At 37.8% G+C, this 125,182-nt stretch overlaps 5 protein-coding genes and 1 long non-coding RNA gene across 7 annotated transcripts; 3 read left to right on the top strand and 3 right to left on the bottom strand.

The window, feature by feature from the left end:
* Positions 1-62: 62 nt before the first annotated feature.
* On the bottom strand, positions 63-17,436 carry LOC104599957 (uncharacterized). 2 transcript variants are annotated; one of them, XM_010262716.3, is made up of 3 exons: positions 17,138-17,393; positions 15,174-15,826; positions 63-516 (listed from the first exon to the last, which is right to left on the bottom strand). In XM_010262716.3, exons 2-3 carry the CDS (start codon positions 15,716-15,718, stop codon positions 450-452), a joined length of 612 nt encoding a protein of 203 aa, XP_010261018.1. In that variant the 5' UTR covers positions 15,719-15,826; positions 17,138-17,393; the 3' UTR covers positions 63-449. The 2 variants fall into 2 exon arrangements, with proteins under 2 accessions (XP_010261018.1, XP_088745186.1); XM_088889060.1 differs by lacking the exon at positions 63-516 and adding an exon at positions 4,420-5,161 and having other exon boundaries at positions 17,138-17,436.
* A 28,026-nt stretch (positions 17,437-45,462) lies between these two features.
* LOC104599958 (uncharacterized) lies at positions 45,463-57,454 on the bottom strand. The gene is made up of 3 exons (XM_010262717.3): positions 57,101-57,454; positions 54,073-54,153; positions 45,463-46,351 (listed from the first exon to the last, which is right to left on the bottom strand). Exons 1-3 carry the CDS (start codon positions 57,257-57,259, stop codon positions 45,938-45,940), a joined length of 654 nt encoding a protein of 217 aa, XP_010261019.1. The 5' UTR covers positions 57,260-57,454; the 3' UTR covers positions 45,463-45,937.
* Positions 57,455-65,836: 8,382 nt separating this feature from the next.
* FLA21 (FASCICLIN-like arabinogalactan protein 21 precursor) lies at positions 65,837-67,603 on the top strand. The gene has a single exon (XM_010263000.3). It carries the CDS (start codon positions 66,103-66,105, stop codon positions 67,183-67,185), a length of 1,083 nt encoding a protein of 360 aa, XP_010261302.1. The 5' UTR covers positions 65,837-66,102; the 3' UTR covers positions 67,186-67,603.
* A 2,954-nt stretch (positions 67,604-70,557) lies between these two features.
* Positions 70,558-71,892, bottom strand: LOC104599959 (glucuronoxylan 4-O-methyltransferase 1). Its single transcript, XM_010262718.3, has one exon. It carries the CDS (start codon positions 71,675-71,677, stop codon positions 70,796-70,798), a length of 882 nt encoding a protein of 293 aa, XP_010261020.1. The 5' UTR covers positions 71,678-71,892; the 3' UTR covers positions 70,558-70,795.
* A 10,041-nt stretch (positions 71,893-81,933) lies between these two features.
* Positions 81,934-103,540, top strand: LOC104599960 (uncharacterized). Its single transcript, XR_735594.3, has 3 exons — positions 81,934-82,253; positions 102,273-102,451; positions 103,199-103,540. It is a non-coding gene; the product is annotated as an uncharacterized LOC104599960 (long non-coding RNA).
* A 10,077-nt stretch (positions 103,541-113,617) lies between these two features.
* LOC104599961 (systemin receptor SR160) lies at positions 113,618-117,754 on the top strand. The gene has a single exon (XM_010262719.3). It carries the CDS (start codon positions 113,874-113,876, stop codon positions 117,480-117,482), a length of 3,609 nt encoding a protein of 1,202 aa, XP_010261021.1. The 5' UTR covers positions 113,618-113,873; the 3' UTR covers positions 117,483-117,754.
* Positions 117,755-125,182: the final 7,428 nt, after the last annotated feature.

Here is a 125,182-nt window from a genome sequence, read left to right as displayed (position 1 = left end):
AGAGAGGCAACTCCCAGCTTGCAATTCCCAGATCATGAGCAACTGATAGAAACTCCAACACATGAACAGTGAAAGCCGCATAAATAATTAAATATGTAGCAAAGAAACATGTATGCAGTACAAATGAAGCGGAAAGAGTAAAAGGGAAACCGTGGAAGCCCAGATAGACAAAATTGAAATCCCAAAGATGGAAAGAAGAGACACAAATGAACACTCTGAACCAGATGTGGCCCATAACAAAAATCCATGCAATGGTCGCATGGATTCAGCATAGCCTCACTTCGTTTTCCAGAACCAGTTGGCAGCCAGGGCCATGACTGGGAGAAGAAGTGAAAGAGAGCTTCACCGGAAGACATTCACCAGATGAATTGTTGCCTTTATGCTTCTGAGCTCACTTGGCCTGTAAGGAGTGTATCTGATTTCTCTGCACGCTGTGTTTTAAGTCAGAACTACATGATCACACACGAACAATTTCGTTCATTTTCACCTTCTAATTCCTCATCTGATGCCACATCACTGCCATCAAATAAAGATTTCATTTCAGCAACAAGATGCACCAAAGAATCACAAACACATTCACTAGAATTTAACAAGGACGCATTATGGCAGCAGAATGAACATGCCCTGACTCAAAACTTGATTAAAATTCGTAAGTTAGTGAAGTAAGCGACCTTTGTCCTTGAATATTTCACCTTTGGGTGTTCTCATGTTTTATATCAAGCATGTGCTCCCCAAGGGAAGGGAAAATAGAGGCCATAATCAACAAAAGGAAAACACAAGAACAATAAAAAAAATCACAAGAACAAGAACCCACTCCAGAGGAAAAGGAACAGTTCCCCAACAAAACTTGTTCCTAGTCCTACTCACTTCTCCCCTAAGAAGGCCATCTGTAAAGAATTAGCAGGCATTCGGAATCATCTGAACAAGATACACAAGAAGCCAAGGCTCTAGTAGCTTATAATGTAGTATCCAAGAGTCCAAGGCCCAACTGTAACATCTTGCAACTTGAACCCATCCAATAAACATCTGGGAAAGCATTTCCACCTTGACTCGTTCAAACCCCAGAGAGTATACCAACCTATGGCCCAATCCCAAATTAGAGACGCAGGATATCTAGCTGAAAGCCAAGGACCGCACATTTCTACATTCAATCATCCAATGGTTGTTCGGGAATCCCCTTCTAGAACCAGATTCTTGAGTTCAAATGTCCTTGCCAGCCAATAAAATGATTTTGTCACCTATTGTCATATTTTCATTTTATTTGTTTTGAGTTGCTGATGTAGGTCAAGAAGATTAAGAAAAAGAAACTAAGGGGAGAAACAAAGATAACAGAATTTGCTATGGGAGGAAAAGGAGTGGTTGATTCGCCAACCTATGCCCCAACCCCAAATTAGAGACGCAGGATATCTAGCTGAAAGCCAAGGCCCTCCCATTTCTCCATTCAATCATCCAATGGTTGTTCGGGAATCCCCTTCTAGAACCAGATTCTTGAGTCCAATTTCCAAATGTCCTTGCCATCCAAAAAAATTATTGTCATATTACCAGTACATGTCTAGCAACAGGGACATGTTATCCATTTAGGAGAGTCCACAAAATACTGGTGAAGTGACGATCAACTGTGGACACAGGGATCTCATGAGTAAACCTCCAAAATAGGAAAAAATTTCTACTTTGGTAACAAACTGATGGAGGATAGTTTAAGAAGCCACCCTGAATTGTAAGCCAGAGACCATAAAAAGAAAATAATAAGATAAAGAAAGATAAAAAGATTATATATATTGAATTACAACTAGAGCAGGATGAGAAAAACGAGAGGTACATCTGGAGTTTTATGTGATAGGAAAATACCACTTAAATAAAAGGAAATTTCTATAAAACAGTTGTAAGGCCAGCTATGTCATATGGAGCAGAATGTTGGGCTATCAAGAAATAGCATACCCAAAAAATGAATGTGAATATATATATATATATATGAGATGGATGAATGGAAAAATTAAAAAGGGGATCAGAAATGAAGTCATTTGTAGGAACTTAGGGTCCGTTTGGTTCACGGGTATAGGGATCTGGAATTGGAATCAGAATGGTCCATTCTGATTCCTAGGGATGTCAATGGGTCGGGTTAGGGTCAAGTATATTCGATTTAGGGTTTTGATTCTTCAACCCGAGTCGGGTTCAGGTTTTGGTGGACCCATCCCAACAGGCCATGATACCCTGCATATATACAGAGTATTCTTGTAATTTTTTGACTTCTAACTCTATAGCCTTAAAGCTTAAGATTTATTTACATATTGACTTTGGTTTTCTTGTTTTAAATGGGAAAAATGACACCTTAAAATCTATAAAACAATTTCCTAACTTAAATTAATGGGTTTTATGTCTTCAAAACATACAATTGAAATGTTACTAGTTTGGTCGGGTTAGTGTCGGGTAAGACCCTATAGGGCCGGGTTGGGTTTGGGAATCACACATTTTAAAGTCAGGCCAGGTCAAGTTTGGGATGGGGCACTGGAGGGTTGAGGCAAACCCGTGCCGAACCCGACCCATTGACATCCCTACTGATTCCAACTGTTTGGTTGGAAGGAATTGGAATCCCATTCCCATTCCTAGTGGAATGGCATTCATCATTTGAGGGAATGGTCATTCCCTCCCCCTCCCTTAGGAATGAGAATCCATTCCAGTTGATTTTGATTCCTGTCTGAACCAAACGGACAAGAGGAATAGACCATTCCGATTCCAATTCCAATTGCAAACCAAATAGACCCTTAGGAGTAACTCTGAGAACCCCCTATTTGCTAATGTTGTTCATTCATTCATCTTAATAAAGGGTTCAATGATGATATGGAAAAGATATGATATCCGAAAAACATCCGACTAATTAACTGGAATCATAAACGTGGTAGCGAATCATGTGTTATTAATCAAAATTCATGGGTGGGTTTTGATTGGTCAAAACTCTTTCCATACCATATCTTTCCTACATCATAGATTTTCCCCTTAATAAAATATCTTCTTAAAAGGCAATTAAAAATATAAAATCATTATTTTTTTGTGAGAATTAAGAATTCAAGACCCTAACATGGACATGTTTGGGCTTGCCTTGAGGGGCATGGCACAAAGGCGACTCATAGAATCAGGAATGTAATATGTTTTACATCACATTAGCTACTTGAAGTAATGCAATTGAGGAAAAAAAAGATTGTGGACTTTACATGCTTGAAAATGTTTTATAAGTTTGATTTTATTTTTAAATTTTCACTTAAATATGATTTACATGTTATGTTTATGTACTTTAATTTTAGGTAATAGGTTTTTAAACCATTAATTTTAAAATTTAAGTTTATATTTCTTATTAATATTATGTTTAATATTTGTTTTTGCATTTTGGCTTTTTTTTAATCTTCTGACTTTTTTTTTATTTTTAGCAATTTTTCTGTATTTTTGCACCTTGCTTCAAAAAGGCACATGCCTTGCCTTGCGCCTCAGGCGCAAATTGCCCCTTGCGCTTTTAAAACATTGCCTTTGTCCAACACTTATGGGAGTTTTTTCTATGATCTTTTTGGTTGTAGATGGATCCCTCCCCAAGAGGTAGCAAACATTTTTGGGCCCAATTTCCCAAGGCAGCCAAAGAAAAGAGGAAGATTGATGTGGAAAGTTACCAAGGCTGCAACTATTTTGGTGGTTTGAGAGGAAAAAAATAACAGAATTTTTAATGACAAAAGTAGACCTGTAAAGGAGGTAATAGAGACAATAAAAGTGAAGGTAGCATTCTGGATTAAAACTTTGGATTGCTTTCAAGATTTCATAGTGACTGAGATTCAAAGGGCTTGGAAGGAGATAGTGTTTTCCTCTAGAGTCAAAGACCAAATAAAAATGGAATTGAAACCTCCACAAGGACCAATTAGTGTGGCCAACTCTATAAAAGCTGATTTGTTAGCTTTACTACAAGGTCTCAATCTAGCTAAGCAATTGGGCTTCAATCAATTGAAGGTGGAAGGGGATTCAGAAGTAATCATTTCTTGGGCAAGATCTAATAGAAAGGTGCCTAGTGCTTTTGTCAATGCACCTCACCCAAACACCACCTTTTAGCAACTAGGCACCCACTTAGGCAACTAAGCACTCACCTAAGCGACAAAAATGATAAGGCAGGTGCCTTTTATAATATCATTTATATTGTTGTATCTTATTATGCATGTGTTAATACATTTTACTATATGCTATATATATCAATTATACTTTGTTCTAATGCTTTACTATTGAACTTTAAAAGATCAAAGGGGTTTGAGGAGAAAAAAAGAAAGAAAGAAATAAAAGAGGAAAGAAAGAATAGAATTATAAAGAGGTTCTTTTTTTCTATTCTTTTTTTTTTTTTGATAAATGAGAGTAATTTTATTGAAAGAGAATCAGAAATACATGCAGCCTAGGAAGAGGCACGAGATGTTACCTCCCCCAAGGACTGAATCATAAGCACTAAAACATGCTCAAACCTGAGAAACAAATTACAAATTAGCCCAAAACAGATCACCCCTTGCTTGGCCAGAGAATCAGCCATTACATTTGCTGATCTGCTAACCCATTGGAACCTAACAGTCATATTTCTTGTCATCCATTTAACTTTCTTTACCAGATCCCTGTAGCCCCAACAAACTGTGTCTAGGCTATTCAGCCAGCCCACTACTACCTTGGAGTCTCCTTCTACTAACAAATTGCTCACTCCTAATTGACTAGCCATCTGTATACCTTGTACTGCTGCTACTAGCCATCTGTATTCCCCCCAATTCCGGATGGCCCTGGGTTACCTTGGCAGCTACCATCAACGTTCAATTTTACCACTCCATTTGGTGGGGGTTTCCATTCAACTTGTAATTTGTTCTTGGTGGAGACTGTAGAAGCCACTGCTTCCCAATTTCTCCTTAAGTCATCAAAGGAGAAATCTGCCAACAATTGTGAAGATTTCAGCCATGAAATTGTCTTTGTCAATATACATTCCTTGACTTCAGCAAGACTTCTTTCCTTTTCTTGAAATATTCTAGCATTTCTCTCCTCCCATAAGATCCACAAGGTGGCGGCTCTGATACATTTCCTCATTATCTTCCCTCTTTTTGTCAATCTCCCAAGAGCATCTGGAGTGAACAGCAGCTTTACTTCAGAGGGCAAGTTCCACCTGCACCCAAATAAAGAAACAACCCAATTCCAAATATTGGCAGCAAAGGAGCACGATATCAGCAAATGGTTACAGTCCTCACCCTTCACTTTACACATAAAGCACCAATTTGGGGATAGACACAAAAAAGGTTTATTCTTTTGCAAGTTTTCCACAGTATTGATCTTACCATAATAGGCTTCCCAACAGAACACTGCTACTTTGGGGGGTATTGGCCTTGACCAAACCTCTTTAACAGGGAAGATTTAAGAGTAAGGGTTAGAGCAAAGGGCTTTAAAGAAAGATGCGCAAGTGAAAGAGCCAAACGGGTTTAGAGCCCAAACTCTTCTCTCCGGGTTGGTGGGGTCCAGGCACACCGAATCTAGAAGCAACTAGAAGCAACAACAGCTCTGAGACACAATGAAACTCTTCATCCCTTAACCCTCTCTAGAACCCAAAATCCCAATTTAAAGCCAAAGGGCGGACCAAGGGTGGGGGCGGGAAGGAACCAAGAAATGGGTTTCTTTTTAAAGAGGGAGATGGAATAGAGAGAAGGGAAACGGTCTTTTAGGGGTTGAGTGCTCACCCAAGTATCTTCCCAAAAAAGAAAGAGTTTCCAAAACAAGCATCGTACCTTACAAACCTGAGGAATTTAGGGAGAATGCCAGAGATAGCCTTCCAAGGTGTTGTGAGCAAAGCCCTTCGAGATACCTCCGCATCCCAACCTGATTCAGAACAGCCATGAATACTTTTCACAACTTCATGCCACAACCTCTCCCTCTCCAAGGGCCACCTCCAAAGCCACTTACCTAAAAGAGCCTCATTCTTACTCACCACATTCCCTAAGCCTAGTCCTCCTTTTTTGCTCCGACTCACCACCTCCCACCTAATCAAAGTGATATTTTTTCTCTTCACCAGGTTCCTCTTGGCAATAAATCCGATTGAAATAGGAGGAAGTAGAGAAGAGAAAGGAAGAAGAGAGAAGAGAAGAAGAAAGAAAGGAAGAAGAAAAAGTTTGGAGCAATGGAACAGTGCTGGCGGCGCCAACTTCTATTTTATTATATAGGGCGACAAAAATAAGAAGGGAAAAGACTTTTGTACCCTTGTTGTAAGTGAAGTGCAATAACAGGAAATAAAAAAAAAAAAACTTTAACTAGCCAAACGGATCCTAACACAAATAACTAAATCATTTCAACACTCTCCCTCAAGTTGGAGCATAGATGTCAATCATGCCCAACTTGTCACACAAATCATTGTGCCACACATGATGAAGTCCTTTGGTGAAGATATTTGCAAGTTGTTCTTCTTAACTGACATATGGAGTACACACTTCTCCATTTACAAGTTTCTCTCTAATAAAATACTTGTCCACTTCAATGTGTTTTGTTCTATCATGTAGGACTGGATTAGCAGCAATATTGATGGCAGCTTTATTGTCATAATGGAGTGACATAGGGTTGCTCACTGCAAAACCCAGTTCACCTAACAGATTTCTTATCCACATGATTTCAGCAATCCCATGAGACATCGCTCTATATTCTGCTTCAACGCTCTAGCCACCACACTTTGTTTTTTTACTTCTCCATGTGACCAGGTTTCCTCCTACAAAGGCACAATACCCACCGGTAGACTTTTGGTCATCAACTGCCCTTGCCCCATTCAACATCAGTATATACTTCCACCTTTAAGTGTCCATGTTTCTGGAACAACAAGCCAGCTCCAGTAAACTTCTTGAGAATCTAAGGATCCTCTCTACAGCTTCAAAGTGAGCTGTCCTAGGATTGTGCATGAATTGGTTAAGGACACCCACTGCATAAGCAATATCAGGCCTGGTCATAGACAAATACAAGAGTCTCCCTACAAGTCTCTAGAACTTCTTCACATCTTTCAAAAACTCTCCCTAACTATCTCCCAGCTGATGATTAGATTCAATTGGTTTTATCCCCAACTTGCTTGTATCTTCTAGTAGATCTAGTACATATTTCCGTTGGGAAATAAAGATGCCCTTGTGAGAGTGGGCAACTTCAATTCCAAGGAAATAACGTAAGGGGCCTAGATCTTACACCTCAAATTGAGTGGCTAAGAATTTTTTTAGTCTCTGTATTTCAACCTCCCAATCTCCTGTGATCACTATGTCATCCACATACACAATTAGAGCTACAATTTTTCCTTCACCTTTTTTCACAAATAGTGTGATCTGACTGGCATTGTTTGAACCCCATCTGCTGAATTGCTAAGTGGAACTTACTAAACCAAGCCCAAGGTGATTGTTTCAACCCATATAAAGATTTTTTTAACTTGCACACTTTTTGTTCACTGCCTTTAGCACAAAAACCTGGAGGTTGGGTCATATACACTTCCTCTTCCAATTCACCATTCAAGAAAGCATTTTTTATGTCCAATTGGTGAAGTTCCCAGTCAAGATTTGTTGCCAATGAATGAAGAATCCTGATAGAGTTCATCTTGGCTACTGGAGCAAACGTCTCTGCATAGTCCACTCCATATACCTGTGTAAAACCTCTTGCTACCAATCTAGCTTTGTACTTTTCAACAGTTCCATCAGCCTTGTGTTTCACTGTGAACATCCACTTACAACCCACTGGTTCCTTCCCTTCAGGAAGATCCACCAACTCCCCAAGTGCCATTTTTGTGTAATGCATCAATTTCTTCCTGCATTGCATTTGTCCATTCAAGTTTGGATAAAGCTTCTGCCACATTCTTAGGAATGGGGACACTGTCCACAAAAGAGAGGAATGCACGGAATGAAGGTGAAATGTGATCATAGGACACAAAATTAGAGATAGGATGATTAGTGGTACAAGATCTAACACCCTTTCTCTTAGCAATAGGAACATCAAGATCATTAATGACAGGGGAATCAACATTGAGAGGAACAGGCATATCAATAGGAGCAAGTGTACCTGGCTGATGAGATGGATCTACCTCTGGCGAATCCGATGATGTTGGTTGCATAGTGTCAGGTTCCATAACTCTTGAACTCTGTTGGCTTTTATGGCGGCGATGAAATACACGGAATGGAGGAGGATCGGGTAAAGGAGGTAGTTGAGTTTGAGACACCTGTTTCTCCTCAACCCTACTCTCCCCCTGAGGAGAAACCGAGAAGGTTGATTCTTAAAGGATACATCGATGGAGACATAGTACTTGCGAGAGGTAGGATCACAGCAACGATACCCCTTTTGAGATAAAGGGTAACTAAGAAAAACACAAGGAATAGCCCAAGGATCAAGCTTACCTTGAGTAGGGGACAAGTTATGGACAAAGCAACGACACCCAAAAACACGCATTGGAATAGTGGACAACGGAACTGTAGAAAACAAAAGCTGATGTGGGGCCTTATATTCTAGTAACCGAGATGGCATACGGTTGATGATGTATCTAACACACAAAACTGCATCCATCCAAAAACATTTTGGCACATTCATATGAATTAATAAGCCACAAGCTACTTTGAGAAGGTGATGGTTCTTTCGTTTAGCAACACCGTTTTGTTGGGGTGTCCTAGCACAAGAGCTTCGTTGAAGTGACCCATTTGAAGCAAAAAACTCCGTGAGATCACTATGGAAGTATTCCTTCGCATTGTCCGACTGAAAGATATGGATTTTAGTTTGGAACTGAGTGAACGCCATGCGCTGAAAGTCTTTCACAATTTTTAGCACCTCATCTCTAGATCGCATAGGGTAAACCCAAGTGTATCTAGAGTAATCATCAATCAAGGTAATGAAGTACTTATATCCAGCCTCAGTAGGTAGAGTAACAGGGCCCCAAACATCAGAATAAATAATATGAAATGGAAATTCAGATCTTTTATTTCTCAAAGGAAAAGAACTTCTACAATGTTTACTCAATTGGCATATCTGACACTGTAACTGACTCACTAACAAGGACTCGAACAACTTTGGGAACATAATTTTTAATGACTCAAAAGAATGGTAACCAAGACGACTGTGTCATAAATAGGCTTGACTCTCACTGAACAAACTCATGGACTCTGCAGCCACAAGACTAACTTTATTCTCCAACACGTAGAGACCATCCACCATGCTTCCTCTACCAATCGTCTTCCTCGAGGCCAAATCCTAAAACACACATGAAGACGGAAAGAAAGTGACTAAACAGTTCAACGAGTGAGTAATACTACTAATGGACAGCAAATTTATAAGTAATTTCGAAACATGCAGTACATTAGAAAGGGTAAGGCCGAGTGGGAGAGGTATGGTACCTTGGTCAGCTATGGTAGAGAAAGAGCCATCAACTAATCTCACCTTATCTCTCCCAAAGAGCAGGTTATATGTCTGAAATAAATTTGACTTACCAGTCATGTGGCTTGAGGCTCCGGAGTTAATAACCCAAGGAGAATCAGTGGTATGAGATGACACATGGAAGGCAGTGGCAGCGTTACCTGATGTAGACACGAAAGAGGTAGAGGGAGTAGGACCAGAATCCATCTGGCAGAGAGTCCTAACATACAATTCCAAATGGTCACGAAAGGAGTTGATAATTTCTTCCTTAGGGTCAAAACTGGGATGCCTCTCCTAAGTTACCAATGGACTAGTCTCTTGAGATGCCATATTAGTTGAGTTATACTTTTTCCGATTCTGTTGACTTGGTTTCTTGCCCTGATCAAGTGTTGACTTCTTACCCAAACCCTGTGCCCATTTAGGTTTTCCATGGAGATCCCAACATGTATCTCTGGTGTGCCTTGTCTTCTAGCAAAAAGTGCACCAAAGTTTACTCTTATCATATGTTCTCTTCTGAGAGTCACCTTTCTTAAAAGCACCTCCGACATTTGTATCTGAATTTCCTCAAACAGCTAGGGCAACTGACTCCCCCTTTGCACAATTCATCACACTTCTACTCTCTTCTGACTGCACTAAGGCATACACCTCCTAAACTAATGGCAAGTCTTTACTACCCAAGATCTGCACCCTGATGGACTCATATGAAGGATTCAGCCCTAGGAGGAAGGCAAAGACCCGTTGCTGAGATACAAGTGACTTATATGCCTTTGCATCTTCATCACACTTCCAATTCACATTCTCGCAGTGATCAAGTTCTTTCCATATCGATGTCAAATCAGAATAGTACATCGAGAGACTCCTCTCCCCTGCTTGCAAGTAGAGGATTTAGCTTGCAGTTGGTATATCTTGGCATAGTGTCTCTGCTTTGAATAGGTGGACTTTGCTTGTTCCCATATCTCACAAGCAGTTTCAGCCCACATAAATGTCTTCCTTACCTGTGGCAACATGGAAACCAAGAGCCACAACATCACCATACTATTCTCTTGGTTTCACCTATCATATTCAACACTTCTGTTATTCGGTTCCTTCACTCTCCCATTAACGTATCCTATTTTCCCCCTAGCAATGATGTAGAGTTTTATTCCCCTAGACCACTCAAGGTAATTCAGACCATTAAAGGGAATAACAGCCATGGGGAAATTCATATCCATTCTCCCACTCACTCCATTGTGGCTCCCTGAAATCTCTAAAGTAGCAGAATTCTCAGACGACATGGTAAACACAGAGTTTTTTTTATCTAAACTCTCAACTTAGGATCCCTCCTTATATCGACAAAAACTCCACACACAACAATTCAGTTCTGGACTTGATCTGAGCACAAAAAACAGCACCAATTTCCAAAGAAGAACTATGACAAGACTAATTTTCAGATCTGCATGAAGAACAATCCCAACCTACTGGTTTCCAGTAAGTTCCACAACAATAATCAATAAGAGAGATCCTAACACACATGAAATCACAGGTACAGGATCACACGATCCAACAAATAAAAGAGGTATAACCCTCACAAAAGTCTGTCGACATTCAGTGGTTTGGATTCATTTGTTCTCCACTTGGTACACGACCAAGGAAAGAAATAAAAGAAGAAAGAAACCTTTAGGGTTGTACCAGTTGCAGATCTGATTTGATCCGCCCAGATTCAATCCTCTATTCCGCCCAGATTCAGCAACTTGAAGAGAAAACTTGGTCGCCCAAATTCAACAACCTGGCTTTGTTACCATCTTAGCAATAAATCCGATTGAAATATGAGGAAGTAGAGAAGAGAAGGGAAGAAGAGAGAAGAGAAGAAGAAAGAAAGGAAGAAGAAAAGGTTTGGAGCAATGGAACAGTGCTGGCGGCGCCAACTTCTATTTTATTATATAGGGTGACAGAAATAAGAAGGGAAAAGAGTTCTGTGCCCCTGCTGTAAGTGAAGTACAATAACAAGAAATAAAAAAAAGCTTTAACTAGCCAAACAGACCCTAACACAAAAACTAAATTATTTCAACAGTTCCCATAAGAAGTGCCTCATCAGTTTCTCCAACCTTTTCTCCCTTTTAGGAATTCTAAAGACTGCCAGGAAGTATAAAGGCAAGTTGGCTAAAGTTGCTTTAATCAAAGTAACTCTACCACCCACGGAGATGTAGTTCTTCTTCCAAGCTGCCAATCTTTTTTCAAAATTTTCAACCACTGGATTTCAGAACCTACTTTCCTTTGGGTTTGCACCTAGAGGAAGTCCTAGGTAGGAAAGAGGCCACTGAGAGCAAGTGCGATCTAACAAGGCTGCTATAGACTCCACCTCCTCTCTATTCAAATTAACCCCCACAACACAACTCTTCTCAAAATTTACCTTCAAATTCAAGGTCCTCTCCAAGTGAAGTATTAAGTCCTTCAGATTCCTTACCTCTGTCAAATCATAACGTTTGCAAAAGATTATTATGTCATCTACAAATTGGAGATGGGTTACTGACATTCTGTCTCTACCTATTCTCCACCCTCTTAGAAATCCGGCTCTATCCACTTCTAAAAGGAGTCTATTAAAAGCATCGGCAACTAAGGTGAAAAGGAAAGGTGACATGGGATCACCTTGTCTCAGACCCTTACTAGCTGGGAAAAAATCGGTAACTACCCCGTTGACTAGGATGGAATAATGGCAACTAGAGAGGCAACCGTTTATCCATTTGCACCACTTATCCCCAAACCCACACTTCCTTAGCACGAGTGATAAGAATCCCCAATCCACTAAGTCATAGTCATAGGCCTTTTCAAGGTCAAGTTTACAAAACATAACCTTTACGCCCCGATCTCCTCATCTCCTCCACACATTCATTTGCTATTAGAATCTGATCTACAATTTGTCTCCCCTGAACAAAAGCTCCTTGCACTTGGCTAATAAGACAAGGAAGTACCTGCTTTATCCTCAAAGATAAGACTTTTGCCACAATCTTGTAAACACTAGTCACCAAACTGATAGGTCTAAAGTCCTTTGAATGCTTGGCCTTTTTCTTTTTCGGAATTAAGGCTAGAAAAGTAGCATTAATTCCCCGACTCATCACTTGATTATTCTCAAATTCCTTGAAGACCTCAAATAAATCTTCTTTTACTATGTCCCAACAATCTTGAAAGAAAGCCATTGTAAACCCATCTGGCCCTGGAGCTTTAGATCTGTCCATGGAAAAGACAACTTTTCGAATTTCTTCCTCCTCAAAATTCCTTTCCAGCCAGCTTCTACTCTCTTCTAAAAGCCTTTGCCAGGTCACATCTTCCAACTCCACTCTAGGACTTAGAGGTCTCCTCAAGATGGATTTGAAATGGTCAACATAAAAAGTAGCTATCCTCTCTTGGGTATCAAAGACTGTTCCATCCACTTCCAGTTTGGAAACTAGGTTTTTTATTCTCCTTCCATTGTCTAAGTCATGAAAAAATTTAGTGTTCCCATCTCCTTCCTTAATCCACTTACATCTAGACTTCTGCCTCCAAGAAATTTCTTCTCTCAAAATAATTTCATTTAACTCACTTTTCAAATTCCATCTCCGATCTCTATCCTGAGGTCTTAAGGCTCTTTGGGATTCCTTCATATCCCAAAATGCTCCCTATTCCAATCCTTCACATATGCTCTCAATCTTTTTAGTTTTTTATGGAATCTTACCCCTTTCCACTTCACCCCCCTTAGATCTTCTCTCCACCATTCTCAACCTTCTTCACGAAGTCCGGGTGAGTCAACCACATGTTCTCTAATTAAATAAATTAGAAACTCTATCCATGTTTTTTTCTATTTTAATTTCTATTTTGAATATTTATCATATAAAGTTAATAACCTTCTTTTTTTTAAGCAGGTGATGTATTGAATTGTATTAAAGTAAAAAGTAACAGCCCATGTACAATGAGAGCCTGTACAATGGGAATATACAGTGTCAACAAAAGAAAGGTCCAGCTTGCAAAAAAGAGTAAAGCTGGACACCCCTGAATGCCCTTTGTACACTTAACCAAGAACACAAAAAGCCTATAACCTTGTTTTTCACTGAAACTACATCAGAAAAAAAATGTTATAAAAAATTGAACTGTTCCTTTCCTTCAAGAGGGCCCGAATCATAGCCGAACTCCACAGCTGGGAGGAGAAGCTGCAATGAATGGTTGGAGGTTTCAGGAACTTCATTGCATAGAGGGCAATAGGATGTTTGGTAGGAGCATCCCCCTTCTGAGCAGCCAACCAGCGGTAAGCCATGTACCCAAAACAGCAGTCCAAACCATAAAGGAAACCTTAGAAGGGGTATGAGAATTCCAGATCTATTAAACACCCAAAACAGCAGTCATAACCTTCTTTATCTGCTAATTGATATGAAATTGCTCTGTTGAATACTTATTATAGTAGTATTATTTTTAAAAATAATGAAATTAATAAATGTAAAAGATTTTTATCTTTTAGATGTGATGATTTGCCACATTTTTAGAGGAAATTTCATGTTCTTAATAAAGAAAATTGCTATTTTTTCAATTAATATACATGCCAGATGGTATATAAAACTAGGGAAGTAGCCAAAAGATTTTATATTATAAAATTTTTATCGCCCAGGCAACTAGCAACTAGGCGCCCCAACGTCACCCAGAATCGCCTAGATGCCTTGAAAACTACGACACATCAAAAGTGAAAAGTCTTTAACCCTTCAAAAAGAGAAAAAAAAAAAAAGCTGTCCAGTTAATGCATGTTTGGGGCAATGGTTTATTCATGGAGTGTATAACATCTCAGCATCCAGACAGATTAGCATATCTTCCATGTACTATATGCCCTAGGCTGAACAATATTTCCAGAAAATATTTCAGGTTTGTTTCCCTTTACCCTTTTATACCAAATATCAATTACAAGGTTAAGATCCCCCTCCCCCCAAAAAAAAACCTCCCCAACACACAAACAAAAGGCTATGTATGTAATAATGCAAAATAAATGAACAAGTCAAACCATAAAATAAAGATTACAAGAAACAAATAATAAAGTCAGAAACACATAAACACATACAAGAAGAACCAAATCCAGATTCCAAAATGAACATAGAAAATCTAGAGAAAAAGGAGCACAGTATTTAAAAGAAGAATAATGGCAAAAATCAACTAAGCTTCCAAGAACATGAGCTGACAGTTACCAACAGAGAATAAAAAAATGCACAAGTAAAACTAGAATACATGGAAGAAATACTAAACCCTGAATGAACATGGACTAGAGTTTGGGTGGGGACATAGGTATAGCAGGTAAGGGTGGCAGTAATCAATTGAGCTCTGAAGAATGATTTGGTGTTGCTGCAGAGAAAAAAGGATTTGACCCACAACTTCTTAGATCTTGTAAGAACAAAGGAACCTGGTAATTATAAATGTTTCTACACAAAATCTTAGTACACAAAAATTGGTATATGTAAATATTTTCAAGCCAACCTTCCAGTGAATCAAGTTACAAGCTTGGAATATTTTTAACTGAAGTGAGTAATTAATAGGAAACTTTATATACATTCTTAGACTAAAGAAAAATAGAACTACAATAGAATCATGTAAAAGTAATCATTTCAAGATCCTGAGAGGATAAGAACATGCACAGAACATGAAATAAAAGAAATAAATAGGGAAAAAACATAATAATCTAATCTTTGGGCACAACGACAAGCAAAAACATATACCAAAATCACATAATGCATCAGACAGAAAACAGTTCTCAAAATAGTCTTGGTTCAGATTCAAAGAACCAATACCTGAGTTCGAATTCCCGGATCTCAACAAGCTCTTTGCCACATGTGTCTGTCCACTGTACTTTCCTCCTTTCAGTACAACCAGGAACTTCTTTATCAGTTTCACCTAGTGTTGCATGTTCACCACTAGGTACCATAGCACAATTGGAAGGCTTTTTCAAGCTACTCTTGAGGTAGACTTTCGTTGTGTTCTTATCTTCGACGTGATACGTAATGCAATCCTCATCCTTACCAGAAACAGCATGCGGCACCGACAATACATCCTGTTGTTGTGCAGGACCAACTTTCAGAGGATAAGGGCTGTCAATTCCTGCGGATGGACGACGGAAGCACACAAAGGAAGCACATCCGCAGGAAACTTGGTTCTTCTGTGAAGCCAGCTGGAAGTCAGTGTCAGCTTCTTGCTCCACTAACTGGTACTGATTCCACGGTGAAACTCTCATGGGTCTTTCTTCGTTTTTTTGACCCAATAGAAGAAGGGTCAAGCCCTTGCTATATCCAGAAGCTGAAGAAGAGAAGAACCCTCCTCCCTCGACTGCTAATAACATCAGTTCTGCTCATCTGTGCACCAACAGAGATTTTCCATGCAGCTATCTCTTTCTACTACAACCTGGGCCACCATTCCTTCACCAAACCATAATCCACGGCCAGGACCCCTGTCAGAAAGAACAGGAAAAAAGGAAATTATTTGGTGATGACATGATGTTGTTAGGTAACCAAAATTGCCATTCCTTGTATTTCTCCACGAAGTGATCCAAAATTGAGTCTCCTAAATACAAAATATAAAACAAAATCCATATCATGAATGAACAGGCGGTCAAAACCAAATGAAGACGTGGGGGGAAGGTCCTTTCTTTAACTCTGAAACAAATTGTAATTGTTAAAAAATGAGCACAAAAAATTGCCAGAATACAACTATCATAGCAAAATAAAAGTTGAAAAACTGACATCCTAGCACAAGCAACTGCCTTAAATTTTGAAATCTCGGGAAATCTTTATTGAGGATTAAGATAAAGAGAAAATACTAGGACTGGCATCTTGTATGTTAAACCACAAATTATCAAAAGACTCGCCAAGGGATATTTTTCCAGTAATTCTGTCTTTATTTTTCTTTTAACGTCTATTCTGATCGATGTCTTATATATGATTCACTCAACTAAACATGGCATGAAGCATAGAGGGGGGAATTGTTTAAAAAGCAGAATAAAAATAAATAAAAAAAAAAATCAGAAGATAATAATCGCATAAGGTTGTTCAAAACCGGGAAAAGATGTCTCTTGGAGCATACCCTTACAACATAACATACCAGATTAACCGTGAAGGTCGTTTCCTGCAAACCAATCGATTAATCCCGAAAGGAAAAAGAGAGAACATAAGTAGAACCCACACCACAAAAAAAAAATATAAATTGAACACAACCCTACGAGGAATACAGAGAGAGAGAGAGAGAGAGAGAGAGAGAGAGAGAAAGTTAAACAATTATAAAGAAAAAAAATTAGAACACTTTTTGACTATTCGATAAACCCGTAAAATCACAGCAAGGATTAGCCTATTTCTGCAGAAACCAGCTAAAACTAATCCCCATTTTAAAAACAAACAGAAACAAAATACTATTTCTAGCGAACTCGTAACGAGAGCAATTGAAGATTCTTTACTTCTTTACCAAAATAACATATATAGATCTAAATAAGACAACTTTCAGATGAAACAAAGCATATTTGCTAACACGCGCTACTTCCAGCAAGAACAACTACAGCAACACAAAAAAAAAAAGAGTTTTAACTTTTAAGTTCTGAGAAAACCTACAGATCATTTATTCGCATTCAAAACGAACTCAAATTTGAACACCAAAATAAGAAAAAGCCAATTAGTAAAATTCAGTGATTCACAGAGCTTCATAAACCAGGACCCGATATTCGCAAAACTTTTTAAAAGTTCGAATATAAGAACAGCTGAAAAATCTGTACCTGAGAGAGACTATCAGATCTGAGAGTGATCTCTGGCTATTTAACGGTCGATCACATGCCGGAGAACCGGCGGCTCCGGTATTTCCGATCGTCTGTTGGAGAGAGAGAGAGACGGACGAAAGGAGAAAGAAGAGGAAAAGGGGAAAAAATAGTAAATAATAAAGAGGTAGGCTTTTATAAGAGAGTGGAAGGAGAACAGGATGAGTATATACTACCATATGGTATATTAATAAAGTGAAAGACAACGACCCGACGGCCACGGCCCTCTCAATTCCCTTTCAGGCCTTTCTCCAAAGAGAGAGAAAGTGAGAAAACAGAAAGAAGAGAATTCCAAAGTGGAAAGAGAAAGCTTGCTTTTGTTTGCTTGGCTTGCTTCTGCTTTTTCACTTTTCTTTGTTTCTAGGTTAAAATAATTAAAGTGTTGCCCACAGCCAAAAGGGCGAAAGGCAAAAGTTGTGACTGCATGGGTGGCCACCCTTTGAGAATTGAGACAGATGACAACCACTGGATTAGAACAAGATAGTGGAGCCCACTGGCTGAATGTTCCAAATTGATGGTTGGTTATTTGTTTCCCACTTTCCCTTGATAGAGAGCCTATGCTCTTCAGGGATGGTACAGTATAAACATGACACGTGGCTCACCGAGACAATGATGGGGACTTGGACTTCCTCCACAGCCACAGGTGGACCCCACCACCAAATTAAAAGTCTTGAGGTTGTGGGTGAGGACATGAGGGGGCCAAACCTAGCATGTTGGATATGGTGAACTGATGAGGATTTACACTCAGACCGACTGACACTTTAACCAGAAAATTTTTGTCTACGGATGTGGAAGGCTTTAAACCAGACCAGAGCCAGACCAGTCATTTTGACTAGAGGAGGACTATCAGGTGGACCCTTTCCACGGTTTCAAAAACACAGAAAGTGTTTGTGTTTTTTAGAAAACTATTAGTTACTCATTGGTTTAAAACAAATTTACGACTGAGCCAAAATATGTCTACATTCTTCTTTTCACGTACATGTATGTGTGAGCCAAAATATTATCCTTTCGTGTCTATGGCTCAGTTATAATACAAAATATAAAGTTTTGCATTTTACTTGTACTCCTTTCAAACTGAGCCTAAATTTCAAAAGATGGAGCAACTTGCTTAACTTGAGCCAAACAGACTTGATTCACCCGGTTGGCATAGCCACTTCCTTCGTTTAGCTTACTTATTATCATAGTTGCATCGATGAAAACTTTAGGGTTCATTTGTTTTATAGTCTAAATCGGAATGGTCCATTCCCATAGTTTGTTTGGTAGACGGAAATGGAAATGAGAATTGGAATTAACAGAAATGGGATTTTACTCCCAAGGGAAGAACATGAAAGGACCATTCCAATAGAAATGGGAATGAGATTCTGATTTTGCTTAACCAAACAGTTGGAATCAGAATAGCCCATTTCAACTCTGATTCTAAACCCCTATTCCCACGAACCAAACAAGGCCTTAATTCTTTGGATTTTGAGTGAATGATCCATTTTTTAAGGCCAATAATATTGCTTTTGCATTCAACTTTGATTGGCTGTCATTTCTTTTTTTTTTTTTTTTTGAAATAGCCCTTAGGCATCATATTTCATTCAATCAAGAAATTGATACAAAAAAATGCTAAAAAGGCCAATCATAAAAACTAGAAACAGTTTATTAAGAGAACAAAATATAAAAATGGGTGAAGGAGAACATAAAGAATTTCTGCAACTGAATAAAGATGAATAAAAATCACCAACAGAAGTAAACAAGCACATCTCCAATCCACCACAAACGGCGAACGAATTTGACAATAGAGAATTCCAAAAGACTGCCTTTATCGGAGAAGTACAAAAGGAACTCACCATGAACTGCATCTGCCAAAGAAACACGAAATCATAGACAACAATCGTGAAGCTACACCCACCAGTAACGATCGCCCAATAAAAAGTCCAAGGGAAGAACCCCATGTCAAAACGCATATGGGAGGAAAATGGGGGGAAAGGAGAACCCAAATGGGAGAAACCAGAGAACAAAGCCTCGAGAAAACTCGAGAGGAAGCCTCTTGAGAGAGAGAGAGAGAGAGAGAGAGAGAGCCCGAAGGGAGCCACCCCAAAGAAAACCCAAACGATCACCTCCTTTCGAAAACCCTACTGGTTTCAAATTGTGATTGGCTGTCATTCAGTGCATGGTTCACCTACTGTTGTAATGAACTTATTGTTTTGATTTAGGATAACAAAGCCATGCAAAATCCTATGGAGAGTTAGTACTGATCTCAAAGTGTTAATTAAAGTATAGATTGCCAGCTTGAGTGTAGATCATGCTCGATGCTAAACTCCAAATTTCCATTTATGCGCTACAAGACTTGTTGCACCTGAGGTTGCTTCTAATCAAAGACTGCAATGTTTTGTTCTTCCCACAAACAATATAGCGTTGTGACTATATTTGTCAACAACGATTCCTTCATTTAGCTCATTCCACCATGTTTGTATAACACTTATAGTTGAGTTTCCATGAAGTTGATCTGGATTTAACCCCACCTCCCCCCTTAGCAGAAGTGCATTGAAGAAGAAGATGAAAACTATTATCCTCATAACTCCCACACATTGGACATTTGGTGTCTTGAAAAGCTTCCGTAGAACTGGATTCTATGAAGAACCCTGATTTTCCAAATTTTACTCCAAATCTTGTCCATACACGAGCTCGATGGTAAGGCTCCTCGAAAGGTTTTATGGGCTGACTTCATTGTAAACTTAAAAATTTCTTATCCTCTTCCACATCACCTTATCCCTTACCATTGTTGGATCAAGATTAATGTGATAAATTAAATTCCTCTCATCTAGCTCAAAAAGAGCATGTAATGAATCTTCTTGCCATTGCCTAATAGAGTCAAGGAGGTCATTAACTTTGAGCAGGTCCTTCTTAACAAATCCAATTTGCTTGCCTTTTCGGGTACCACCCACCACACCATGGGCAGGGGTGTAACTTGGGTGGGTCCAACCAGAGTCCAAACCGACCTAGCCCATAATTTTACATGAGCTAAGCTTAAATTTTTGGTATTCAGGTTGGGCCTAGGCCCAAAAGTTCAGGCTTTTAAAATTTTTGGGTTGGATTTGAGCCTAGCCCTTAGGAAGCTTAAACTCGGCCCAACCTATATGTGTGTGTGTATGTGTGTGCATAGATACCGCATGTATATCAATTTTTAGTGCGAGCTAATTGATCAATCTGAATACATCAAATTTTAGTTTAGATTGGACTTGGAGTGAATAGTTCAGGCTTGACCTTGGGCTTGGGCTTTAGGCCCAATTCTTAGGGTTGGCCTGGATTAAGATAAAAGCCAGCCCAACCTGCTCAACTTGCACCCCTAACCATGGGTAGTGGAAGGCTGAAACGTCTCTCCCTTAATTTCAAAAGTTGCTTCCACCAAATAGAAGCATCACCCTGTGCTTTGGCTTGCCAAATGCATTGCTTGTGATAGTATTTAGCCTTTATTACTGATGCCCAAAGGCAGTCTCTCTCATGCAGTAGTCTCCAAACCTGTTTAGGAAAAGGGAGCAAGGTTTGTTTACTTAAAATTATAAATTCCTAGTCCTCCTTGATCTTTTGGTCATGCCACTGTCATAGGGCACTACACTAGTCTCTTCTTAATTCATGCCTCTAGAAAAAGTTTTTGCCACTCGCACTAGTTCCACCATCTTAGATTGAGGTAATACCATTTTCATTGGTAGGCAGGTATAGCTTGCATAACTGCTTTGACTAAAGTAACCCTCCCTGATTGAGACGAGAGCAAAGCCCACCAACCCTCCGTACATTAAGCTGAGCAGATACATACAAAATACAAGGTTTTGCACTCTAAGAATTTGTATTTATCTTCTAAATTGAGCCTAATAAACAACTGCCTCATTAACTTCATTCCTAGAGCATACCTTAAGCATCTTTGATATCTTCTACGAACATTTGTATTAAATAACATGCTAGACTTTTGGTAGTTAATCTATTGATCTGACCACTCCTCAAATGTATCCATTCTCGCAATTTTCTCAATTGATTTATATTTGCTCTACTGAAAACAAGGCAATCATCTACAAATAAGAGAAAGATTTTTTTGTTGTAATCTTCTCTTAATTGAAAATTTACCATGTTTCTAACCATTTAATAGAATTGGGTAAGATGTCGAAGAAATATATTGATAAATCATATTACAGCAAGCAAAAAGGAAATTCATTTTCCTCATTGCAATCACCAAAAATGACCAACCCATCTAGTCAAAGGCCTTAGACATGTCTACCTTAATGGTAGTCCATCCCTTTTTACCTTTTTACTTTTTCACTTTTTCTTCATATAATTTTTATCTCATTGGAAAGTATTATGTTATGAGTTATTTGTCGACCACACAACCAATTTGATTAGGAGGAATTAGTAGGGGTGTTCACGGGTCAGATTGGGTTGGTTTCATGGGATTTTCCCAACCGATTCAACCTAGTCGGGTTACCAGAGGTGGAAATCGAAACCGACCCATTGATAGGCCAAACTGACCTGGTCGGTTTGAGTCGGGTTGGATCGGTTTGGGTCGGTTTCGGTTTTGCTCCTGTACAAAGCCGAATAAACTCTGAATTAGTTGAGGACTTGAGTTGAGGGGGGCGGACCAACCAAGTTAAGTTAGAGAATAGAAGATTTTAAGAGAAGACAAAAGTGGAATTAGAAGACTAGTAGGAAACTAGGAATTCTAATTGTAATTGCCTAATGGGCCTTCTAGTTCTAGTAGGAATTCTAATTGTAATTGCCTAATCTAGGTAAAAAACTAAAAAAGGACACCTAATTAATTGAATTCTAATTGTAATTGCCTAATGGGTCTTCTATTTCTAGTAGAAGTCTAGAAGACTAGTAGGAATTAGGAAACTACTCAAACTAGGAAGTAGGAACTACCAAACTAGTAGAAGAAAGACTAGTTCGGTTCGGGTTGGGTCGGTTTCGGTTTTCTTATGTGAAAATCGAAACCGACCCGAGATATCGGTTTTTGTATGTGCCCAATTCCTCAAATCCACCCCATGAGGAATTGCAAAACCGGGTTGGTCGGTTTGGTCGGGTTGGGCATTCTTATGAACAGCCCTAGGAATTAGTTTACCCATTAGAGGTCTTAGTCCACTTGCTAAGACTTTTGCAATTATTTTGTACAATACATTGCACAAATTGATGGGCCTATGTTGAAATACTTTTTGAGGTTGGGGTGATTTAGGAATAAAAATGAGATTTGTTTCATTGATTCTTGCCAAGGATATATTAGATGTGAAAAATTCTCTAAAAACTACATAGACATTTGTAGGGGTGGATTTGAGCCAAGCCGAATACTTGGCTATTCGAGCTTGGCTCGTAGAAATAGTGTTAGGCTTGAGCTCGAATCAAGCTAGAGACTTGAGCTTGAGCTCGAATTGGTCCAAAAGCTCGCAAGTTCGATCTCAGCTCGGTTCAAGCTTGATTGCAAGTCAAGCTTTTTTCTAAAAAACAAAAGTTATACATATAAAAATAATTTTTTATTTTACATACAGAAAAAATTAAGAATTATAAAAGTTATTTACTATTATACATAAAAATGTTATATAATAAAAATTATTATATATGTATCTATGTATATAATAAAAATTATTTATTTATTATACTAGGCTCGATTAGACTCACAAGCCTCACGAGTTGAGCTTCACTCAGTTCGAGCTTAGCTCGATTAGCAAACGAGCCTATATATCAAGCTCGAACTCTGCTCGAACCTCGATTTAAAATGAGCCGAGCCAAGCACGAATAGCTCGTGAAAAGCTCGGCTCATGGCCACCCCTGGACATTTGAACTAACCACATGCTAGTATTTTTTATAAAAGAGACTAATAAAGCCATCCTTGTGCTTTATAGGGATTCATCTGAAACATAGCTAGCTTCACCTCCTACATTGTAGGGCATAAAAGCAAGGTTTCAACCTCATCATTATTGAGTGTAGGTAGATCCACACCATTAAGATTACAGGGACCTTCTTCATGCTTCTCATTAACTCTTAAGAATCCTTTTTCTAGTTCTTTGACAATAACATCTTCATATGTAATTTCTTGGCCTTCCTCTCACTTGAGCCACTCTATGGAATTCCTTCTTCTTCAAATCTTAGTTCGATCAACTATTAAAAAATTGTGTTTTTGCCTCCTTGAAGAATCCATAACCTACGTGATTTCAGCCACCATAGTTGCTCCCTCCACAACCAATCATTATACTCATTCTCTAGTTTTTGAATTCTCGCCTTTGTTGCTTGTTCTTCTTCCTCTTGCTTTTTAGTGTATTAAGCTCTGACTCTATTTCTTGTACCCTTCTATTAATATCACCAAATAATACTTGTTTATTCCATCTACTTAACCATTTTTTTCACAGCTCTAAACTTTTGTATTATACGATTGTTTGTATGTTCAACCACATTTGATTCCCATGTATTTGACATCAGCCGGTGACATTCTTCACTTTCAGTCCAAAATGGGTGAAAATGGAATCTATCCTTCCTGTGCTTTGTAGCTGGATTAGTATCCAACATAATTGGGCAATGATCAAAGTTTATTGAGATGAAAGGCACCGATTTTGGTTTGGTGAACATTTGCATCCATTCAAGATTTGAGATGGTTTTATCCGGTCTTTCCTTGACATTCTGTATACCTTGTTGCTTGTTAGACCATGTAAATAAATGGTGACCCTTGAAATGTTAACCAGTCTTTCCAACATCCAATAGTTCTCTATTTTGAATAAAATGTTAGAGTTATAGACCCTTTAGACTTGAATTGTCTATGTCCTTTATAGTCTAGTTTGCTATCAAGGGCATTATAGTCCCCTATAATTAATTACCCATGGATGGTTTATGGGGTTACCTTTCTTCGTGGTGGACCATATAAAAGAGTCAACTCCCATTCAAGCTTCGGTCCTCTAATGGAACAATTATTGAGTGTGGGTGCTTTAATTTTATGACCAGCCTTTTAGCACTGCTTTTCATTCAATTTGGTTTCCACGAGGAACAGGAATTATGGTTTGTGCCTCTTTCATAATTGTTTTAATTCAATGAATTTTCTCTTACCCCACACCCTCTAATATTCCAAAAAAGAGATCTCATGATGCAAGTGTTAGATAGGAAAAAGTAGTTGATTCAATCGTGTTGAGTTAATGCCTATAAGTTTCTATGGACATGCGAACTTATCATCGACCAGGAGTTCGGCATTCCATAAGCAATCTTGTAGGCTTTTTCACAAGCATGTTACATGCATAATAGTGAAACAGTTTTTTTGTCCAACACTTAGTCCTCGGTGTCGAACTTGGTAGAATGGTAGTTAGTTTAAATAGAAAACTCCAGGAGCAGATCGATTACGGGTTGGGTGTCAGTTACTATAAATCTTCAAGAAAACTACAGGTTGGACGTTGGTTGCTGGAGAAACTATAGGATGGACGCCGGCTGCAGGAAAGCTTCGTTGGGGGAGAAGCATTAGTTTGCACTGATTGAATCCGGTTTTGAAGCGTTAAGGGATCCAAAACCGTTCTTACTAGAAATCCGACCCTTTTCAGTCGATTGCAGCGCAACATTTGTTAGTTGTTACCTTGCACCCACTAAGTCCTTTTATCTTCAAATTCTGCCCAACTACTTCTATAATAGCTTTTACATATCCAATGACCTTCCTTATTCATTTATTTATTTATTTTTTATAAGCAAAGAATCCATTAGAAACATTAAAATCAAGGATACAAAATTAGACCTCTGTTACAAAAGTATGAGTGATTTCTCTGGGGCAGAGGTCTAGAAATCAAAAACTGAGTTCTATTTACATTTGCCCTTACCGCTATAGCATGGGCAAGGCTAACATCCTTCCTGTTTATTACATACATTAATTTTAAATCATCAAAAAAAGTAAGGAGATACTTAATGTGGTCCAGCAGAGCCTATTCATGCCTATTCATTCCATCTAGTGTTTCTAGTGGCTCCTTTAAGCTTCAACAAAATATCCTTTGCATCCGATATAAGAATAGCTTCATTGATTCCCAACAAAATGAGTCTTCCTAGGCCTTTGATGACTGCCCAGATTTCAGCTTATGTGGCGTTAATGGCATGGCATTGTTGTCCTTCTGCAATGCAAACATTGTATGTATAAGATAATAAGAATAAACCTGTAGAAGCTGAGCAAGTATTTGAATTCCAAAATTCGTCAACTATAGCTAGCGAGTGTGAGTTGAAGGAGAACTAATGGGTAGAGAGAGAAAAGTAATCACTAACACACTGGGTGTTAATCCGCTGGTATTCCCCTGTATTGGGAACATACTTGTCTGCCAGCCTTTTGACTTCTAGGGGATTTGGAGATTTGCCTTTGAAAATCACCTCATTTTTGTGATCCCAAAGTGCTCACAAAATGGCTAATATTCTAGCCATGGAAAAGCTCTTGAGGTCTCTTAATCCAGGATTTCTTTCCAACCACCAGCTTAAGAAGTTTGTCGACCCAGATGCTTTTATTGCATCTAGGTTAAAACCAATTTGGGCAACTATCCAAACCGCCCTTGCTAGAGGATATTCGAAGAAGATGTGTGCTTGGGTTTCAGGTGTACTACCACAGAAGGTACAGTTCACGTCTCCTGAGCGCCACAAATTCTAGATTGATTGTTTCGTCTTTACCTTATTCAACAAAACCTTCCATCCAAAGAGTTGACACCTGAACGGAGCTTTTGTTGCCCACAGTCTAGACCACCGAACATGTTCCTCTGAGGACCCTTCTACATCCTCACAAGAGAAGCACCTATAGGCTGAACGAAGTGTGTACAAGCCATCTTTTGATTTTTTCCACATCATTCTATCGGTATGTTGATGTGGGTTGAGAGGATTATTGAAGACTGCCTCAGTTGAGGAGGCTTCAAAGACTTGATGTAGGAGTTGAAGATTCCAAGTTCCCTGAGCTATGATGAAGTCCTTGACCATCCAAACTCTTCAGGTGGGTGATTGGTGTGATCAGACCTGTGGTTTGTTGGTGGGGAGCTAGGGAATCTAGGGGTCAGTTACTAGGTTAATTTTAGCCCCATCTCCAACCTTCCAACAGAGATGAAGAGATATCTGGTCTCTCATTCTTAAGATATTTCTCCACCAACAAGAATGAAATTTTTTAGCTTTGGCTTCAAAGAAGCTCTTCGATCCCAAGTACTTTAGATGTAATTGTTCCTTTCAGAGCTCATCACCCGCAATTAAGAGCCTCCATAGCTATTTTGCAAAGAGAGCTTTATTCATTGGTTCAGCCAGTCTGAGACCTAATATGCCTATTATTTTTGGCCTGCTAACTCTGCTTCAGGAAATATTGTGCTCCCCTTGCTTATCCTTGTCGCCTTGCCACCAAAAGTTGATCTAGTTTGTTTAGGACTTTCTTTGGAAATAAATTTGTGAGCATCTGATAGGTTGGAATACTCCGAGTTACTGTAGAGAATCTTTTGATGGGATCTATGAGTGTTCTTGCTGAAAATGATGTCGGACTTGTGGAAATTTATCTATTGTCCTACCATCTGCTCAAATTTGAGGAGGGCTAATTTGATTGCAAAGAGAGAGTCTGGTGTAGCTCGACTGATGAGGAGGCAGGCATCAGCAAACAGGAGGTGCGAGAGGGGCTTGGTGTTGGGAGCAAGTTTGATACCCTGGAGCCGACCCTCCAACTCCTCTTTTTCCAGCAATTTAGTAAGGACCTAGAGTATGAGAGTAGCTAAAGTTGCAAGTTGTTGCTTAGCATTTAGTAGAGCCTCCCAGTTTGACCACCAGTCTGTACCTTCTAGATTGTCCTTAGGTTCTAGATTTGCAAAAGAATCATCTACTTCCTGAAGGAGCTGACTTGGTGCCACATAACAGCCCCAATCCGAGCAATGGGCCTAACTTAGCTGAAAATTGGAGCTATAAGTTAGTAGGAAAGAGCCCTCCATTGACTTGCAGATTGCTTGACTTTGGATGTGATCTTTGAGGGAGATTTCGCTCTTGAAAGGACGACCCCTTCTTTTCGCCTCTGTAGCCAAATTAATCAGACTTAGGCCCCTGGAGAGAGTAGAATAAACACCTACTTTATCTTCTGATTTATCTGACAGGGCTGTATTGAGATTACCTCCATCCCGAGGGTCAGATTTACTCTTTTTGCGATTTCCACTATAGCTTGACTCACTCCGCTTCCGTTTTGAGTTGGATGATTCGCCCTTGTCATCCTCACTGCTCTGCAACTTCTGAACTTTGGCTTTCTCTTTGGAGGAATGCTTGAGATGTTGAGGTGCACCTTGCAAAAGTCTCTGTTTTTTCTTTGCCCACTTTCTTTCTCTAAATCTTTGTCCGAGTTGCAGTCCCGTCGAACCAGCGCCAATTGCTTGCAGGGAGAATATCCTTTGCGCTGGGTACTTGAGTGGATTATCAGGCTTAAACTCCATCCTAAACCATTCACCTGGAGAATCAAGCCTACGATCCTCTAACTCATTTGTAATCTGCTCAAGAGAAACTTCCAGTGAAATCTGCCTACATTTCTTCCAAGAGTGACCAATCAGGCCACAGTAGACATAGAGTTTAGTTAACCCCTCGTAGGTGAAGCGAACCTAGATCAGTTCCGCTCCATTGTTAAGGACTAAGCCATTGAAAAGGGGTTTTCGAAGGTCTACCTCATGCTTTAGTTGAACTATTTTGCGTCTAGTGGGATTACCATTTTTAATTTCCTCATTTTCGGGAAGGACCTTACCGGCCGCTGAAGCAAGTAGTTTGCAATTATGATCTGAGATGAAATGACGAGGGATGTCATGCATTTGCACCCAAATGTTTTGGTGCTAGATTTTTACCTTTCCCCCGGTCTAGAATCCTTCCAATCTTCTAAAAGTATCCAGTTAGAGCGAATGAACCAAGGTCCACCCTCTAGAGCCCTTTGCATGTCTTCTTTACTGTCAAAAAGCGAATTCCCAACTATCGCTGTCTTCATGGCCCACCTAAACTGGGTTCTTTGGAGCCCATACGTTCTTGACAAACGCATTGGTGTTCTCTTTCTTAACTTGAATCCTGGGAAAGATACGTCCTCTAAGTGTTCTTTCGATGAGATCTTCAGCTTCCGCAACCGGTTCCACTAAAATCTCCACAGAAGATCATGCTACCCTTGCATGTTTGGCAAGATCTTCTCCAAGCTTCGATATTTGTTTTGCTATTAGGGTGTTGATTACTTGATGTTCTTCTTCACCTGCTCTATCTCATTCCATTAGAGTAGGTTGGGGAAGGACAAACTGGGAAACTGGGAGTTATACCACACTTGAGAAACAACTTAACAACAAAGTGACTTGAATTCTCACTATTTGGTAAGGCATGACCTTCCTTATTGATCGTTACTACCATTGAAGAGAGATCCAAGAAATTAAAAAAGCATAAAAAAAGAACAACAAAAAATGTTGGAATAGCAAGTAGGGGGTGCTCATAAAAAAAACCAAAAATTAAACCCAAAAATCCGGCTAATAGAACCGATTGGTTTTTTATTTTGGTTGTGTTTGGTTGCAGTGCAATTTTGTTTGCACTAGTACAAATGTATGGGAGTGCAAATGAAAAAAAAAATGCAAATTCTCATTTAATTTTGTTTTGGGTTTTACTTTATTATGTTTCATGTATTAATTTACTTCATTTGTAATACAATCAAACAAAATAAGTTAAATTTTGAAACAAAAATAGGTTAGAATTTACACTTAAATCATTTACACTACCACAGTTTCGCATCAGTGCAAATTTATTTGCTTTGCAATCAAACACAACCAAAAGAGTTGAGTCGTCTTCAAAACTTAAACGAGCTGAGTTGGGCTACAACGATGATTAAAAGAAGGCAAAATTAGTAAATAAGTCAGAGGGGACTAATGAGACTTTCAACTTATCAGATAAATCAGATAATAAGGTGCACATTAAGGAAATTAGTAAGGGAGAATTAGTATTGGAGATGATCCCAAAAGTAAATCCAAAAGGCAAATCAGGGGGAAATTAGTATTGGAGATGATGCCTTAGTTGGCAAGTCTTAATATTAGTAAGCGAGGTCCTTCTATCAAAAGTTGTAATACCTCAGAGCAAACCGAGAGTGGACTTTTAGAGGGCTTTAAGGAGATTAGTCCATTTCTAGCTGAAGCTGAAGCCACCATAAGGCAACTTGAACCTCTTGACAAGCTTGAAGACACTAATTGGTGGAAACATTGGGAAACCCTACCAAACTCAAAGCAGCATCTTGCCGCCATTGTAACTCTTCTGCTCCAGGTATTTGAAATACTCTATATTGTGTACTATTCTTTGTTAATAACAATATATTACATTTCCTTTTATCTCTACTATTGTTATTCTATATCATCCTCAAATATGAAAATTCTTGCATGGAATGTTTGGAGGGAGGGGGAAAAGAAACTTAAAGGTTGACAAAAAAATTTACAAATACCCATAATCCTAACTTCCTCTTCCTTAGTGAGACCAAATTATAGCAAGAAGCAGCCACCAAGTTATGTAAACGTCTAAAATACTTTAATTTCAAAGTAATGGAAGCTTCAAGGCGAAGGGGGGTCTTATTTGTTGCTGAAAGAATGGATTGGTAGTAGAAGTTGTTAAGCCAAATAATAGAATAATTGAATTGAAAATCTCTCATGGGCCTGGGGGAAAGAGTTGGACTCTCCTTTTTCTTTATGGACATCCAAGTAGAGGGGATAGAGCTACCTTCCGGAGCTCTTTTTTTCCCAAACAAAAGGCTATCTCATGAATCAGGCTTGAGTAATGATAGGAGATGTAAATGATATCATAAATCCCACAGATTATGAAGGAATCAGCAACTTATCACATACCTCAATCCCTCTGAAAGAAGTAATAAACTATTTCTCTCCTTCAAAAATAGGAAGCTTTGGACCCTATTTCACTTGGACCAATAAACAACAAGCGTAAACTAGTTAAAGAAAGGCTGGACAGAGCTTTTGCAAATCTAGACTGGTTAGACACTTTCTCTGAAGCTCAAGTTCAACTCTCCCAACAATCAATTCGGATCACTCCTCAATCATACTTGACACGAGTTTCTCGCCATCCTTGGCAAGAAAAGCATTTCATTTTCTTCCCATGTGAGCTGATCATGTAGCCTGTGAAAGACTAATACAAGAAAATTGGCAAGCTGAGGTAAATGGCTTTCTAGCATACAAGATTGCTTATAAACTAAGGAAAATTAAAGACAACCTGAAGCTCTAGAATCAAAATGTTTTTGGAAACATTAGTAAAATGGTAAAGGAGTTAGAGGAAAAAATAAATTCTCTGCACCAATGTCACTCCAACTTTATGGATCATGCAAAAAAGTAGAGACTTGGAAAAGCAGTATAACTTTTGGCTGGCCTATGAAGAGAAGTTGTGGAGACTAAAATCTCGAGAACTCTGGTTACATAAGGGTGACAAAAACACAAAATTCTTTAACATCCAAACAAATCAAAGGAGAAGATGGAGCAATATTGAATGGCTGAGACAAGTTAAATAGAATTGGATTTTAAAAAAAAATAGCAAATAGCGCAAGCTTTCAAAAATCATATTCTAAATATATGGACAGGAAGAGGAGTTTAATCCGAGTCAACTGGAAGAGTTATCTCTCCTAGCCTTTCTGAGGAAGACAAAAGTATGCTTCTGTAAACTCCGAATGAGAAAGAGGTGCAAGTGGCTCTCTTTGAAATGAACCCTCACAAAGCACTTGGACCAAATGGCTTCACCCCCCTTTTTTTTCTAAAAGTACTAGCACATCCTTGGTGCAGACCTCACAAGTGTGATCAAGAGCTTTTTCCAACATGAAAGACTTTTAAAATGTTTGAATCATTCTTTTATTGTGTTTGTCCCAAAGAAGAACGGAGTTGAGTTAGTTAAACATTATAGGCCCATTAGCCTTTGCAATGTCATTTACAGGCTCATTGCTAAAGTGCTTGCAAACAGGCTAAAACCCCCTTACCTAAACTCATCTCTCATAATCAAGTTGCCTTTATAAAAGGTCGACACATTACTAACAACATCATTCTAGCTAAAGAAATAATGCACGAGTTAAGAAATCAAAAAGGAAAAAAATAGATGGGCAATGCTCAAAATTCATATGGCAAAAGCTTTTGATCGTATGGGGTGGTGTTTTGTTATAGAAACACTTAGATGAATGGGCTTCCTAGAGAAATGGTGTAATTTGATAAAGCAGCGCATCACAACAACCTCTTTTTCTTTAAAACTGAATGGTGGCTCATTTGATTACTTCCATACTAAAAGGGGAAGCAGGGTGATCCTTTGTTCCCGTACCTTTTCATTATTGAAATGCAGGTACTCTCAAATCTAATTCAAAAGGAGGAGTCCATTGGAAGACTCAAGGGAATTAATCTGGCAAGAAAACTCAAAGCCCTTATCTCTTTTTTTTTTTTTTTTTTTTTGCTAATGACTGCTTGTTAGCTTGTCAAGCTACTACAGATTCTTTACTTGCAGTTAAACCAGCCTCACTTCACTTTGAAAAGATAGTTGGACAGAAGATCAATTACAACAAATCTAGCATCTTATTCAGTAAGAACACTCATCGGACTCACCAAAAGCTTTTGTGTAAACTTATGGGTATGAAAATAATGCAGCCGAATAGTAAATACTTAGGAGCTTGGATTCATGAAGGAAGAGAAAAAAGTAAACCTTACAAGGAAGTAATCACAAAAATTGAAAATAAATTGGCCAACTAGAAAGCCAAAGTCCTATCTCAAGCCAGTAGAACTACTATGCTCCAAGTAGTAGTGCAAAGCATTCCATCATACCTCATGTTAACAAATCTCCTCCCAAAGAAAGTCCTTCATGTTGGTGGCAAGGTGAAAGTAACAAGACTACTATTCATAATATCCTATGGAATAAAATTTGCCGACCTAAGGATAGAGGTGGTTTGGGCCTAAGGTTAACAGAGCCTTTGAATAAATCTCTATTTGCAAAGAAACTTTTGGAAGTTAGTTAGAGGAGGTAATGAACTCTGGGTGAAACAAATAAGTGCAATATACTTAAAAAGTTAGAGTTTGTTTGAATGTAATGCGAAGTCCTCACACTCATGGTGGTGGAAGTGCACATTGAAAATAAGGGATGAGATTACTTCTCAGTTATGTTGGAAAGTTGGGAATGGAGAGAAAATCGATGCAATCTCCGATCCATGGATACCTTGGTTACCCCAAAACAAATCTGAGGTAAAAAACTCATCAAGTGAGCAGAACATGGAGAGTGAAAGAACTTATTACAGCTCAGGGGCAATGGAACACTCCTCTCTTGCATCAACTTTTCGAGGAAAGTTCAGTGAATGCAATTCTAAACACTACAATTCCTTCTCAAAGAAGATAATATACTATCCTTTGGAAGCATACAAAAAATGGATTATACACAATACGTTCAGCCTATAGGAGCTTCAACCAAGAGGATGGTCAAGGAAGAACAAGGAGTTCAATCATATGGTCAAAAATTTGGTCCACAAAAGCCCCTTATAGATGCCAACTATTTGGATGGAAGTTATTGCTAAATGTGCTAAATGCAATAAAGACAAAACATGCAATATGGAGCCTAAGGCACAATGGAGATACTAGTTGTACCTTTTGTAATGACTTCCCCGAAACCCAATGGCATCTTTTTATGGAATGCAGTTTGGCAAGAGCTACTTGATTAGAGGCTCAGTTAGGCTTCAGTCCAGAGGAGTTTATCTCCTCAGGCTCCCAGGATTTCCTTCATTGGTGGTCAACAAGATACCAAGGGTCAAAGGAAATGAAAAACTTTGTCATGTCCAAGATATTAGCCATCTTTCGCAGCATTTGGGATCATAGGAATGAAGTAATATTCAAAGGGAAAGACCCAAACCCTCTGAATATTGCTTTGATAGCTAACCAATATGTATCCCGTGCTGATGCATCATTCATCTCTCCTCTTATTGGTTTTCTTGCACCACTCATTATCTAGTTGTAGTGGATGAACCTTGGGATATTAGCACACACTTGGCCTCTACATGTCTCTATTTGTTGTCTTACTCCCACAATGTTTGCATTGCACAAGGAGAACCATGCCAAGCAACTAACTCCATAGAAGTTGAACTTTGGGCAATCATCCACTGTCTGAGAAGGCTACTCATTCTGGGTATTCAAAAGGCAGTCATCATTTTTGATGCAAAAGGAATTTTGGAGAAGCTAAAAGGAAGCATTGAAAACACTAGATGGAATGAACAAGCTCTATTGGATCATGCACAACATCTTCTTACTCTTTTTGTTAACATAAATATACTAAATGTAAATAGGAAGGATGTAAATATTGCTCATCGACTAGCTAAGAAGGTGGTTGTAACAAGACCTAAGGTTTCTACTACTAACATACCCCCCCTATCTTCTTATTAGACTTTTTGTAAAAGGGGATTACTTTTGTATCCTTGATGTTTTTAATGAATCCTTTTTTACCTATAAAAAAAACAATATATGTTTTTAATATAAGAGAGAGAGAGAGGGAGAGGGAGAATCTATGATACCAAAAAGACATGATATCTTAAAAGATTTGATCAATCACAAAACTCCACGAATTTATGAATACCACCTGGTTGATCACCTCTTTTAATGGCCCTTTTCATTATAAATAACATTAAATTTATCATAGTAATTAGGGTTGATTTGGTCTTGTTGTGAAAAAGATAAATCGTTTTTAATTAAAACTTAAGAAGTTATCTGCAACTTCCATACTTTCAAGCAGTGAATAGAACAAAAAATAAAGAAAAAAACTATCAAATAGGATAACTTTTTTGTTTTCACAAGGATGTCCTCCATCTATTAAAAATGGAAAATTGGGAATGAGATTTGCCCCAATTGCTAGGGTGTTATATGTAAACACTTAGTTTATTTGAGATAATAGGATGAAGATCTTTTCAAACCAAACCATATAAATTGTGGACCTAGTGTAGGAGATCTACTAGGCAAAGGAAAGTTGATTGCATACTTCTAGCCATCAAGTATAAATTGATTGTTTTCCATAAGACAAAATCCTTGTTTCTTCTTACCAAAAAAGGAAACAAAAAAACACCTTCTTTCTTGACCATTTGAAAAAAAAAATCGAATCTTGTAGATGGTTAATTGATCCAATTGGGTTGGTTTTGGTGTAAGAAAAAATCCTGAATATATTAACTACAAATTATACAAGTTGGATTAGTAAAATGTTCATGTATCTTATTGGTTTTTCTTTTTCAATTGAATCCTATTTTTATCCATGTGGCATGGACCGCTGAATCATTTCCTAGAAAAAAAAAAGGCTGTGTTTGGTTGCAATGCAAATAAATTTGCACTGATGCAAAACCATGGCAGTGCAAATGATTTGAGTATAAATTCTGACCTATTTTTGTTTCAAATTTTAGTTTATTTTGTTTGATTTCAGTATAAATGAAGTAAATTAAGACATGAAGCAGAATAAAGTAAAATCCAAAAAAAAAATTAAACAAGAATTTGCACCTTTTACATTTGCACTTCCATGCATTTGTATTAGTGCAAATAAAATTGCACTACAACAAAACACTGCCTAAAGGATCTTAAAAGTTAACAATACATGCATGTGTTTAATTTTCTGCTTCATGACCTATGATTTGGCAAAATTTTAGTGTCGGCTGCTAATTTGAGGCAACTCGTCTTTTATTCAGATTCTTGTTTTTCAGTTAATTAGCTAATAAGAACAACTAAGAAATGAAGAAGAATCCATCAATCCATATAAAAATAGGGTTCTACTAGATGCTCAAAACTCTCTCTCTGATTGCATTGCAGGTGATTGGCTAAAAGCAATCCCAATAAAGGACTCCGGATCTCCTGCCCACAAGAATTCTATCCACCTACCCACAAAACACTATCTCGGTGTATTGAAAATATTTACCCGTGCATAATAACATGCAAGAGGATGAGATGTTCCCCATGTTACATGGGTAGGTGTGGGTAGAGTTGTGGGTAGAGTTGTGGGTAGGAAATCCGGACTCCCAAGAAAGTGATAGGGAGACAGTTAGAAAGTAGCAGTACAAATATAGTTTGGCCACAACTCTAATGCAACTAAACATACCGGTTTTAAAAAACATCAGATTGAATAAAAATCTGTTGAAGAGCAATGTTTAAAAAAAAAAAACTGACCTGGTGTTTTTACCTTTGGATCATGGGTCATTAGTTCAACTTTTGGACAGGTCAGCCCATGATACATCAGCATACAATGCATGCATGCATGTATGTATTATTTTATGTCTAATTTATTTTTTATTTCAATTTTTAATTTTTATTTATAAAAAATGTTAAAATTAGGATTTGAAGTTAAAAGGGGTTTTCAGCCAAAAAAAATAGAAGGGCAAAGGATCTTGCAATGTATAGATCTCAAAAAATTACCTAAAATTGATATAACGATCATCCCATTAGAACAACCAAGCCCAAAGTTATAACCTCTAGAAGTTTAAATACATTTTGACCAAGTCAACAATTTTGTCAAACCCTAAGTTTTAAGAAAACGAAACCCACATTCATGACCGGATGACAGTTCAAATGGTTCAACCATCTAAATCAACAGTGGGTTAAAAACACTTAACAAGAAATCACAAGGAGATGTTCACATGCCATCATACCTGAGAAAGAATAAAGAACAAAGCTGTGAGCTCAAAATAATGAGCATGTGCATCAAATCTGACTTTAGTTAAAGTGTAGCGCCTAAAAGAAGTAGCTAAGTTGGCAACTTTGAATCTCTTCAACTTTTGACAATTGATTAGAGAGCCAACAAGGTTCAAGTTGCAAGCATAATTTAGGTTGAAGCAGATACAATTCCGGTTCGGGTTAACTTCTTAGTTGTTATATTACCAAAAAAAGAAAAGAAAAGAAAAACCCTAAGTGGCCCCAATCGACTTAAACCGTGAAACATGTGTGACCCATTAATCAATGGGTTATCAAGTTTTTTGTAATATTTTATTTTTGATTATTTATTTTTATAATAAAGACATTGATTCAGATGGCTGAAACTCGACCCATTGACCCAGAAGAAAAAGATAAGAACAAAAGTAATCATCTAAGGCCCCGTTTGGTTTGCATGAATAGGGGTTTGGAATCGGCCGTGAAATGGAAATCCAATTCCCATTCCTGTTGGAATGGTATTCCCCCATTTGAGGGAATGGTCATTTCCTGCCTCTCTTTTGGGAAAAGATTTCATTCCTGCTGATTCTAATTCTCATTTTCTATTCCTGTTTGAGCCAAACAGACTATAGGAATAGGCCATTCCACGCAATTTAGATTCTGATTCGAACTGCAAACCAAATGGACCCTAAATTGTTTTTTCCCTAAAAGCAAAATAAACTAAAATCAAACACCAGTGACAACATTAATAATGATAAATAACGAGGCATAGAACAAACACTCTAAAAGGAATTAATTAAAGGCCAAAAGACATGTAGAGGGAAGTTTCTAGGCAAAGATTAGAAGATTCATGGTTTAATAAAACATCCTACATTTGATGAATGATATTTTTTTAGCAATTTTAGTAATTGGGGTTTGGGATAGGATTCAAACAATAATTTCATTAATTGGTTGACACGGATCTTATTCTTTATTCTTTGCTATTCTTACAGGTATTAAAACGGTGAAAATAGACGAGATCTCCTTAAAGCAAAAATGGAGTCCGAAAATCATGCATACAGGTTGGATTATCTATTAGGAATGAATTTGTCGATGTTCATTGTGGGTTTCATCTGTTCTCAATACTGGCGTGTTCACTTGTGATAGTTAGCTCAGTCCGGTTGCATGATTTTGTCTCTGGCTCATTCACACAGGCAAAAATGATGTATACATTCTGAGAATATAGCTTACACATAGGTTCAATTTGGAATGAGTACAAATACAAATATGTACAGTATAAATACATACAAAATACATAGTTGTGTACTATACATATATGTATTTGTACACCTTCCAAACTGAGTAATAGGGAGTATCTCCCCCAAAAATTTAAGATACAAATATAGATAATATTCTCAGTATATAGATGGATGTTGTGTTCAAAGAGCATGTACATGATTTTTTCCATGAGGAGAGATCAAGAATGCCCCACAAAGTGGACATTAAAAGTCATACAAAAATGCAATCCATCACATAGAAATAGGGCTGCAATTAGGTCGGATTGAGGCCAACCCTAGTCCAACCCTAAGTTCTAAACCCCCAACACTAACCCAAACCCAACCCGACCTACCAAGACCTAATCCTAACTAAATTCCTTCAACCCTAACCCAATCCAACCCAATGAGTTGGACTCAGGTTGGCCCCAACCTAACCTTCTTCCCATCCCTTAAAATCTCATACAAACTTCTTAATCTTGTATCTTAACTTTCACTAGATATATTAATCCTATGTTTTATTAGTATTTGTTTGTTGATGTTTTTATTGGTTCTTTAAGTACAAAATTAAAAAAAAAAGAAGTATTTAAAATGACTGTAGTTTATTATGAGTTATGATTTAAAATAGATCTTTTATAGGCAGCAAGCTATGGGTGGCAAACAATAGAGAGGAGATAAATAATAAAATATTCACAAAACATATAATATGTTATTAAAGGTTTTATTATTTCCAATTGGGATTAAGTGAAGTGGATTTCTTAAAAGAAATAAATGATAGTATGTGGTAGGGGCTATACAACTGTCTTGCATCTAAATATATCAATGTATTGATATATCATAAATGTAACATATGTTTATATATTATATGTACTATAGAGTTGGGTTCAGGTTGGGTTGGATTGCCCGAGGGATCAACCCTAACCAACCCAAAGTAAAGTCAGGTTCATAAATTTCAACCATAACCCTAACCCAAGCATCAACCTGACCCAACTCGACTTTTTTTTGTTGGATTAGGGTTGGGTTTAGGCTAACTCGGCCCAAGTTGCAGCCTTACATAAAAATGCATATTAAGACAAGAGGGACGAAATGATCTTAATTACAGCCATGTCATCATCATCTAAGCCTTATCCCAATTATATGGGGTAAGATACATGAATCCTCTTTTACCATTCTATTTTGTTTAATGTTATATTCATTGTTAAATTTTGAATACTTAAATTATTTATTTACAACTTTAATCCATGTCTTTTTTTAAGCCTTTTAACCCCTGCAATAATAAGAGAACTTTGGCTCCTATTAAATCCTAAATACATTCACCTTTTCATAGTGAACTAGCGGGGACCCATGCGATGCACGGGATTTGTTAAGCGAAAGCTAAATAATAGAAAGGGTCATTTACTAAAATATCCCTTATAGTTTCATGGGTTTACTAAAATCTACCATATAGTTAGCATTTTACTAAAACACCACTTATAATTTGCAATGGATTTAATCAATCTTGCATTATATGATATTGGAAAATGACAGTGTTGACCCTAATGTTCATTTAAATAAATTTAATAAAAAAATAAAAATACCATTTTTGCCCTTAATAACACGGGCAACCACTTTATTGGCTATATTTGGTCAATTTTGTTTTCTGTACAAAAAAGTGTTAAGGGTATTTTTGGAATAAAAAAACATAAGCCTAATGGCAAAGCAAATACTACTTAATGAAATATTGATTAAGTAAATAAGTTGTAAAACATATGGGATGTTTTAGTAAAATGAAAACTATAAGGTAGGTTTAAGTAAATATGTAAAACTATAAGGTGTATTCTAGTAAATGACCCTAATAGAAACACATAAGAGTATACAATTGTTTTATGTTTTCAACTTTTTAAATAATTAATAATTATTCATATTTTATATACAACTTTTCATAATACAAAAATAACGATAATTAATTTCAGTTAGGTTTATTCATCAAACTGATGAAATTGACCAACCCAATCAACTCGACTCGAGTTGGTCGATTTTCTAGTATTTTAGGTCAACTTTGGTTAAAAAAATTCCCAATTCGACCAAGTTGGATCATTTTTACTTTGTCCATTTATAAACCAATCAAAATCGAACAACCTAACCATGGATATATATTAATATTTTATTTTTTAAATATAATTTTTAATATGGAAAAGTGGGAAATTCTCATATTTCTTAGTCTAAAATGTTTTATATCATAAATCTACTTTTTTAATTTATTTTTTAATAATTAAACTATAATTTTTAAAATTAAATTAATTTTTTAATTTTAAATCTTTTGAACTGGCTGACCAAACCAAAAAATCGACCCAAATTAATACAATTTGAGTGGGTCGATTTTCACAAAAGGTCAATTGGTTTTAGTTGACCAACTCCCCAACCTCACTAGGTCAATTTGGTTGGCAAATAGCCTACGATCGAACCGAACCAACTCATGAACACTCATAATTTCAGTTAAATTAATAGTCTCATCTCTAATAAATAACAATAGTTTAATCTCCAATAATTTTTAAAATTTTATAGCAAAAATACACAATTATTGAAAATATATTTATAATGAAAAAATACAATAATTACAATATTTACAAAAATACAGTAAGTACTAAAAATATATTAACTTAGTCAATAAATAGTATAATCTCAAATAATAGTTTAATCGCTAACAAATATTAATCAATAAGTTATAACAAAAATACAATAAATACAATAAGTATAATAAATTAAATTTAAAAATTTCAACAATAGTAGTTTAATCTCCAATAATTATTGAAAGTTTTCTGTTAAATAAAAAAATAAAATAAATTTATACATAATCATTGAAAATACATTTATCACATAAAACAATAAATAATTACTGAAATACAATAAATATTAGTTTTAGTATATATAATTTTATAATAAATACAGATTAAGAGTTTAAAATTTTTATTAATAAATATTAAGTTTTTTGAAAGTTATTTTCTCGAATTATTACTTGATATAAGTGAAATTAGTTATCTACAATATTATGTACAAATATAAATTTATTATTAATTTCAATATTATGTTATAATTATTTTTCTACTTTTCAAATTTTTTTTTAAATTTAGCACATAATTTCTTTATTTTAACTATTCAAAATCTAGTTATGTTAAATATTTAGTTATTTAAATACTTAAATAATATGTAAAATATTTAAATATTTAAATATTAATTATTTATTGAATTTAATTATACATAAAATCATAATTTATACTATTATTACATAATTTCATTATTAATTTTGTAATATAGTAAATTATTATTAATTTCAATATTATGTTATAATTATTTTTCTATTTTGAATTTTTTTTTAAAATTTATTACATAATTTCGTTATTTTAACTATTTAAAATGTAGTTATGATAAATATTTAGTTATTTAAATAATATATAAAATATTTAAAACTTTTTGTTATTTGAATTTTATTTATTTAAAGGTATTACATATTATTAAATATTTGAAAAACATTAAATTGATAATTCGGCAAAGTATAATTTAAATTGTTAGTACATAATTTGTGATATATTTTGTAAAAATATAATTTTTTTTATTTTTAATAAATATTTTAAAGTTATTATATAATTTTGTTAGAATACTTAAATAATTCTTAAATTTTTTAATCCAAACTTTCTTTAGATAGATATAGATAAAAAGTAGGGGAGAGGATAAATAGGAATTATAGATAATTTAGGAGAGAAAGTTTCACTAAATTAGAGATAATTTAGAAGATATTTAGGAATTAGAAATAATTTTGGAGAAATTGGGGGAGGTAGTTTAGGAGAATTTTTAGGAGAAGAGATTATTTAGGTTATTGGGAAAGTGCATCTCATTAGTTGTTTCAAAAATGACATGGAATAAAAAATAAATAAATAATTCAAAAAAAGGAGAAAATTTCTTGACCACTTTATGTTTAATAGATAGATAGATATAGATTTAAAGTCATAAAAGGTGTGAATTCATCATCCATTGATCTTAAAGTGATTGTACTTATAATTTAAAAAGACCAAAAGTTTTTTTTTAAATAATTTATACACAGCTTGCATGTAACATGCAATAATCATCCCACGTGAGAAGATATTAGACAGAATTGGGACGGGTGTATGAATTGTACCAGCAAGGTTAAACACACACATGGAGAGAGAGATATATAAATCATATTCATTTCATTGATGCATGAATCAAATTAATGGTGCGTTTATTAATATTGGCTGTACTATTAAATTCACATTTCAATCAGTTATATTAAAGATACTTTTTACAAAGTGTACTTTCATATTTAATCAAATATATTTTAGGGAAAGAAACGTAAAACCATTATATTATATTTGTATTGGTTTTAGGTTTTTAGTTTTTATCATAAATAACTAATTTTTTTAAAGTTCAAATAAAACACAAATAAAATATATCAACATTTAATATATAGGGTAGGGACTAATTAATAATTACTTCAAAATATAGGATCGGTTTGACTTCGGTTTTCATATATGAAAACTGAAACCGAACCAAGTTGTCAGTTTATTTTTTCATACAAACCGAAACCGGCCAATGATTTTGAAAAACTGACCAACTCAGTTTGGGTCGTGCTGATTTGGTCGGTTTGACATTTAATGTGAACACCCTACCATCCCATCCCTGCCCCATTCATGGTGGATCCCTATGGGAATTAGAGAAATGAGGAAAATTGATATTCCTAATTAAGTTTAATTTGTTGGTTAATGTGAATATGAGCTTGGTTAAATCCCATAAGAAGTTGTGTTTGATTTAATAAAAAAAATAAGATCCCGTTTGGTTCGTGGGAATAGGGGTTTGGAATCAGAATCAAAATGGGTCAATCTAATTCCAACTATTTGATTGGGCAAAATTGGAATCCCATTCCCATTTCTAGTAGAACAGCATTCCCTCATTTGAGGGAATGGCCATTCCCTCCTCACTTGGGAATGAAATCTCATTCCAGCTAATTTCAATTCACTTTTCAATTCCTGTTTGAACCAAACAAACTATGAGAATAGACCATTCACAATCCTATTCCAAATGATTTTGATTCCCAAGAATAACATTAACGACACATTATGTGTACATCAATCGTTTTCTCCTTTCCGGGATAACTTTTATTGTTGGGGCCAACAGTGCTGTTGAGAGCATTTTTGGGCTGGACACGTTCACCAATTCACGCCCATATCTATTTTTATAATCAAAAGGAAATAGGGGCAATTACTATTTTACCCCAATCTCATGACATCTTGGCATTCTTCGCAAGAATGTTCACAACAGCCTATGCCCCCAACAGCCAAAGTTTTTCCTTTCCTCACTCTAAAAAAACTTCTAGATGTATTAATTCCGCATTAAGACTCTCAAACTTCTCGTTTTTTCTCTTTCACTTTACTTCATTTCCTTTTCTGTCCTTACCCAAGTGCTGGCCACGTAGCTAGTTTTATTAGAAAAAATGAGACTTAACACACCGTTCTAGGTACCCTGATTTTTGTTTTATCAAAAATAGATGACTTTCGTTTCATTTTCATTTTAAGCAATGAAGACCCATACGTTGTCTGTTGTTGCGTTCTGAGACCCACCAACAGGAGTCTGTACATAGCATGTCGGCTGATAATCATCTTTATTTGGTGAAAGAAATATTTCATTAAACCAGCAAACAAAGAACGAAAAAAATCAGAAGAACCAGAGACAACGAAGACTGACTGACAAACCCAACACAGCAAACAAAACAAAGGAAAACTACAGAAAACCAGAAAATAAATCAGAAGAACAACCTAGCTAACTGACTCAGAACACAAAAGATCCAAGTTAGTACACTTCATGAGGTTTAAAAGTATATAGATACAACTTTAACCAATTCAACAATGTGCTCGACTGAAAGACCGAGTCATGGAATCAGAATAGGACGGAGGAATGCAGCAGTTATAAACTCACCCCATTTTGGAACTCTCTGAGCAATACAGAGTTTGTACAGCCCAAAGAACCTCCCAGGTCATGTCTTACAGCTGAGCTGAGTTGCAATATTACCTAAGAACGCAGGAGTGGTACATAGGATTATAGAGCCAAGCAAGCCATGTGGTTTGCTTTTAGACTTTTTGATGTTAGGTTTGAAGGATGTCAGAGGGGGACAGAAGTAAAGCCAACAGAACTCCATGTGAAGATTGTCAAGTACAGACGTTGGTGGGTCTTCCCACTTGAAACCCAATTAATCCTTATAGTTGTTGGGCTGCGGTGGAGCTGCTGATGATGAAGGATTTTTGTTAAATATATAAACGAATGAAGCGTGTAACAAGGGAGATCAGATTTTAGTTGCAAATTTGCAATATTGATGATATCTGACTATCAGTTGTCTCTTGGGTTGGTCCTGATTAAGCCTGGTAATTAAGCTTTTAAAAGACTGATGGTTCAGGTTATGCGGTTGGGAGTCGGAGGCAAGGGGTATTTATGTATGCATGTATATACTATTAAATGTGTATGTATATTTGTACGTGACAGTATCTCCAAGACAAAATTATTTATAATTCATGGTCACTTTTATAATTCATTTATCCAAAAATTAATTAAGGTAATTTGAAAGTTCATAAATAAAATTCTCTAAGACAAAACTATTCCACTTACCATATCCAGTTCCAACACCCTAGCAGTTTCTGAACGGTTATAAGTGGGCAATTTCTGATATATATAGCCTTCTTTATACCCGTTGTATGTTTAGACAAAAGGGATAGAAAATGTATAATGAAAATTCCAGAAAGAAGGGGCATTTGCTCTTTTATAGGTAATCTAGATATAGATGTAGAACTTACAAAAAAATGGAAAAAACTAGAACCCATTAGCATCAACTTGTGCAATCCTAACAGCCTTGTAGTAAGTAGAGGCTCTCAAAATAATGTGGGGGCCCAACTTTTTCCTGGTTAACCAGTGCCAGGCTGCTGGCTAGTGTTAGAAATCGGGATATCACTTATCAGTGGGTTAGGTTAAGTGGTCCAATCCTATTTGGCCAGGTTTAGGCTGGTCTTGATATATCGGATTTCGGGTTGAGGTTACTCATCCTTACCAAATACGACTGTTTGTCTGTTTGAGACATAATGACGTTGAAGAAGAGAACTGCAAGTATAGGCACTGCAACTTATTAAGATAAGCGGTACTGTTCAATGAGGCTATGTCTGGTTTGAAGGGAAAGGTAAGAATACCCATACAAGGTTTGTAAAGATTTCCTTACCTTTCCCTACTTTTTCCTTCAAACCAAACACACCATGAGTGTTCAGGGGAACGAATCAAATGTGGTTCAGTGATACTATTCCAATTAGTCAGGTTGGGTCTGGTCCAGGTTGAGCCAAAATTGCACCAAACCAGACCCATTAACATCCCCATTCCCCAGTCACAGAAGTGAACAGCATGTTCATGGATGCCTTGGGTTAACCAAAAAAGGACAACGTATTCTATATTTCCATTAACCCGTCTATTTGCACAAACGTCCCTCCTTGTCCTTTTGTAAGTTGAGTAACCGACCGAATCAGACTATGAACCTAGCCACACTAAGTCAGCCTGCCTTTGGCATCCTTACAGCCTTCAAAGATAAAAAAGAAATCCATTACATCTACTTAGCTTGATTTATATATTAATTTATTAACAAAAGCATGTTTATATATATATATATATATGAATATAACAGCGTTTGTAAATATATTTGTATTTGTAATCTTTCCAAATGGAAACTATCAAATATGATGACAGATATCCTCAATTTCATTGGTGCCAGCATCTTCCGTAACTTGAGTCTCTTCGAAGAATCCTCAGTCTCTTGAGTCTCCACGAGTCGAAGAATATGCGTCTGTACTCTATAGAGCATTGAAGACCATCTTCCCTACCATCATTTTTGATAATTTCATCCCAATTCCCAATAGGCTGAGCCAACATGCAGTAGGGAATAAGGATTGAAGCCATCACCATGTATTGGACGGTGGCATAAAATGCAAAGCCAAACCCAAAAGCTTAGGAGGTTTGGTTTGATAGAAAAATTAGAGGGAAAACAGAAAATAGAGACATTTAAACGACCAGTGAAATTTGGAAAACGGATGAAGATGGTTGCAGGGAACCAAATTCTTCTGACGCTTTGTTCAGAAAGGAGACAAATAAAAAAAGAGATCCATTGCATAAAGCCCGTAGGGCCGTGTCATAAATTGGCATGTACCATTGCATATAGAATCTGGATGGAATCTTTACTCTGCCAAGTGCTAAATGCAACAATGCCTAGGTATGCTCACGAGAAACACTTGTACATCATACCTTGCAAAGGGAGTCGTCTGAACTGAGAAGATAAACAGAGTCCAGTAGCTACTCTCTGGAAATGCAAAGTAGAGAAAGCCAGCCAGATAATGAGCGCAAGCAAACACAGCAGATGTACAATATCAACAATGCCATTTGAATCATGACAATAATAAATTGAAGACAAAATAGGTACAAGACATCCTACAATAAAAGCCACATCAGAGAAATTACTAAACACTGTGAAGAGGGCCTACAATCAAATGTTCAGAATTAATTCAACATTAGCACTTTATATTTTTTTATGTATGGAACACCAAATCAGAAGATTGGAGAGGGTCTCCAGTCCCAACAAATCAGTCGACGGTTTTGGCACCCAGCCACCCATCACATTGTGTTCTCCCGCATGAGATCGCACAACTAATTACCTACTTTTCTGCTCTGCAAACCCCAAACCAAAACACGAGCATCACAAGCTTATTTTCCACAGGTAACAATCTTCTCACATCATTCTTCTTCCACATGGAGTTGCAGCAACAAACAGGGACTGAATGGCAGCTCTGTTTTAAGACTTTGACCCACAGAATAAAGTCAGCCTGTAATGCAAATAATTAGTAAGAGGATTCTTGACCAGGACTATCTGCATGCATGTCCATGGAGGAATCATTGGAGAAAGGAGAATTTGAATCCCTGTTATGATGATGAGCAAAGCTGGCTTCGGCATTACGAGTTCCATTTCCAGGTGGTATGATGCTATTTGGATGATAACTTCCCTGGGCCAAATGATAGTGTTGAAGGCTCCGGCGAACAGGACTTGAAAGAGCATTTGAGAAGACTGAGTTCTTAGATTGATGTTCAGAGTTAATAGACCGAGGGGCCTGCCCAACCAGGGCAGGCCCAAATGATCCAGAAGAGACTTGGGCCATTGGTGGGTTCATGAAGTGCATCGTGGGTTGAGTTTGTTGATTTTGGAATGGCAACCTCGGGGACATTGGAGGCTCCTCTCCCCCATAATCAATTTCATTCTGCAAAATGTACATTCTAATCAGAGTTAGCTCCAAAAAATGTTATAAAAGCGACCATAAGCAAGGGAAAAAAACATTAATGCAATCACTATTTATTAATTAAATTCATGTATTAGCTTAGCTTGATCTAGTTTTGAATGGCGAGTGGATTGGCTCCCTGCCATCATGGCTTGTTGATTCCTTGAGGAAGGATAGAGATTGGTTCTTGTTTTCTGTTAGTGGGTCGGATCGCCTTGCCCTTTGTTCTGGGGTTGGTCCATTGATTAGGGAACGGGGGTCTGTCTGTTTAGGATTGCATTTTTTGTTTGTCTGTTTGTCTCAGTGATTTGAATCTTTTCTGGTTGTTCGATGTGTTATAGCCAATGTTCAGAGAACCAGACCGGGCATAGAACCAGAGAAGGGAGAGGTTAACGGGTCAGATGTTCGACCGGAGTCGAACTGTGATGACATGGCATATACATATATATACTATGGGTCATATAAATACTATATATAATATAACTTTTAATGTACTTAAATATGGTGGATGGATGGTAAAGCTTCTTAATTTTTAAAACAAATGGCTAGGGTTCAAGCCTTTTAACATGCATTTTCTTTAAAAATACGTGTATAATAATGTAATATGTATAATAAGTAGTCATTAATTAGCACAAGTAAAGAGGTGGATTAGTGGTAATTAAGTAATCTAAGAAAATAAGATGTCTTGAGTTCAAATCTTGTTAACAACATTCTAAAATTTCACTTATGTATGGACCCGGGCAGTTTCATGAAATCGGAACCGATTCACTGGTTTTCCAGTTCAACCGGCCCGGTCGGTCGGTTTTCAACAGGTTTTGAGCAAGTCCAGTTATTGGGGTATAACCAAACCGGTCAGAGCTCCAGTCACAGTTCGACTGGCCAATCCGGTACGGTTTTCTATACACTAGTTGTAGCTTGTCTGCCTTTAAATGAAAATTTCTTCTATACTAGAAAAAAGTATTGTTATAATAAGACACTCTGTCAAAAAGAGTATCATCATATTAGAACAAAATCATTTTTTTATTTTGTTATGGATATTCAACAAGGGTTAACAGGTGCAAAAACAAAGTAAAAAGACCAAGATCAAAACGATCAGTATGAATGAAAAGCTCGAAGTACAATCACAGCCATGAGTTTCAGTTCCAACATAATGTTTTATTGGATTAGCCAGTTAAACCGCATTCTACCATGATTTGACCCCTTTCCAGTTATTGTAAAATGGTAAAAACAAAAGCCTATAGAGGTTGAACCATGGTTTAAAATGTCCCTAATTTCCCTAATATGTTCACGACATATTTCCATTTCCATGTGTAGTGCGACATGAAATTTTACTAGAATCAACAAATTCACCAGTGAACACTACCAATACTGTATGGAGTCCAAGAGAGAGTATTATAACATAAGTTGGTGACAACATTGTAAATATGCGAAGTAAACATTTTTTTTGATAGATACGTGAAGTAACAATGTTATTGTCCGCCTAACTTACATGATTATCATTTTGAGCTATCTCAATATTCATTTCAAACACTAAGTCAAAATATTAGTTTTTTGTGTTGTAATAGATTATTTGGTTGATCTATTGTTTATCAATAACAAGTAACTTTCATTAATCATTAAGAAATTTAAGTATAACAGGGGAGATAAACTATCTTAACTCCCCCCAAAGAGGCTGGGGCCCAAAAAGAAAAACAAAAAAGATTAAATTAAAAACGAGCCCAAAACAAAGAATCCCTAAGCACCCCTTGCTTGGCTAATCCATCTACAAATGAGTTAGCAGATCTCTTCACCCAGTTGTACTTTTTCCTTTCATTGTTGTAACTCCACATTCCAGCCTTGTCCTCTTCTAACCAACCTACTACCACCTTGAATCACCTTCAATTACAAGCCTCCTTATGTTCATTTCTTTTGCTCTTTGGATTCCTTCCAATGCCATAGAAATCTCAGACCTGAGAGAGTCACCTTCACCAATTGGGCCTGGGAAGATTTGGTTGATCTATTACAACCATTTACATTTTCTATGAGTTAAATTTTTTCTTTAACTCATTCTATCATGAAGCTCTGAATCTTAAGGTTTACAAGAGCCACTTCAGAACGCATTCTTTTGTCTATAACCTTGGTTTCTTAGCATTGTTTAATGATTTGGCACAAGAAAATAATTTAAAAAGGTATGCCTATGCTTCTTTTATCATTTCATAAAATATCATTCTATATTTTGCATATTTTACAATGTTTCCCCTTGGGGGGTTATTCAGGCATCCAACAGACCTTCAAAAGGATCAACCAGCATTGTTTTTCAGGAACGAAGAAGCAAGTGCAAAAATCCATGGCCAAATGCTCAATGTGCCAACAATACAAGGCCAGCACCCAGGCCTCAACAGGCCTACCTCAACCTCTTCCAATTTCCAATCAAGTGAGGTAAGATATCACTATGGACTTCATCACCAACCTACCCAATTCAGCCGATAAGACGGTTATTATGGTAATTGTTGATCACCGCACCAAACATGCACATTTTGCGGCCGTCTCTCACCCATACACAGAAGTACAAGTGGCAAAAGTTTATTGTTCAGGAGATGACCCAGTTACATGGAACCCCTTCCTCCATTATTACCGATAGGGACACGGCCTTAAAATTTTGTGTCTAGACCAAATACTTCAAGGTGCAAGGCACCAAGCTCAGGCACTCGACCAGCTATCACCTATAGAGAGATGGATAGTCCGAGGTGGTGAACAGGTGCTTGGAATCATATCTTCGATGTTTCACGGGTGAAAGGCCCAAAAAATGGGCTCACTAGCTACCCTGGGCTGAGTTGTGGTATAATTCCACTCACCACATCTCAACAAGGACTACCCATGCAAGGCTTTATACAGGCACAACTCACCAGCCCTGATTTGATATGAATCGGGCTCCACAACAGTTGCAGAAGTGAAAGAAAGGCTAATCAACTGAGATTAGGTACTAAAATCACTCAAGGAGCACTTGAGTTGGGCCCAACAACAAATGAAGGCCCATTATAACTGTAGGCATAGGCAAGTCACTTACCAAGTTGGAGACATGATCTACCTCAAGCTACAACCCTACAAGCAGCTTTCAGTGGCCCACCGCAAATGGCCCAAGTTTGCTCCTACATTTTTTGGCCCATTTCCAGAACATTGAGTGTATCAGGCCTATGGCCTATCACACCACCCTACCTTTCTCGGCCAAGTTACACCCCATTTTCCATGTATCTCTATTGAAACGATGCATTAGGATAACACTCATGTTGTCTCTACCTTATCGGAGTTCACTAATGAAGGGGTACTCCAACTAGAGCCCCTACAGGTCTTGGACTACCACTAGGTCAAGACCAGGAAGAAGGTGATCAAGGAGATACTCGTTGCCTGGAAAAATCTGCCACCGGAAGATGCTACTTGGGAAGTTCATTCATCCTCTGTGACCCAATACCCATCCTTCAACCTTGAGGATAAGGTTGTTTTCAATGGGGCACAAATTGATAAGGCCCAAGCCCATAGCACAGTTGGAAGGCAAGAGCCCATATACAACTCATTCCCAGGACTATGGCTTGGGTATACCATCCAGCAACTCCTTAGGCGCAGTACATCCCCCACAAAATATCTATACACAAGAAAACCACATCAGCCAACTCTTCTGGAAGCACACCCTACTGCATGATCTTGTACTGATGGCTATATAGCACTTTTATCAAGAAAGGAGCATGAGAATTAGGTCATTCATTCCACTTATTCCTTCCCCTCCCCTCTCATTCCATTTCAGAAGGTAGGATCTCCCTCAAAGAGGTCCCTGAGGTGAGCAGTAACTCACCACAACGTCAGTTTACTAACAGATATCAACCATAGGAATAAGCTCTTCGCTCATAAAAGAGAACTGTAGCCAACCTTCCAAAGCCAACAGCTTTCAGTTTGTTTCTTTAAAATAATTCCTTCTCCACAATGTTGCATCATGCATACCAGGTCAGTTTAATGGCTGAATGTGTATGGATCACCTCAGCTCCTCGTATTTTTTCAGCCATTTAACAGGAGGATTTTGAAGCCACTTGAGGTGGTGTATGACCTTACAACAAAGTCTCCTCAGCAATTTTCACTCGGGACTTCTCCATCCCCTGCAACCCCACCCCCCCCCCCCACTCTTCAAAAATCACAAGTGCAGGTTTGGGTTTGCTCATGAACGGGATCCACTCTAGTATAATGAATTTACATGCCCCGCACAACAAAGAAGGAGAAACTCTCACAGAAACAAAACCAACAATTTTTAGATTAACCAACAATAGCTATTATTTTGTCTTTGGGGTGATTCCTCTTCTTTTTGCCTATTTTGATATATTATTCACACCATTTATTGAAAAATGTTGAAGGACTCATTAGAATCTTCAGAAACAAAAAATACATGGAATAACCGATCAAAAACAAGTTAGATCCAGTAACTTCCCACATGTCATACAACTAATGCAAGCTATTCAATTACAAGAGTCCCATGATGAAGCATTCTAACTCAATTTGATATTAGTTGTCTACAAGGCCCTTGGCTCCTAAAACATTTATATGTGCTTCCAAAAAAATTCCTTAGTTCCCCATTGTAAGTGCCAGATAATTGCAAATCCCATGGTCCATAGGTAATACCATGACACCATCTCCATAAAAGTCAGAACTAAACTTAGAGCATCCTTCTGCTAAAAAATAGGCAAGGGAAAACCACACTAAAAGTGCCTTATGAGCAAGTAAAATCCTCCAAAATATAACATGTTCTGTACTCTTTAAAATAGAAATGTCATAAGAGTCCCATGGTATGTTCTTAACACCATAGTGATGCCTAGGCGGGCACCTAGGCAACAAGGCACCCTTGGAGGCTTGCCTCACTTGATCACCAAGCAGTTTTGTACACTGTGTTATAAAATACTTTTATATTCTTAATAAAATAGACATTATTAAACTTTGAGGTGCTGCCTGGACTGAAGGTGAACCTAGAGAAAAGCCTACTGATAGGAGTTGGGAACACATAAATAGGGAGGAAATGGAACAATTTGCAGGGATGTTGGAATGCAAAGTAGGGAGCTTCCTTTTATGCATCTAGGGCTATCAGTGGGATCGAAGACAGCAGCAATTAGCATTTGGAGGCCATTAATAGAGAAATAGTAGAGGAGATTGGAAAGATGGAGGGCTAAGTACCTATATTTGGGTGGGAGAATCACACTTATAAAGAGTGTTTTGTCTAGTTTACCAACTTACTATCTTTCTTTGCCAAGAGTACACCTAATGAAGGGGGCTATGAAGATTGAGAAAATTCAAAGAGATTTTCTATGGGAAAAGGTGTGCAACCCAAAGGAGGGGGAGGTTTGGGGCTGAGAAGGGTAAAATTAATAAACAAAGCACTTCTAGGGAAATGGTTGTGGAGGTTTGGGCAAGGGAGAGAGAGGGAGGCTTTATGGAGGGTGGTGGTGGTTGGAAAATATGGTGTGATCAGATTCGGGTAGGAATCAAGGGAAGTAAGAAGCTCCTATGGGGTGAGTATTTGGAAAGGAATCATGAGCTTCAACAAAGAGTTCAGAAATTTAGTCAAGTTTAAAGTAGGGGAAGGCTCTAGAGTGAGGTTTTGGGAAGATGAGTGGCTTGAGATAGGGAAGCTAAGTGAGATTTGCCCAAGATTATACAAGTTGACAGAACAAGTTTCAATAAACTGTGCTATGAGTGGAGAGGGAAACAATTGATTCGGAATCCAAAATTCATAAGACCTCTTTTGGACCAAGAAGTAGAAGAGTGCAGTATGCTTCTGGAAAAATTAGAGGGGATCAGCACTACTAGATCTACATTCTACAGAAGATGGTTTTTGGTGGAAAGAATGTAAGAAAGGCAGATTCACTGTTAAGTCATTCTACAAGGCATTAGTAAGAGAAGGAATGGGTTCAGACCAGATAAAAGGAGTGTGGGGTAACCCAGTTCCCAAAGGGTAGAAGCCTTCGCCTGGCTGGTGGCACATGACAGCATCCTCACCTCTGATCACCTGAAATCTAGGGGATTGCATCTGGCCAGCCGGTGTTATTTATGCAATCAGGAGGAAGAAACAGTCCTCCACTTGTTCTTCTTGGAAGTTCTTCTCCTTTCTATTTGGGATGAGGGTCTTCCAACCAATGAGTCCAGCAGAGGAGATCTTCTCCATATGGCCAAAGCTCAGAGGCAGTAAGAAAGCTAGGATTATTTGGAGATGTGCTCCTTTTTGCAGTTTGTTGGTCTATCTGGAAGGAGATAAACAGAAGGGATTTTGAGAACAGGTCAAAAAGCATTGAATACATGGTAGCTGCAGTGAGCAATCTGATTTCAGACTGGGCCCTCAGACTTCCAGATTTTGATCAAGTATCCAAAGCTGATTTGTTGAAAAGATTCTGGAATACCCTTGATTTACAGCTTGTAATGAAGAACCCTGTTCAAATTGAATTCTATAATGTATTTGGTGTGTCAACTTGACAACCAAAAGTGTTGTGATGCAATTCATTTTTCTCGTTTTAATGAAATTTCTTCTTGATTCTTTAAAAAAAAAACTAAACTAAATTATGTTAGGTTTAATCAACACAGGCATTGCTAAATGCTGTATTGAACCCACAAAGACTTCAGCCCCTATAACAAAAATAGGGGTTCAGCCCCTATGTTCTTTGAATTTTCTTTTCTTTCTTCTTTTTCTTCAAATGAATATGTTGATTTTCTATACTTAAGCATGAAGTTTATACTTTCTTGTGAAATTATGGATAATTATTAAGGAAATATGATTATGAAACCTAGGGGACTACCATAGGATATATGTTTTTTACTTAAAAAATCCATCACCTAGGCGACTAGGCAGCCGCTGTTGCCTAGCCTTGCCTTGGCACCTTGAAAACTTCGCTTAATACCATAAAACCAGCTCTATAAAAGCCGCAAAACTGAATCTAGAACATTCTTAGGATAGAAAATAAACAAGCCAAATATGGTAGTCTACAAAAATAGAATAGTGCCTTGCTACAAAAGCATCTTTATCAGCTTTAGTTCCTTCAAATTCAGAATGTCATACATTCTTTCCACCCTACCCCACCATGTACATTATAAATTCTCCTCTCCCACCTCCCCATGAAGAAGAAAATAATGAGGAGAACATGATAAGATCCATATGATGGTTAAGTGTCGGTACTTGATGAACATAACCCTCATATTCATGAGAGAGAAAATCTATCACACCCTTTTGCTGATCCCGGATGCAAATTCAAAACCACCTCTGATGCAGAACAAACTAAAATATCCCTCCAAACCCAGCATGTCATATATTGATTGAGAGCCCTTTTATAAAACATAGGTCCACAAGGCACAACTCCATATATACCAAAGGAAGACAATATTTTCATAATAACCTAATATAGCCTAAGGCAAGCCCAGTGAGAGCAACAGTCAGGAGCCTTTTGAATGCAAATAGAAGCTTAATACAAAATTTAAATGGCATATTCAACAATTCAATTATGAAGAGTTTTTTAATGAGTATAAACAGATGTAAAATGCAATAATAATAATAACAACAACACAGGGAAAACATGAAGGCACAGAATCATGTATTATGTCCAAAGAGACAGACAAGAAATATATCATGATTAACATGTTAAGGTCAAGATATAGAACACAAAGCCACAAGAACCATGATGATTGAGAAGGGTCATCGAAAAAACCTGCAGGTAAGCTAGTATATCGGTAGTCATCACTCTAGACCCTTCCTCTTGTTGTCTCAAGATCCATTGGTAAAGTTTCTCCTGCATAAGAAAAAAGGATCAGGATGGAATTAATGCAATTATCAAGGAGAACAGGAAGAAAGGCTGGTGAGAATCCAAAACACCAGAGAAAAAAGCTATGTTTCTCATTGACCATCCCAAATAGGAATCAGACATGGTTGGAATAGTTGATGACAAACAACTATTGACTCTTTATACACGAGTATTCTACGAGAACGTATATACCAGGCTAGAATCAACCACAAACAAAAGAATAACTAAAGAAAAGGCAGGAACACATGGAATCTCATTTAGTTCATAATCAACAAAACTATCAATAAGACTAAGGCATACAAGTGGAAGCAAATTGAGGTTATACACTGGACATATATGAAACTGCAATATAAATAAGATCAACATATAGAAGTAAGCATCAATTGAGATTGTGCTAACAAGCTCAACAATATACATAAAAAATCTAAACATCCTACAAAAAACTTCCCAACAATATAGGCTTAGCTACATGAAGTCATGAACCTTGTTTCACCATTCCATTCTACCAAGGGCTATATCCATGGTTAAATGGTTGAATCATCATCTTCAGGTATCAGGTGAACCGCCAACCAGTCTAAGATATGGGACCAATGGTCAGCACAAATAATTCTAATCCTCTCTCCGATCCACTTCATTTCTTAAAAATCTCCTTATTAACTTCTCAAGTCCTGTTGCAGTAAATATAAGGATGGTAAATAGGCATGTAAACTAGTAAGAAGAAATGATGGAAAACATTCAAGTGATGCCTCACAACATCAATATCTCAATTCCCACATTGTCCTTAATCTGCATCAACACCAAGGTGGACCTATGTATTGGGGCAAAAGGGAGCAATATAACCCAAAAAAGCAGCAAGTTCCTCAACTTAAAGAATTGCACTAACAAATCAAATTTCACTTTTCTGACGAGTTAAACCTTAAACCTGAAACTTGAGTCATAGGTTGACAGGTGTCATGTACTTGTGAACTAATCTTAGCAGGGTCGGTTGTGGGTATTGTCCTGTAATCCGAGGTCTTGTTTTTGTTGGTCACTTTGTACCTTGTCCTCCTTGTGATTATATACCAACTTGTTACAGGTAAAAACTGTTTACCTCTTAACCAATTTTTGTCATTTAAATACTTTCATTTACTATTGGAAATCCAAATCCTTCCAACAAGACCTTTTCTTCAACCCTTTTGAAAGATTTGCTTGAGATTCAAAATGGTTAACAAAATCAAAGGTGAACTTGGCCTTCTGAAATCAGCCCAAGAAGAACCAGACTGGGAAAAAAAAGCAAGGCACAACAAGACCTTCATTTGCCAGATATAATTTATACTGAACCTAGGCTCCTCATCTGTGCATTTTATGCCAGTAGAGTGGTGACATAGTCAACTGTCTCTTGCATGTAGGAATATTTTACATCTCTTTGAAACTCAATGAGAGCCCTCTGTGGGCATTCCAAGTCTTTTCAAGCCCCTATTGTCTTCCCCCCACCCACCCCCCCAACAAACAGAACAAGGAAAACCATGTGGAGATGAACTAGAGCTACCATCTTATGGAGCACACAGGAAGAGAATAACTTTCCATATTCCCATCATCATCTTGATCATCTAAGCCTTGTCCTAACTATATGAAGTTGGCTATTCATATTTCCCCATTCCAACATTCCATTCTGTTCAGTGCGGAATTTGATATATTTTTATAATTATTTTGAACTTCTGTTTCCAATCAGAAGAAAATCTAGGACAAGAAGAGATCCAAAGGCCCTTGGGTATACCAATATTGTATCAAAGAAGCAAAATTTTTGGCAGCAAGAGAACATTTCATTCAGTTGGATTTGGAGATCAACGAATACATCAACAGGCAGAACTTCATTGTAATGAAGCTCAGCAATCAATCCTTCCAAAAATTAAAAAGAAAATTGGAAAGTAGAAGTGGGAAGGAACAAATATAACTCTTTGACATGATGACATCCACCATGAACTCATTCAACTTGGTTCCTAGACTACAAAATTTCAATAATGATCTTGCAAAAGGATGCTTCACATAGTAAATTATTCTAAGTTATCAAATTAAAAGGTTATGGAGAAATTACTGGAGATGGAGTGGTCAAATCAAGTATATTGGTTGAACAAGGCAAAACATTTAAGATGGACAGATAGATCCAGTTTTCAGCCCATCTCAGACAAGGAACTGGCCAATAAATGGTTGGTTCCAAGTCAATTACAATTCTCTATCCAGCCTAGACCAACAGCTGTCAAATGAGTAAACTCCTAAGATTTTTTTTTATTTTAAGAAAAGCACTCCATAAGTTCTAGAGTAACAGCTTACATGCAACAAAAGTGCATATTCTTCAGTGACACGGTATCCTTGGACACCTGATACCTTTCTCAACCTTACCAACATCTTTCCCTTCCAACATAAAGATCATATCCCTCCAAAATTCCATTTTGGTGAATTTACACAACAAATGGAAATCAGTTCCAATTTCACTTACAAGAGAACTCATCTGTACATAAACCAATATTAATTATCAACTCACTTTCACGCTACTGGGAGAGAAAGGATAAGAAACAGAAATTGATACCAGACACGAGTAATAAAAAGAAAAAAAGAAACATCTGCCTGTGGCCCTGTGCAATAAAATCAACCAATCATGAAATCAGAGAACACAACCATCAACTGAAACAATTAGAAAGGCCCCTACAATCGGAGTTACTTGTGGATAGCCCACAAGAATAGATAAGATAGAAACCAGCTTAACACCCAAAACAATAAATAAAAAAATCGATGGAAGAAATTAGTACCCAGATGAAGTAAATCACTGCAAACCCATAACGGATGACAATAGAAACGCCAAGGCAACACAATTCATAACCCCCAAAACAACCAAAGCCCATCAGATCAAACCCCATAAATAATTGCAAAGAAACGGGAGGCAGGGTTAGAAAAGAACCAGCCCATGTCGTTCTCCGGCTTGGAATACGACTTTCTGATGATTCATAGCCTGCGTATAAAGCTGCGACAGCGAATTCGCGGCGCTGCAGAAAGTGGTGTACATGGTCCGATCGACCTCGTCCAGGCGCGTAGCATCAGACTTCCTCTTCTTCCCCATGGAAATCCTCCTTCACAGTTCCTTTCTTTGCCCCTCTCTGTCGGCAAAAACCCTAGAAAACCTATAACAAAAGTCTAAGAAAGAAAGTTTGTTCTCTCCAACTCCGTTGTTGCAGAACCTCCAAGGAAGCGATGGGGTTTCTATTTTTATGGGCAACTTACAGAGGGGTATGACAGGATAACTATCCTACGCATCCCCCAACCCAACATGCAAAAAATATATTTATATTTTTCTTCTTTTTTCAGTAGCCAAAAATCACCGGGTTTCATCGTGGGAGAAGATCTGGCACTCTGCGCATGGCTCCTATAAACTTGAGACCAGTACATCACCCCCTTGGATATGGGAGACCCACCTTGAGAGGCGTAATGTTCTATATTGATAGTATATGATTCGCTTGTAAGTGGTGGTTGAATTCTTGTTAGAATCGGAAATACCCAGGCCCACATGGATGTTGGGGCCCATATGCAGTGCTGTTGTGAAAGCTCAACCAAGCAAACTGTCGGCCCAGGTCCACTTAGACTTTTATGCCCCGTCAGGATTCAGGCGTCAGTATTTGAGTCATGTAAAGGTAACGTGTCACTTCACGATTGGTCAGGTAAAGGTAACGTAGGATGATGCCCATCTCAATTTGCTGTATCGAGTGCCAGCTATGTATAGGATGGTGATAGTGTCCTCCTCAGGTGGACAACTGAGATTATTATTTAAGGTTTAGAAGCGTCGGATAGGAATATTTTGAAATTTCATGGCCTTCCCTTTCAATAACAGTCCTCCATAAAATAATGACTTTTGGGGAAATTATTTACTTTCCTTTCTTTTACCTGAAACCAAACAGAGAAATACAATTTATCTGGTGCTTCGCTTGATTTGGAAACAAGAACGGACCTACATCTGGAAAATGATTTGCATGCCCGCTTTTAAAACATTCTTATGGCCATTTTATTCGCAACCAAACAAGATAAAATAAGCATTTTTCAGGAAATTATTTGTTTATTTACTTGTTATCGAGGCGAGGGCGACCCATAGAGACTGGCAATCGGGTCGGATTGAGGCATCTTCGGGTCCTTTGGTGAGAATGACAGAGGCTAGAGGCAGACCCAGTATTCATGTTGGGGGACCCACCGGTCTGGTGGGACCATTGTTCAACTGCCTATGTCTATTGGTCTCTAGTCAACAGTTTTTATGAAAAATATGGATTTAACTTTCTGGCTCAATTAGTTTGAATGGTTCAGCCATCTTGGTTGACGCCGCTTTGGAAATAGGTAATTCGATTGTGCCAAGGTTTTGAAAATCAAACCAGCCATATGATTGGATCGGTTGACCCGAAAACCGTTTAGGCAACCGGTTTTATTTCACCCTAAAACCATTATTAGACCAAAAAATGTTGACTTTATTAGTGACTCATTGACCCGAGTGGCCAAACTATCAATCCATACAACAAATTTTTTGCCATTTTTATTTTAATTTTTAAATTATTTTAATCAAAATGGGTCGTTTGTTCGAACCAAACGATCAAATTACTGACTCGAACACTAGTGGCCAAAGTGGTTCCAATTCCAGTTTTGGGCCTAGGCTTTTTGTTAAAGCCTGGCCTGGCCCATATATTTATAAATAATATATATATATATATGTTATTTAAAAATATTTGATAATTGATGTTTTATATATTAAATAGAGATTTATATGAAATTCAAGATTTTAATCATATGGTCTTAGATCTTATCAATTTCTAATCTAGTATTTAATGAAATATAGAAATTACTAAACCCTAATCTTCTCAGCTCTCTCTCTCTCACTCACACACACACACCAAAAGACGAATTTTCTAGTGATGAAGACTCCATTGATGAAGATAAGCTTGAAGTTTAGAGTGGTTGCAAGTTTTTTGTAAAATTGAAACTATTTTCAATATTTCATTATTTATTTATTTACATTCATTTAAATTTTTTTCTTAGTTTGCTAATATCTTTTTTATTTCACTTTTTATTTGTAGGAATTGAATGGAAGATGAAGCCCCTTATAGAGATGTTTAAAGTTGTTTGTGGATATTACATGACAATGGATGGTTATTTTTTTATATATATTATAGGTTATAGGTTGACTTTTTGTTGATAGAGGAATTGGTTTGTTAAAATTATCATTTTTAGCATACTAATGACCAATTGAAACTTATAAGTTCCACAACAATAAGTGAAAAAAAGCATACTTATTTAATTTTGGAACTGAAATATAATAATTAGGCCTGAAATCTTAATCTGGCCCAACCTGGGCTCATGTAGGGGCGAGGCCAGGCTTATATTTTTAGGCCCATAATACGGGTCAGACCGAGCACAGGCCTAGCCTAAACCAGTTGTTATGAAAGCAAAGCCCGGCCAGGCCCAATCCGAGCCCAACCCATGATCACCCTACTTATGGGTCAAGCCAACCCATTTTATTTTTTAGGTCGGATAGATAAACCCATATTTATAGTTGGCTCACTAGATAGGAGACTCTGACCCACTACCCCCCCCCCCCTTATAACAACCAACTCTTCTTTATAAAAGGGTTAGCTATGGTTGAAAATGTAAACTCAACTAGTTGGGCTTTGGATCTTCATTTTTATTCTTTTTTATTTTATAATCATTAGATGATCTCAATAGGAACTTAATATTGGTTTAAAACTTTTAAAAAGGTTGTATATCAATGTATCTAAAATTCTAAATATATCTAAATACATATATAATATACCCGACACAGGGCATAGCATATCAATGTTTTAATCCTTGATCGGAGGGGATGCCAAATGACCATCTCAAGTACTCTAAATCACTATGAATTTGTCATTGTACATATAATAATGCTAAAGTTTGTGAACTTTCATTTACTAGTCTTTCAGGTAGGCTCAATTTGGAAGGAGTACAAATATAAGGATTCGTTTGGTTCGTAATCGAAATCAGAATCGAAATCGAAATCTTTCAGAATCAGAATCGAAATGATCCATTCGCATAGGAATGGGAATGGGAATGGGAATGGGAATGGGAATCAAAATTAGTAGGAATGGGATTTCATTCCCAAGGGAGAGGCGGGAAATGGTCATTCCCTCAAATGGGGGAATGTCATTTCAGCAGGAATGGGAATGAGATTCCGATTCTGCCCAATCAAACAGATAGAATTAAAAGAGTCCATTATGATTCCGATTCCAAACCCCTATTCCTGCAAACCAAATAGGGCATAAATTTGTAGAATGCAAAACCTTGAATTTTGTATGTATTTATACTGTACATATTTATATTTGTACTCCTTTCAAACTAAGCTGTAAAAACATCATAATAAAAACAAAAAAAAGAAAAAAAAACTAAGCTAACTTGATTCCCATCTAACCTAAGTGATTGGGCTGAATTAGGTTTAGGAACGAGGTTCAACAGCAAAGATAAAAGAAATTAATTCAAAATAAAAATATATGTAAAGTGGTGTCGACCCCACTATAGGCCTGAAATCATATCTTACTTCACCAGTGGGTCTCTTTTTCTAGACAAAGTGGGTGATTGATTCAATTAAAAACCAAACTTAGCCTAGTATCCAAAATCAAATAAAAATAATAAGCCAAGGCTTGTACTGAATATAATGTCATGACTCGTGAGCGAACGTCTCACCAACTCCCTTGGTTAGGCTCTTTTGACTTTTGTGGTCCAACTTATAAAGTTTAGCCATGTCAGCAACAACAACATTTGCCAATGCCAAAAGTTGGAGTCCATATTCCCCATGTGTTTTGTCCCTCTTAATGCTTCTTATTCCAATTTTCTTTGAACTCTAGGGAGCCATTTGACAACTGTTGAAATAACTTAATTGAATGATTTAATTGTTTTGTTTTTCAATGGATAAAATAGTAATATAATAAAATATTTAATAGTAGTAATGAAGACCAATAAAGGGTTTTAATTTTGCATTGTTATATTTTTAATGGTTTCCTTTAAAAGTGCTCACACATGTGAGCTCCGTGCTGAGAGAATCCCTATTCGCCTTCCCTCTTTCCTCTTTCTATTATATAGAACTACAAACTAATAAGTTCCTGTTTAGAAATGCTTATTTTTAAACATTTATGGAAAAAATGCTTATATGCATTTGATAAATAAGCTAAAATAAATGCCTTTGAAGAAATAAGCCTGTTATGAATGAATTCAAAATTCTGATTTTTTTCAAGCACTTTTTGAAAAATATTTCTAAGCCATTTTGGCCTAACATGTAATATTCAAAATACTTTTTACTACCCTATTTGGAAGAAGTGTTTTTTCACCAAACATAAGCATATTTTTATCCAACAACCACTCCCAACCAACGATTAAGCCACTCAATTTAGTCATCTCAAACTGATGTAACCGTTTTTGGTCACGTACCATTTTTTGTGATGTATAAATTTTTTGGTTAAGTACCTCATTGTTTGACCCGGTGGTGACGTGCCTTCGTGATGAGCTACTTGGTGGCGAACTCCCTGGGGAGAACTGCTTGGTGGCGAACTGCCCGGTGGCGAGCTCCCTGGTGGAGAGCTACTTGGTAACGAACTGCTGGATGGCGAACTGCCTGGTGGCGAACTCCCTGGGGGCGAACTGCCTGGTGGCGAACTGCCTGGGGGCGAACTGCCTGGTGGCGAACTGCCTGGGGGTGAACTGCCTGGTGGCGAATTGCCTGGTGGCGAACTCCCTGGTGGCGAACTGCCTGGTGGTGAACTGCCTGGTGACGAGCTGCCTGGTGGCGAACTGCCTGGTGGCGAACTCCCTGGTGGTGAACTGCCTGGGGGCAAACTGCCTAGTGGCGAACTCCCTGGTGGTGAACTGCCTGGGGGAGAACTGCCTGGTGGCGAACTGCCTGGTGGCGAGCTGCCTGGTGGCGAACTGCCTGGTGGCAAACTGCCTGGGGGCGAACTGCCTGGTGGCGAACTGCCTGGTGGCGAGCTGCCTGGTGGCGAACTGCCTGGTGGCAAACTGCCTGGGGAAGAACTGCCTGGTGGCGAACTCCCTGGGGGCGAACTGCCTAGTGGTGAACTGCCTGGTGGTGAACTCCCTGGTGGCGAACTGTCTGGTGGACTCGTCACTTGACTTGCTCCTAGGCGGCCTGCAACTCAGAGGATGGTGGAGCTCCCTGGTGCAGCGCAACCCGACTACTCTCCGCGTGAGGTGATTTTCTCTCCTTTGTAGGCGGCGGGAGCTGAGGGACCTGTGAGAACTGAATCAGAGGACCCGGGGGTATTTTCCCGGCGGGGACTCTCCGATGCCTAAGTTAGCATTTTGATTACAGAGGGCTTGGAGAGAAATGAGAGAACTAGAGAGCGGGGGTTACCATCCTTTTTTTCTCCTTTTTTGGGCTTTGGGGGTCGGAGTCCTTATATAGTGGTGCCCTCGCGGGTTAGGTGGGTGAAAAGCCTTCAAACGGTAAGACGTCATATCCCGTCAGAACCGGGGTACGGTGATGAACTCCTCGAGGTTGTCAGGCGGCCAGGTCGGCGCCTAGGCCAGGTTGTCAGGTCGGCGCCTGTGTCAGTCGGCGGGTCGGTGTCCAGGCCAGGTTGCCAGGTCGGCGTCTGTGTCCGTCGGCGGGTCGGTGTCCGGGCCAGGTTGCCAGGTTGGCGCCTGTGTCCGTCGGCGGGTCGGTGTCCGGGCCAGGTTGCCAGGTCAGCGCCTGTGTTCGTCGGCGGGTCGGTGTCCGGGCCAGGTTGCCAGGTCGGCACCTGTGTTCGTCGGCGGGTCGGTGTCCGGGCCAGGTTGCCAGGTCGGTGCCTGTGTCCGTCGGTGGGTCAGTGTCCGGGCCTGGTTGCCAGGTCGGCGCCTGTGTCCGTCGGCAGGTCGGTGTCCGGGCCAGGTTGCCAGGTCGGCGCCTGTGTCCGTCGATGGGTCAGTGTCCGGGCCAGGTTGCCAGGTCGGCGCCTGTGTCCGTCGGCGGGTCGGTGTCCGGGCCAGGTTGCCAGGTCGGCGCCTGTGTCCGGACCAGGTTGCCAAGTCGGCGCTTGTGTCCGGGCCAAGTTGCCAGGTCGGCGCCTGTGGCAGGCTAGTCTAGCCAGGTCGCGCAGGCTGCGCCAGGTCGTGCGTAGGCCACGCGCAGGTCGCGCTAGGCCGCGTGCAGGCCGCCCGTAGGCCGCGTGCAGGTCGCGCCAGGTTAGCCAGACCGGTGCCCGGGAGGACACCAACTTGGTAAATTGTTGCCTGGGTATTTACCTAATTGTCACCTGGTGCCACGTGTCACAATTTCAATGGAGGGCCAAATCTGCCCTCGTCACAAACTATTACTAAATAGTTGTAGTTATGTATATATAAAACATAGGGAATGAGTTTTAAAGTGTCAAATCTCTTACATGCGTCGGGATGACATATTGACCTACTCAAAAGAGAAACAAATGACAACAAGACAAATAAAACAAGGCATTGGTCAAGTACAAATGACAAGAGATATTTTAGAAAATTTGTTTAACTAATAAATCCATATTACTAAGAATTACCTAACATTATCTCAAACCTCAAAAGAAATTTCACGAGTAAGGTTATGTTTGGGAGTGTTTATATTAAAAACAAGTGCTTATTCGACTATGCATTTATTGCATTTGGCACCCAGCTTTTTTCAAGTGCTTATTTTCATATTGGGCATTTAGTGGTCTTTTTCTCTGATAAGCACTTAAATAAGCAATTGTGACTCTTTTTTCCCTCATTTTCTATACTATAAAAATTGTTTTGTTTAAAAAAATATATTTTTGCTGATTCCAAAAATAGCTATTGTTTTTTGAAACAAAACCAATTTGTTTTTGCATTTCAAAACAAAAACAGAGTTCAAGATCATGTGTTTTATGTAATGTTTCAAAAATAAATAAAAAGGAAACATTCATGTTGTAGAATACCCCTTAGGGAGCGTTCTTTTTTTTCCGGATTTTGAGAGGGGGGAGTTGGTGAATGCGATTTTGGTTTCCATTGACCAAGAATTCCATGTTTTTTTTTTCATATTTACGTGGAGACTAGGGAAAGTTTATTTTCCCAAGGTAAGTGATACCCATCTCATAGGTGGGTAAATAACTTCCCACTTAGGGGGAAGTTGCCAACACTTGAATGGGACAAAAATGTCCCTTTTAATAATGAACTTTTATGGTTAAAATGGCCATTACCTTATTTACGTGAAAAATAAAAGAACATGGGTAAATGCACTTACCCGATAAGTATTTCCTAGGAAAAAACTTACCCAAGTAAGTGCATTTACTTGGGTAAGTAACTTATAAAAAAGCAATCGGGGCTTAAGTGTCCATGTAACTTATTGGTTACATTGTTTCAAGATTCCTTTTTGGCATTTAAAACTAGCAAGAGGAACTAGCATGTAGGAAAATTTGCTAAATGCAATGGCTAGATAGAAGGTTGTGGACCCAATGCTAATGCCTTACACCAACCATAAATGCTAAGTGAGAGATTGAGCGGTTGTCAAGAAAACTTTGGCTATTGGGAATGTTTCTTGGCATTGTTTTCAGAACCGGATCGGATCGGACGGTCGGACTGGAAAAATCGGGATGATCAGTTCCGTTTTCCTCCAAAACCGCTTTTTTTCCTAAAATCATTGATTTTGGTCAACAAACCGCTGAACCGACCGATAAACCGTTCGAATGGTTTTGATCGCTTTCCAATTTTTTTATTTTTTCGTTAGAACGGACTGGCCGTTCAGGTCGAACGGTTGGACTGTTCAAATCGGCAATCGGACCCCTAACCGGTTCGATCACCGGTTCAATTTTAAAAACCATGTTTTCTTGGGCATGTAGGGGTGGCAATCTGACCCGCCCCCCCAAAAAAATGATCAAGTTTCAATATGACAACTTATTAGAGAGAGATGGTTGTAACTCCTCTTAGCAAGGGTCATGGGCTAGGCTTTGTCTCTATATTAACAGAATATGTTCAGGCCCGAGCCCAAACCTCTTATAAAGCCCAAAGTTTAGGCCTGAGCTTGGGCCCAACCAGAAATTTGGAAAAAAGATTTTTTTTCCTTTTTAATTCAATTAAAAACTATTTTATTTTTATTAAAAGACCTTAAAATCTAAAAAATAATGAAAGATCTCATTATTACTTAAAAAAATAAGAAAAATAAAGAAAAACATATTATATGTGTTTTTTTATTATATAATACATTATCAAATCGGGCTTTTTTAAAAAAGCTCGAGCCTGACCTGAAGAAGGTTGGTCCTGATATTTTAGGCCCGAGCATGAGTCTGTAGGCCTGAAATCCTATCAAACCCGATTTATATCAGGCTGGGCCATCGAGCTACCCCGCCCATGAATAAGTCTAGTCATGGCCCGGTTGAAATATCAGCCGGGTTTGGTTGGACGAGACATGTAAGGATCAATCATGCCCGGCATATCTTTGTTTGTCAATATAAATAAAGAAATTAGTTACGGATCCTGGTGCGAGATGTTTGTAATTCCTCACTCCTCAGTCCTCATTGTCATTTGGTGAAGCTATAATAAAAATATTTCACACATACTGCATTATTTTGGGCCAGGGTTCGGGAACATTTTGCCCGGCCCAAGTTGCTGTCCCAGAAACAGAAATCAATTTTTAACTTCTTGATTCGGTGCTTCAAGAGAATACAATAGAACGTGTTTTATTCAATCCCAGTAGCCCAATCCTCTGATAGAATCATTACAGTTCGTTGATTATGGACTTAAGACGTAGAGTACATTGCAGATGATGTACTTGTTTTCGTTGAGAAGTCAATCGGTAAGTCGGGCGACTCGGTTTTTCCATAAATTTTCCAACGGTCTGCTGGCAGTTTCCCTCCATTTTCAAGACCAAGAAACCCTTTCCTTCTTCCCCTGTTCGCTCTGGAAAATCTCTTTCTCTCTCTTGCAATAATGGCAGGTTCTTGCTCGCATTGGTGGCATGCTCCAATCTATGCCACCATCTCTGTAATTCTCGCTGTTACAGCAATCTCCACATCTTATCACCCTGACACCAAAGCCCAAATCCCACACTCTGTGGGATCAGATTCACTCAACTTGCACAAACTATCTCTGAGTTTGAACGCCTCTCGAGCTCTTCGAAGGGAGGGATTCAATTTCATGGCTACCATTCTTCTGATTTCCCCTGAAGAAGTTCTCCCATCTTCAGAATCCACCATCTTCGCCATCCAAGATCACGATATCTCCAACGTCTCTCTTCCTCCATGGCTGATGAAAGATCTTCTCCATTATCACACGTCACCGTCGAAGCTTTCCCTCGAAGACCTTTCTAAGAAACCTCAGGGCAGATGCATTCCGACCCTTCTTCCTGGAAAGAACTTGGCCATCACGAAGATTGACGGACAAGAAAGGAAGGTCGAAATCAATCACGTCTTGATCTCTCATCCGGATATCTTCGTTGAAGGCCCCTACTCGATTCATGGAATTCCTGGGCCTTTCACTTCGTTCGATCCGCGTGAAATCGAGCCCGACTGGGATTTCATCCGATCACCCATCTGTGATTCCAACGGCAGTCTAGTTGCGGATGCATCAGAAGCGAGAAACAGGGTGCCATGGAGTCGAATCCTCAGATTGCTGAGCTCAAATGGGTTTATTTCTTTTGCGGTTGGATTGCATGGAGTTCTTGATGGGATTCTGCGAGACAATGTGGATTTGAGTTCCGTGACAATCTTTGCTCCACCCGATTTGGCTTATGTTGGATCGCCATCACCGTTGCTGGAAACGATTGTGAGGCTCCACATATTGCCTCAGAGATATACATACAGAGAATTGTCTCTACTGCCGGAGAAAGCGTCTCTCAAGACGCTGCTACCTGATGAAGATCTACAGATAACATCTGAAGTTAGCTTTACAGGGACTGTGTCCATTAATGGGATCAAAATCACAACGCCGGATTTTATCTCATCACAGGAGTTCATGATCCATGGGATTTCTCGAGCTCTCGAGAAGGTGAAGCTTTCAACCATATCCAGGTAGATCAGCTTCAGATTCAATTCAAGGATCAGTTTTAGCGTAATGGATTCTCGGCATTGTTCTACCACTGATTCCTTTTCGCTCTTGTGAGTTGTATGTTGTATATATAGTTGTATCTCACCTGATTCTGTGTGAATTGTGACTTCTCTCCTGTCTCCACCTTTTGTTTTTTGTTCTCTCTTTTTCTCCTCTTTCGATGTATATTGGCAACCGTCTGTGGGTTAAGTTTTGTTTGGCTCATTTCTCTTTTAAGAAATGGAGCTAGGCCTCAAAAGGGGCTACATATAGTTCTGATTCAAAGTAAGAATGCATAGAATATGTAATTCCTATTCTAAATTTTGGAGTTGGAGCATGCAATCAAATAAAAATGTCTTGATCTAATTCAACTAAAGCATAATTTTGTGTGCTAATTTCAGCAGCGACCCACAGGGCTCACAACATGTTTACAATCCTTGAATTCTCAACTTTTGGATTTGAATCTGATTGTGTATATTAATTGTGAAGTGTGATATGAAATTAGGTATATTCCAATTTGATGGTTGATGGCTCTATGCATGATACTTTTGTTAAAAATTTCTATTAACCACAAATAGACTGTTAATTTGGATTGATAATTGGGTCAACTAACCATGATTTGTTACATCCTTGTTTACATAGGGGTATGGAATGGTCTATTTTGATTCTAGCCATTTTGATTGAGTGAAAATGGCATTTCCCTACTATGTGAGGGAATCGGCATTCCAGCTTCCCCTTGGGAATTGTGGGAATCTCATTCTAGCCAGCCATTAAAAAAGACAAGTGACTTCACCCCCCCCCCCACCCCAATCCTATTTTTCGTTAATCGATGCCAATCTTTCTTGGGAGTTGTGTATATCTTATGGATTCTGATTCCGATTCTTGCTTAAGTCAAACAGTCGGGGAATAGGAGATTCTGATTCCGGTTCTAGTTCCAATTTCACGACATTTTGATTCAAATTCTAACTTTTGTATATATTATTATTACATTATATCTATCTATCTATTTAAAAGAAACCACAAATCACAATTTAGCAAAATAGGAAACCAAATCAAACCATTTTTAGATATAAACCAAACTAAACCAGAAATTTGGCTTGATTCAATTTGGTTTTGCTGTTTGAACCAAACAATAAACACCCCTCATATTTAGATTGATGATATTCGACTGATGCTTGACTTTTCTTGAGGCTCGCGGTAGTAACTTAGAATCTCCTTTGGTCCAAAATGTGAGTTTATCTTGTTGTTGGAGCTTATGTTTTACTTGTTTATTTGTTCAAGCTTCCATCCATATGTATAAATGCATTAGTGTCCTCATATCCATAATTCCGTATGTCTTGATTAGGGGTGAGAAAAAAAAAATTGAAAACCGAATTGACCAAAAAAATTGATCGAAACTGAACAAAAAAATTGGTTAACCAAATTGGTTGGTTCAGTTTTGGTTCGATATTCTTAATAAAATCAAAAATTTTGGTTCGGTTTCGGTTAATCTTGTAAAAAAAAATGACGGTTAATCAAATTGATCGGTATATATGCAATAATATATTATATATTATATTTTTATTTTTATTTTTTAAAATCGAATAAACTTGGGCGCACGCTTGTGGCCTGTCCACCTTTTCAGTTTTCCCCTTTCCCAGTTTCCCAGTTTCCCCTTTCTCACTCTCTTAGTCTTGTCTCTTTGTCTTCCCCAATCCCCAGTTTTTCCTCTGGCGCCAGTCGTCCCCAATTTTGTCCTGTGTCTCTTTCTTTCTCTAAGTCTTTGTTGCCTGCCATCTTAGTCTCTGCTGCACCAACCATCAAGCAGACAAGCATGCAACAACAGTGCAACATCGGTCACCGCCTCGCCGACAAGCACCAAGCCAGTTTAGCCAATACTAGCTACAACAACCAACCAAGACGTCGGTCGCCGCCTCAACTCCACCAAGACCGCCACCTCCCAGGTTCTATCTCTGTCTCTCTCATCTCTCATCTTCGCAGCTCCGCCACTTCTCATGCTTTCACTTTAGGTGACAACAACCACCAACTAGTTTGGCACCGGCAAACCATTGGCCACCACTTCGCCCTTGTCGGCTCGCCCCTCTGCCATGCTTGTTCAAGTATTTTTTCCCCTTTATTTCTTAATTTTGAGTGCAAAAAAGAAAAAGAAAAATCGAACAGTGGTTAACCAGTTACATCGGTTTGGTTTCGGTTCATATTTAAAAAAAACTGATCAAGTTGGTTCGGTTAAAAAAAACCCATGGTTTGGTTAACCGAACCGTGAGCGCCCCTAGTCATGATGGACCTGAATTCGAGAGCGTCACATATCACCATACATCATTTCCATGGGAAAAAAAAATGACGGTCCAAGTCTGACAGTTTGGACCAGTATTTTTAAAACCGGACTAGATTGGATGGTCGGACCAAAAAACCAATAATTGGTCACTTGATTGGTTTTATTTCACCCAAAACCATCTTTTGCCCAAAAACCGTTGATTTCGTCAATAAATTACTGTGGGCGGTCGAACCATCGATCACCCAGAATAGTTCCCAAGTCAGGTGCGATTTTAAAAACCGATCGCAAGACAATACAACTCCTTGTAAGCTTTCAATTTTCTTATATTTGAGTTTGATTCCAAATCTATTTTTATTTCAAGCTAGGCATGTGAACTTTCAAGCCGAGCATTTAATTGGTTAAAATAAATTCAAATAATTTATCCAACTTACCCTAAGATTTCAAACTCAATTAACATTGAGTTCAAATTGAACCTGATTGAAGCATCTAATTTAATTTAAATGCACAAGAAGTAATGGTTTTATTATAATTAACTTTTAAATGCACAAGGGGTATTATCCAATGTAAATGTTTTTATTATTAAAACAAAAATAATTGTCACATCAATAAATTTATATTGTTTTTGTTTTTGAATTGACAAACACCCCAAAACAACTTAAGCCCTGCTGAGGGGGGACCATGAAATAAAAAAAAAAAAAATCCACAATCCCAATGCAAAGAACAATATAAATAAATATTTAAGTTAAATATGTCCAACCAAAATATGATTTCGGTATAAGCCCAAATGGTTTCAAATTCTTTTTATACGCCTTCCAAAACAACAAAAATTCTCTTTATACGGCCAAAGTTTTCTCGTTTCTATCTGGTAACTGGTAAGGTGTCTATTGTTATAAGTTTTCTGGGGGCGTATTCCCCTATTGTTATAAGTTTAACCCTTTCATTCCTGCTATTCCGATCCGAACTATCCACACCTCATGTTATAAATGTTAGTTGAATTATGGAATCCAGCTGCATCCTATTTCATTGGATCGATTCTATCATTAAAAATCAAATCCGATAAAAAACCCGAATCCGATAGGATTGAATACTATGAATCACCGAGTCAATCGTTTCTATAATTTCGCTCATGGAAATTAACCAAAAAAAAATCCACTACAGGTACGAATCATCGTCACAATAAGATAACCAAATAAAAAATAAAAAAAGAAAGAAAGGAAGGAGCCAAGGAGCAGGTATCTATCTTCAAATGATGGGCCGGCCCATTTGCCCAACCATGAAAAAGAGAGAGGAAATTAAAAAATTGTGAGGCGAGGCGAGGCGAGGCTAAGGAGGGCAGAAGGGCCTACCAGGGTTGGCTCTGTGGCTTGGAATGGTGAAGTGCCTCAACCTTCCTTCCTGTTCCCTCATGTACCCTTCACACAGAAAAGCCTTAGAGAATTTGTCCTCCACCACCCTATCCACGTCATGCACAAACACATCCGTCTCTCCCTCCTCCCTGTTCCTAGCCATCAACCCCGCTGTGTAGATAGCATTCATCCTCCCCGGCGCATCGTCGATATATCCCGTCGGCGCATCCACCATGATCAAGTCCCACTCTGTCTCGAAAATCTCATCTGGGATACCCTTCAACGCGAGCCTGCACTTGGAAAATCTTGGGTCACCCACCGCCGTGCAGTCTTCTCCTTGCCCCACCTCCATCAGTTCATCTGCTTCTCTCACCTTGGTATCATACACCACATGGTACGATTCTAAGCCGGAGAACCGCTGCTTGATTTGCTCGATCCATGCCTTGTCTTCTTCCAGGAAAACCGTGCGACCGCCATGGTTGAGCGCGCTCCACATGAGGCTGTCGTGGCCCAGGCCGAAGACCAAGAATTTGCAGGGAGATTTCTTCTCTAAGATTCGGGATGTGACGGAGATCTCTCTCAGGGTTTGCTGCGGGGTGATGTTTGAGGTGGAGTAGTGTATGAGAGCCTGGGCTAGTGAGGCTGGGATGTTGGCGCAGGTTGGTGTGGAGGGAGGAGGCGGGCAGGAGGAGGTTGATGATGATGAGACTTCTTCCTTCGAGGAGGATTCCGGCTGTGCTGTGGGAGCTTGTTGGTTGGACGAAGATGATGATCTTAGTACATAAAGGAGGAGAAAAACAATGAAGAAACCAATCAAGAGGAGCTTAACGTTGAAAGGCGACTGGGTTTTGGACCTCATCTTGATTATATATTTCAGTTTGAAGAAGAAGAAGAAGAAGAAGAAGAAGAAGAAGAAGAAGAAGAAGAAGAAGAAGAAGAAGAAAGCTGGAGATTAATTGAGAAATTGGTTCAGGAGATTGGGTCTCCTGAGTTTTGAACTTAAGGGGTGGATGTGGCTTTATATTTAGAGTGGATCAAAACTGGTGAGATAATAGAAGGTGGCTTTAGGAAGAAGAGAGCAGAGTTGGTAGTGGTGGTTGCTTTGGCTTTGTTTTATTGGATTCTTGTGGTTGAAGCAAGTGAGATTGGATAATTGATGATGACAGCAGAGCTACTGATGCTTTAGGTGAAGAAGCAGGGCATAATCTGGTTGGTCTACGTGTTTGTTGGAACGACAGTGTATTTTTATATTCGCAGTTGCAGTTGCAGAGTAGCTTTCATGGAGACACATAACAAGGAGTCCCAGTTTCCTGTAACCACGGTTGCAGGTGTCACATGTAACCAGTTAACCACCAACTAAAGAACCCGCCCAACTCATGCATCAATGATTCAGTGTATTATCAGCGGGGCCTACTTAATTAGCAGCTAAAGTAGATCGTAGGTACATGATTGGTTTTCACAGATTATTAATCTGTCCTAGATCAAGATTTATCACAACCCACCATCGAATATGTCCTATTTCACCATAATATTTTTACATTATTATTCTGAGCTATTTTATCAAGATTTTCAAATAGATGAAAAAAATTCGATAGCCCGATCTTGATGATTAGTCTAGAGAAAAAATAGTAAAATTCTATTTGAATTCTTTGAAAATTCCCAAAATGATTTTTGAATCAGATGGTCCTGATGAAGCTGATTTTGGTGTGGATCCTCTTTTTGGTGGGACACATCAAGTGTGATGTTCTTGAAGGAAGCGGGGTCTGCTCCTCACACATGAGCGCCGGCACATCCACCGTGCTTCAGAAGCATCTCCCGTGAAAAATAATTATTAAATACGAAAGATATTCCCGATACGTGGTAGGATGTGCGTGTAAGGCGCCTGAGAGGCGCCAGGTGTGAGGACTCCCTTTGAACATCCACCACGTCGAAAATCATGAAAACCTTATATGGCAATTAATGATCTTGATGATGCAGACTCACATATGTTCTACCATTTTTCAATTTTTTTTAATGATTGATTATGCCCGTGTCCGGACGAAAGTCCAACCGAAGGACTAAACCAATTACTGCCGGAGATGCTAAAATCAACCGGGGGCTGAACCGTCCTATTCATTCAATAATCAGGCATAACCCACGTAGCAACTACGAGTCCATGATCTGAATTATTTTAATTTTTTAGATATTTTATATTAAAAATTTAGGTTAGGTTTTTATTTTATTTTTATAGATTTTTATTCGATTTAAAAGACTTATCATATTTTATCTAGAAGAATGACCTACACCATTTATTATTTCATTTGAGACCATAATTTATGTTTATATGATAAATTTGATTTTGATTTTTTATTTAATTTAAAAAATTAAAGCAGGTTTAATTTGCAATTAACAATTTATGCTTTTTTTCTTTTTTTTAACTTATGTAGTAGGCATGGCAAAATCCTAAGTACATGGCAACTATTATTTTATCTGTGATTCGTTACTTGTATGGTAAGTTTGATTTGAGTATTTTAGGAGGGTGGGGATATTTTAAGAAGTATTAGATAATTGAGTATTTTGTGAGAGTATAGAATTATAGATAATGTTAAAAACTTATATATATATATATATATATATATATATATATATATATATATAAGTTTAGACAATAGTGTAGAAAGATGGAAAGATGATGCTAACATAGACAATTACATTTTATACATGTAATATATATCCAAATAATTTTTATTTAAATAGTTGGTTTTAATTTTTTTATCACATTTTAATTAACTTAAATTAAATTATTAGCTTCATTTGATTATTTAACTATTTTATTAATTATTCAATCGTTTTATTTTTTTGGAATAATCATTTTTAATAATTATTGGATCATTTTTGTATTTTTTTTTATAAACTTAATAGTGTATATTTTATATATTAGGGAAAATTCTCGATAGGTACCCTCTACTTTAGGCCGAGTATCAATTTAGTACCCGAACTTTAACACGCGACAATCTAGTACCCAAACTTTCATTTTGCCACAATCTCTAGTATCCAACATTAACCAGCCGTTAAGTGACATACAAAAAGACAAAAATGCCCATCAAGAGAAAACAATGAAAAGAACACTGTTCATCATCTTCTTTCTCATGAAAATGAAACAGAGCCTAAAACACGTGTCCCTTTCATTTTCTTTCGTTCATGTGACCTCTTTCTACTCTTCTCTCTATCCCCTGACGGTCTCTCCCTCTTGGCTTTGAAGTCTACCTTCGACAAGACATCAAACGTCTTGGCATTCTCCAACTGGAACGAAAACGACACCAATCCATGCACGTGGAAGGGTGCATGTGGTAAGGGGAGTTGCCGGTGACAGTAAGCTTCGATCTATATATATGTCGATCATCTCATAACTAAGCTTGTCGCCGTATAAAACCCTACCCGGAGAATGAACTAGAGGAAGATCGATAAAAACGCTTCCCCTGTTCTGCTAAGAACTTCCACATCTCCTTCGCTTGGGAAATGGGTTGGTTATCACCCTTGGTGGCAAAGAGCATCGTCGTGAAAATCCCTCCGAACCAGCGGCAACGTCAAAATAATCTGCTATTCTTGCGTTTGGATTTCCGGATTTGGTCTTGAGAACTTGTTCTAGGTAAGCTAGGGCTTTTCCTGAGAGGATAGTTTCGGATTTTGTTTCTATGGCTGGAGAGATCTGTTTGGGAATCCAGAGTTTTTGATCGTCGTAGCCAAAGAGAAAATTACTTTCCAAAATAGAGAAGATCTCATAACTAAGCTTATCGGTATCAATGCTCGGTTCTTGCATTTCCGATGGATTACAAGCTATTTCCATAAAATAGAAGCACGAAAACAACTATAGAGGAGGATTATTAATTGCATACCTTGATTTAATCTTTTTCTTTTTCTATTTCTTTTGCTACAATCTTTGATCTTCTAATAGGAAGTAACTACTTTGCCTGCTATTAGTACCAGAGACTATTTCAAACTTAGCTCCTTGTAAGGTTAAGGGCTTATTACTGGGCTGCTGATGAAAAGCTTATTCGGTGGCAATTACTAATTTATCCACTCTCATGGTAATGTGGCATTCCTCAACAGTATAGGCTATTGGAAAAAAAGACATCCCGGGTGCAAATTTAATGAATTTAAATCAAATAAGTAAAGTTTATATTTGAATTCAATTATAGGATTGAAAATTTTGAATCGAGTTGATATTAGTGAATATTAAAATATATAATACGTGGAAATAATTTATATATATATAAATCAATTTGGGCATTAATCAAATTAAATCAGGTCACATGTGAATTTTATTCTATTATATTGAATCTCAAATTTGAATGAATGTTAAATTACACCTATAAATGACACCAATTAAATCAAAACCTTATAGGGTTTGGGAGGGGTTTGATTCGATACCTTAAGAGGTAGGGATAAAGTATACTTTCTTATAAGGTATAGGACAGATTTGGGTTTTGACTATGGTTGAATTAGGAAAGTATATTTTAATGTTATGTTTATGCTTTGAATTCTTTGTGGTGACTCACTTCATGAATCTGCTCCAAATTAGTTTGAGAAAAACCCGAAGGTAAATTTTCATAATGGTTTGTGGTGGATGTGTAGGGCATGGACCGGCCCGATTTATATTCGTCTTATAGGTCTGAACCGAATACAAAGAGTTATATATTTTCAGTGTTTTCTCTCTTGTAAACATAGTCTAAGTTTTGTGAGAGACAAGTGAGGTTTTGGCTGTATTTTGGGGCTTAGGGTTTTCTCTATGAGAGCACAACTTTGTACTTCTTCTCTATTTCAATCTTCATAGTGGATTTTTGTTCCTCTTTCACCCATAGACGTAGGCTACAAGCCAAACTACATAAATCTATGTGTTTTCTGCATTTGTTTCTCTTTATCTCTACTTTTACTTTCAGTTTGGGTGTCATTCGGATATATTTTCTTGGGTTTTTCCGTAACATTTAATAGGGTCCAATTTGTGGGTTCCATCCACTCAAACTAAGGAGGGATTGGTAAGTATAATTTATCCCCAATGTCAAGGAAGGTTTTCGGTGAGGTCAAAGTTTAGAGGAGGTTAAAGTAATTGTTAATAACCTCAATGGAGGTTTAAGTAGTTTATCACAAAAGGATAAACTACATGGAGCATAGGGGTGAGCAAATGGATAGGTTTTATTGGGAATTAAATGAAATCGACCCAACCCAATTTATTAATGTGTAGGTCTAATTTCAAATTATTGGTATTGATCCCCACCTAGGATAGTTCTAGGAGCTAGGGATTTACCCTACGACCTAGCCTTTGTGGAATTGGTATTAGAATCAAACATAAATACCTTAAGGATGCAAAAATTTGAACCTAAGCATTCATGGTTACAAAGCCCATTTTTTTTTTAAATTTTTGAATAAAAAGCCTAATCAGGCAAAATCCATTAAGCAATGCTCAGATACAGATACAATTCAGGAGAAAACAAAACCGTGATAAAGGCCAAATAGACAACTATGGCAAAATCTATTAAGTAGACCAAATCACTAAACCGAAAGAGATGGTAATACTGAGCACCGGGAGAAAATAACTCGTGGAGTCTCTGCAAAGGGCATTCAAGTTTGAAAACGCTAGAAAAATCTTAACTAAGCGAATATCTCTCGCAAACTGAACATAAAAAAAAACCAGCCTTTAAAACAGATGGGTTCAAAGATGAGCCATTGCTTCCACTAAATAGTTTTGAAATGCCAAGTGGGCCCTAGACGAGCCTGATTTCATCAATGCTGACCCATGAAAATCTCGGTCACCCACGAAAGTTGCGAAGACCCAAAGACCACCGTTATCCATGGGGAAACCATTAACCGTTTTGAGATAATATCAACCATCGAAAATCCCGGCATCACAATTTATCTGAAAAACATGGGAAGTGCAACCGTAATTAAACTACCCAAACGACTCTCATCGGCAAGCAAATCACTGTGTTTCCCTTTGTCAACAGATAATGGAATTGTGTCTCAGTGGAGGATGTTGTATCAATGCTATATCCCCAAACAGTACAACTTTTCACGGGATCGTTGCAACTGGGATTGGAAGGGCCACAAGATTATTGAAAAACGCATCAACTGATTCATTAATTTCAGGCCCATTTGGTGTGTCTTTTGGCTGTTTACAAGTCGTAAAGACTGATTTTCGATCTATTTCCGTTTAGTATGAGAAAAATCTAGTCGCCAAAAGATGGAATGTTGAAAAGATGCAAAAAGTCTATTTTAGGCTGATTTCGAGAAGCTCCAAATGAAACTTTTAACGTTTTTTGCATCTTAATCTCGCACAAAAAGACATGTATCTGCTAAACATGATTCGAATTGCTTAGATATTCATACAGAAGCTCAATGTGTTTTTTGTATGTCAGAGCTATCACAAAATTTTCCCAAAAAAGACATGCCAAATGAGCCCTTCATCTTCTAGATTGGCAGTCCAAAAATTTCCTTACCATTAGTGTGTCTCAATCATCACGATCGAAAGAAGACTCCATGAATGCTTTTTGAGCATTAACATAAACCCCAGAGATCTGAGGGTAGCACTCACACACAGAGATGCGAGAGATAACTTCCCCCTACCCCCTCAAAGAGGAAGAGAGGGAGAGAGGTAGCACTCCAAAGTCCATGATTTCACTTGACCGTTGAGTCACTTAAAAGTTATTTGATTTTCTTTTTCATTTTAATATTTCAGTATGTATTTGATTTCTGCATGCAAGGTTCCCTCTCGCATATACGAATTTTCCTCTCACATCTTCCTATGTGAGTCTTATCTTCTTTTTCTTGTTTTCAATCTTAGGTAGGAAATAGTTTTGAAAAGAAAGTTGGAGTGAATATATCTTTCTTGACTGAGGCCAATATTTTTGGAGTTTTTTCTCTACTACAGTATGTGTTGGGCCCAACTATTGTTGGGCTGTTAGGGGGATGGTTGCAGGCCCAGGGCGCGGAGTTTTCATTGCTGTCCAATTTTCACTAAGGTGATGTTTGACATCAATGCTGATTTCTAAAAAAATGGCACCACATCATAGCCACATGGGATAAAGAAAAATCAGTGATTTTCTATATGTTTGGTCGGTAAATTTTTGTGATTTTTAGAAAATTGATGGAAAAATAATTCCTAAAATCGGCCTATATTGAGAGAGCACCATTTTTTGCCATTCCAATTTTTGGAGGATGACATGGCATCTGACATGTCTCCAAGAAAATGATGATTCAAAGGAAAAATAATCACTCTTAAGAATCAGTACCAAACAAACTACTTAAATGACATAAATGATACCAAACAACAATTTTTGATGTTTTTTAAAAAAATCGGTAAAGAGAAACCATCGTCGATGCTAAACATCACCTAATAGTGGAATGGATGTCTTCTCTGTCCAAGTCATTTCCATATCTGACTCTCCACATCAGCCATTGTTGTTCATTGGTGTGGGCAAAGCTACATGTATTTCAGGGGAGCCACTAAAGTTAACAAAAATCATGTAACTATATGTATCATTTCAGTCTATTTTTCCATGTTAACCCAGTAAGGTTAAATTAAAAATATAAGAGGGTGGGGTTAATTTGGAAATTTTATTTAGACTATTAGACTAACTGATTTTTTAGACTAATTGAGTTATGACTTAGGTAGTTGAAAATGTAAAAAAAAATAATAATAATAATACTTTTCAGCATTTTAAAATGCTAAAGGAATGTAAGGAATAAATGGTATTTTGATCGTTACATAGCAACTAAAATACAAGTAAAAGAATGCAGGGAAAAGAGAAAACCCCAAATTGTGTTTTCCCTCTGCAAGTAGTGTCATTTTCTAAGTTATTGTATGATCCAGTAGAAAAAATTCTTGGCTACACCACTATTTGTTCGAAATACTTCTTTTCCATGGTTGCTATAGAACTTATTGTTTGTCATTTTAGGCCTTGTTGGCAACAAATATGGTGGCATCTTTGAAAAAACTTTTTGATTTGTAAGGAATATCACTACAATGGTGAACATGAGGGTTTTCATTGTGTGAATTGGCATCGGAAATGTTGCATTTTTACAGTGACCACCCCCAGCGTCACAACATTTGGGGTTCATTTTTTTTTTCTTTTTTATTTTGAGATGGAGGAAAGTTGGTTAATAGGATTTTGGTTCCCACTGACCAAGAAACACATGCTTTTTTTTTTTTTAATTTATGTGGGGTTTATGTAAATTTTATTTCCCTTGGGTATCATTTATAAGAGTTTAAGTGATACCCATCTAACTTTCCCACTTGGGGGAAAGTTGCCAACACTTGGATGGGTCAAAATTGCCCCTTTAAATAATGGCTTTTTATGGGTAGAATGGTCAACCTTGTGTGATTGATGTTGATCTTCTCGCCATCTTGACAAATGACTTTGATGTGGTTTCCTTGGATTTAATTTTTGATAAGTCTTTAGTAATTTTAATTGGAGCACATATTCTAGAGAGTAAGCACTATTTCAGGGCCCTTCTATCTTGGGGTCTTTATTGGATTCAATAGTTTTATGGAATGGTGGGGTCTATTGATTAAGGCTCAGTTTAGAAAGAACACAAATGCAAATATGTAGATCGCAAAACCTTGTATTTTGTATTATTTTCTACATATCTGTACTCTATATAGTGGCAGAGCCAAATATATTGGTGGTGGTGGTTCTTGGCCTCCCAAACTTTTTGCTTATAGTTAGTAAGTAGAGACAAGGTAAAAAATGTAACCAAGTGGGTGGGTGTGGGTCCTTCCCCTCCCCACACACGCACACACACAAATTTGAAGATCACTCTCTAATGCTCCTCCAACTCCCAAAATTGAAAAGTTTTGTTTATTTTTTCTTTAAAAAATTCTATAATAGACCTATATTTTTTCACCCCATTTCCCTACACACCCTACCTCTTCTACTCCTTATCTTATTTTTTTGTTTAACTTTGCCCCTCCAAGAGAAAATTCTTGGCTTTGCCACTGACTGTACATGTTTGTACTTGTACTCTTTCCAAACTAAGCCTAAGTGTCATTTGTTTGTTTACGTGTTTTTTTTAATTTGTGTTTGTTTTAGTAGTTTTTTTCTAGGATCTATGTTTGGTCTTGCATTGCTATGGAATCTTCTTTGGCTATGCGATCTATGTTGGAGGTTTTTGACCTTTGTTCCATGGTGTTTGTTTAACTCTTTGATGATGCTTGTAGAGGCCTTGCTCGATGACACTTTTGGTGCTTAGTTTATCTCGTTTGTTTCTATTTTCTTAGGCTGAGTTTGGAAGGAGTACAAATGCAAATATGTAGAGTGCAAAACCTTATATTTTGTATTATTTTGTATGTATTTACGCTGTACATATTTGCATTTATACTCCTTCCAAACTGAGCCTTAGTGTTGTTAAATACTTAAATCTGCTGGTTTTTTCTAGTTGGTGTGTGTGTGTTTAGTTTGTTGGTATGTGTTGTTGAGTTTTTATTGTTCTAGTAATTTGAGCATTTTCAATTAAGATTAGCTTTAGGCTTCAAAAAGAAACATAAAAGATAATATTTACAAACTTTAGGTTATAATAATAAATTTTGAACCATATATTAATATATTATGATAATTTATATATTAAATTATTCAAATCAATAAAGATAATATAAGCTTTGAGCTATTATTATTATTATAATGAACATGTTCCATTTGTTTTGGATAAAGAAAGAATAAGTTTTATGAGTAGACTCTAGAATCAACCTTAGAGCTGCCCAGGTCAAAATTGACCTTCATAAGGTAGGTTTTGAGTTTTGCCTTGGAACTCAATTGACTAGACCCATGCTCATAGAGCCATTACTTTGGGGGTAGTGACACTTGGCCCCCAAACTTTGTTTTGGAATTTTCATCGACACCCCACAAAGCATGCGCCTCTACAACACATCCCAACCATATATTGGGAACATCTCCAAATGATAAGTACAAGAGATGTGTATGTGGGGTGCCAATGTAAACTCTTTGTTTTGAAATGAGGACCCCTTTGAACCATTGGATTCCAATACTTTGCCCCCACCATTAACATATTACCAATTAAAATCATGAAATATTTTTTAAACACTTATAAACCCCAAATTACCCTTATTTTTAAGGGTAAATTGCTAAAACCTCCCCTAAAGTTTTTGACCGTTGCTGAAACCTCTCTTGATGTTTGGTTATTGAAATCATCTCCCATGAATTTTCTGATACAGTTGCAATTATACCCCCTTTGTTAGAATCCTTAAATAAGAGACATGAAAGTGTCCAAAATACCCATGCAATTACTATTTAAGCAAGTTTCTACAAAAAAAAAAAACAATACAAACTTTATAAACAACAAAAAATAGAGAATTTAAAGATGAAACTTTACACTTGGACGATTGATATAAAGGGAAAATTTGGAAAATAAATAAATTAAAAAAAAGATTGGAAGGGTTTGGGCTAGCAATTCACATAAAGAGAAAAATGGGAAAATAAACATTATTGGACATTTTCATGCCTTTTTTATAGTATTCCAACAAACAGGATCTACTTGCAACTATGTCAAAGAGTTTAGGGTAGGTGACTGCAATTATCAACTTTCAGGGGGGTTTTAGCAATTTACCTTTTTTGATAACCATTTTACTGTTTTTCAATTTTGGGTTATTTTTTCTAAAATCCTAACTCTCACATATTTCTATCAACTTTCTTTCACCAAAATTCCTCTTGAAAATACCTTGGTTCATCAATTTGTGTTTTAGAATGATTTTTTACATCATTTTGATATTTTTTGTTGTGAGCCCTAGAATTACAAATTGGTAATTTAAGGCTGTATTTGGTATGCTTTCCATTTATTTGATAAATGGCACCATGTCATTGCAAATTCAGCATTTGTCCCATTATAGTGATTCATACATATAAATATTGATAAAAGTTGGTCTTGATTTATGTGCATGTCAACTATTGGAGAAAGCTTAATTTTAACACTTTCCCCCGGTTATATTAAGTGCCTAATTGTGAATAAATCCCAAAAAAATATTTATCAACCACTTTTTCTTGGTTTTAAAAACAAACCAAGAACAAACGTTTATTAACGGAAGCCATGCCAAACATATACTTTATCCGTTTAGTAATTTTAGTTTCACATCACTCTTGTTAGAAGGTTCACAATCACAATTTTTAGCAGCAAAACACTGATATGCGCTTACATCAGGAACTCCTGAAAAAGCGTCTGTATCAGTTGTGACTCTAAGTCACAACCTTCATGAGTCATGACTCATTCATAAAAAGCCAAAGCAAATGAGTCATTCATTTCAACTGTTATCAAACAGTCCCTAGTTGTGTCGTACTCTTCTTGAGACGTTCATTCATTCATTATCAATGCCCATGCGATTTAAGCTTCATGGATTAGTTTCAGATTCATTGGTTCTCTGCATGATTCTGGCACTATTCCTGGATCTCTTGGTGAGTTGTATCTCCCCTGATTCTTAGTGACTTCTGCACTGTCTTTTTTTTTTTTTTTTTCTTTTTACCTTCTTTTAATATAAAAACCTTCAGCGTTCTAAGCTCGTTGGGTTTTCTCAAGAACTTCTTTTTCGGGTTTCTCCTTAGAAACGTTTTTTCACTCTTTAGATAAAAAATTAAGGTTGTTCATGCGAGGTTTCTTAGAGTTTAATTGTAAAAATATTCAATCTAACAATATTTTCCTAATTGTATGCTGAAAAAGAAAAAAGAAATGGCAGAAGAGGTGTTTTGCTTTTTAGGATCTTCAATTGTAGTTGCTGCAGTTTTTTGGGAAAATTATTAATTCTACCATTTTGAGATGATGGTGTTATAGCCATGCTTTACTTTTGTTATTTCCAGCTTGTGTTTTTTCTTGCTTTGAAAGTCTCGGGATCATGGTAGTGAGCTAATCTGGTTTATGAATTATGGTCATCGAATTTCATGCCACAGTAATGGATTTCTGGAGCTTTTCGATGAATCATGATCATCGAAATTTCTCCTAGTGGTTTAATAATGCAGCCTCCACTATGTCCTAAATCTGAAAAGCCGGAACTAAAGTTCTTGAATAAAATGATGCACAGGTGTAGTGCCTGTTGTGGTCTGTCAACGAGAGAAATCTACTCCATAGGTCATAGGAAAGTGATTTCAGCCATTCGTTAAGTGTTCTCTGTATCTGAATGCTAATAATGAATTGTTGGCAGGAGGATGCCTAAAACTTGGAATATCTTGTCTATGTCTATCCAGAATCAATCTATCAATGTTTATGAACAACCTGAAGTGCTACGAACCAAGGAAACATTATTGCATTCACACATGAGAATGCACTAGACTCAATGTTGTTTTTGCCTACATTCATAAGTGAACCTCTGAAATTTCACTTCTGAATTCAACAAAAGCAATCCTAGTGCAAATGCTAGTTTTTTGCCACTGAATTAGGTTTCTCTATACTTTCCTAATTTGACCACAGTCAGTTGTTAGATTAGGGGAAGGTGAAGGAGGAGGAGGAGAAGAAGAAGAAGAGAAAGGGTTTGTTCAAATGTGGTGTCTTAGTTACTGTTCACACCCCTGAAACATAATATTTGTAATACGAGAACAGATTACAATAGAGCCCTTATTTGGATCTTTCCCAACTTGCCTAAATTACTATCAAACTTTGGCTTGTGATCTCCCTTGGTGAGATAATTAGCAAGTTGGTCTTTTGATCTCACGAAGGGTAGCCAAATCTTTGCACTGGCTACCTTCTCTTTGATGAAATGTTCGTCTACTTCAATATGCTTTGTGTGGTCATGTTGCACAAGGTTATGAACAATGTCTATAGTTGCTTGCTCGTCACAATAGAGTCTCATTGAATTATCTGCTTGAATTCCCATCTTTGTTAGTAAGGACTTTGACCAAAGCAACTCAGACACACCATGAGTCATTGCCCTGTATTTTGCCGTTGCACTAGAACAAGCAACAATTGATTGTTTCTTGCTTCTCTATGAAACCACATTGCTTCCCACTAAAGTACAATAGCTAGAGGTAGATCTCCTATCATCAACAGATCTTGCCTAGTCAACATTTGTATAAGCCTTAACCTTTGGATGTCCATTATCAGTGTACAACATCCCTTTGCTAGGGCATCCCTTTAAAAATACAAGATTCCGTTGATAGCTTGCATGTGAGAAGTCCTTGGCTCATGTATATATTGGCTTACCATGCCAGCTACATAGGATATGTCAAGTCTAGTCAAGTAGAGGTACAAGAGCCGACCAACCAATCTTTGATAGACCCCTTTGTCTGGGAGAACATCTCCATCAATGGCAGTCAACTTATGCTTAGGATCAATTGGGGTCTCATTAGGCTTGCACCCCAATTTCCCAACCTCGTGGAGTAAGTCCAGAACATATTTTCACTGAGAAATGAAAATCCCTTTCTTTGATCTTGAAACTTCACTACCAAGAAAATATTTGAGATTACCAAGATCCTTAATTTCAAATTCAAAAGCAATGAAGGATTTCAACTAAACGATTCCGGAAATGTCATCCCCATTAACAACAATATCATCAACATAGTCACACATCCATTTACTCTTCTTATAAATAGAGCTTGATTAACCTAAGGTTGTGAAAAACCTATCTTCAAAACAACGCTTTTAAATTTGCAAACTAGGATCTAGGAGACTGTTTGAATCCATACAGAACCTTCTTTAAACGACAAACTTTCCCTTCACTATTAGGGAAGTTCACCCCTAGAGGCAATTCCATATAAACTTCTTCTTGTGGGTCTCCATTAAGGAAGGCATTCTTCACATCCATTTGATATAGAGGCAAAGAGTAGTGGGTGGTTAGAGACATAATTACTGGATAGAATTCATTTTAGCAATAAGAGCAAATATCTCCTGATAGACTAGGCCATAAGTTTGAGTATATACCTTGGTCACCAAACGAGCCTTATATCTCTCAATTGAACCATCAACCTTGTGTTTAACGACACCCACTTGCACCCAATAGGAATATTGTCCTTGGGAAGGGAAACAATCTCCCAAGTTTGGTTCTCTTTGAGAGCTTCCATTTCTTGGTTCATAGCCTCTTTCCATTGAGATCACTGCATTGCCTTTGCAACATTATGAGGAATGGGAACAAAAGAAATAGTAGAAATATAGGCACAATAGGAGGGTGAGAGAGCACCATAGGAAACATTGTTAGTAATGGGGTAATTGGTGGTGCATTTCCATTTTCCTTTATGGATGGCAATAGGGGATATCAAGATTAAAATTTAAGACATTGGGTTCAATAATGGAGGAGTTAGGTTCAAGATTACCTAAATTCGGGAGTTTAAATTGTGGTGGACACTCAACATCAAGAGTTGCCCTTTGACTGCGCTTGATAAAAAAATTGTTGCCAAGATTGAGGCCGATACGCAGGAAGAGGAGGAGGAAAAGGAATATTGCCACTACATGTAGGAGAAGTAGATGAATAGTAGAGACTAAGACAGGAATAGGAAAGCAAAAGGGAGTCTGATCTTCACTAATACTCACCCCTGAAGAGAAGGACGAGATGGTTGGATGAAAGACAAAGATTCAAGGAGGAAATGACATCCTTAGATACATATCTGTTATGTTTGTTCCTTGAATTCTTTGTTGCGACCCACTTCATGACCCTGCTTTGAATTAAATTGAGAAAAGCCCGAAGGCAAAATTTCATAGTGGTTTGGGGTGGAAGCGTAGTATGGACCCGATCCACATTCAGCTTATGGGTCTGACCCGAATACAAAGAGTTATGTATTTGGGTTTTTTCTCTTATATACTAGTCTCTAGATTGAGAGATAAGTCAAATGTTTTGGGTGTATTTGGAGTCTAGGGTTTTTCCTGTGAGTGAGGTTGTGTGTGCACAACTCTGTACTCTTCACCATTGTTGATTTCATAATGGATTTCTGCTCCTCCTTCACTCGTGGACATAGTCTATAAGCCGAATCACGTAAATCTGTGTTCTCTCTCTTTCTCTCTACTTCTCTTTCTCTCTATTTTTCTTTTGTTTTTGGTTGCCATTTGAATCTGTGTTTCTAGGTTTTGCACAACAATATCTTCTTCTATAATGGGGATTGAAGCATTTATATCCCTTACAATAAGAGAATAATTAAGGAAGATACACTTGATGGACTTAAGATCAAACTTATGTCTAGAAGGACTCATATCATGGACAAAGCAGGTATAGCCAAAAGACCTTGAGGGGTAAATTAAGCATTGGTTCATTAGAGAAAAGTAGTTAGCGAGGAGATTGGAGATTGGGTGTTCTTGATGGAAGCCGATTGATAAGATGCACTGTTGTCACAACATCTTCTCCCCAAAAGTGAGTATGAATATGCTTTTGGAACAATAGTCCTTGCACCATAAATGTTTTTCAAAAGCCGATTCATAAGCTTTGATGAATAGTTTCCTTCTCTTCAAGGAACACCCATATATGTTTTTCAATGTTCTCCTTAGCTCTTTTATCAAACTGTGTCTCCACCATATTCAGAAAATTTTGAACAATTTTAGGTATTTCATCTTTATTCTTCATCAAATACAACCGCGTGTATTGAGAATAGTCATAAATGAAAAGAAGGAAATACTTGTATCCACCCATGCAAGGAGTGGTATATAGGCTCTAGACATCAATATGAATCAAATAAAAGGCAACTTCTATTACTTGCAAAATATGTGGTTCTACATTGCTTTGACAAATGATAGACTTCACACTAAAAATTTAAGTTTGACACGAGGAATTAGATGCGAAGGAATCTCAAAGAGTCATAAACTTTCAAGATAGAGATCGGAGATGGAAACTAAAAAGAGAGTTAGACGAAGTCATTTTGAGAGAAGAAATTTCTTGGAGACAGAAGTCTAGATGTAGGTGGCTCAAGAAAGGAGATGGGAACACTAAATTTTTTCATGAACTAGCCAATGGAAGGAGAAGGAAAAACCTAGTGTCCAAACTGGAAGTGGATGGACTAGTCCTTGATTCCCAAGAGAGGATAGCCAATTGTTTTGTTGACCATTTCAAATCCATATTAAGGAAGCCCCTAGGTCCTAGTGTGGAGTTGGAAGGTGTGACATGGCAGAGGCTTCCAGAAGAGAGTAGAAGCTGGCTAGAAAGGAATTTTGAAGAGGAACAAATAAGAAAAACTGTCTTCTCCATAAACAGATATAAAGCACCAGGGCCGGACGGTTTCACAATGGCTTTCTTTCAAGATTGTTGGGACATAATCAAGGAAGACTTGATTGAGGTCTTCAAGGAATTCGAGAATAATTCAGTGATTAGTCGTGGAGTTAATGCTACTTTTTTAGCCTTAATTCCCAAGAAGAAAGAGGCCAAGCATCCAAAGGACTTTCGACCTATTAGTTTGGTGACTAGTGTATACAAGATTGTGGCTAAGGTCTTATCTTTGAGGATTAAAAAGGTGCTTCATTGTCTTATCAGCCAAGCCCAAGGAGCTTTTGTTCAGGGTTGACAAATAGTAGATCAGATCCTAATAGCAAATGAATGTGTGGAGGAGATGAGGAGATCGGGTCGTAAAGGTTATGTTTGTAAACTAGATCTTGAAAAGGTTTATGACCTAGTGGATTGGGGATTTTTATTACTCGTGCTAAGGAAGTGTGGGTTTGGGGATAGATGGTGCAAATGGATAAACGATTGCCTTTCCTCTTGCCATTACTCCATCCTAGTCAATGGGGTAGTTAATGGTTTCTTCCCAGCTAGCAGGGGTTTGAGACAAGGTGACCCCATGTCACCTTTCCTATTCACTGTAGTTGTTGATGCTTTTAGTAGACTTCTCTCAGAAGCGGATAGGGCCGGATCCTTAGAGGGTGGAGAATAGGTAGAGATAGAGTTTTAGTAACCCATCTTCAATTTGCAGACGGCATAATAATCTTTTGTGAAGGTTGTGATTTGATGGAGGTAAGAAATCTGAAGGATTTGATAATTCACTTTGAGAGGGCCTCAAATTTGAAGATAAATTTTCAGAAAAGTAGTGTTGTGGGAATAAATTTGAGTAGAGAGGAGATGGAGTTTATAGCAGCCTCGTTAGATTGCACTTCGTCTCAGTGGCCTCTATCCTACCTAGGACTTCCCTTAGGCGCAAATCCAAAGGAAAGTAGGTTCTGGAACCCGATGGTGGAAAAGTTCGAAAAAAGATTGACAACTTGGAAGAGAAACTATATTTCCATAGGGGGTAGAGTTACTTTGATTAAAGCAACTCTAGCCAACTTGCCTTTATACTTCCTGTCAGTCTTTAGAATTCCTAAAAGGGAGGCAAAGAGGTTGGAAAAACTAATGAGGGACTTCTTATGGGAACCTGGGGAAGAGAAAAAAGATCACTTGATTAGGTGGGAGGTGGTGAGTAGAAGCAAAAATGAAGGAGGCCTAGGCTTAGGGAATGTGGTGAGTAAGAATGAAGCTCTTTTAGGTAAGTGGCTTTGGAGGTGGCCCTTGGAGAGGGAGAGGTTGTGGCGTGAAGTAGTGAAGAGTATCCATGGCTGTTCTGAATCAGGTTGGGACGCGGAGGTATCCCGAAGGGCTTCGCTCACAACACCTTGGAAGGCTATTTATGGCATTCTCCCAAAGTTCCTCAGATTTGTAAGATATGATGCTTGTTCTGGAAACTCCATTCTTTTTTGGGAAGATATTTGGGTGAGCACTCAACCCCTAAAAGACCGCTTTCCTTCTCTCTATTCCATCTCCCTCTTTAAAAAGAAACCAATTTCATGACTTCTTTCCCCCCCGGTTCGCCCTTTGGATTTAAATTGGAATTTTGGGTTTCGAAGAGGGTTAAGGGATGAAGAACTTCTTTGTGTTTCAGAGCTCTTGTTGCTTCTAGACTCAGTGTGCCTGGACCTCCCTAACCTGGACAAAAGGGTTTGGTCTCTAACCTTGGTTGGCTCCTTCACTTGTGCTTCTTTCTTTAAAGTCCTCTGCTCCAATCCCTCCTCTCAGGTGTTCCCTGTTAAAGAGGTCTGGTCAAGGCCAATTCCTCCTAAAATAGCAATGTTTTGTTGGGTAGCCTACTTGGGTAAGATCAATACGGTGGAAAACTTGCAAAAGAAGAAACCTTACTTGTGTTTGTCCCCAAATTGGTGCTTCTTGTGTAAAGTGAAGGGTGAGGACTGTAACCATTTACTGATATCGTGCTCTTTTGCTGCCAATATTTGGAACTGGGTTGTTGCACTATTTGGGTGCAGGTGGAAATTGCCCTCCGAAGTAAAGCTACTGTTCATTCCGGCTGCCTTTGGGAGATTGACAAAAGAGGGAAGCTAATGTGGAAATGTATCAGAGCCGCTACCTTGTGGACTTTATGGGAGGAGAGAAATGCTAGAATATTTCAAGAAAAGGAAAGAAGTCTTGCTGAAATTAAGGAATGCATAATGACAAGGACAGTCTTGTGGCTAAAATCTTCACACTTGTTGGCAGATTACTCGTTTGATGACTTAAGGAGAAACTGGGCAGCAGTGGCTTCTACAGTCTCCACAAAGAACAAATCACAAGCTGAATGGGAATCCCCACCGGATGGAGTGGTAAAACTGAATTTTGATGGTAGCGGCCAAGGTAACCCAGGGCCATCTGGAATAGGAGGGATTCTGAGAGACAAAGATAGCAACATGTTGTCTTTATTTTCAGGACCAGTGGGTGTTGGTGATTCTGTAAGGGCAGAGATACTAGCAGCGGTACAAGGTATACAGATGGCCAGTCAACTTGGAGTGAATAATTTGATAGTAGAAGGGGATTCCAAGGTAGTAGTGGGCCGGTTGACAAGTCCAGAGACAGCTTGTTGGGGCTACAGGGATCTGTTAAAGAAAGTTAAATGGCTGACAAGGAATATGTCAGTCAGGTTTCAGTGGGTCTGCAGATCAGCAAATACAATGGCTGATTCTTTGGCCAAGCAAGGGGTGTCAAGGGGAGATCTGTTTTGGGCCACTTTGTAACTGTGTTTCAGGCTTGTGTTTGTTTAGTGTTTATGACTCAGTCCTAGGGGGAGGTAACACCTCGTGCCTCTTCCTAGGCTGAATGTACTACTATTTTTTGAATGAATAAAACTACTTTCATTTATAAAAAAAAAAAATTAAGTTTGACACAGAATTAAACAACTTTGGAAACAAAAGTTTCATGGAACCAAAAGACATATAGTCAAGACGACAATGCCACAACTCTAAAAGACTCAAATTTTCATTAAGATAGGACTCGGTTTGACACAACAACCCTTGTTCAAATGTGTGATAAAAAAGATAGACTCCATCATCCTCATGTCCACTTCTAATCATCATCCTTGTGCTCAGGTCTTAGAAGAGACAATGAGTAGGAAAGAGGTCACATAACAATTATGAGATTTTGTAAGAGAACTAACACAATAATTGGGGTACATGAAGGATAGAATCTAGGGTAAGGTTGTTGGTAATCTTGACTTCATTTAGACATGAAATTGGAGTTTGAGATCCATTATCCACCATAATGTTACCCTTCCCTAGAGCTAATGTATATGAGGTGAAGGATGAAGACATACTAGTCATGCAGGCACTAGCCTCGGAATCTATAATCCAAGAGTTATTAGAGGAGGGACAAGCAAGTATAGTACCTGTCTTAGCAAAGGCACTATAATGATTTTCAGAACCAGTAGATTTAGATGTCCCATTCTTTTTTAGGTGTAACAAGAGACTCCGGATTTTATCCATCCCATTAGAGGAGTCCATAGGAGAAGGTAAAGTAGAAATAGGTTGAACATCATTGCCAATAGTGGCCAAAGGGCATTATCTTTCCTCTCTATCTTGAACTTTAGTTTCAAATGAGGATTTAGTTTCCAACATTTGTCCTTGGTATGCCTAGGCCTTTTGTAGTACTTACATACCACATCTTTAAGCTTCTCGTTGACATTGCGCTTGCTAGTGCTCTGCTTGGGTTTAGATGGCATAAAGGTTGAGTGCTCAATCACTGGAGGCTGCATCATAGTAGCTCTCCTACTCTCTTCCCCCTGTATTAGGGAGTAGACGACTGAAAGAGAGACAATGTCTGCACTAAGAATGTGTTGCCTTGTGAAGTCAAACTCAAGATTCAAGCTATCTAGGAAATTAATGACTCTATTCTCCTCAATATACCTGTGGTATTTTTTACCATCTTTAGGGTCCTTCCATTCTAAGTCTTTCAGCTGATCTATTTCTTCCTATAGTGACTATAAACAAGAAAAAATAAATACATGGCCACTGATTTGTCCCCTTGACACATTCTACAAACTTCTCTTTGAAGCTGATAAACTCTAGCTGTATTCTTAGTCTGGGAATAGGTGGCAATAATTCTATCCCAAATATCTTTAGCAGTTAATAGGAACATAGTTATGGGCAATGTGATGTCGCATTGAGCAGGCCAATCATGATATTATCAACGAGTTTTTTTAAGGCTTCAACTTCACTTCTTTTCCTATAATGAATTCTAGCTTACCTCTAAGTTTGATTGATTGGAACCACTTCAATAAGTTTGTCCCATCAAGTTTCATTGTGGTTATCATACTATTGGAGGTGTCTACAGTTCCAGGAAGCACACTGTAAGTAACTAGCACATCCTTGGACTGCTCCGTACCTCTCGACAGCCAAAAGAAAACACCCCAACAGCAAACCAACACCCAACAGACCCAAAAAAGGAGGTCAAGAACGGTTGGAAACCAAAAAGTGGGCAAAACTTTGCTCGCGACAAAATAGAGGGAGAGAAAACACTCCCAAAAATTTTCTAAGGTTTAGAAAAACACAAGTCCTCTTTCCATCTATCTAGAAACTTAAAACAAGCCAAAGAGAGAAAGCTTCATGCAGTTAACTTCTTCAAGATTACAGAGGAAGGGTCACCATTGAATCTAGAATTTTAGCTGATTATTGCTTGGAAAAATCACAACAATTCATAGAAGCTTCAATCGATTACAAGAGTCATACCAAAATGTCTCTAAAATCAGGGTGCATCAACCTATCAGATTCAAGAGTTGCTGCCACCACCTGTATGGACTGTTGATGTCATCCGATGATGATCTGATGTCAGCAGGTTTACCCTAGAGTTTGGGTCAGCAGCAAAAGTCTTCCCATGACCAAGAGTTGCTCTGATACCAAATTATTATATTAGGGGAAGAAGAGAAAGAAGAGAAGGGTTTGTTTGAATGTGGTGTGTTTGTTATTGTTCACATCTATGATACTATAGTATTTGTAATATGAGAACAAATTACAATAGAGCCCTTATTTGGGTGCCTAAATACAAAAGAAGACAAAGACTAAAATGCCCTTACATTACAATAGATTCTCAACACAATCAAATTTCATATATAGTTGCCCTCAGATCACGCATTGGACCCTATTACGGTAATGTTGGGGAGATAGATGTCTTTCATTTCAAGGAATTTGTTACAAAACAAAATAGGGTCCAATGCAGGATATAGATAATAAGAACTAGGGTTGGGCTGTGATGAGAAGATAACTATGTTGTAAGCCTTCTGAAGCCATATGCAAGGTTCATTAAGGTATCTATTATCCAGTTAAAGTAGGGAAAGGGGCTATTCTGTGGTTTTTGGGAGATTGTTGGCATAGAGGAATATCTGGTGCCAAATCGAAGGGAGGAATTGGTTTCTGGTTGTTATACTAGTGTGCAAGATGGTTTAACAATGCTCCCAAGGTTCAGGAGAAAATGCATGAATGGAAAGTGGTTGTGGTCAGTGGACTGCCAACTAGATTTGGTGAGGTTAGATCTTTGATTGGAGGAAGATGAAGGAGCTAGCATTCTTGTGGGACTTCCACTGAGCTTTTTGTTTTGGTGCATTGTTAGTTTTTTGGAATTTGTGTTTGTGGAATGGTGGTGCATCCACAAGATGTGTTGGATATCTTTGCTTATTTGGTTGTGTTAGCCCCATCCCATAAGATATGTTTGATATCTTTGCTTCTCATCTGACAAAAACCATTACCTTATGTTGGTACCAACTATCTTGTGTCTTGGGAGGGGTGGACTGGATATGGTCCTAACGTTTGGCATTTTTTTTTTGCACAAAGTGTCCACTCTCAGACTCGAATTTGTGTTATCAAACTTGACAGCCTGAGATTTTAGGGTTATCATCTGACAGTTGATTCCAAAAACGAAGAGTAGAAATTGACGTGGCAGGGTCCTAAAGCAGCAATTCTTTGAAGCATTTGGAATGAAGTGATAGAATCTCTGATGACAAAAGTAGGATGTCACCCTTAGTACCCTAAAGCAACAAAGAGTGGCAATTAATGTGGTAGTGCCCTAAAGCAGCAATCCTTTGAAGCATTTGGAATGAAGTGATAGAACCTCAGAGGACAAAAGTATGATGTCACCCTTAGTGAGACCATAACAATAAGGATTACATACTGGGTAATGACAAGAAAGTAAAGGAATCTTGATGGATTCTATACTTGGTGGTTGGGCAACAGTGGCAAACTATGCTACTCTAGAAGACAGTGGAATTAAAGTGGAAGAGACTGGAAACAGGTAAAATGAAACTCAACTTTGATTGGTCTGGAATTGATGGAGCAATAAAAAATCAGAATGGGGAACTAATACTGAGCTATAGGTGTCTGGTAGGAGAAGGCAATTCTTTGGGGGTTGAAGCATTAACACTGCTACAAGGGCTCAAGTTGAGCCTTGCATCTGCTTGGGAAGAACTAATAATTGAAGGGAACTGCAGAGTTGTCATTGGATGGGTTTGGTCAGGAGAAGCTTTTAGGATCTTAAGGAAGTTGATAAGGGAAGTCAAAATGCTGTATCCAATATCATTCAATTGGATGCCTAGGTCTGCAGACAGTTTAACAGGTAACCTTGTTAGGAATGAAGAGATTCGAGGGAAATTAAATTTGGGGACAACTCATCTAGGGAGGGATTTATGAAGGTAGGCAGAAGCTTGCAAATGTTTTCTTTCATTTTGGTAAGCGTTGGCCTATTTGTATTTTTAACCTTTTATACTCAGGTTTGGGATTAAAGGTCATTTCACTCCTTTATTTAAATCTTTACTCTTGCTGATAAAAAATGGTGCTGCATTCAAGGTGTGAGCTCCGGAAAGCTCATGGCTGGCCCAATAGAGTCACCACCCATTTTTGTTTAAGTGGAAATGGGTCCTCTTTGCAGGTTAAACAATTCAGATTTTCAGACAAGTAGGGACTCAACTCTTTCACCGGCCTACAAACAGAAATTCAAGGGTTTCTTTGGATAAGGAGAGGGAAGGAGTTAGGCACCCTTCTCCTTAGTTGCAAACACAACCCAATTTGAGGTCTATCTAAGCTTCTAAAAGGAAACTAAATTCACTTAGCTAACAAACAAAACTAGAGCACAAGAAAGGGCTGAAGGACTACAAAGTTCATGGAAAATGATTTCTTAAAAATGTCAACTATGGCTTAACGGGGATGTTTTTGGTGAGTGGGTACTGAATTCTCCAAACCCCTTAGGCCCTTACCTCTCTCCCTTGAGCACCATAGCTGACAAGGCTAAATGAATCCTTCCATGAACCTTAAATTCCTTCAATATTACAACTACAATAAGCAAGCAAATAACTTAGAAATCAAAGTAAATTACTAAAAATCAAGCTAAAACATTGACAAGATGAATCGAGAGGCCTATGTCTCAAGCGTAACCTTGACAAACAATTTTCAGCAGCTAAGACGGACTCTGAAATGCACATTTTGGGTGATTTTTGTTGGTGTTTCGATTCCAAATGTTCTAAGATGCTAGGAAATGGATATTTCAGAGCATTTTAGACTTGGTTATGTGTTAGGAACGAGATTAGGAGATTTGGAGTGATTTGGACGCCTTTCAAAACCCTAGGACCACCATTTACATGGGGTTTGGATCTATTTTCACTCAAGGCCGAGTTTCTTTGAATCGTGGGGTGCTTTGTTCATTTTTTCTCCTTTTTCCCCTTCAACAAGGTATTTATTAGAGGATAAAAAGCAGACAAGGTCTGCAACTTCTTCTCCATCCATCCAAGGCTTCATAGGGCTCTCTCCATGTGTGAAATCTAAAAGATTTTGCTTGTAGAAGCTTCCTATCATCAATTTTTGGTGGTTCCCCATGAAAGATTGAAGAGATTTTGGGGTTTCTGGCCCCAATGAGGTGTTTTTCGTATCTGACCTTGAAAGGTTTGAATTAGGCATGTTAATGGCAAGAAACGTAAACTAGAGTTGGCCATAATGGTCTTTATGTCACTTCCTAGGTCCAAGAAGGGTTACTTTGGGGTTTTGGGTTTATTTGGCCTATTAGGAGCATCCTGATTGGTCCAAATGGTCAGAGGGGCTTAATTGAAGGGCTAACATCAGCCACCACCTCCTTAAAACCCTAGATCAAGGCCAACTAAGGGTGATCTAATCTGGTTCACTAACACAAAATCTTTTCAATTTAACGGTCAAATGGAGGAGTTAGTCTGTGAAATTTGACGTACTACGGTTTTTTGGGTCTCTGAATATGGTGGTGAGGTCCGATGGAAATCTATGGCTTGTTGTGCTCTAATCAATGAGATTTGCTGAAATAGAATCCTAGCTTGATGGTGGATCAAATGAGAGAATCTTGAGATGAAATTTGGTGGATAGGCATTATTAAATGCCCTAAATTTGATGGAAAAGATGGATATTTGATCAGAGGTGTGGGTTGAAAGATTTAGTTCAGATTAAAGTTGCATCTTACGGTTCATCAACCAATGAGAAGGCTTGAAACAAAATCTTGCTAGTTTTGGAAGGAAATGGGGGAATTTAAGGCTGAAATTGAATGGGTGGGTTGTTTTTTTGTGTTTTGGAATTACTAAGAGGGGTTTGGTCATCAGGATTGTAACTCTTGGTGCGGTTTAATCTTAAATGTTGAATTGGAATATTTGTCAATGGGATGGTCAATCAAAGAAATTTTGAGTTGAAATTTAGTGTGTGAGAGTAAATTAAGGTATTGAATAATGTGAGGAGTTTAGATATGGTGCAAGACACGTAGATCTTAGTTGTTTCAATCTTGTCCAATTTAGGGCCGTTGAAATGAGATCTTATCGGTTTCTATGGTTGATTGCTGGGATTTTGGGATGAGATTTGGTGGTTGACATATCTCAATGATTTTAGAATGTTGGGAGCAAGTACAAAGACATAGGGTGAAGGAGCCAATAAAAATTTGGGTGCTGAGAGACAAGGTACTTTTCCCCTTTTGGATGATGGGGTTGGATAAATTCTTAATGGTGGATAAACTAGTAAATTGAAAAGATTATGGCCAATAATTGTATTTTGTGTATAGAATATGGTGAAAATGCAAATCCTCTCTTCCTTTGATTTGGATCTACGCCATTCTTTTTCTTTGATTTTATTTGAGGATCTGGTTGGTTATTCCATACAATCTCACCAATTGTCTTTTGGTTTTGGATATGGATACTTTTAAATGGAAGGGAGTGGTTTTCTGGTTCATGGCTCCTTTATCCATATCTTGAATTGACTTAAAAATAGAAAATCATTTTATGCTTTTGAGAACAAGGAAAGCTTAAAGTAGTGGTGACACGCAATACCAAAGCATCCTAGTCTTTAAAGGCTAATTTGGTTTGTACTTGAGATGCCATGCTTAGAGGATATTGCTTGGTGTAAGGGTAAAATCTTAGAATAAGCATGAGAACCTGAGTTTGAGTATGAGAGTGGCCACTTTGTGACAAAAAGCTAAAGCTTTGGTCCATATCCAATTTATCCCTTCCAAAACCCTAGATAGTTGGGACTAACATTGGGTAATGGCCTTTTTACTTGGGTGCCATAATGGTATGGACTAGCCTTTTTCTGCTACAAGTTTAAATAGATTGTTCTTGTTCTTTTCTCTAAAGAGATTTCATATAAGGTGCATAGTTTTCAAGGCGCTGAATCGAGGCTAGGCGACAAAGGAGTGCCTTGTTGCCTAGTTGCCTAGGCAGTCACCTAGGCATTGTTTTTTTTTTTATTTATTTTTTAAATAAAAACCATGAATCTAGGGTAATTCCTTAGGTTCCATAGCAAGCAACAACCATCTTTCACCATTAATTGTCTATAGTTTTCATAAAAAAAATGTATTAACTTCATTTAAAATATAGAAAATCAACATACTCATGAAAAATGGAAGAAAGAAAAAGAAATTTCAGAAAATAGAGTAGCTAAGCTTCTATTTTTGTCCTAGGAAAAAGAAGAAAAATGAAACTTTAAGTTTTTCCATGCTTATTAGTTTGGGTTTTGAAGTCTTTGAAGGGTCATGACAATATACATCTGGTTTGAACCATAACAAATAAGAAAAATAGTAAAAATAAATTAATAGTTTAACTCAAACTGAATAATTTAGTTTAATAATGTCTGTTTTATTTCTTATAATCTCAGAAATTTAAGAATATTAAAGTATCCAAGAGCACTGTATAAAAAATATTTTGGTGATTAAGTAAGGTGACCCTCCATGAGTGCCTTGTCACCCAAGTGTCACTCTACATGTTAAGGTACCTTGGTATTACTTAATTGTCATAGTTGGGTAGTATGTCCTAGAGGTAGTCTTTATTTTATATGATATTGGGTTGTTCTTGTATCATTTGGTGTAGCAATAGCAAACATGCTTTCACTAGTTTATTCGGTTTTTCATTTGAACAACATGTTTGTGTTTTATTGGATGGTCGGTTGTAAGAAATTTTGTGACTATGTGAGCTCAGTAAAACCAAATAACCCAAGAATGTACTCACTGGGTGATTTGGTATATCCTTTGCTTTATAGTATTGTCTGGGTTTTTTAGAGGCCACAAGAAAGTTATATAATTATGTGAACTCATCACTCTACATGTTAGCTACCTTCGTATTTCTTGATATTCCTAGTAAGGTAGTGGATTCTAGTCTCTATTTTATCATCTGATAAAGGGTAGTTTGTGTATCACTTGGGGTAGAAAAAACAAGCATGCACTCATTGGGTAATTTTGTCTTTCATTTTATTAATAGAATATGGATATCTATATTTTATTGGAGGGTTCCAAAAAAGTGTTGTGGCGCAAATTTGATTATTAACATGTTCGTGACTTATTGGAGGGTCACAAGAAAGTGTTATGAGCACGTGAACTCATCAAAATCAAGTCATCCATGTGTGCACTCACTAGGTGATTTGGTTTTTCTTTCGATTATAGTATGTTACTATTTTATTGGAAGGTCGCAAGAAAGTATGGTGACTGTGTGAGCACATCACCACACATGTTAGGCTACCTTGACATTTCTTGATTGTTATAGTAGGATAGTAGACCTTAGAGGTAGTCTCTTTTTTCATATGTTAGTGGGTTATTTTTGTATCATTTAGATTCATTGGGTGATTTGACTTTTCATTTGATTGTTAACATATCTATGTTTTATTGTAGGGTTGCAAGAAAGTGTTGTGACCATGTGAATTCATTGAAGCCAAATCACTTAGGCATGCACTCATTCAATGATTTGGTTTTTCATTTGATTGATAGCATGCTTGTATTTCATTGGAGGATCGCATGAAAGTTTATGGTCGTGTGAATTCATTGTTCAACATGTTAGGCCACCTTGGTATTTCTAAATTGTCATAGTAAGGTAGTAGACCTTAGAGGCAATCTCCATTTTTTCATATGTTAGCAGGTTGTTAGTGTGTCATTTGGGGTAGAAAGAGAAGGATGCACTCACGGGATAATTTGTTCTTTCGTTTGATTAATAGTGTGCGGTGTGCCCGTGTTTTATTAGAGGGTCGCAAGTAAGTGTTATGACCATGTGAACCTATTGAAACCAAATCTCCTAGGCAAGCATTCATTGGGTGGTGTGACATTTCATTTGGTTGATAGCATGTTGTGTTTTATTAGAGGGTCAAAAGAAAGTGTTGCGACCATGTGAAATCATTGCTCCACATGTTAATCTATCTTTGTATTTCTTGATTGTCAAAGTAAGGTTGTGAACTCTAGAGGCATAGTTTTTAAGGTGTTGAGGTGAGGCCTAGGTGATGTTTTTTTTTTTTTTTTTTCTGAATAAAAACTACGAATCCCAGGGTAATTCCTTAGGTTCCATAGAAAGCAATAACCATCTTTTGCTATTAATTGTCTATAATCTTCATAAAAATGTATAGGCTTCATTTGAAATATAGAAAATCAACATATTCATGAAAAAATGGAAGAACGAAAAGAAATTTCATACAGTAGAGGAGCTGAGCCTCTATTTTTGTCCTAGGGAAAGAAGAAAAGAAAAGAATGTGAAAGAAGAAGAAGATGATAATGATTGATGAAAATAATCAATATTTGTTGATTGGATAAAATTTTGAGTTCTTCCATGCTTATCAGTTCATGTTCTGAAGTCTTTGAGTGTTAAAGGCAGTATACATGTTGATTGAACCCTAACAAGTGAGAAAAATAATAAAAAAAGAAACTAGTACTTTAACTTAAACTGAATGGTTTAGTTTAGTATATGTCTATGTTATTATTATAGACCAAAAAAGTTAAGAATATAAGGATATCCAAGAGCACTGTAAAAAAATGTCTTGGCGATTTAGCAAGGCAACCTTCCATGAGCGCTTTATCGCCTAGGCTTCACCTTGACAACTATAATAATGAATGTAGTATCTTCCTAATGAAAATGGCTGATGTTCTATGAAGTGATTGCAAATCTGGGTGTCATCATATTAAGATAAGGAGTCTGCTTTATCAGCTATGTACTTTTTATTACAAAGTGTACAAGATTTCCAAGCAACCCACTTAGAAGGCCAGCTGAGGCTGCTTAACCCTCTCATGTTTTAGCTGTTTTGTATTGTTGAAATAGTTCTGAAGACCTAAAATTTGCTAAATTTGGGTTTAAGAGAGCTGGTTGATTTATTCTATGCAGGAAATTAATTGCTAAAGGTTGGGGAAATGTTCAAAGGTGGACAACTGGGTTTTCTAGGGACTGCATTTGGTATATGATAGAAGCTGAAGAATTCTGGGCTGTAAAAAAACTTAATGATGATAATTAAGCAAAAAAAAAAAAAAGAAAATAGGAATGCAATAGGAAGATGGAAGAGAGCAGGAGATGCAGAAATTAGGATGGCAATGAAGAAAGAAAATAAGAGAAATATAAGATAGAATGGACAGAAGGCATGAGAATCAATAAGTAGAGGTAATAGAAAAGTAGATTAACAGAAAAGAAATCAATAGAAAGAGAAGAAATACATACCTGGAGAAACTTCCAACAGAAATAATGTAGAAACAAATTTTGTTAGATCCAATCTCGTTGAGGGGATCAATTACAAAGATATACATGTGCTAGGGTGGGATACCTAGCCCTTTTGGATCTTGACTAATGGATCTGCTTAACAACTTGCACCTTTTATTAGGAATGTATTAAACTGGATTTGCAAGACCTTAACCAATTGCTACTTAAACTATTTCTATGGTTCGAAATAAATTTATTTCATCTAAACAGACTCAAAAGGCATCTTATGTGATAGGAGAATACCACATAGGCTGAAAGGAAAATTTTATAAAACTGTTACAAGGCCAACAATATTGTATGGAGCAGTGTTGGGCAGTCAAGAAACAACATGTGCATAAAATTAGTGGCAGAAATTTGAATGTTGAGGGATGAGTGGGAAGTATAAAGGATAGCATTGGAAATGAATGTGTTTGAAGGAGCCTAGGCGTGTGCATTGTATACCATCTATAACACCAAGAAGAAGTGTTCTACTAATCTGCTACAAGTTGAAGGTTCTAAAAGAGCCAAGGGAAGATGAAAAAGACATGGGTTGAAGTACTAAGACATGATTTATGGGCCCATGATTTAGCAATGGATATGGTCCCTAACAAAATGGAATGGCAGAACACAATTCATGTAGCCAACTCCTTATAGTTGGGACAAGGATTAGATGATGATGATGACGACGATGACAACGACGATGATAATGATGATGACCTAAATAGAAAACTAACACCAAAGAGACAAAAGAAGCCCAAACTAACAATTAAGTCATTCTTATCAGTGGCTGCTCCAATGGATCACCTCAAAGTCTCTCCTAAGATCCTTTTCTGAATTTTCTGGCTTTGGAACTATGACATTGATTTCAGATTTGAATCAGTCCTCTAAATCTGATATTAATTTCTGATCACAGCAACAAAAAAAGGAAGAAAGAAAGAGAGAAACAGAAGAAGAGAAGATTCGATGGTTCCCTCTCTCCCCTCACTAATCTTTTCTTAATTTGATCTAATCAAGATTAATTACACGTCTTCCCTTAAGTGGGCGGCCAGCTCAGCAATAACTTAAAGGAAATTAAAAAGAAGTTAACAGGCCCATAAAGAAAAGACCCATTAACACATAAAACATAAAGAGAACACCACTTAACAGAAAACAAGCACCAAGGCCCATTTGGCCCAGTCTCTCTACAATTTCCTTGCCTGAAAATTCTTCTATTTCTCTTTTAGGACAAGATTTTAGATAAGGATCAACTTTATCATACAATTAAGTTGCTGCTGCATCCATGTAGCATTTTGGCATGCATTCTTGTTCCAGTATCTATGTTCAGGTCTCTAGTTAGTTGTGCTTGTCAAAGTTCTTATTCTGTACTGTATTTTAATTTTTGAATTCACATGGAGAGACAGCCATATCAAAATTGTTTTAATAATCATATGAGGATTAAATTTGTCTTTTTTTTTGAGGGGGGGGGGTCCTAATGCCAAGAAAATCCAGTTATGAACTTAGATGTTGAGAGTAACTGTTCCTTAATCTCCCTGGGAATGTATTTAAAGTGAAATGTATCTATTGAGCAGCAGCACCAAGTCTAGCAGGCCTGTCAGCTAGCATATTCTTCTCTTTGTGAATATGACAAAACTCAACAACCAATGGTAGTAAGAGCATCTTCCACTATAGCATATCATCTGTAGTGGCTTTAGTGGGACTATGTGACCATTCCAATATCTATGAGCATGGGAGATTCACATTCAAATGTTGGATTACCTTCACTGACCAAGGAACCAAATTCTGTATACCATCTTGCATTAACTCTACTTTATAACCATGTTTCTAGAATTTCCATATCTGTGATTAAAAAAGAGGTGGTTTTCTCCTACCCAACCTCTCTTCATTTGATTTCAATTACAAAAGGTGGTTTTCTTCTAGTTGAAAAAATCGCATATTGCAGTTAGGACATTTGATCTTAACATCCAACTCAAGAAATAGAAATGTAGTTCTGCTTTGCTCAATCAACCATTCAATCTTCCTTATCCATGTCAAGACCTTATTTGGTACAAAACCTGGGGAATGCCAAGTTTGTTGAGACATCTTGTGATTTCCTTCCACAACTCGTTAGTTATTAAGATTGTAGTTATCATCATTAAAAAAGTAGTTAGCTGGATTTTTCTTAGAAGCTTTTGTCAAATCATGGACGGTGGTGATCCTCAGAAATTGGGAATGATTAACATAGAATGTTGAAAAATAACTCATCAATTCCCAAAATTTCTCAACTAGAAACTTTTTGCTGAATTGATGGTTGACTGTTTCATCTTCATGGTTGTACCTTGATACCAGGTGAGTCCTGTAAGTCTTCATGTTCATATCAGAAGGTAATTTTCCTTCCAATGTCTTCCACATGAAGTTGAAGATTTTCAGTGGCAGCTTTTATCTTAATGTTGATCTCTACCACCACCACTGACCGGCTGACCCACCCAAAAAAATGAAGAAAAAATTGCTGGACAGAGATGGTGAACGTATAGCTTCTTACTTCATACTGTACATATAATATGCATTTTTTACAATTTACAGACACCTACTTGAATAAGATATGCAAGTTTTTCCAATAGTGTAATTGTCATAACTGATAACAGTGGATAACTATTTAGCATCACAATGGCAGTTGTTACAGATGCTTTGAATTTGGTTATATGCTATGCGGTATCCTGGTAGGCACCTACTAATTGATGGTACTTATAAATGACATTATTGCATTTGTAACCATTATACATGGGACATGGGCCTTAAAGGTTTTCAGAGTGTTTGACGTCTGTGATATGACAGATTTTCCAACAAATGTCAAAAACTAGATTGTAAATATTGTGTCTTTATTGGATTCTTAATTGTTTAAAACTGCATCAAATAATTATATGATCTGTTGTGCAGCCCTTTACTTTTATGCTCATTTTATTACTTAATAATTTACAGAATGTTCCATCTTGTTATCCTATGTTTATAAGTTAGGATTACATGGAAAATAAGAGGTTATGGGTAGACCTATTCACGGGCCGGGCTTCAGGTTCAATTTTACACTGCCTCGGGCTGGGGTTTCAGTCTGGGTCCATTAGAATTTTGGCAAAAGCCAAGCCCGATCCCAGCCCATGAACAGGTCTGGTTATGGGTTCAAGTCTTGTCACTTGTTTTGCGTATCAAAAATAGTTGGGATTACATGGTGATGTAATTGTTATCCTATGTTGCATTGACTTTCTGTAATTTGTATGCAGTTCCACTAGTTGAGCTTCACATCATGCTTCGTGTGTGCCTTCAACTAATGAGTGCCTCTGTAAGCACCATGGAGCTGGTATTGGGTATTGTATACATGTAGCCTACCCTTTCCTGTATCTCTGGACTTTGTACTTGAGGCAGCCATTTAGGACAATTGGCAGACCATTTCTGTGAATTTCAGCCATCCTGTTCCATTCCACTGAAATAGGACCAATGTCAATGTATTCATGTATTCATTTGCACTGTAAGATTTGAAACTGTGTCCTTCCAAGTTCCAGACATATGCAGCATATACTTGTTTTATCTTGGGTCACTTCCTCTCAGAAGGATAAGATGGTCTATATGTGTGTGTGTAATTATGTATGTATTTATGTATGTATTAGGAAAAAAAAAAAGATAAGGATCTCAGGCTAACAAGCATGAGGATGTAGGCTTGCTTCTAAGAGTGGCCACTTTGTGGAAAAAAAAAACCAAAGTTTAGGCCCATATCCAGTCTACCACACCCAAGACCCCAGATAGCAGGGACCATCATGGTTAAAGGCCTTTTAGCGTTCAATGCATAGTTATAGCTGTAATCTCAGGAATCTGATGCACAAATAGTCTCAGGAATCGGATGCTTTATTATCAGAATTGATTCAACTCAACAGGGAAAATCTACAGTTAGCACAAGAAATTAGAAATCCGCTTCCCTAGATTTCAGAACAGTTAACACAGGAAGTTAGATTTGCCTACTATTTTGTCTTCACCTGATTACTTTCTTTTGTTCTTGAAAATCTTCCAGGAAAATGGTTATCGTTGCATAGGGTGTTGATCCCCCCAACCAAAAAATTGAGTCCTATTTCATAAATACAAGTTCGACAAATTTATTTCCTTACAGTTTCAAGCTGTTCGTCCCTTTTTCATCCTTTCTTCCTCTTCAATGTTGGCTAGGAATGCCAGGAGAGGGAGCACTGACTTTGGGTACAATTATCATGACTCACGATCCATGTATAGTGGGGAAACAGTCAATATATCAATATGGGTAGCAGTATGCTAGATTCTTATAAATGCAGCTGATGGTCACAGAAACTCAGAAGAGAACGGTTAACACTGCTACATATGTAGCTGGACTTCTTTCATTGAATCTCTTTCTAGTCTCTGCAGCTTCTGTGTATTGCTAGTCGCTAGTTGCCACTCATTGTCGTCCTGCCTGAGAAAGCCAGACAGACAGTAATTGATGCAAAGATGCTGAAATATTACTCAAATGTGACAATGGAGTTAATGCCAATAAAGTTCAGTACACTGGTGCACATGTCAAACAGTGAGTCCAGCTTGTGGGCCGCCTCTCAGATTTTGCCACTGCTTCAAAATATTCATCAGTTTGTTTTAACCACTGGGATATTTCAGAACTCTTGGATGGTCATTAAGGTCACTGTCATCACCCTATAAAAGGCCCATTGGCCATTGGTTTTGTAACTTATCTGTGTGGCTTCTGAGTATCTCTGATCAATGTGGGTTTTCCGTCACGTCCAGCATAAGTACTATATGCTTATTGGTTTCACTTCTCATAAATTAGCATTGCCAACAGTAGAAATTTCTCATGAGAGATGCTCATGAGCAAGGTGAAGGTCACGGCCTGTAGTTTCCCAAACTCTGCAATGGAGGATGCCATTTTGCATTCATAGGTTGAAACTTGAAACCTCATTCATGACATGTGGCCCTAGTAAGTAGTAGCTGTAAAAAGAAACTACAGAGATCTGGGAAAGGCTCAAAAGTCAAAACAAATGTTTGCAAACAGTAACCAGAGAATTTCCACCAAAAATAAAAGGAAGGGAAAGAAAAGAAAAAGGGTCCAAATATACGCTTTTTGACTTTCTTTTGATGGAACAATATGAAATATCAAGAATTCCGAGAATCTTAAACATTTCAAAAGTGAAAAGTGAAAGTTGTGCTCAAAACCCTACAAGATTTCCATTGAACTTGAGCAGGAACAGAACTTTTAAATTCTATAATTTCATTTCAAGCCGAATTCACGTACGAACTCGGTTTTGGGTTCCATTTTGCAATAATTCGGATTTGGTTTTGACTTTCTTTTGATGGACCATTTTGAAAGATAAAGAAATTTCGAGAATCTTGAACATTTCAAAAGTGAAAGTTGTGCTCAAAACCATTACATTTCAAGCCAAATTCATGTACGATCTTGTTTTTGGGTTCCATTTTGCAATAATTCAGATTTGGTGGGCCAGACTGGTTCATGCCTAGTTGCAAACGAATTCAGCTCTCATTCACCGATTTACTTTTGTCGGGTTTTCTTCCATTTGATGGGGAAAAGAATATTTAAAAAAAAAAAACTGATCAGTTGGGTCACCTTCTCCTGCATTAAGAGTATGAATTTGAGAGTTGCATCAAATATTCAAGCCACCTTTATCGGTTGGGCCACACCCCTATTTGGTATAGTTCTCTCCTTGATGGCTGTATTCTGCTTTCTTCTGGGTCATTCAGAATCAGAGCTGGAATTGGGAAAGCAGACGTGTGACTTCCAACCATGCCATTCTCTCAAGTCTCATATTGGAATAATGCTTGTTGAAGAATGAGGATCTAATGCCAGAGACAGAGGGTGCTTGACGTTTCCCTTCTATATTCTCGGTGCCTCTCTGTAGCCCAGAAAATGATGTTGAGATGATGGAACCTATTTGCTTTAAGTATCTTAGTTTCTCTACTGTAGTCTCACCAGTGAGAGATGAAGGCTCTGAGCTCAGAACAAGCAGAGGTGTTGGGGCAATAACTTGAGTAAATTTGGATAATCAAGGTGTCAACTAAGATTTGGGACCCATTACCCAATTGCCAACAAATATTCTGCAACACTACCTTTCTAGGGTCAGGTGGGTGTTTGGCATGAATGCTGTTTCTTCAAAAAATGGTTCCACATCAGTGCCACGTTTGAAGTTCGTTTTTTTCCAGAAAATGCCTGATGTTTGGTTAGCCATTTTTCCAAAAAAGAAAACATTTTCTCAGACCATGCCTTCGAAATCGGAAAAGGTGTGGTCTGAGAAAAATGCTCTTTTTACCGTGTTCCGATTTTTTCTACTGTTGCTAGCAACAGTATGCTGACATAGCATTGAAAACGCCTATGTCAGTAACAGCAATGGTACTGAATAGGAAGTCTGAAAAAAAGAACATTTTCTAAGAAAACAGTATGTCTATACAACACTGTTTTCTGAGAAAACACCTCTCAGAAAATGACATTAGTTCCAAACAGCACCTAGGAATTAACTTCTTGCTTCATTACCTAGTTGTTATTTGGGCTGGGCTAGGCCCAACCCATGTCTGTTTTTGTTGAGACTGGGGGAGCCCGGTCCGGTGTAACAAAATAATTAAAATCAAGAATCTAGACTGTTCCACATAAAAATTAAGTATGAGCAGTAAAATAAAATATTAAAGTTCATGGTTCAAAGAACAGCTTGGTGTGGATTGTCAGACCATACATTTGATGTAATGGGTCAAGGGAAAACAATAAATTGTTATGGGCCAAATGAGTTGTAACTATTAATGTCTTCAAACCCATTAAATTTTTGGAAAAGTACGGACAGGCCTAATTCAGATTTCTAAATTTCAATGCAGACCTATAAACATTCAAAATGTCAAAAACCTCTCATTCTATACATCAATACCCATCATCCGTAAATTAACATCAATTCCAAACTGACACCTACCTCAACTATACTTTGAACCTAAAAATTCTAACCCTGGGCTGAACCATTATTCTCCCTTAAATTTTTGGCCCTTGACTCAATCTAGATTTAATCTGAATCAATTGGTAACAGGGTGGCCTACTTGCTTTTTTTGATAATTTTCCTTGGCTTGTGCCTTTAGTTTAGGCTATGGATATGGGTGGTTCAGGATTGATAAGAAGGCCCAGCAAACTGTACAGAAATATGATGCCTTGTTAGGTTATCTATGATTGGCACCTCATTATTTCAGGCTAAAAGGCCCTCACTCTAAACATTGCATCCAGCTAGCTATACATTGACAATATTTCCCTATACAAGATGGTTGGCAATTGACAATCAAAACCATCACCCCACACCCAATTACGGGCATACCAACGCGTTACAATCCTCACCATCCCATGAAAGTTTTTCTTGTAACTAATCAACGGTCATCATAAAAGTGATAACCAATCAGATGGTATTGTTTGGGACCGAATCGGGTAGACACAGCTGTCCTAAAAATTCGCTTTGAATATTTTTGGGTATAAGCTGAGGGTATTCATGGAAAAGGCTTAAATACCTCCACAAAAGGAAACTGAAAGTTGCAATGAGTAGAGGGTTAGGATGAAACGGATGGTTCCTCAGATCATGTGGACCCACTTGAAGATTCAGATGAGGATCATAGCTTTAAATTCTAAAAGTGACACGTGACAAAGCGGAACCGATTTATTCGAATTCTTTTTGAAACACAACATCGTTGTTTATTATTTTGTTAAGAGTCTAACCTCTATTTCTAAACCAACACGACTCTCTCTGAACCTGATTTTACTTGGGTTCACACTTGGCATTTCCGTCCGCTTTGTACCTGGACGAAATGACAACACCAAAAACAGCGCGCGGGACCCGATGGAGTCCCACTGACCCTCTCACTGAAAGCAAACCATTAATGCTGTGAGTTGTAATTTGTTATGTCTCCGCCCCACTCTTATCCTCTGCATTCCCTTTCTTAATTCTTATCCTCTCTCCTCCTCTCCTCTAGTTTGTAATTTGTAGGGGTGTTCATAATAAAAAACAGAAGAATCAAATCAGTTGGTTCGGTTTTGGTTAACCAACCGGCTGATTCGATTTATAAGAAAGGTTTACGGTTTAATTAACTGAATCGTGAGCACCCTTACCTCCTGCTAGTCTCTCTAGGACTCCGTTTGTCAGAACTCAAGTTTGATAATACTGAGGGTAATCTGAATTCCATCTGTTTATGATTTGGATTGAATATAGATTCACCTTTATCCAAACATAGGCCTACTAAGTTTTATATAAGTAATACAATATTAAAATATTTTTTTTTGTTTAATTTATTAATACTATTTATGGAGTCTAGCTATTATATATTAATGAATATTTGTAATGTGTTAAATCAAAATTTTAATTAATTATGTTTATCAAAAAAAGAAAAAAAAAAATAATCACATTAAACTAAAGTTAAATTATGTTTACCAACAAGTAAGGGTGTCAATTGGACTGGATTTGACCGATCCAGTCCAATGTGAGTGAGTTCATTACAAATGGACTAGGTCCAATCCAATCCAATGAATATTTTGGACCATTTTGAGTCGGTCCAATTCAATGTCTGGACCGTCTAATCTGTTCAAATTTATTTTCATTTATATTGGTTCCAAACCCAACCTTATCCATTAACACCTATATTCTTATCTTATAATGGACTATATATTGACTCAATCCAACCCAGTCCAATATAAATTGATTACGGATGGATCAGGTTCAATCCGATTCAATAAATACATTGAACCATTAAATTTGAATTAGTTCGATGAAATATTTCTTATTGTTCCGTCCAATCCTTCCAAATTAATTTAGATTTAAGCGGGATCCAACACAAAATAACCGATCCATTGACACCCTACCAACAAGGCTTCAACAATATTAAAAATATCAACTGCAACGTATCATTTAATCACACAGCCTTACATTTATGGTTGACTGGTTGTAATTTGAATTCAATTTCAATCAATACATAAATCCATTGAATAAGATCGGATTTGAATTCAGATATAAATCAATAAAATTCACATCTACCTATATCCGACGATGGATATAATTCGATCCATTTCCAGCCCTATCTCGATTTGAAGCTACTGCCAAGCCCAAATAAAAATGGTCTTTCAAATCTTGTCAATTGTCCCTCCGGCAGCTAGAGGATGGGGAGCCACCGATAATAAATTAATCAGACGGTTAATACGCATCTGAGATGACCTTGTCTTGTATGGACCCCAGCCAATAGTTTCGACTCTGTAGTTATAAGACACGTGGCAAGTTTATAAGAAACCAAGAAAAGGACCCAAAAGCAAGGAAACATCCTGAGTCCTGACTCCCGAGTCCAGAGGGCCAGAGGAAGAACGGCATTGCAATATGCAAAACACACGTCTCATTCCGCTGTTGCGTGAAACTGCCCCACGTTTTAAGAAATGAGGAGGTGGGGCCCACGGGTCCTGTTCTCTGATATCTCTTTCCCTCTTTCCAATAATTGTGCGAGCGTGTGGGTGCACGTGTGATGTTCCTTTTTCCTGCTTTCATTCTTTTCCCCCCTCCCCCTCCCCTTTTATGACGTTGATTACAACGTGCGTGCGTGTGCATGTTAGCGTAAAGAAGATCCCCACTCCCTCGTGTAATCTTTTTCCGCTAATAACAATTTTGGTTTTTGGTGGGGAGTGAGTTGGTGGTAGAGCCGAGCGCTAACAGTGACAGCTTGGAAAGGCTGTCGGTGCCCTAAATGGTCAAAGCGAATGATTTTGCCAATCAGCTTACTCTACGTGTAAGACCCGCCACGTCATTGGATTGGACAAATTTAAAGCACGTGCCGATTGCAGTTTGTGGAATTTTCTTTGTTTGATTTTTGATTTTTCGATTGTCTATTGCCTACGGCATCATATCTCCCCTCCCCCCAAATTTTCAGTGCCATTTGTTTACTTGGAAACTGATGGGAGGTGGGATCGAGGCTTTTGGGAAGTGGATAATAATATCCGCGTGGGCCCACGCTAATAAGATCGTCAGCAATAACACCAACTTTGGTACTCTCAGACAATCTCTGAGCGCGGAGACTGCAGATGGTCAGGAATGGTTATTGCTCTTTCAACCGGTTAAGGCCCGAACCGAATATATATGGTTAATAATTATAAGACAATCTCCTTTTTCTTCCTGTAATTTTTATTGCATTTTATAAATTTCATATATAATATATAAGTAATAGGGGTGCAAGTCAGGCGGGATTGGGTCGGATTTATGGTCAATCCAAATCCAATCTTAAAATTTGGCTTAAGGCCTGAGTCCGATGTTAAATTTAATTTTTTTCAATTCGAGTCCAGTTTATATTATAATTTGTTGCATTTGTGTTGAGCTTGACCTAAAAACATGCTTGGATTGTTTAATGAATCCGTTTTAAAATTATATATATATATACATTTATGTAAATATGTATTATATGTATGTATATAGGTAAATATGAATATATGTATAAATGTGTATAGTTGGGTTTGGGTTACCTAAGGGTTAGGCCCAGATCCAACCTGGAAAAAAAAAAAAAAAAACTCGATTTCTTGGGCCATAACCTGAAGATCAAAAGTCTAAACCTAGTCTATATAAAATTTCGGGTTGGGTTGATTCAGGTTCAGGCTAGCCCTACCCAAGCTGTACCCCTAGTAATTTTGCTTAAAAAATTAAAATATTTCTAATTTTATTAGGGACATTTACTAGAACACCCCTATAAATTCATGGATTTATTTAAGCCTATTTTATGGTTTTTGTTTTACTAAAACACCCTTGTAATTTGCAACCTATTTACTTAATCACCCTTTAATTAATAATTGTTTGTCTTGCCATCCAAAAATAGTTGCATGATTACTTAGAAATTTTTCAAAGGACAAGTCCATAGTTGTTTATTTCAAAAGCATCCATAACACTTCTTAGTACCAAAAAACAAAATTGATTAAATAGAGTCAAAAAGGTTAATTGAGGGTGTATCATATCTATATCCATGCCTACAAGCACGAGGTACACTACAAGTCTATGTGTATCTTGTTTAATCATCCATATTGACATGATATGCCAATGTATTGGTGTGTATCACGCTGCATAGGTCGATACGGTCTGATAAGCACTGATAAGGAGGTGTATCAAACCCTAATTTGATGACATATTCAAACCTTGCTTCAAGATTTAATTTTCCCCAAACCATTAATAAAAGCTAAAAATTAAATAGAATTAATTTATTTTATTTACCTTAAATGATTCATATGTTTTGTTTTACATATAAATTATATGTTAAAAATAGAAAGGTATCTATTATTTGAAAAAATAAATGCATAGGTGGATACAGTCTAATAAGCACAAATACGGAGGCATACCAAACCCTGATTTGATGACATATTTAAACCTTGCTTTAAGATTTAATTTTCCCCCAAAAATTAATAAAAGCTAAATATTAAATAGAATTAATTTATTTTATTTACCTTAAAAGATTTATATATTTTGTTTTACATATAAATTGCATGTTAAAATAAAAAATATATCTATTATTTGAAAAAATAGAATTGATATTTATATAAACATTCTAAATAAATAAATTTTCAAAAAAAAAATAAAAACTATAATTATAAAATTTGAAATAGAGTGATAATTATTGTATTTATATGTACATCTTTCAGAGTTCCAATATTGTTGAGTGTAATGTTTCTCTTCATATAACCTATTAAAGTGTACATTTCTCATGCATTATACCTTATTCATAGTTAATTCAGTTTTAGATTTAATATTATTAATATATTTATGTGATTTTTATGCATTTTCTAATTTATCCAAATATCTTTATATCATTTATTTGTATCTATGCATTTTTAAAGTGTATCCATATCTATCTATCTATCTATCTATCTATCTATCTATCTATCTATCTATATATATATATATGCATATGTATCTGAGTTGTCAAATACAATACTTATGCCAATACTTTTGATCCTTGAAACAATGCGGTTGCTCATGTCTTCTAGGGATAAAAGAAAATACAAATTTCACTTTTATTTTCTTTTGATTAAACTTATTCAAATGGGCATTAAGGTCAAAAATGTCATTTTCACTTTCATCTAAGAGAATGTCCATTAAATAAATAAATAAATAAACTATAGGACCTGCTTTAATAAATGACCCTTATTATTATCATGGATGTCATATAACTCAAGTATTATCATGTCTTATCCGGTTAATAATTGGTGTCCACTCGTAGAACTGCTTAAAATAATTGGTTCAGGGATAGTCCACCATGTCCCAAACCAACCTGACCTATTGACAACTGTATTTTACCCCATTTAGAAGAGGATCAAATGCAAGGAAAATAAAGTATCATACCTTAATTTGGAGGTATTAGAAAGAAAACCTTTTGATACGGCTGTAATTGGGTGGAATTGAATGAGATATGATGCAACGGTCATTTCACCCACCAGTCAAAAGGTGACACATGGAATGGCCAAATGGCAAATTAGGAAAAAAACCGAGGAGGGGGAGCCCAAATGGAAAGGTTCAACTGATGAGGGTGCTTGACCAAAGCTAATAATTCACTTCACTAACTTTTCTTGGTGAAGCTTTGCCTTTCCCTCTATTCTCTTCCTTTATATCTGACTTGAGTGTAGAAGATTTCTCCTCGATGATTAACTCTGGGTCTTTCAGTCTTCAACAAGATATAAGATACCTCTAAGTACGATTTATTTGGATTACAACCAGATATTAAATATCACTAATAAAATATAACGAAAAGTGATCAAATTATTATATATTATTAATAAAACGAACTAAAAATGATTAATAATATTAATCATTAATAAAATAATATTGATAAAAACACAACATTCAAACAACTTTACTAATAAATAAAATATAAAAATTTAAGTATAAGCATATGCATCTAAATGGAATCAAATTGGATGGGGTGGATCCATATTCGATCCATTTATGATCACCCTTAACCGGATCAAACTCAAATTCAGATAAAGGGCCTTTTGCTTTGTCAATTTTATACTCTGTTCATCTGTTGGACCTCCAAACATTTATTTATTATTTCTTTTTTTTTTATTTGAAAAGTAGGGGTATTTTAGTCTTTTAACCAAATAACATCTGGCAATCGTCAGTCGTCTTCCTTGCTTATCGATCGGACCGAACTGCATAACGACAAATCGCGCATCAAATGACGAAAACATCCTCCCTAAAATTACCGGATCCCTCTCCACAAGACCACGACACCATAACACGAAATAGGAAAATACTGTTCAGCAAACTGACGCAACAAATGCCCATCGTAAAAAAACTGACGCAACAAATGAAAAGGAGAATCTCCCTTGCTGTCCTTAATGACCATGCTACCCTATTAAATTTCGGAACGTATTAAGGGAGGAACATGGGCATATCTGTAATTTTAAATAGCAACATTCACCTTTCGTATTTAATAGAGGATGAAAGGTACATCAGTCACGGACAGACAAAGGGTCCACCATGGCATCAATCACTAATCGTTAAAATGTCATTTAACGGCCCAGATCAATGGTCAATGGGCCACACGTACAGTCAACTATAGTACAACGACTACCACTAAAATTAGCTCCATTTTTAATCAGATCTTAGTTAACTAATTAAATATTCTCATCGAGATCGACCCATCCTTAATCACGCACGCCAAAATCTAGAGAGAGAGAGAGAGAGAGAGAGAGAGGGAAGGAGAGGTCACATGGCATGTGAGCAACAGCTGTGCTCAGTGTTCTCCTCCCTCACCCTCTCCATCCCCGATAAATAACCCCTCTCCTTCCTTACTCTCGTCTTTTGACTCTCTCGAGCGCCTTCTGCGCTCTCTTTCTCTCTCTCTAGCTCTTTCTCTCTAAGGTCGCTAATGGCGGAACTGAAACCCTAGAAAAGCTGAGAAACTACTATGATGAGAAGTCTGTGTATATTCCAGTTTCAGTCAATGGAGTTGCAGAAGCTTTTGTACTTGGTTGCAGTCATCTCTGTCGCTTTTCTCGCCGGGAGAGGCTCGCCGGCGGCCATTAATAGTGGTCTGAAAGATACCCAATTGTTGCTTTCGTTCAAAGGTACGCTTTTAAATCCAAACTTACTCCAAAATTGGCAGTGGAATCAGAATCCTTGCGGTTTCAGCGGAGTTACATGTAAGGACTCCAGAGTTTCAGCTCTCGATCTTAGTTCTATCCCGTTAGCCTCCGATTTTAAGTCTGTTGCTTCGACTCTCTTGAGCTTGGAGCGTTTGGAGTCGTTGGTGCTGAAGCGTACGAATCTTACCGGGAACCTCTCGTCGGCTTCGGGTTCTCGGTGTAGTGAGATGTTGAGCGAGCTGGATCTGGCAGAGAACGGTTTGTCTGGTTCCGTTTCGGACATTTCGCGTTTGTCTTCGTGCTCGAGCTTGAAATCTCTGAACCTCTCGAGGAATTCGTTGGGTCCTTTGAATGGAGGGAAGGATTCCGGTGGTCCACGGATCAGTTTCCAGTCCCTTGATCTCTCCTTTAATCGTATTTCTGGTCAAAACGTTGTCTCATGGCTATTGTCCGGTGGTTGTGCCGAGCTCAAGTACTTGTCTTTGGAGGCAAACAAAATCGCCGGGAATATTCCGGTATCCGAGTGCCGGAGTTTGCAGTATCTCGACCTCTCCACCAACAATTTCTCGGGGTCTGTACCCTCTTTCGGCACCTGTGTAGCTTTGCAGCATCTGGATCTCTCCGATAATAAATTTTCCGGCGACATCGGTGTTGGGCTGTCCGGGTGTCAGCAACTGAACTTCTTGAATCTATCCAGCAACCAGTTTTCGGGAAAAATCCCATCTTTCCCCGACGGAAGTTTGCAATATCTTTACCTCTCCACTAACGACCTCGAGGGAGGGATACCTCTGCATCTGGCCGACCTTTGTCCAACTCTTATCGAACTTGATCTTTCCTCGAACCACTTGATTGGTATGGTTCCTAACACTTTGGCTTCTTGTTCTTTATTGGAAACCATTAATCTCTCCAACAACAACTTATCTGGTGAATTCCCAATCGAGACCCTGTTCAAGATGACTAGTTTGAAGAAGCTTATTCTATCTTACAATAATTTTGTTGGTGCTTTGCCGGATTCGTTGTCAACGCTTACGAATTTGGACTTGTTCGACCTAAGCTCTAATAATCTTTCTGAGCCAATTCCTCCGGGACTGTGCCAGGGTCCCAATAAGAGCATAAAGGAGCTGTATCTTCAGAACAATCTCTTAACAGGCACTATTCCTGCAACTCTCAGTAACTGTTCTCAGCTGGTTTCTCTCGATCTTAGCTTCAATTACCTCACCGGGGTCATCCCTACAAGTTTGGGTTCCCTGTCTCAGCTCCGTGACCTGATAATGTGGATGAATCAGCTCGAGGGTGAGATACCACAGGAGCTTATGTACATCCAAACGCTTGAAAACCTGATCCTGGACAATAATGGATTAACTGGTACTATTCCTTCCGGTTTAAGCAACTGTACTTCTCTGAATTGGATCTCGTTGTCGAGCAATCAATTGAGTGGTGAAATCCCGGCGTGGATTGGCCAGTTGAGTAATTTAGCAATCCTGAAACTCGGAAACAACTCGTTCTCTGGTAGCATCCCTCCAGAACTTGGGGACTGTAAGAGCTTGATATGGTTGGATCTCAATGACAACAAGTTGACTGGAACCATTCCCTCTACCTTGGCTAAGCAAACTGGCAACATTGCTGTAGGGTTGATTACGGGAAAGAGGTATGTGTATCTGAAGAATGATGGAAGCAGTCAGTGCCGTGGCGCTGGAAACCTCCTCGAATATGCTGGGATCCGCCAGGATGGGTTGAATAGAATCCCCACCAGGCAGTCGTGCAACTTTACCAGAATCTACTTCGGCAGTACCCAGTACACGTTCAACAACAATGGCTCCATAATATTTCTTGATCTATCCTACAATATGTTGGAGGGTAGTATTCCAAAGGAGATTGGGGACATATATTATCTCTATGTATTGAATCTGGGTCACAACAATCTCTCTGGCCCCATCCCTACAGAGCTGGGAAACTTAAAGAATGTTGGGATTCTTGATCTTTCTCACAATAGTCTCAATGGGTCAATCCCTCCATCCTTATCTGGCCTTACTCTGCTTTCTGAGATTGATTTGTCCAACAACAACCTCTCTGGACCCATTCCTGAATCAGGTCAGCTCGCGACTTTTCCACCTTGGAGATATCAGAACAATAGTCTGTGTGGCTATCCTCTTGATGTGCGCTGTGGAGAGAGTGACCCAAATGCATCATCTCAGCATCCAAAGTCTCACCGCAGGCAAGCCTCACTTGCCGGGAGTGTGGCAATGGGCTTATTGTTCTCCCTCTTCTGCACCTTTGCTTTGATTATTGTTGCCATTGAGATCAAGAAGAGGAGGAAGAACAGGGAAATGACACTGGACGGCTACATCGACAGCCGATCTCACTCAGGAACTGCAAATACCAGCTGGAGGTTAACGGGTGCTCGGGAAGCATTAAGCATAAATCTTGCTACCTTTGAGAAGCCCCTTCGGAAGCTTACATTTGCCGATCTTCTTGAAGCCACAAATGGATTTCACAATGACAGCCTCATTGGCTCAGGTGGTTTTGGAGATGTGTACAAAGCCCAACTCAAGGATGGAACAGTTGTGGCCATCAAGAAACTAATCCATGTTAGCGGACAAGGGGACCGAGAATTCATGGCTGAAATGGAGACTATTGGCAAGATCAAGCACCGGAACCTTGTCCCCCTCCTGGGTTACTGCAAGGTCGGGGAAGAACGGCTATTGGTTTATGAATACATGAAGTTTGGCAGCCTAGAAGATGTCCTACATGATCGTAAGAAGGCTGGAATCAAGCTGAACTGGACGGCAAGGAGGAAAATTGCCATTGGAGCTGCAAGGGGATTAGCTTTCCTTCACCACAATTGCATTCCTCATATAATTCACAGGGATATGAAATCAAGCAATGTCCTGCTTGATGAGAATTTGGAAGCTAGGGTGTCAGATTTTGGAATGGCAAGGCTGGTGAGTGCAATGGACACTCATCTGAGTGTCAGCACACTTGCAGGCACCCCAGGCTACGTTCCACCTGAATACTACCAAAGCTTTAGGTGCTCTACCAAAGGTGATGTTTATAGCTATGGAGTTGTCTTGCTGGAGTTGTTAACAGGTAAGCAGCCAACAGACTGCCCTGATTTTGGTGACAACAACCTAGTGGGGTGGGTCAAGCAGCATGCCAAGCTAAAAATAAGTGATGTTTTCGACCCTGAGCTCATTAAAGAGGACCCCAGCTTGGAGATGGAGCTGCTGCAACACTTAAAAATTGCATGTGCATGCTTGGATGATCGGGCATGGCGGCGACCCACAATGATACAAGTAATGGCATTGTTCAAAGAAATCCAGGCAGGTTCAGGCATCGACTCCTCTGCAACAATTGCCTCCGAGGATGCGAGCTTTGGTGCAGTTGGAGCCAACATGACCATAAAGGAAGGTTCTGAGCTAAGCAAGCCGTAAAGGAAGATCAAAAGTTTTTGGAGGAAAAGAAAAAGATTCTTTGAGAAGAAGGTGATAATTTTTGCCAGTCCTCTCAATTTTTTCCCATGGTTTTGCCACCTTGACTGGTACAAAATCCCCTTGGTGTATCTCTATCAATCAATGTATGTATTATATGTCTCTCTTTCTCTCCCAACATCTTGTTATTTACACATCAAAGGCTTTTTAACTTGTTATGTGTACATACTCGTACGTATTTTGACATAAAGTAGTTAAGGCTGGTTTTATTTCCATTTCCTTTCTGTGTTTCTTCTTCCCTACAACTCAAGTGAACCTTGTTTTCAAAGCTAATCCTTAACAAAAGGAAGGTGGTTGTTGATCTGTGACCTCAGTGATGGTGACCAAGTGGTGGGTTCCTTTAATTTGGAGCTTTCTTCAGGGTTTTGGCTTGTTTCTCTCCCTCGTGGTTGTGGGTTTCTCTCTCTTTCTGCATTTGATTTGAGTAGTACTGTATATATTATATAAATGTCAAACTCAAAGCTTCTCATTCACCAAAATTATTACTTACTTCTCACATTAATCCATCCTTTAACTTGATACAGACTCCACATCCTTAATTATGAACTCCATTTTTGTTTTATGCCACATATCAACAGACAGTGTACAAAAAGAAGCCAATAAAATAAAGATGTTTAGATCTGGTTTAGGTGTCCTGATAGCAACTAGCAAGTTCTTCAACTTGCGAGTCTTGATTAATATAATCAACAACTATTATATTTAATCAAGTTCAGACTGTACCCATCTTCATCTTGTCCCCTGTGGTATCTGGCCCATTTCCACACCGGCACCGCCTTTTGATGGCTTACCAATGGGAGCTCCCAATCAATCAGATGGATGGCCCAGATTTGTCTAATTCGTGGGGTTTGACTTTGACCCATCAATCCTATGGTCTAAAATCTGTATACACATTGTGCTCCTATTTGCCAGCTAAGCCAACTCACAACCCATCCATTATGAGGACCCTGACTGTCATTGTAATGGAATTTGATTAATTTACTGAAGCATGTCATCGTTTGTCTCACTTGGTGAGACTAATCCAACCAAGCCCCATTTGTTTATATCCTTACAAGGACCAAAATATGAAAAAACTTGAGAAAATAAACGGTGACGATGGGGTGTACATTCAGTACATCGGTTATTTTATTAGAAGGACGATTAATTATTAAACAGTAAACAGAGAAAATCAAACCCGAAAATTTAGAATTATGGGGTGAAGTTCATTCTCTTGTGAAGCAAGCAAACAAGAGGTTGGTGCACGAGCAAGTGCAGAGAGTACGCGTACGAAGGCCCAACCCAAAAGGGGTTTCGGCCTTTCGAGTTTGTGGCGGAGGCACACCCCAAGTATAGTTTTCACAGACGCGCACAGAGGTGGGGGAGGTGACACATGGGCCTCTGCACTGCACGTCTTGGTTTCTGTCTCAACTCTCAAGGGCTGCCCTACAACGTCGTCTTCCGTATTTAATCCACCGTCGTTTTTCGGACACCATAAATTGACTTCCAAGGAATTGGCCCCATCAATGGTGATTCCTTTCGTCAATTGGTTTATAGCACTATATTTACTTCAGCCTGATTTGCTCTTGTTTATTCGTGTTTACCTATTATTTTCGCCCTTTTTATAGTGAAAATTTCTGTTTTGTTTTGTTGAAAATGAGGTTTTCGACTTTTCGTTGTAGAAGGGGCACAGAAATATAGCTCAAATTAGCATTTTTGTCTCGTACTTTTTTTTTTTCCACCTATTTTATGTTGAGATGAACTCAAGTTTTGTTCTTTCGTCTGCTTTCAACCTCTGATGTCTTGAAGCAATAGTTTTTACTTTTTAGACATTTTAGCTGTTTCTTTTAATTTTTCAAACTTAAGATATCAGTCTTGACAACATTGTTATTATTTGTTTCTATAAGTGTCTTTTGTGCATTTTATTAGTTATTTATTATTAGTAATGTATTATTAATATATTAGAACTTTATAAATAATAATATTAAAATAATTATTATTGCTAGTTATTAAAATAATGATTGATATCAATTTATTAATATTAATTATAATTAACATAAATATCCATTCTCATGATCAACTGTGGGGACAAAATTTTTAAGTTAAGGATATTCAGCATTAACATTCAGGTTTCAATTTAACATTCTTTGCATTCATATATTAGATTAAGCAAAAAAAAAAAAAATCAAAGTACTTTTTTTTTCCAAGTTTTTTTTTTTTTGGCTTTTCAGACACTAGACCATATTTTATAAGAAGAGATATTGAATTCTCTAACCAATGTTTTAAAAACTAACCTAGTACTGAAATCACTTTGGCCACCAGTTTCTGGTCAGTGATTTAACTGTTTGGTTTGAATAGACAGCCTGTTTAAATTAAAAATAAAAATGATTGAATGGGTCAATAGTTTAACTGCTTGGATCAATGGATCACTGATCAAATCGACAGTTTTTGGCCAACGAATGGATTAAGGGAGAAACAATACCATTTGTTTAGATGGTTTTTGAATCAAATGGTCTATCCATCCGGGCCAACAACGGTTCCCAAACGTTTTGTCTAACAACTAATTATCATTCTGTCCTTGTGGGAATTCTTGTAATTTCATCTTTTGCACAGAACATGTTGTGTTGTGTTTTGAATTTCAGTTGTGATTGGCTTGTTGACCCGCTTTGAGTAAAGTTAGAGAAAAACTCAAGGGTAAATTTTAAAATGGTCTGTGGTGGAAGATGAGTGAAACTGTACAGCAAATAATTCATTGTTCTCATTAATTGATCAGTGAACTAACCTCGGTCTGCATAAAAAAATTTCTAAATGCTTGCAGTTGTTGGAAATTAAGCGCAAAATTAGATTAGAAATCAATTATATTCTTTTCAGCTGGATATATAAAAACATGGATATCACAAAGATAACCTAAGCATCAATAAATAACATAAAAAGGAGTTCATCATATCCACTGAGATTTAACAAAGCCAATTTCTCAAAAAAAAAAAAAAATCAACAAAGCCAATTGAACTCAGTGTTCAGATATGAAAAGACTTCATTTTGAATGCCCAAGAATAACTAATTGCACCATCACAATTTTACTAATTTGGTTGAAACTTTACGTAGAGTACAATAATTTCAAATTTCATTCTCTTTGAGAATTGATATTAAGTAACTTCATCAAGTCTTGGAGAAACTGAAATCATGATTATACGTAAATTTTGTGATTATAAAACTCATAAAATGCGTAAAATTGATATTCTTCGAATTGTATCTCATTCATGATTTTTTTTTTTTTTTGCATTTCTCATTTCAAGTGAGTCCCATAATTGTTAGAAATTGTCAATCATTTTTGCCTAGTGTTTTCGAACCATCATTGATCCAAACAGTCGGTCCGTCTAGCCTGCGAATCAGTTCATTTCACCCCTAATCTGTTCTTTGGCCAAAATTGTTGACTTGGTCAATGACCCATTGACCCAAGCAGTTGAACCGTCAACCCATTCAACCTGACAATGATTTTTGACTTTTTTTTTATTATTTTGAAACGGGTCATCTTTCAAACTGAACAGTTGAACTGCTAACCTAGAAACCGGAGGCCAAGGTGATTCCGGTTCTGGGTTGGCTTTTAAAACATTATTTTTACCCGAAAGGAAAAAAAAAATACATGGTCTATCATACACACAATATAAGGAGGTCAAATTTTTATAATGAAACATTTTCAAAATCAAGATAAATATAATTTATTCTTTTACATTATTTTCTTTGATCAAGTTTTGTTAGTGGAGTTAGCAGGGACACAGGGGGCCCGGTTAGTCAGTCAACAGAGATTAGTAGGGACAGAAGGGTGGGGACAGGGCAGGTTGCACATGAAGTCCACTGAGCTACCTCAGACCTCACAGAGCCTGCAGTTCTATCGGGTTGATCCCACCTCTCTGCTCTAATAAGAATGAAGCGGAATGACTTAGTCAGTGACACTTACCATGAAATTAAAAACAAAAATGACCGAGTGACCATGCATCTCCTCAATTACTGGGTCTCTGCCATTCATGAATCGAACCATGATTTTATAAAGTAACTGCCAATCCACCTTTTACTGGGTTGTTTCAGTACTTACAGCCAATGCAGCAAGTTAAATTTTAGACAAAACAACATTGTATGTGGTTCATATTTGGTTAATTTCCTTATAAATGTTGTGCCTGGGATGCAGTCTGTCTCCCAGTTATGTGATGCCTTGGTGTGGTGCTTGGGCTGGACTGATAGGATTCTTATTACTGGATTTGTGATAATCTGTATACTCTCCTGGTTTTGTAGTTTGATAATTAAGTGGAGTTTGGTAAATCTTTTTGTGCGGTTTTTTGGATTTCGATAAAAATTGGTTTTGTTTTTTATGTTTGATAATCCAAAGCTGATAAGATAAAAAAATGCATGAAAGACCTGAAAAATGCCAAAGTCCGATATATTGAATCACTTGCGAAAATGGTTTTGTCTTTAAGGACAAGACCCCAAAAAAAAGTCACCATTTAGTTGCCAAACCGCATCTAATTAGGTTTATTTGGGTTAGGAAACTTGATTGGATTTGAGTTGTTGTGGATTGTTAATGGGTGGGGGCTAACCCCACAAGTAGTTTTGAAGAAGCGTAATTGTTTGATGAGGCTTTCTTTTCCAGCAGCTCTATTATCGTGATTTCAGATTCAGATTTGATCATTTGAGGGGTCCCTTGTCCGTCGTCTTAACCAACTGAGCAGTCCTTGTGTTGTTCTCCCTTGACACGGATTTCAAGGTGGTTGCATGTATGGTGGCGAGTGTAATCAATGGACCCAAATGAAATGGGCAGCATCCATAGTTTCATTGCTTCTTTACTTCTTTATTAGACATTAGATTGGCGAAGAAACCAAGCTTAAGTCCGATTTGGAACCCCATTCTTCTCAGACAAATTCTAACCAAAACCCAGTAATGTAGTGGTCGATGAACATACACACACTGCATCACTCCAAGGATAAAGATAGAGATACCATGTCTCTTGGTAAAGAAAGAGAGAGGCTTCCTACGTCTACATTAATCTTCACATATATAAAAACTATTCTTTAAGCTACTCAACAGTTTTGTACAACTTCAACCCTTTTCTCTTCACATAAAACTATTCTTTGAGACTAAATTAATATTTTAGATCTAACACATTAGCTTGGATCTAAGTGGAAACATTCTATAATGGATCCTCTCCAATGTACTCTTACTGTACTTGCCCATGAACCTTTCATAAAAGCACTCCTAGTTTTTAGTTTCCATCTCTTTCTCTCTCTTTCCATCGTTTTTGAACCGCCATTGATCCAGGCAATCGAACCATTTGGACTAACAACCATTCAGACAATACATTCCATTTCACCTTAAATTATTTTTTTATTAAAAATTATTGACTTAGTCAGCAAGTCGTTGGCCTGGGTGGTCAAATTAACTATCAACTTGAACAATAGTTTTTGGATTTTCTTTTTTAAATTACAATGAATCATTCATTTGGACCAGACAATCAAACCGGTCAAGACAGTTCCGATTTTGAATCGGTTTTTGAAACATTGATTCTTTCTAATAACAACAAAATGTAGGACTTATTTTTATTTTTGGGTCTAATTAATATTTTGTACAAAATAACAATTACGAGAGATGATGAAACATAATCGGGAGATGTTATCAATACAATTAATTACAAAGGTGGGGATTTGCTGTGGGCGCAGATGTGAACTCCCTCGGAATGAGTCAATCATCCACAATCGGAGCCACAAATACCCACTAACATGCGCTGGGTGCATACCTCGCACTTGCTTTCGATAAATTCAATCAGAAAGTGGGTTCGTTGCATCATCTCTTTCAGCCAGATCATGTAGTTTGTACTATGCCCACGTACGACTCAGGAGCAAATTAACTCCAAGCGCCAGGTCAACATCGTTCATGAAAACGATTGGACGATAGGACTCAAGCTCCTTTGCATGTGTGGCTTGCCCCATCCGTCTGATTATCTGACTTTTCATCCTTCGACGTCCGATTGGAATAACACCACTTTTTTTACATTACCTCCTGTAAAAACGTACACTTTTCACATCCACATCCCTGAAATGAACTTGTCACTGCAAAAAAAAAAAAAAAAAATTGTATATATATATATATATATATATATATATATTATGGGGCATTTTGGTTATTTAAGAAAGTAATAGGAAGGGAGGGCATTTTGTCGTGTTAAGGTACGGATGCAAAAGAATCTTTAGATAATGTGGAGAGCATAAATACAAAATACGGAAATACGGGCGCCAAAATAAAATATTCCAAAAAAACACCAGGGGCTCATATGCAAAAAACGGCTAACCGTTGATATCCAAACAAAACTTTTGTTATATCCAAGGTGAGAGCGTGGGCCTTATAAAGAAGGGTGGATCCGAATAGAGTTTTTTCTACGAGGTATTTAAGCTTGGCTCGTTAAGAAAAAAATAAAAAAAAAACATCGATTTGGTTTAGTTTAAATCGAGTTTGAGTCTAATATATAAATTTATTCATTGAATGGTGCTTGAGCAGTTGAGCTCATGAATCTTGTATTATATATAATCTTTTTGATTTTTATATATGATTATGATAATAAATATTTTTTATTTTTTTATGAAATGTAACTTATTATCGCATTTGAGCCAAACGGAATTCAAATGTACGAGTTTTTGAGTGGAGTAGAGTTCGAGTTCATATTCATGGTTTAACATCTCAAATTCGAATTTAAGTCACATATTTCATTTTTTATTCCAATTAAACTCGAATCCATCTCTTAGACTTTCTTACCCACACCCCATGGTGCTCCGATTGTTGGGGCTTAATTAATCCTAACCGTCTAATGAAAGAGATGGAGAAGCTGATCGGGTGGTGAGGATCAGCAGAGACACTGGACCAGTGGACCACCACCTACTCAAACAAAAGGAAATACAAACCAGGCGGTGTTTTGACTGAGCAGAGGAAGGCGACGAACGGTGAGGTACTACTACTGAGGTCCCCAGAGACCAATTCGAATCCACATATGCACAAACGCCAAACTGAACCGTTTGATGGGCATAACACATGGCAACAAGATTGCGACGTCCCACGTGTGAAATGGACTTGACAAGAAACCCAGAGCAGACAGGGCTTGGGCATGTATGGGGGGGCAAGAGGGGCACGCGAAATAATTGAGGGCTTAAACGGGGAAGGTCAGCATCGTTGTTAGATCCAGCCCACGTGCACGAACCCAACCACTGGGCCCCCATCTGCCGGGCCTCCTCCCATCGGATAAGGACGAAAACAACAGAGAAACAAAAGCGACGACGGCCCATTAAAAAATTGTCCCAACTCCCAATCACAAGCCCATCGTTAATTAATTACTTTAATTAATCGTTTGAAAAACAAACCACGAACTTTATATTAAAAATTCGATTAGAATGGAACAGAGGAAGGGGGAGGGGGGACCGCGGACCGGTCCCGGTTCGACCTCCATCAAATTCCGAGTCCAGTCACGCTCCGCGTTTTCCGAGCTTCATTGTTACGCTCTCTGTTTTTTAATTCGTTTGGTGTAGCCGTGTGTAGGTTAGAGCTTTATTATGTGGTCCTTTCAGCCTTGAAATCAGGGGACTAACGTGCGTGTCACGAGGGGCCACGTGGTCGTATCCTGTTGTCTGATTGCA

This window comes from Nelumbo nucifera, chromosome 5, assembly GCF_055504915.1.
Source record: "Nelumbo nucifera cultivar China Antique chromosome 5, China Antique-T2T, whole genome shotgun sequence".
Classification (NCBI taxonomy): Eukaryota; Viridiplantae; Streptophyta; class Magnoliopsida; order Proteales; family Nelumbonaceae; genus Nelumbo; species Nelumbo nucifera.
The sequence above is the reverse complement of the archived record's forward strand: the minus strand, read 5'-3'. Positions and strand labels throughout refer to the sequence as shown.

Bases quoted from the DNA above. Each gene is read 5' to 3' on its own strand.
- LOC104599957 (XM_088889060.1), bottom strand. From the start codon at position 15,718: ATGTTATTAGCAGTCGAGGGAGGAGGGTTCTTCTCTTCTTCAGCTTCT. The intron at 5,162-15,173 runs GTATTGGTTCTT...ATTTGGGTGCAG, and splicing joins ATCCGGGAATTCGAACTCAG to GTGGAACTTGCCCTCTGAAG.
- LOC104599958 (XM_010262717.3), bottom strand. From the start codon at position 57,259: ATGGGGAAGAAGAGGAAGTCTGATGCTACGCGCCTGGACGAGGTCGAT. The intron at 54,154-57,100 runs GTTCTTTTCTAA...TTTCTTATGCAG, and splicing joins CCGGAGAACGACATGGGCTG to GAGAAACTTTACCAATGGAT. The intron at 46,352-54,072 runs GTTTTTTCGATG...TACATTTTGCAG, and splicing joins ATATACTAGCTTACCTGCAG to AATGAAATTGATTATGGGGG.
- FLA21 (XM_010263000.3), top strand. From the start codon at position 66,103: ATGGCAGGTTCTTGCTCGCATTGGTGGCATGCTCCAATCTATGCCACC.
- LOC104599959 (XM_010262718.3), bottom strand. From the start codon at position 71,677: ATGAGGTCCAAAACCCAGTCGCCTTTCAACGTTAAGCTCCTCTTGATT.
- LOC104599961 (XM_010262719.3), top strand. From the start codon at position 113,874: ATGATGAGAAGTCTGTGTATATTCCAGTTTCAGTCAATGGAGTTGCAG.